Here is a 144,179-nt window from a genome sequence, read left to right as displayed (position 1 = left end):
AAATTCCTAGAAGCAGCATTCCATCTTTTGTTTGTTGGTTTCATTTGTTTCGTTTTGAGGTTGTGAGCAGATGGCCCAGCTGCATCAATAACAGAGTCAGAGCTTACTAGAAAAGAGCGGAGATTTAAGAGAGTGGGTGATGCTAATAGCTCACCCCATCTCCCTTTGCACTATTTCTCCAAGTAAAGACTGCCTCCTGCCTGCATCTGAGCTGCTTGTAAAAATGCAGCTTTCTGGCCTGCATCCCAACCTAAGGAATCAGAATCCGGAATCCTGAATCTGCATTTTTAATAAGTTCCCTAGTTGATTTCTTTATTCTTTTTTTTTTCTTCTTTGAGGCAGGGTCTCACTCTGTTGCCCAGGCTGGAGTACAGTGGCATGATCCCAGCTCAGCTAAACTCTGCCTCCTGGGCTCAAGTGATCCTCCCACCTCAGCCTCCCAGTAGCTGGAATTACAGGTGTGCACCACCATGCCCGGCTAATTTTTGTATTTTTAGTAGAGACGGGGTTTCACCTTGTTGCCCAGGCTGGTCTCAAACTCCTGGCCTCAAGTGAACCACCTGCCTTGGCCTCCCAAAGTGCTGGGATTACAGACATGAGCCACCACACGTGGTCCCCTAGTTGATTTCTTATGGCTATACATTACATTTGAGATTAGAGGTAAGCCTCCTGGGGCGAGGCAAGAGGGGAGATGTGACACCCAGGGATAATATTTCTGCACCAGGATTCAGGACCTTACCCCGAGACAAAGGTCACATAGCCCAGGAAGCTGCCCTGTGGAAAACAAAGCAGCCAGTAGCTGGGCCTGAGGATGGACAGGAGAGGCTGTGAAGCTACAGAAGCCGGACTCAGCCCCACTGGGAGCTACAGAAGCCGGACTCAGCCCCACTGGGAGCTACAGAAGCTGGACTCAGCCCCACTGGGAGCTACAGAAGCTGGACTCAGCCCCACTGGGAGCTACAGAAGCTGGACTCAGCACTGCTGGGAGCCATCTAGATGGAGAAATGGAAGCTCTGGAAGAGAATCTGAGGATTCCCTGCTCTCTGCCACTTAGAAACACCCAGAAACCCCAAGTGCAATGCCCAACAGTGTTGATTCTATCTGCAGAGCACCTCTGAAAAATTACTTTCCATAGTGCGGGAAAACTCCTTAGTCGCATTTCCTAGAGTTTCACCAAATACAGCTTGATTCGTGTGGGATTTTTGTTTTGTTTTTAGATCTTCTTTTTAAGTGCAAATCCCCTTGGGAAAATGGAGCTCTTGTTCAGACCTTGGAGAAGATTTGCTTATTACCTCTCATTACATAGTTATGATCTTTTACCCTAAGAAGCAAATGAAACATTTTTGTTGAATTCAGAAAAAGAGGTAATTTTAGAGCCCGGGGAAGCTTAAGGGGTAGAAGAATGGGGATAGAATATTAATTCCACGCCAGATGTGGTGGCTCATGCCTGTAATCCCAGCACTTTGGGAGGCCGAGACAGGAGGAACACTTCAGCCTGTTAACAGTGGCGTAATGGTGGGGGTCTGCAGCAACCTCAATTCTTGCCTCCCCAGAAGACAAAATTTGACCAAGGGGCATAAGGCAGAAGGAGAGACTGAGGCAAGTGTTAGAGCAGGAGTGAAAGTTTATTAAAAAGCTTTAGAGCAGGAATGAAAGGAAGGAAAGTACACTTGGAAGAGGGTCAAGCAGGGGACTTCAGGGATCAAATGCGTGGTTTGACCTTTTGACTTGGGGTTTTATATGTTGGCATACTTCTGGGGTCTTGCGTTACTTCTCCCCTGATTCTTCCTTTGGGGTGGGCTGTCCGCATGTGCAGCGGCCTGCCAGCACTTGGTAGGGGCTGCATGCACAGTGTGTTTACTGGAATTGTACACATGCTCACTTTGTGTCTCTATCTGTATCTCTCTTCATGTCTCTCTCTGTCTCTGCATCTATCTATCTATCTATCTATCTATCTATCTATCTATCTATCTATCTATCTATCTATCTATCTACACATACGTATCTCCAGCCTGGGGAATATAGTAAAATCCTATCTCAAAAAAAAAAAAAAAAATGAACATGATGAGAGAGAGACAGAGTTGCAGAGACAGAGAGAGACATGAAGAGAGATACAGAGAGAAACAGAGACGCAAAGGGAGAGGGACAGAGACAGAGGCAGAGACCTTATTGGCTCACGCCAATGTCAGGGCTGGCGAGTCTGAAATCTGCAGGGCAGGATGACAGGCTGGAAACCCAGGAAAGAGTTGATGTAGCCATAGTCCAAAGACAGTCTGGGGGCTGAATTTCTTCCGCAGGATACCTCAGTCTTTTTCTCTTAATGCTTTTAACTGACTGGATGAGGCTCACCCACATTATGGGGAGTAATCTGTTTTACTCAAAGTCTACAGATTTAAATGTTAAGGAAGGCATCCAAATGCCTTCACAGCATTGATTTGGGGAGGCAAAGGTAATAAATATGAAATAAAGCAAAAGAAATCGAACAAGGACAAAATACCTTCACAGCAACATCTAGACTGATGTTTGACCAAAAACTAGGTACCGTGGCCTTGCCAAGTTGACACATAAAATTAACTATCACAGGCTCTTAATCTTCAACCTGGACAGGACACATCTGACTTCTGCTCATGGGTCATTGACTAAAGTATATCACATGGCCACATCTAACTTCAAGGGGGCAGAGAAATGCAAATCCTACCATCTACCCAGAAGGAGAAGAGTCAGAACATTTGTGAACAGCCCTAATGGCCACCATAATCCTCATTTCACTAAGGCAGTGCAAGCACATTCTGAGTCAATTTGGCATCCCTTTCTTTCCCTGGGTTCCATCTACGGAGGTGGTAGGAGGACTCACATATGCCATGGCAGTAGATGATTCCTGGACCTGGTTCATTATCTATTCAGGTTGGCATGTCTTGAGACATCCATCTGTTTGCAGTTGTCTGCCTACCCCATTTCAGTTTACAGGGCTCCATGAGAGCCAGCCGCTGTTGTGGATATATCAGCACCTTTCTGGGACAAGCAGGAATTATACTGTTCTTCCTGGGCCATCCTAGGACACAATAAATTATTTGAGGATGGGGTGGTGGAGACTGCTAGTTGCCCCCAATGTCTGTTCTCTTCTTCTCTAGATATTATTATTACTTTTTTAGAGACAGGATCTTGCTATGTTGCCCAGGCTGGACTCGAACTCCTGGGCTCAAGGGATCCTCCTGCCTCAGTCTTCCAAGTAGCTTGGATTACAGGTATACACCACTGTGCCTGGCTCAGAACACTCAATTTTTAGCTGGGCACACATCCAGAATAATGAATACAATTCCCAGACTTCTTTGCAGCTTGGTGGAGTCACGAGTCTAGAGTCTGGTCACTGGGATATAGGCGGTGGAAAATATATATATATAAAAATCATCCATTATGGGGCCTTAAAGGCCAAGACTGGGCTTTTCTTCCTTATTTTCTTCTTCCTGCTGTCTGGAGCATGGATGAGATGACTGGACTATGGGCAGTCATTTTGGAGAATGAGGAGACTTTGGGAATGGAGGTCATACATAGTGAAGCAAAACTTGGAAGGAGTGCTATAGCAACCCTCAATCACCAATCTGTCATGTGAAAGGCAAATTTACTTCCTACTTGTTTAAGCCACGTGCTTGATTTTCTGTCACTTGCAGAATGTAATGTAATTATAGCAAAGCAAGAATTTCTGTACCTGGCTGGGCGCGGTGGCTCATGCCTGTAATCCTAGCACTTTGGGAGGCAGAGGCGCGTAGATTGCCTGAGGCCAGGAGTTCGAGATCATCCTGGCCAACATGTCGAAACCCTGTCTCTACTAAAAATACAACAAATTGGCCGGGCGCAGTGGCTCACGCCTGTAATCCCAGCACTTTGGGAGGCCGAGATGGGCGGATCACAAAGTAAGGAGTTCAGGACCAGCCTGGCCAATGTGGTGAAACCCCGTCTCTACTAAAAACACAAAAAAATTAGCTGGGCATTGTGGCGGACACCTGTAGTCCCAGCTACTCGGGAGGCTGAGGCAGGAAAATGTCTTGAACCCGGGAGGTGGAGGTTACAGTGAGCCGAGATCATGCCACTGCACTCCAGCCTGGGTGACAGAGCGAGACTCCATCTCAAAAAAAAAAAAAGAAAAAAAAAATTAGCCAGGCATGGTGGTGCGCACCTGTAATCCCAACTACTCAGGAGGCTGAGGCACGAGAATCTCGTGAACCCAGGAGTTGGATGTTGCAGTGAGCTGAGATCGTGCCACTGCTCTCCAGCCAGGGCGACAGAGTGAGACTGTCTCAAAAAAAAAAAAAAAAAAGAATTTCCACACGTGGTAGGAGATAGATCCCTGAGCACTGATGAGGCCTCTCCCTTACTGAGTGGTATAAAAGGCAGTGAATCCGTAGCTCCCGACCACCCTGCACGTTCCCACCTCTATGGCTACACCTCAGAGAGGAGCTAAGGATGCATCCCCTCACCTACTTGAATCCTCGTGTATATCTTTGGCACTCTGTTTGCCGGCTCAGATGCCAACTGAAGAGAAAGTAGTCCTGAGGTGTATACAGCTTGTCATTCATGTCACTCTTTGACCCTGCCCTGGACTTTGATGAAATGACTTGTCTTTATTTAGGTTCCCGCTGAAGTATCCTGAAATGAGGGTTTGAGTGCAAATATGAATCGCTGATTCAGGAGATAATTGCAGGAAACTCCAATAGGGAATGGAGAATAAGATGGGGAGGTAAGGGAAGCCAGTAAAGTGTGCAGGTCAGTGAGCAAGCACCTTTCTCCCATGGGCAGCTGGAGTTCACTCCTGGGGAAAGCACTGGGAATTGGGCAGGGTGTGCCTCAGAATGATCGCGAGCATCATCCTTCCTGAGGGTCGAGGACGTTGAGATCCATAACCACCAACTCTTTGTTGGCCAAAGGTTGCTTCTACGGGCGTTCACCCTCCAGCACTTCAGGATTGCCCCAGCTGCAGGCCTAGCAGCTTCCTGTGGCCAGAAAAGAGTCTTCAAGAGGATTTGTGGGTGTCAGATGTGAGCCGCCTTCAGAGTGTAGCCTCGAGTGTCAGGGGGATCTGGGCAGGGCACTCATCCATGCCGGTTCTCCTCTAATTTATTCTCCAGTGTGAAATCAATGTGATTAGGGCCGGCGTGGTGGCTCACGCCTGTAATCCCAGCACTTTGGGAGGCCAAGGTGGGTGGATCACGAGGTCAGGAGTTCAAGACTAGCCTGGCCAACATGGTGAAACCCCGTCTCCACTAAAAAATACAAAAATTAGCTGGGCATGGTGGTGCAGTTCTGTAACCCCAGCTACTTGGGAGGCTGAGGCCAGAGAATTGCTTGAACTGGGGACCAGGAGGCTGAGGTTGCAGTGAGTCAAGATGGCACCTCTGCAATCCAGCCTGGGCTACAGAGCGAGACTCCGTCTCAAAAAAAAAAAAAAAAAAAAATCAATGTGATTTGAGAAGGGGAAGAAAATCTCTCCTTCAAGAAAGAAATTCACTTTACATAAAGTGAAAACACGAAATAACTACCTAGAACTTCTGTTTTCCAGGTTCCGTACAGTAGCTTCTTTGCCGGGACTAGCTACATAATTTTCAGGGCTCAGTGCAAAATAAAAAGGTTTGGGCCCTTATTCGAAAATTATTAAGAATTTCAAGATATTGACTGTAAAATGTTAACTAAGTGCAGGGCCCTTCTCTGTACAGAAATGTGCAACTGTGCAGGTCACACACCCATGAAACCTACTGGACTCCTGCTCTGGAGAATTGATAATACCTTGTAAATTGTAGGGTTCTTTGGAGGATCTGTTAGTCCCAGCTCAAAGTTTCCATCTTGGATCTTATGTTTCTCCCGTTGGCTTTCTTTCATAGATTTTATTCTCCCTCTGATTTCTGACACTGAATATCCAAGATTAGAGCTCTCTCAAAAGTGCCTCAGAGCCCGTCTTCCTGTTTTTGACATGAAACAGGCACTTTCCTGGATTAACTTCATGCTAGATGAAGTCATGCAATATGGTTAGTGTGGAAGACAGGGTTTTGTTGTTGTTGTTTTAAATTTGTTAGTCGTAATGAACTCATATGCTGCTCCATAGGTCCCCGGCTGTCCTTTTTTTGTCTTCTGAGTTTTGTTCCGCCTCAGTCTAGGGGTTGAGGAAGCTGTTTAGGTCAGGCCCACAGAAATTCTGGCCATGGGCTACTGCATGGTCCAAGTGAGAAATAATGGCAACTGGGACGGGGAAGAAGCCTTGGAGATAGAAAAGGGCTGATTCAAGAGAGAGGGAAAATGTACAATCAATACGAGTAGGTTGAATTGAATAAGAGAAACAAGGGTATCAAGGATTTCCAGCTTGAATAGAACATTGTTCCTCTTGTTCATGTGCTGGATCAATGTTTAATGAATTTCCCCCATGTACCAGGCACTGTTAGACTGTTTCAGATATTTAACCCCTTCCCCCTTCATCATTATTGTTATTATTTTTGAGACAAGCTCTCACTCTGTCACCCATTCTGGAGTGCAGTGGCGCGATCTCAGCTCACTGCAACCTCTGCTTCTCGGGTTCAAGTGATTCTCCTGCCTCAGCCTCCCAAGTAGCTGGGATTACAGGCACGCACCACCATGCCCAGGCTAATTTTTTTACTTTTAGTAGAGACGGGGGTTTCACCACGTTGGCCACACTGGTCTCGAACTCCTGACCTCAAGTGACCTGCCCACCTCTGCCTCACAAAGTGCTGGGATTACAGGCATGAGCCACTGCACCCGGCCTGATCAGGTGATGGATCTTAAGACTCTCCCATGAGAGGGCTCCCACCCTATACCATGGGGGAAAGAATGTTGATGTCATGAAGCTTCTGTAAAAACCCAAGAGGACATGGATCAGTGAACTTCCGGGTAGCTGAGCTCCTGGAGGTTGGCGCTTAGGGAGGACATGGAAACTCTGCGCCGCTTCCCTAATACCTCACCCTGTGCATCTCTTCTCGTGTATCCTTTACTATATCCTTAATAATAAACCAGTAAATGTGTTTCCCTGAGTTCTATAAGCCGCTCCAGCAAATTTATTGAACCCATATAGGAGGGTCATGGGAACCCCAACTTGAAGCTGGTCAGTAAGAGGTTCTGGAGGGCCGACCTTGCAACTGGTGTGTGTTAGTGGGGGTTCAGGAGGCAGTCTTAGGGACCGAGTCCTCAGCTTGTGGGATCTGACACCATCTCTGGGCAGACACGGTTGGAACTGAATTAGAAGACCCTCCCTGGTGTCCGTTGCTTGATGTGTGGGGATAAACCCCCATATATTTGGTCACAGAAATCTTCTGTGTTGATGATTGTTGTGGTGTGAGAGTGGAGGAAAAACATGGTTTCAGGAGAGTTTTTCCCTACACAGTTTGATACACTGAACGTCCCTAATTTTGGTGAACACCCTTAAAATTAGTGCTTTTGGGGGAAGAAGGGACTAGATTGATGAGTTTTTCAAGGAATAAAGAGAAGAAAAGAAGCTTAAGAAGCTTTTTCTTGGCCGAGCATGGTGGTCCCATGCCTGTAATCCCATCATTCTGGGAGGCAGAAGGATTCCTTGAGGCTAGGAGTTTGAGACCAGCCTAGGCAACAAAGTGAGACTGCCGCCTGCCCCCAATCTCTACAGAAAAAAAAAAAATTAGTGGGGTATGGTGGCACATGCCTGTAGTCCTAGCTAATTGGGAGGTTGACGTGGGAAGAGTGCTTGAGCCCAGGAGTTTGAGGCTGCAGTGAGCTGTGATTGCATCACTGTATTCCCACCTGGGTGACATGATGAGACCCCCGTCTCAAAAACAAACAGGCTGGGCGTGGCGGCTCACACCTGTAATCTCAGCACTTTGGGAAGCCAAAGCAGGTGGGTCACTTGAGGTCAGGGGTTCAAACCAGCCTGGCCAACATGGTAAAACCCCATCCCTACTAAAAATACAAAAATTAGCTGGGTGTGGTGGCACGCACCTGTATTCCTAGCTACTGGGGAGGCTGAGGCATGAGAATGTCTTGAACCTGGGAGACAGAGGTTGCAGTGAGCCGAGATTGCACCATGCACTCCAGCCAGGGCAACAGAGTGATACTCCATCTCAAACAAACAACAACAACAAAACAAACAACAACAACAACAAGAATCTTTTATTCATGGAACCCAATAGAAAAGGTGGAGAGACATAAAAAAAAAAAAAATTAAATTCTACAGAGGTATCCACCTATCCCTGTGCCCAGTCTGTCATCCAGCAGTTTGGTTTCAGTGTTTAGTGATTACCTCTGTGTGTCTAAATACTGTGTTTACACTGCTTGCTATTTCCTGGTTTATCATCTTTAGACATTATCTCTTGACTTCCTCTTGTGAAAGATAAGGATTTAACTTGCTCACACTCCTGTCCCAGAAAAGCTATATCATTATTTTTAGTTCCTCTACTGGTTTCTAACATTAAGTAATGGACTGGAATCTCTCTTGTTCTAGTGATTTCAAGGAGTATCTTCTTCTCCCTTTATTGAAAGCAAAAAAAAAGCTTGCCTTTCCCTTCAACACAACTGTCCATCTTTTACTTCCCAATTTCTGACATCTGTCATTTCACTTTCACCTCGTCAGGCTGATAAACTTTACATTCTGTTCTGTATCCACAGTTGACTCCTCCATGCTTTGTCTGTAGAGCTGGATTCTAAAAGGCGAACATCTCCAGGGGAGGATGGGAGTGGGGATCGAGGTTTGGGGGTTTCTCTGAGAGAGGGCCTGACCTGAAGAGGCCACCTGGACAGGAATAAGGGGCTTTTCCTTAAAGGGTTTTGGTCAAGAACCCAGGAACTGGGTGGGAGCTGAGTCATTATCTGCAGATCAGTGGTCTTCACTGGTCCTTATCTGCCCCCAGGGGCTCAGCTGGCTCTGCTTCCCACTGACATCCCTTGAGAATGATCTCTTTAATAGTAGCCAGCATCTCCTTCAATGTCAGTGCAATCTGGTGACTCCCGTCCATCTCCAAACCTTTGCTCAACCCCTATATTACTTTTCCTATAAGGTTAACCCACACTTCATAACACCCTGTGACTTCAATAAACCTCAGAAAAGGAAGCTGTAACCTGGAACTCATGGGGTGGAATCCCCCTACATTGGTCTTGGAGCTTGAGAGGGTGGAAAGGTACCAACTTATGACTCCCCATCCACCCACGCAGGATTGGAGCAGTGGCTCTCTAGACATTGTCCTTCTGACACAGACCTTTCTTTCTTTTTCTTTCTTTCTTTTTTTTTTTTTTTTGAGAAAGAGTCTTGCTCTGTCACTCAGCTGGAGGGCAGTGGCACCATCTCGGCTCATTGCAACATTCTAGGTTCAAGCAATTCTTCTGCCTCAGCCTCCTGAGTAGCTGGGATTACAGGCACCTGCCACAATGCCCAGCTAATTTTTGTATTTTCTTAGCAGAGATGAGGTTTCACCTTGTTGGTCAGGCTGGTTTCCAACTCCTGAAACCTCAAGTGATCTACCTGCCTCGGCCTCCTTAAGTGTTGGGATTACAGGCGTGAGCCACTGTGCCCGGCCCACAGATCTTTCATTGAACTCTTTTTTTCCACCTCACTTCACCAACTGCCTCTCATACCTACAGAATGTTGGGAGGCCTTTCTCCTGGTATTTGACATGTTCTATGGCAGCTTTTGGCCAGATAATCTTTTAAAGATTGTTTGCTTAGCAGACATCTTTGGAAGCTAGAGATACGTCTCCCTTTGGGTCAGAGTTCAGTTTTGTTTCCTGACTACTGTTGTTGTAGGAAAAGGGGTCCTTGGGAAGTTTTCATTTTTTAAAGCATCTCTGGAAAAGTTTCTAGTAAAGCCCTGACTGTTAGAGCCAGGCCAGCAACCTTTGATATGCAAATGAAAGCCATTAGAAACTGGGTCCACCCAAACATGGAGATTCCCTTGGCCTTCTTGCCCTTTCTCGACATGTTTCTGGCAACACGGCCTCCCCAACATATCCCCACGTGTATAGAACACCTCGGTGCCCTATATTTGCATATTAAAAGGCTAGGGTGGGAGGGCCAGCTTTTTCTCGGGCTAGGTGAATGACATGCCTAGTCAAACCAATCCCCTGAGCCCTATGCAAATCAAACACCGCCTCCTCCAGCCACTGCACATATACCTGGCTGGTATCCGTGGCAGGTATCCGTGGCAGGTAGAGACCTCCTCTTTTGGCTTTGGAGCCCCCCTCCCCCTGTCTCTGTATGCGGGAGCTTCTTTCCTTCTGTCGTCTCCCTTCCTTCTTGCCTATTAAACTCTCCACTCCTTAAAACCACTCCACGTGTGTCCATGTAGTTTCATCTAAACCGACATGAGGACCAAGAACTCTGGTGTTCCTCCACTCTTTAGAGCCCTATCACTGTGATAAAGATAGTGTCGCCTGGGCGTGGTGGCTCACGCCTGTAATCCCAACACTTTGGGAGGCAGAGGCAGGTGGATCACCTGAGTTCAGCAGCTTGAGACCAACCTGGCCAACATGGTGAAACCCCATCTGTACTAAAAATACAAAAATTAGCCAGGCGGTGGTGAGAGCCTATAGTCCCAGCTACTGGGGAGGTTAAGGCAGGAGAATGGCGTGAACCCGGGAGGCGGAGCTTGCAGTGAGCCGAGATCTTCCTACTGCACTCCAGCCTGGGCGACAGAGCAAGACTCTGACTCAAAAAAAAAAAAAGATAGTGCCTTCCTCTGGGGCAAAGTTGGGGCAGGTGTGCTAGCGGTTCCCTTGGAAAACTGGGGGATTCATGAACTCAGTGTTCCTCAGGGGCAGTATTCACCTGGCCAGCAGTGGTATTGCCCCATGAGGCTTGGGGGCCAGCAGAACTGATGCGAACATTGGGGTCATGCTGCCTGCTGTGCTCTGAGTAGTAAATGACATCTATTTGGGAAAGTGGGGCAAATCAGCGGACCCAGCAGCTGCTATTTGGGGACGGCTTGGCCGCTTGACATAGGCTCTCTGAGGGGCTGCCCACTTTCTTCCCTGGGTCGGGCACATCCTGTATTTTAAAGGTGGGGACATCCTCCAATCTCGGGCCTCTGAAACCCTTAGCTGTTGACACCTCCTTTGCGTTCTCCTCCTTTACGGTCATTTTAATGAGGCATCAGGTGGTGGGAGTGGTAATTATTCATGTGTGTGCTCAGATTACCTAGCTGAAACGGAGCTCGTTTGCATTTCAATATACTAAAGAAACATATCCAGAGAGAACTTTTTGAGATTTTCAGCAGCTTTGTAAACAGAATACAACATTCAATAGTAAGTTGCAAAGCATAATGCATTGTAAAAAGGGACATTTTTGCTGATTCCAGAATTTCTCTCTCCTGCATAGCTTCTCAGATTTACGCCATAGGGATCAGCAGAATCTTTTAAAGATCAGAGGCTGAGTGGTGTTTTTCAGAGGCTGCGAAAAGCCGGGAGCAGGGAGACATGATGTGCTTGCTCCACTGCAAATCTGAGATTGTGACTGCAGATTGGTTTGCAGAACGTCATTCCATGAATTCCCATATGCAGGAGCTGGACAGCAGAAGCCTATGAGTACTAGACTCCTTTGCAGTTAGGCTTCCTCAGGAGACCGCTACTCCACCAGAACATCCACTGGGTGAGACTTCAAGGTAGAAGTGTGAGACCCTGGCTGAGGGCGTGACCCTGGCTAAGGGCTCGAAGATTGCATCTTCTGAAAAGCACCCCTAGGGGAGGTTTTTGTTTTTTTCTGAAACAGGTGTGGTGAAGTTTCTATTGTTTCATATCTGATTTCATGGGTATGGTTATGGTTAACCTGTACAGCATCTTTGTATTAATTAGAAAAAGACACCTAATTTTGCCTGAAGCACCTCAATTCCATCTGTAAAATACCTGCACTCCTTGTATTTTAAAGGCAGCGACTTCCTCCACTCTCAGGCCTCTGAAGTCCCTTACCTGTTGATACCTCCCTTCCGTTCTAATATATCAATCATTAGTATACCAGTATATTAGAATAAGACTCCATCTACTGCAAATTGTAAGATGTCTACAATGTGACTACCATGCGCTGGGATTATAAAGAGAATCCTGGTCAGAGATGCTAAGAGGCACGTGGTGGCAATAGTGAGGTTCTTGTTAGAAGAACCTACCAGGGTGGTTCCCTAGTTCAAAGCTGGTCCCCTAGTCCTCTCAAAAATGCATTAGCAGGCTGGGAGCGGTGGCTCACATCTGTAATGCCAGCACTTTGGGAGGCAGAGGCAGGCAGATCACTTGAGGTCAGGAGTTCGAGACCAGCCTGGCCAACATGGTGAAACCCGTTTCTACTAAAAATACAAAAATTAGCCGGGTGTGGTGGCACACACCTGTAATCCCAGCTACTGAGGAGGCTGATGCAGATGAATTGCTTGAACCCAGGAGGCAGAGGTTGCAGTGAGTCAAGATTGTGCCACTGTACTCCAGCCTGGGCAACAGAGCGACACTCCGTCTCAAAAAAAAAAAAAAAAAAAAAAAAAGCATTAGGTCACCTAATCCCCTTTAATTAATCTCTTTGTGTTTAAACTAGTTAGAGAGGGTTCTTCTCTGCCACTAATAATCCTGATCAATACAGACACAAAAGACAGAGAAAGTAGAAGCAGTGACAGGGGCCAAGGGAGAAGAAAACCAAATGAGTCTTTGGGGTCTGTAGGAAGAAAAGAAGGGTTCCATTGGAAGAAACCAAGAAATAGAGAAGTCAGCTTCCACTTAACTGATGAGAAGACAGAGTGAGTTCCTTGAAAAGGACTCGTAGTATTCACAGGTAGGGGAGTTTTACAGGTTCAATAGAGGAGAAGAAATACATTCACTTGAGAAATACATTTAATAGAGAATTTAGAAATCAGCAAAATATCCTTTTTGTGGTACATTGTGCTTTGCAATTTACTAGTCAAATGTTTTTAAATAAGTAAATATATAATCCCATAGGTTTCCCCCTGTGATGGGAGAGAAGTAGTTGTCTGATCCATGGCACACATGGATTTGCTGATGGAGTACAGACACTGAGTCTGAAAGGATGTCCGTGAGAGAGTCCACAAAGCAGCTGGAGATTTGTGGGTGGTCCTGAGACAGGAATAATACAGGATAGTCACAGGAGGATAAAAATTCCAGACAGCAGTTTCACACGACTAAAGGCTATGGGCTGAAAAGACTTTGCAAAACCATGGTGTGGGCCGGGCGTGGTGGCTCACGCCTGTAATCCCAGCGCTTTGGGAGGCCGAGGTGGATGGATCACGAGGTTAGGAGTTCAAGACCAGCCTGGCCAACATAGTGAAACCCCGTCTCTACTAAAATACAAAAATTAGCTGGGCATGGTGGTGCATGCCTGTATTCCCAGCTACTCCGGAGGCTGAGGCAGGAGAATTGCTTGAACCTGGGAGGTGGAGGTTGCAGTGAGCCAAGATCGTGCCACTGCACTCCAGCTTGGACAATAGAGTGAGACTTTGTCTCAAAAAAAAAAAGAAAAAGAAAAACCACGTTGTGGGCCATGCTGGCTAAGATAGGCTGGATCTGGCCGGGCACGGTGGCTCACGCCTGTGGTCCCAGTGCATTGAGAGGCTGAGGCCGGTGGATCACGAGGTCAAGAGCTCAAGACCAGCCGGGCCAACATGGTGAAAGCCCGTCTCTACTAAAAATACAAAAACTGGCAGGGCATGGTGGCGCATGCTTGTAGTTTCAGCTACTCGGGAGGCTGAGGCAGGAGAATCGCTTGAACCCGGCAGGCAGAGGTTGCAGTGAGCCGAGATCATGCCACTGCAATCCAGCCTGGGCGACAGAGTGAGACTCTGTCTCAAAAAAAAAAAAAAAATAGACTGGCTCCAACATGGTGCTGGATCTGACCTAGGTGCCTCCTAGGACCTCATTATGCACTCATTAGCATACTCAACACACTCCCACCAGTGCCATGACAGTTCCGGGAACACCTGTATTTGATGTAAAAATGGGTAGCATGACAATTCTGAGAAATGACCACCTTTTTCCAGGAATCTTCATGAATATTCCACTCTTTGGTTAAGAAATCCATAAAGACAGAAATGCTAAATCCCATCACAGCACTCTCTTGAGTATGCATGCACTCTTTTTTCTGGTGTGTGTACTTTCCCTTTGCAATAAATCTCTGTACTTTCACAATTTTCTGACTTGTCGTTGAATTCATTCTCACGATGGCATCAGGAGCCTGGACACCGGCTGGGGTTAAGGTCCCACTGACATTTAGAGACCTTCCCTAGCCCACCAGTATCAATCTCTGCCCTATTTTACCAGCTTCCCTCTTGGTTTTCCTCTCTGATGTGGAAAACCTCAGTTTAGAACTGTTTGAGCCAGATTGCTTCTTCTTCCTTTGCTATCCACCTTTTAGCTATTTTATTATTTTGCAAACTGCTGGTAAAAGCTATGGGGAGGAAGGGACTACATCCTTGATTTGGTCATCGATTTAAAGACTGTATCTCCTTATGCAGCTGGCATCATCTTCTACTTGCAGATGGAAAATACGCAGGCGCCGTGAAAGACAGCAAAGAAACATCTTGCCTTCCCCTTCTCTCCCCCTTGGATTCCTGATCTCTACCTCTTACGGGGCTCTGCCTTCTCTTAAACCCTTGCCCTTTTCCTCAATTTAAATTGTCTGTCCCTCAGCTTCATCCCATTCTCTCCTGGATAGATCCAGGGCTTTGAGCCAGGAGAGTGCTGGAAAAAGAGGGCCTGCTCTCAGGGAGCCGCAGAGGGAGGGATCCAAACATTGGACACTTCCCAGCTTCACACATTTTTAGGTTATTATGTTAAGAAGCCTGTCTGCCTCATTTTGTTATTCTAGTCTATTTCGCATTCAACCCCAGGAGGAAGAAGGGTAAAGGAGAAAAAAAAAAATCCTTCCTGCCACAAATAAAATGTAGCAGATGTTAGCTGATGATTACAAAAAGACAGTAAAGCAGGCCAAGAAACCATGGGAGGGAGGGGGTGGACCACAGCAGAGGGCGGGGGAGTGGGTGTTCGTGGAGCTGAATGTTCAGGGCAGATGCTCCGGAGGATTAAATTACACCGAGAGTGAGGCTGCTGGTGCCGTCCCTCAGCCCTGCTCTGTAGCGCTGGGAGCTATTTCAAGCCAGTGAGAAAGAGAGTCTGCACTATTTGTCTTTAGGAGGTGCTTTATTTCCTTCCCTGTTTTGGAAAATGATACCTAGCTCTGCATGTATGTGGGTGCCTTTTTTAATGAAGTGCTACTCAAGGACTCAAAAGAAGGAACAGTGGCAGATGGGGCATCTGTGGGTTTTGCCTCTTCTGCAGCCATTCCTCCCTCCTCTGGTAACAGCACTATGATTTGGTGGCGGGGAAGGGCTGGGGGGTGCATCTTTTTCACTGTAAGTCCCTGTGGTTCAGGTGAGACTGATTCCGTCCTACCCAATGCCCCTGCTCCAAGCTGGGCACTTATGCCAGCCGAAGCCATTGATTGCCCTGGAATGTTCATGTGACTTAAGTTAGGACGAGGAGAGTCAGCTCCAGGACTTTTGCTGACACTGTTGTGAAAGAGGGGCTTTCTGCCGCGAATGCCAAGCGGATGGTATGCCAGTCTGGAGCTGTTCCTGGCTTGTTCTGTGAAAACTTATGGGAGAATGAAGCCAATTAGAAGAGATGCATTTGAGCAATGAAGAAAGAAGTTTCCTGAGGACATTGAGCATCTGGATCCAGCTGCAGCTGAAACTGATCCTACCCTAGGACTTTGCAGGTATATGTGCCTGTAAGTCTTCCCCCACCTCTTTATTCTCACCACTTTGCATTTGGGTTTCTGTCCCTCACACCTAATACAAGTGCCTTCAGAAAGCCCAGGAGGCTTGTCCAGGTCACTGTGCTGAGCAGAACAAAATGAGGGCAGCTATCTGTCATTGCCTCGATGCTGTTCTTGCTGTGGATGAAGCCAGGAGGCTTATTTCCAGGTCATGTTTGACTCTGAGTACACAGCTGCGTCTGAGAAAGATTGCCAGGCAGGAGTCAGCAGCCAGAACTCAGCTCAACAATCGTGTTCAGTTCTGTGTTATTGTACAGCAGTGCTCTCCAAGGACACCCTTGAATAGAAATGAATGCACATAAAGGTCCAACATGCATTCAGGAAGCCAGAGTCTCCACTTGTGCCCATATGCAAAGGAATCATTGTTCTCAGACCCCCTGGTAGAGACAGCTCTCAGCTCACTGACATGAACTGATGTGAAAATGTTCTTTAAGTGGAAAGCAGCAGGAAGCAGCTGTTAAGGAGGTGGGCAATTAGAAAGGAGAGACCACTTTACCATTTATCCATTTGTCCAGCATACATTGATTGACCGCCTTCTATTGTGTTAGGGACAGAAATGCTAATAAAAGACAAAGTTCGTGCTCTCAGGAAGCATGCAGTTGAGTCAGGGAGTCAGCAAGAAAATCAACTGGTAAATAAATGTAATCGTGATTATTTGAATGGAAATAATAGGAGAGTGCCATCTACCCAACAGCATAACTCTCTTCTTAGTTTGTAGAATCTGGATTTTATTCTAAAAGGCAGGATTCTCAGGTCCCTCCCCCAGGCTCAGGATTAACTATGATACATCTAAGCCAGTGATTCCAAATTTTGGCTTGCATGAGTCACATGGAAGGCTTGTTAAAACCAGGAATCCTGGGCCCCACTCCCAGAGTTTCTGATTCAGTAGGTCTAAGTGAAGCCTAAGAATTTGCTTTTTTTTTTTTTTTTGAGACAGAATCTCACTCTGTGATCTTGGCTCACTGCAACCTCTGCCTCCTGGGTTCAAGCAGTTCTCTTGCCTCAGCCTCTCAAGTAGCTGGGACTACAGGCATGCAACACCATGCCCAGCTAATTTTTGCATTTTTAATAGAGATGGGGTTTCACCATGTTGGCCAGGGCTGGTCTTGAACTCCTGGACTCAAATGATCCACCTGCCTCGGCCTCCCACCCTGCTGGGATTACATGTGTAAGCCACCCTGCCTGCCCAAGAATTTGCATTTCTAACAAGTTCCCAAGTGATGCTGTTGCTGCTGGCCTGAAGATCACTAATCACAATCAAGCACAATCATCTGGTTTACCCGTTCTAGTATTTGGTTTAGGGTTAGGCACATGACCAAATTCTGGCTGATTAAATGAAAGGAAAAGTCAATGAAGTTTTAGGACAACTGTTTGCTTCTTGGTAAAATGTAAGATGGAAAGGAGGCCTATCTTTTCATCCCATCCTGTGTTCCAGAACTTTATCCTTAGTTCAGCTAAAACTGGGTTCTTGTCACACAACTAAGAAAGATTAGGCTTGTGGACACATAGAAGGGTGAGGAAAATGGAATTTATTGGGCAAAAAGGAAAAAGAAAGAAAAACTCTCAGCAAAGTGAGAGGGGGTCTTGCCAACAACCTCCACCCTCACAGACTGAATCCCGGGTTACCACACAGGCACTGAAGAGGCCAGACTCTTCCCCCCGGCAAACGGTGTGAACTTCCCAAGGCTCCACCCGATCCTCCCAGTGCACAAGCAGGCATTATTCAGAATCAGCTGGGAAAGAGCAGGCTTCATTTGTGACCAGCAGACCGGTTTTTCAGCCTTCAGGCTGTTTTAGGCTTGAAGGCAGGGTTTCACTTGGGACTCTTGGCTGTCTTCTGTCTCTATCACCTGAAATGAGGTTATGTGGGGAGCTGCTGTTTAGAGCTACTGATATCATGTGATGACGTGCACTTGGCCAAGAGGCTTGCAAAAATCCTGATCCAGACCCCTGACATTGTTGAGGAGCTGAGCAAATCCTGGAACCACCCACCTCCGACTCTTTGTTGTGGAGAAATTAAACTTGTTATTCCCGTTTTCCATCAGAGCTGGAAGTATCCCAACTGATTCAGAGGGCTATCAATCTGAGGCTGAGTAGGATGGAGTATCAGGAAAGGCTTCCAAGAGGAAGTAGACTCACTCTTCTCCAGCTCTTCAGTGAGAACTATTCCCGTTTGTGCTTTGGCAAAATGACAAATGATGACACTCCATAGACTCACTTTGTAGACTAACTTTTGAATTGCCTGAATGAGGAATTTTAAATTTATGAATGCCAAGGGTTTATTTCATGTGTAAATAACTGTGTTGGAATGGAGATTGAGAAAACCATTAATTTTTTTCTGTGGCGAAGTCCAGGAAAAATTTGTGAGGGAGGGCTGGGAGGGCCGGGCATGGTGGCTCATGCCTGTAATCCCAGCACTTTGGGAGGCCGAGATGGGCAGACCACTTGAGGTCAGAAACTTGAGACCAGCCTGGCCGACATGATGAAACCCCGTCTCTACTAAAATACAAAAATTAGCTGTGCATGGTGATGCACGCTTGTAATCCCAGCTACTTGGGAGGCTGAGGCAGGAGAATCGCTTGAACCGGGGAGGAGGAGGTTGCAGTGAGCTGAGATCACACCACTGCGCTCCAGCCTAAGCGACAGAGCAAGACTTTGTCTCAGAAAAAAAAAAAAAAAAAAAAACTTTGTGAGGGAGATGACATTGGGCCAGGCTACTGACAGCTGATGGCACGGGTTGGGGAGTAATGTAGTGCTGGAATCTAGCAAAGTGTGTGGTGTGTAATAAATACCCGTATGTTTCCAGGGCTTACCTAACCTTAAGAATATATCATCCAGAGGAAATGGCATGAACAGCAGCCCGAAGGCATGACAGTTTGGTGTCTCTGGCTATGAGTACACAGCTTGGTGTGGTGATCTGGAGGTAGTATGGGTTAGACGGAGCCATGATATGAAAAAAGTGGGGAAGAATTGGATTAGATTAAATTGGAAACCAAAATCACGGTTCTCAGGTTAACAACAACAGCAAATCCCAATCCTCAAAGACTTCTGAAACTCGGAAGGTGGTTGAGTTTCAAGAGGGTTGCCCAAGAAGAGCTCTTGCCCAACAAGGGTTGGGTTGCCTCTCCTCTGCCTAAGGAGGCAGTCCTTCCCTTGGAGTAGGAATTGCTTCATGACCTGCTTCTCATTTTGCTATGCCACTAACCTAAATCCAAATACAACATGGCCTGGGGTGGAGCAGGGTGGGATTGAGCAGGATCTGAAATGACCAAGGATATGATAATAGAAAATGATCATTTGTGCAGCATGCTGGGTTAAATATGAGATTGCTTAGAGTTGGGAGTGGGCAGCCCAGGGGTTCCATTCACCCAGAACACAACCACAACAATGAGGAGAACACTATTGCTACATATCTGTAACCTGTTGCTTATTTACATTTTCAAAAGCCCTGATGATGTTTCTAAGAATGAATTTCGAGGATATATAAACAAGGCTCGTGGAATATAATTTTAGCTTGGGCTAGATTTAGTGATGTGGGTATAGTTATATGTTAGAGAAGACAGGAAGATCATTTCTCTTTGTGAAAATTGCCTTCAAAATAATTTAAAACAATGTTCATTAAAACAATTTAGAAAGGTATAAGAAAGAAAATTAAATCACCTGAAATCTCATTACGTTGATAATAGCTTAATAATTGTTCTAAGTTTGCTGCAGTTGGCTGATGTAGCCATGGATCCACTGCTGGTCCACTCGCGATAATAAGGAAAGGCCAGAAATAGCTTGGCATGACAGAGAGCAGTGGATCTCAGGCTGAGCATAGTGGCTCATGCCTGTAATCCCAGCACTTTGGGAGGCCAGGGCAGGCAGATCACTTGAGGCCAGGAATTTGAGACCAGCCTGGGCAATATGGTGAAACCCCGTCTCTACAAAAATTAGCTGGTCATGGTGGCACGTGCTTGTAATCCCAGCTACTCGGGAGGCTGAGGCAGGAGAATTGCTTGAGCCCAGGAGGGGGAGATTGCAGTGAGCTGTGATTGCACCACTGCACTCCAGCCTGGTGACAGAGCAAGACCCTGTCTCAGAGAAAATGTTTAAAAAGGGAGCAGTGGATCTCAAACTGGCTGCATATCGAAGTCTCCCAGGTGAGTTTAAAAAGCACTGGTGTCTGAGCAATTTAGTCAGAATCTCTGAAAGTATAGGGCATATAGGCATCAATGTGGTGTTTTTTGGGTTTGTTTTGTTTTTGTAGTTTGTGTGTGTGTGTGTGTGTGTGTGTGTTTGTGTGAGACAGGGTCTCACTCTGTTGCCCAGACTGGAGTGCAGTGGTGTGATCCTGGCTCACTGCATCCTCTGGCCCCCCGTGCTCAAGTGATCCTCACATCTTAGCCTCCTGAGTGGCTGGGACCACAGGTGCACACCACAATGCCAGCTATTTTTTTTTGTCTTTTTAGTAGAGACAGGGTCTTGCCATGTTGCCATGTTGCCCAGGCTGGTCTCGAACTCCTGAACTCAAGCAATCCTCCAACTTTGGCCTCCCAAAGTATTGGGATTATAGGCGTGAGCCACTGTGCCAGGCTGGCATCAGTGTTTTTTAAGCTTCTAGGTGATTCTAATAGGCAGACTGAGTTGGGAACAACTGATGTAAACAGAAGAATTCTAAAACGTTAGGAGACAGTTCTGGATTGGCTCTTTCAAGCCTGTTGTGTCAATCAGGAGTCCAGTCCAAAAAACATAAACCATTCTAGATATTTCAAGCAGAAAGGGATTGAATGCAGGGGACTGGTTACAAAGGTTTTGTAAGGGCTGGAGTTGCAAAATGGAGACATGGGTTTATCTAGAGATCAGGGACCTGCCACCACTTGGGGCTGACACCTGTGGGTTCACACTCACTGCTAAGCTGCTCCAGATGACAAGTGGCCTGAGTAGGAGCTGTCACTGCTGCCACGATTGGAACTGGCATTCTGCTACAGCAACTGGCATTTCTTGTCTGCAATTGGCTGCTTCTGCCAGAGCCAGAGAAGGCTAGGGGTCATCTTCTTCCTACCTTCTATCTCCCTTCAATGGCAGAACCTATCTATCCAGTACCAAGCTGGTGAAGGAGTTTGGGAAATATAATATTCCAATGGCTCCAAAAAATACACAGAAGGATATGGGAAGGGGGATATGAGGGCCGAATATCAATCAATCAATATCTTAATGTCCATCAATATCTGACATGCATTTCTTGCCCACTTACCCGCTGACTGCATCTCCTTCACAGAGCTTGGAAGACTCTTCCCTCACTGGGCTTTGAAATTGAAGAGCCCATCTTTACCAAATACCGACATATGTGGGTGCCATGGCAGGAGATAAAGATGGGGCATTTGGGCCAGAGGTGGTTTGTTGAGGGCTGGCGTGTCTTAGGTGTTCTGTTTCATTACTCTTATGTCACTATATAAAATTATCTTCATTTTGCAGATGAGGAAACTGGGGCTCAGAGGGACAAAGGACAAGATCCCATAGCTCAGAAGGGGCAGGGTGTAATTGACACTGTTCGCCTGACTACAAATTCAGTTCTCACACTGTTGCACCACACTGCCTGCCAGGGTCCCAACCCCAGAGGGCGAGGCCACCAGCACCAGGCCTCCTCAGGGAGCAGCTTTATGGAATGGGTGTGGGAAAGGAGGCCTGGGGGCAGGGGATCCTGCCTGTCACAGCTCTCACAATCTCCTAAGCTCTTCTTGCCTGTGGGTGCCAGGACTGACACCAGAAATCCCCTGTGGCCTTCCTGTCTCCCCTGCAGAGGATCATAGGCATACGTCCTGTCTCATCACCCCCACTCTTTCTGGCCTGGCCCACATGCCCCTGCTTCTTAGAGAGTCATGGCAGTCTGGACGTCAATGTGGGCAGAGCTTGAGAACACTCTAGGTGCAGCTGGTTTGGGCCGGCAGGTGAGATGAGGGGCCTGGGAGGATGTCCCTGCTTCTCACAATTCCTGGGGAGAGAACAGAGCAGGAGGGCAGACTTTGGGTGAGCTCTCACCATCATGGACTTGGCTGAGCCAGCAGCCTGCTGCACTCTTCTCCGCCCACAGTGGCCTCATTGTTTCCAGCGGCCAGGCAGTTTGGAGGAGGTCCCTCGGCCACTCCTAGCCCCCTAAATAGGGGCCAGGTTATCAGAAACATATCAGAAGTCTGCAGGCTAGAATTGTTGGTAGGAAAATGCCAAAGTTGAAACTTGTTTTCTATTATCAGCAGGTATCTGGGAGTGAACTGTGGCAGAGTACAAGTGATGCCAATTATTTAACGACTGGAGGCAACATGGGCACGGTTACATTAGGCTCTAGGGCAGGCTTGGGAAAAATATTTGACAAAGGTCTGATCCTCCAAGATCTCTGCTATGGCATCTGTGGTCCAATTCATAGGCCCGAGATTGGTAACAGAACCAGATGCACAGAATGGAAAGGACACCAAATGCCTACAAGGAAGGACCCATGTAACACCTCAATTACATACTTGAAACTTCCTTCTTGCTCAAAGGAACTATTTACCTGGATAGCTGTATACGGGGGCAAGAGAGAGACATAAACCTTTCAGGGAGTAGCGAATATTGGCTCTGAACTTACATGAGATACATAAATCTATTGTAGTTCCTGATTGCAGTGGGTCTAAGGGTCATCAGGTGGTAAGTAGGATTTTAACCTGGGTCTATTTATAAAAAGCCCAGTAATTATTTCTCCAGATCCTGAATACAGCACAGAGTTGGACTGGTAGGTCCCCATAGTGGCTCTCTGACACACACAGTAAGAATGACTGTGGTTGGAAGAGCCAAGTGGGAACCACTGAAGTTTCTTCTCCCTACCAGAATAATAAATCAAAACCAATACCACACCTCCAGGGGAATCACAAAGATTAGCCCCATAGTTAAAGATTTTGAAACAGCAGCTAAGTTCCTCAGAATGGCCAGTATGAGGATAGATGGATTCTGGAAACAACAGTGGATTAAGGAAGCCTAATTAGTTGATAACTCCTCCCACAGTGACAGGCCAAGACATAGTCTCCCGTTTGGAGCATATTAACACAGGCCCTGGCACCAGCAACTGATCTAGCAAGTGTATTTTCTTACCCATTCTGATAAAGGGTATTCCAGAAATAGTTAGCTTTCACCTAGTAGAAATATATACTTTTACCATGCTGCCTCAGGGATATATTGAGTCTGTCCGGTAGGGATCTTGACCATCTCACCAACCCACAAGACACAAGGCTGGTCTACATTGAATATAGCACACATATAAGGCCTGGGAAATAAGAAGTAACCGGTATCACAGATGTTGATCTAGATATCTTAGACCCATATGTGCTAGCGGGTGAGAAATAAATCCTATGAAAATACAAGGACTTGCTACCTCAGTTAATCTTCTGGGGGAGGGTTGGACGCCATGGCTCATGCCTGTAATCCCAGTGTTTGGGGAGGCCAAGGTGGGAGAGTCACTTGAAACTAGGAATTTGAGACTAGCCTGGGCAACATAATGAGACCCTGTCTCCACAAAAAATTTAAATATTGGCTGGATGTGGTGGTGCACACCTGTACTTCTAGCTACTTACGAGGCTGAGGTGGGAGAGTCACTAGATCCAGAGAATTCAAGGTTACAGTGAGCAGTGATTGCACCATTGCACTCCAGGCTGGGTGACAGAACAAGACCCTGTCTCTAAAAACAGGAAGAAAAATAAATTTTAGGAGAGGACCTAGTGGAGTGGACTGAAATATCGATAGATAATCCTCTCCAATTGATAGGGCTCCTGCATATTAGAGGTAACAGAGAACACATTTGGTTGCCTTGCTTCAACCCATTTACCTGGTGAACTCAGATATGCCAGCCTTATTTGGGTACAGAACAAGAGAAGCCTCTCTAGCTCATCCAGACTGCAGAAGAAGAGGAGGTACCAATTGGTACCTGCTGTATGACCCAGCAGATACAATGATGGTCCAAGTGTCTGAGGGAGATAAGTCCTCAGTTAAGGAACTCACTTCACAAGGAAAGTAAAAGACAATGAGATATCATGCTAACAGTTAACTAGTTTTATCATGTACTTAGGAACTTGAAGCATCTGATACCTAGAAGGAAATACAGGTACAGGATTTGGCGGTGGTGCCTTTCAAAGTTTTACCTAATTACTAAATTATAAAATGTTTGCTTCCCATGTATGCAACTCTGGGCTTTGCTGTCTTGTTTATTTTGCTCTCTTATTTATTTATTTATTTACTTTACTTTTATTTTATTTTATTTTTTGAGACGGAGCCTCTTTCTGTCACCCAAGCTGGAGTGCAGTGGTGCAATCTCGGCTCACTGGAACCTCCGCCTCCCAGGTTCAAGTGATTCTCCTGCTTCAGCCTCCTGAGTAGCTGGGATTACAGGCATGCGCCACCACACCTAGCCTATTTATTTATTTTTAATTTTTAAAGACTCTTGTTAAAAAATAGAGATGTGGTCTCACTACATTGCCCAGGCTGCTCTCCAATTCCTAGGCTCAAGCGATCCTTCACCTTGGCCTCTCAAAATGCTGGGATTACAGGGGTGAGCCACCATGCTCAGCTAGTGGTCTTACTCTCTAAGGGAGGAATACTTCCCATAGGGGACACAGTAATGGTTTCTATCCTAGCCATAAGCAGGCAAAAAAGGGTAATGGTGTCGGCTGGGGTGAATGACACTGTGAAAAGGGAAATGAGGTTGCTGCCACACGATGGGAGTAGGGGCGTACACAAGAAACCAGCAATTCATCAGGAATTGCTCCTTGTTTTATTATTTATGTCCATGCCCAGCAGTTGTGGTCAGTGGAAGCTTATTTCAACCTTTCATTGGCAGGTGCACCAAAGCTGAGATCATTTAGAAATGCAAAGTTGGGCAGAAAAATTGCCATCTATTTGAGGTGCTGGCCAGCATTCAGGGGGACAAGAACTTGGATAATGGAGGAGAGAACACATAATTATTAGTGGTGGTCTAGTGACCAGATAGAGTGTTTCCTTCTAAGTGTCTACTCCTTCAATAAGTTGATGTATAAATATAAATATCACACATATACACACACATGTGTGTATGTATATTCTTGAATAATAAAGTGGTGTTTTTTTTTCTCCTTTGACCACCCTGTTCAGACCAGGGAACACGGGTATACCATGGGTCTCAGGAGAAAGCCAGAAATGGACAGAGTAGACTCAGCTTCCAATTGTAGAGCTGAGAGTTTAACCTAAGATGGAAAACTTGAAAGGATTTGCAAATGGCAGGAATCATTTTTTCCTGAGTCTTTCTCTCCCCAACTAGGAAAAATCCTTCAAGTCAAGAAGAATAAAGCAGTTGAAGAGTTAGGAAGAGTATAAGGGCCATACAGTACGCCCCCAACTCTCATTGTCAATGGGCCTGGGTGATAAGAACCCCTCTTTATGTCTGCAGATCTAAGAGCAACATGAGCTTCTGCTTTGCGTCTCATCTAGAATTTATTTATTTATTTATTTATTTATTTATTATTATTATACTTTAAGTTTTAGGGTACATGTGCACAATGTGCAGGTTAGTTACATATGTATACATGTGCCATGCTGGTGCGCTGCACCCACTAACTCGTCATCTAGCATTAGGTATATCTCCCAATGCTATCCCTCCCCGCTCCCCCCATCCCACAACAGTCCCCAGAGTGTGATGTTCCCCTTCCTGTGTCCATGTGTTCTCATTGTTCAATTCCCACCTATGAGTGAGAATATGCGGTGTTTGGTTTTTTGTTCTTGCGATAGTTTACTGAGAATGATGATTTCCAATTTCATCCATGTCCCTACAAAGGACATGAACTCATCATTTTTTATGGCTGCATAGTATTCCATGGTGTATATGTGCCACATTTTCTTAATCCAGTCTATCATTGTTGGACATTTGGGTTGGTTCCAAGTCTTTGCTATTGTGAATAATGCCACAATAAACATACGTGTGCATGTGTCTTTATAGTAGCATGATTTATAGTCCTTTGGGTATATACCCGGTAATGGGATGGCTGGGTCAAATGGTATTTCTAGTTCTAGATCCCTGAGGAATCGCCACACTGACTTCCACAATGGTTGAACTAGTTTAGAGTCCCACCAACAGTGTAAAAGTGTTCCTATTTCTCCACATCCTCTCCAGCACCTGTTGTTTCCTGACTTTTTAATGATTGCCATTCTAACTGGTGTGAGATGGTATCTCATTGTGGTTTTCATTTGCATTTCTCTGATGGCCAGTGATGGTGAGCATTTTTTCACGTGTTTTTTGGCTGCATAAATGTCTTCTTTTGAGGAGTGTCTGTTCATGTCCTTTGCCCACTTTTTGATGGGGTTGTTTGTTTTTTTCTTGTAAATTTGTTTGAGTTCATTGTAGATTCTGGATATTAGCCCTTTGTCAGATAAGTAGGTTGCAAAAATTTTCTCCCATTCTGTAGGTTGCCTGTTCACTCTGATGGTAGTTTCTTTTGCTGTGCAGAAGCTCTTTAGTTTAATGAGATCCCATTTGTCAATTTTGGCTTTTGTTGCCATTGCTTTTGGTGTTTTAGACATGAAGTCCTTGCCCATGCCTATGTCCTGAATGGTAATGCCTAGGTTTTCTTCTAGGGTTTTTATGGTTTTAGGTCTAATGTTTAAGTCTTTAATCCATCTTGAATTGATTTTTGTATAAGGTATAAGGAAGGGATCCAGTTTCAGCTTTCTCCATATGGCTAGCCAGTTTTCCCAGCACCATTTATTAAATAGGGAATCCTTTCCCCATTGCTTGTTTTTCTCAGGTTTGTGAAAGATCATCTAGAATTTTAAGAAGGTGGCAGACTGGCAGATGTGACCCACGACCACATGAGGAGAACAGAAGAGATGGTGGCATCATGAGACTAGTTGGAGACAGTCAGGAATTATCCCTTAAGTTTCCTGCGACTCCCAAGTGGTAAAGGAGAGCCGAAGGTTCACGTGGGCCATGAGAGAGGGAAGGAGTATGGCTGAGAGGAATTGGTTATGGTGCATGAATTTATGCTGGGAGAACTGGGCATGCTTAGGTTTTTTTTTTATTATTGTTTAGATAATCAATGTGAAAACATTCTTGCTATACAGAGTTTTGATGTTTTTTATTTTTTAGGACACTGTATTTTTGAAAGTAGGGTTTGAAGAGAATTTTATTATAGGTAACCCCACTGATAAAATGAAGTCAATCTATCAGTTAATAAATAAAAATTCCAATAATATTATTTTCATTATTTTAGTAATTCCTTTCTTTTTTCTTTTTCTTTTTTTGAGATGGTGTTTTGCTCTTATTGCCCAGGCTGGTGTGCAGTGGCACGATGTCAGCTTACTGCAACCTCTGCCTCCCGGGTTCGAGTGATTCTCCTGCCTCAGGCTCCTGAGTAGCTGGGATTACAGGTGTCTGCCACCACGCTTGGCTAATTTTTTGCATTTTTAGTAGAGATGGGGTTTCACCATGTTGGTCAGGATGGTCTTGAATTCCTGACCTCAGGTGATCCACCCACTTCGGCCTCCCAAAATGCTGGGATTACAGGTGTGAGCCACAGTGCCTGGCCCGTACCTCCTTTCATTCAAAAGTTTTCGGTTTGGATGATAAATTAGTCACCCTAACTATATGGGACCTGGAAAGGGAGCAGATAAAACAATTTTTGTTACTCTTGTCCCTTCATCCACCTCAAAGTCATTAAAGATTGAGTTGAAGATCAAAAAGTCTGGAAACGATGTCTGAGTATGGTGGCTCATGCCTATAATCCCAGTACTTTGGGAGGCCAAGGTGGGAGGATTGCCTCAGCCCAGGAGTTCAAGATGAGCCTGGACAGTGAGACCCTGTCTCTACAAAAATTAAAAAATTAGCTGAGCATGGTGGGGCGAGCCTGTGGTCCCAGCTACTCAGGAGGCTGAGGTGGGAAGATTGCTTGAGCCCAGGAGGTTGAGGCTGCTGAGTCAAGATCGTACCACTGCACTCCAGTCTGGGTGACAGAGAGCAAGACCCTGTCTAAAAAAAAAAAAAAAAAAAAAGATTGGAGAGAAAGAATTTCTTTGGAGAGAGTGGTTAACGTGCCATACTTACAAGAGAACTATCTAAAAAGCTTGACAAAGGTCCCCTGTCCTAGCCTACTACAGTTTGAAAAATCCCCAGGGCAAAACCACAGTTGGTGATGCCTTTCAGCTGGCTTTAAAAAGGAGGCTAGGATCCAGAATATATAAATAACTCTAACAATTCGACAACCAAAGCACAAAATACGCAGTTTAAAAATAGGCAAAAGGGGATAACCAAAGCAATCCTAGACAAAAAGAACAAAGCTAGAGGCATCACACTACCCAAATTCAAACTATAAGGCTACAGAAGTTAAAATAGCATGGCACTGGCACAAAAACAGGTGCATAGACCAATGGATAGAGAACCCAGAAATAAAGCCACACATCTACAACCATATGATCTCCGACAAAGTTGACAATAACAAGCAATGTGGAAGGAACTCCCTATTCAATAAATGGTGCTGGGATAACTGACTAGCCATTTGCAGAAGAATCAAACTGGATTGCTGCCTTTCACCATATACAAAAATTAACACACGATGGATTGAAGTCTTAAATGTAAGACCTAAAACTTTACAAATTCTAGAAGAAAACCTAGGAAATACTATTCTGGACATTGGCCTTGACAAAAAGTTTATAATGAAGTGCCCAAAAGCAATTGCAACAAAAAAATTGACAAGTGGAACCTAATTAAAATAAAGAATTTCTGTATAGCAAAACAAACAAACAAACAAACCAACAAACAAAAACTATCAACAGACTAAACAGCCAACCTACAGAATGGGAGAAAATATTTGCAAACTATGCATCCAACAAAGGTCTGATATCCAGAATCTATAAGGAACTTAATTCAACAAGCAAAAAACAAGCAACCTCATTAAAAAATGGTCAAAGGTCATGAACAGACCCTTCTCAAAATATGATATACATGCAGCCAACAAATACATGAAAAAATGCTCAACATCACTAATCATTAAAGAAATACAAATCAAAACCGCAATTAGATACCATCTCACATCACTCAGAATGGCTATTAAAAAGTCAAAAAATGACAGATGTTGCCAAGGTTGCATAGAAAAGGGAATGCTTATACACTGTTGCTGGGAATGTAAATTAGTTCAGTCCCCATGGAAAAGGGTTTGGAGATTTCTCAACTTAAAACAGGACTACCATTCAACTTGGCAATCCTATTACTGGGTGTATACCCAAAGGAAAGTAAGTCATTCTACCAAAAAGGCATGTGCACTTATAAGTTTATCACAGCACTTTCACCATAGCAAAGACAAGGAATCGACCTAGGTGCCAATGAATGGTGGACTAGATAAAGAAAATGTGGTACATATACACCACGGAATACTACACAGCCATAAAAAAGAATGAATCACATCCTTTGCAGTAACATGGATGCAGGTGGAGGCCATCATCCTGAGTGAATTAATGCAGGAACAGAAAACCAAACACCACATGTTCTAACTTATAAGTGGGCGCTAAATATTGGGCACACAAAGACATAAGAAGGGAACAATGACACTGGGGACAGAGTGAGATCTTGTCTCAAAATTAATTTATTTTTATTTTTTTTGAGACAAGATTTCACTCTGTCACCCAGGTTGGAGTACAGTGGCACAATCACAGCTCAGTGCAGCCTCAATTTCCAGGGCTCAAGTGATCCTCCCAACTCAGCCTCCTGAGTAGCTGGGATTACAGGCATGTGCCACCACACCTGGCTAAATAAAAAAAAAAATAATTTTTTTTTTTTGTAGAGTTGGAGTCTCACTAAGTTGCCCTGGCTGTTCTCAAATTCTTGGACAAAAGCAATCCTCCTTCCCTGGCCTCCCAAATTGCTGGGATCATAGGCATGAGCTGCCTTGACCACTGACACTGGGGGCTACTAGAAAAGGGAGGATGGAAGAAGGGTGAGGGTTGAAAAACTACCTATGCTCACTACCTGGGTGATGGGATCATTTGTACACCAAACCTCAGTGACACACAATTTACCCATGTAACAAACCTGGACATGTACCCCCTGATCAAAAATAGAAGTTGAAAAAAAATGGGCAAAGGATTTGAATAGACTTTCTCTAAAGAAGATACACAAGCGACTAATAAGTACATGAACAGCTGCTCAACATCATCCGGTAGTTTAGGAAAATGGAAATCAAAGTCTCAGTGAAATACTGTTTCATGCTCGCTAGATGGGTAAAATAACAAAGAGACAAAATAGGAAGCGCTGGCCAGGATATGGAGAAATCAGAAACCCTCATACATTGCTGATGGGATTGTAAAACGGTGCAGCCACTTTGGAAAACAGTTTGGCAGTTCCTCAAAAATTTAAACATAGAGTCACCTTATGACCAGGCAATTGTGCTCCTATGTATATGCCCGAGAGAAATGAAAACATATGTCCATACAAAAACTTGCACATGAATGCTTATAGAAGCATTATTCATAATAGCCAACAAATGGAAACAACCCAAATGTCCATCAATAAACAAACATAAATAAACAAAATGTGGTATCTCCAAACAATGGAATATTTTCAGTCATAAAAAGGAATGATATACTGATTCATGCTACAGTGTGGATGAACCTTGAAAACATAATGCTAAGTTAAAGAAGGCAGACACAAAAGACCACATCTTGTACAGTTCCACTTATGTGAAATGTCCAGAATAAGAAAATTCATAGCAACAGGAAGTAGATTGGGGGTTTCCAGAGGTTAGAAGAAGGAGGGAATGCAGAATGATTGCTAATGGGTCAGGGGTTTCTTTTTGGAGTGATGAAAATATTTGAAATTAGAGAGAGGGGATGGTTACGCAACCTTGTGAATATGTTAACACCCATGGAATGTGCTTCAGTGGCGAATTTTATGATACGTGCATTATATGTCAATAAAGTTGTCATTGAAAAAAAAAAGGTTGCGAGGCTGCCTTAGAAGCAGCTGCGCTCCCCAAGCAGTGGGTTTAAGGTGCTTATTTTCTGGGACCAGAGGTGAAACCTGATGTATGAATTCTAACCTGGCATCATTTAAAAAGAGATTTTGCCTGGCACTGTGGGGTGTGACTATAGTCCCAGCTACTTGGGAGGCTGAGGTGGGAGGATTACTTGAGCCCAGGAGTGGGAGGCTGCAGCGAGCTATGATCACGCCTATGAATAGCCACTGCACTCCAACTTAGGCAACATAGCAAGACCCTGTCTTTAAAAAAGAGAAAAAGAGATCTTGCCCAAGAGGACTGCCTGAGAGTATGATGGGACACAACAGAGAGACAGTCCGTGTGGAGACGGCCACACCATGCTAAGGTTGCCAAGGGTGATGAATGACAAACCAAAGCAGAGGCCATCCCCCAACTCCAAGTGAAGAGGAGCAGTCAGACAGCTTCCTGGTCAGCCCATTGGAGTAACCGGGAGAGAAGCATCAGCTCAAATCATTTAACATGTTCAGAGAAACTCCAAGCCTGGAGGGTCAGAAGTCCCAGAAAGTGCGGGCTGTGGAGGAGAGGCTCCCAGAGGAAAAAGAGAAGCAGACAATCACCCTCTCCTTGACTGCATGCTTCTGCCTTGAGCAGGCCACGCTGAGGCAAGTTGACATAAAGTCAAGAGTTCCGATGATTATACTGCATGAGACATATTAATTTATAACATTAGTTTTTCTTGTGGCTGAAAGCAATCAGAATATTTTCTTTCTTTTTTTTTTTTAACTTTTTTTAAAATTTTTTTTATTTTTTATTTTTTATTGATCATTCTTGGGTGTTTCTCGCAGAGGGGGATTTGGCAGGGTCACAGGACAATAGTGGAGGGAAGGTCAGCAGATAAACAAGTGAACAAAGTTCTCTGGTTTTCCTAGGCAGAGGACCCTGCGGCCTTCCGCAGTGTTTGTGTCCCTGGGTACTTGAGATTAGGGAGTGGTGATGACTCTTAACGAACATGCTGCCTTCAAGCATCTGTTTAACAAAGCACATCTTGCACCGCCCTTAATCCATTCAACCCTGAGTGGATACAGCACATGTTTCAGAGAGCACAGGGTTGGGGGTAAGGTCACAGATCAACAGGATCCCAAGGCAGAAGAATTTTTCTTAGTACAGAACAAAATGAAAAGTCTCCCATGTCTACCTCTTTCTACACAGACACGGCAACCATCTGATTTCTCAATCTTTTCCCCACCTTTCCCCCCTTTCTATTCCACAAAACCGCCATTGTCTTCATGGCCCGTTCTCAATGAGCTGTTGAGTACACCTCCCAGATGGGGTGGTGGCCGGGCAGAGGAGCTCCTCACTTCCCAGTAGGGGCGGCCGGGCAGAAGTGCCCCTCACCTCCCGGACGGGGTGGCTGGCCGGGCGGGGGGCTGACCCCCCCCACCTCCCTCCCGGACGGGGCGGCTGGCCGGGCGGGGGGCTGACCCCCCACCTCCCTCCCGGACAGGGCGGCTGGCCGGGCAGAGGGGCTCCTCACTTCCCAGTAGGGGCGGCCGGGCAGAGGCGCCCCTCACTTCCCCGACAGGGCGGCTGGCCCGGCGGGGGGCTGACCCCCCCACCTCCCTCCCGGACGGGGCGGCTGGCCGGGCGGGGGGCTGACCCCCCCACCTCCCTCCCGGACGGGGCGGCTGGCCGGGCGGGGGGCTGACCCCCCCACCTCCCTCCCGGACGGGGCGGCTGGCCGGGCGGGGGGCTGACCCCCCCACCTCCCTCCCGGACGGAGCAGCTGGCCGGGCAGAGGGGCTCCTCACTTCCCAGTAGGGGCGGCCGGGCAGAGGCGCCCCTCACCTCCCAGACGGGGCGGCTGGCCAGGCGGGGGGCTAACCCCCCCACCTCCCTCCCGGACGGGGCGGCTGGCCGGGCGGGGGGCTGACCCCCCCACCTCCCTCCCAGACAGAGCAGCTGGCCGGGCAGAGGGGCTCCTCACTTCCCAGTAGGGGCGGCTGGGCAGAGGCGCCCCCCACCTCCCGGACAGGGCGGCTGGCCGGGCGGGGGGCTGATCCCCCCACCTCCCTCCCGGACGGGGCGGCTGGCCAGGTGGGGGGTTGATCCCCCCACCTCCCTCCCGGACGGGGCGGCTGTCCGGGCGGGGGGCTGACCCCCCCACCTCCCTCCCGGATGGGGCGGCTGGCCGGGCGGGGGGCTGACCCCCCCACCTCCCTCCCGGAAGGGGCGGCTGGCCGGGCAGAGGGGCTCCTCACTTCCCGGTAGGGGCGGCCGGGCAGAGGCGCCCCTCACCTCCCGGACGGGGCGGCTGGCCGGGCGGGGGGCTGACCCCCCCACCTCCCTCCCGGACGAGGAGGGAGGACGCTCCTCACTTCTCAGACGGGGTGGCTGCCGGGCGGAGGGGCTCCTCACTTCTCAGATGGGGTGGTTGCCAGGCAGAGGGTCTCCTCACTTCTCAGACGGGGCGGCCGGGCAGAGACGCTCCTCACATCCCGGACGGGGCGGCAGGGCAGAGGTGCTCCCCACATCTCAGACGATGGGCGGCCGGGCAGAGACGCTCCTCACTTCCCAGATGTGATGGCGGCCGGGAAGAGGCGCTCCTCACTTCCTAGATGGGATGGCGGCCGGGCAGAGACGCTCCTCACTTTCCAGACTGGGCAGCCAGGCAGAGGGGCTCCTCACATCCCAGACGATGGGCGGTCAGGCGGAGACGCTCCTCACTTCCCAGACGGGGTGGCTGCCAGGCAGAGGCTGCAATCTCGGCACTTAGGGAGGCCAAGGCAGGTGGCTGGGAGGTGGTTGTAGCGAGCCGAGTTCACGCCACTGCACTCCAGCCTGGGCGCCATTGAGCACTGAGTTAACGAGACTCCGTCTGCAATCCCGGCACCTCGGGAGGCCGAGGCTGGCAGATCACTCGCGGTTAGGAGCTGGAGACCAGCCCAGCCGACACATCGAAACCCCGTCTCCACCAAAAAAATACGAAAACCAGTCAGGCGTGGCGGCGCGCGCCTGCAATCGCAGGCACTCGGCAGGCTGAGGCAGGAGAATCAGGCAGGGAGGTTGCAGTGAGCTGAGATGGCAGCAGTACCGTCCAGCTTCGGCTCGGCATCAGAGGGAGACCGTGGAAAGAGGGGAGAGGGAGAGGGAGAGGGAGAGGGAGAGGGAGGGGGAGAGGGAGAGGTGAATATTTTCTTTCTTATCTTTTTTTTTTTGAGATGGAGTTTTGCTCTTGTTGCCCAGGCTGGAGTGCAATGGCGTGATCTCGGCTCACTGCAACCTCCACCTCCCAGGCTCAGATGATTTTCCTGCCCCAGCCTCCCAACTAGCTGGGATTACAGGTACGAGCCACCATGCCTGGCTAATTTTTGTATTTTTAGTAGAGACGGGGTTTCACCGCCTTGGCCAGGCTGGTCCTGAACTCCTGGCCTTAAGTGATCTGCCTGCCCTGGCCTCCCAAAGTGCTGGGATTACAGGAGTGAGCCACCACGCCCAGCCGCGATCGGAATATTTTTTAACTCTTAGAATTAATGAAAAACTATGGGGTTTGCCCAGGTTTCATACATACATGGGTAAGAACTAGCACCACAGAACATCCATCCGGTGCCTATTCCTCAACACAGATGTAATCCGAATAAATCACTACAGAGAGCGGTAAGTCCTATGATGAAATAATAGTTCAGATGAGAGATGAAGATGTGAAATCAAGTATATGGGGAAAAGGGGAAAACGTAGGTTTAAAAATCGATGAATTTGGCCAGGCATAGTGGCTCATGGGAGCCTGAGGCGGGAGGATTGTTTAAGCTTAGGAGTTTGAGGCCAGCCTGGGCACGGGGCAAAACCCCGTCTCTACAAAAAACACAAAAAATAGCCAGTTGTGGGAGAGTTAGCGGCCTCCGGTGTGGGATGGCCACGGAGCCGGGCCGGAGACATGGCCCGGGGGCCCGGCCAGCTAGGCAGGCCTCGCCCCGATACGGTCGCCATGCCCAAGAGAGGAAAGCGACTCAAGTTCTGGGCCCACGACGCCTGCTCTGGACAAGTGATTGAGGTGGATGACGCCAACTCGGATCCAGCGGTCGTGAGGTCTGGATGAGTCAAGAGAGCCTTAGCCAACGCTGTTCAGCAGGAAGTAAAATCTCTTTGTGGCTTGGAAGCCTCTCAGGTTCCTGCAGAGGAAGCTCTTTCTGGGGCTGGTGAGCCCTGTGACATCATCGACAGCGGTGATGAGACGGATGCCCAGGAGGAAAGCATCCGTGAGAGAACTGTCTCCAGAAAAAAGAAAAGCGAGAGGCACAAAGAAGAACTGAACGGGGCTGGAGGAGAAGAGTATCCCATGGATATTTGGCTATTGCTGGCCTCCTATATCCGTCCTGAGGACATTGTGAATTTTCCCCTGATTTGTAAGAATGCTTGGACTGTCACTTGCACTGCTGCCTTTTGGACCAGGTTGTACCGAAGGCACTACACGCTGGATGCTTCCCTGCCTTTGCGTCTGCGACCAGAGTCAATGGAGAAGCTGCGCTGTCTCGGGGCTTGTGTGATCCGATCTCTGTACCATATATGTATGAGCCATTTGCTGCTTGAATCTCCAAGAATCCAAGCACCCCCAGCACATTAAAGAATTCCAAATGCTTACTTTTCTGGTGCAGAAAGATTGTTGGGAACAGACAGGAACCAATGTGGAAATTCAACTTCAAGTTAAAAAAACAAGTTAAAGAGCAAGTGTACAGGAGGATTGCAGCCCCCCGTTCAGTACGAAGATGTTCATACCAAACCACACCGGGACTGCTGCCTACTGCAGGCCACCACCCTCAATTTCATCTTTATTCCGATTGTCATGAGAATGATATTTACTCTCTTTAATATCAATGTGAGCATGGACATGCGGCATCATTGAGTGAGACTGGTGTTCCAAGATTCCCCTGTCCGTGGTGGTCGGAAACTGTGCAGTGAACAGGGTGTGCAAGTCATCCTGGACCCAGTGCACAGCTTTTGGCTCTTTGACCGATGGCACCCTCAGTACCCCTTCTCCCTGAGAGCATAGTTACTGCTTCCCATCCCCTGTGGGCAGCCCCGATTCTAGTCCATTAGTAATCAGATTCCAGTTTGGACAGGGCGGCTGGATTATATATCTGGTTAGTAATGTACATGCTCTTCAGGTTCTAGGGCTCCTGTTAGGGGAGGGAGAAATGTTGAATCAAGAGGAAAAACAACTACTACGATTTATAAACATATTTTAATGTAAAAATTTGCATTAAAAAAATAGCCAGTTGTGGTGGCGTGTGCCTGTAGTCCCAGCTACTTGGGAGGCTGAGGTGGGAGGATTGTTTGAGTCTGGGAGGACCAGGCTGCAGTGAGCTGAGATCGCCCCAGTGTACTCTGGCCTAGGCAGCAGAGTGAGATCCTGTCTCAAAGAAAGAAAGAAAAAAATGGACAAATTTGAGCAGCAGATTAGATGTGGGAAGTAACAAAGAAGGAGACATCAGAGATGACTTTAAGTGTTCTAATTTGGGAGATCAGGTGACTGATTGTCATTAACAGCTGAAGGAAGGAGGGAGGAGCAGATATTGGTGGAGGAAAGGAAGATACAAAGTTTTTTTTTTTTTTTTGAGACGGAGTCTCGCTCTGTTGCCCAGACTGGAGTGCAGTGGCGTGATCTAAGCTCACTGCAAGCTCCACCTCCCGGATTCACAACATTCTCCTGCCTCAGCCTCCTGAGTAGCTGGGACTACAGGCACCCGCCACCATGCCTGGCTAATTTTTTGTACTTTTAGTAGAGACGGGGTTTCACTGTGTTAGCCAGGATGGTCTCGATCTCCTGAACTTGTGATCCGCCTGCCTCGGCCTCCTAAAGTGCTGGGATTACAGGCATGAGCCACTGCGCCTGGCCCCTCAAAGTTTTGTTTTGGACATGCTGAGTTTGAGGTGCATGTGTCACAGAAGGGTCAGAAGCCAGGAAACAGTTGGAAGTGCAGCCTAGAGCTCAGGTGACAATTCGGGTGGAATAGATTTTTAAATTTTCAGGACATTGGCCAGGTGTGGTGGCTCACACCTGTAATCTCAGCACTTTGGGAGGCTGAGGCAAGCGGATCACCTGAGGTCAGGAGTTTGAAACCAGCCTGGCCAACATGACGAAACCCCGACTCTCCTAAATATACAAAAATTAGCTGGGTGCGGTGGCGGTCACCTGTAATCAGCTACTCGGGAGGCTGAGGCAGGCGAATTGCTTCAACCTGGGAGACGGAAGTTGCAGTGAGCCGAGATTGAGCCACTGCACTCCAGCCTGGGCAACAGAACAAGACTCCATCTCAAGAAAATAAATAAATAAACAAACAAATAAATAAATTTGCAGGACATGGATAGCAAGGGAAGCACAAAGCTAGATAAAATCACATAGGGAGAAAGAGCATAGGGTGAGAAAGGGGCTTGAGAATGAATCAACATTTAATGGTTAGTGGAAGGTGCCAAGGCAACTATAAAGGAGAAGGTAGAAAGATCTAGAGAAAAAGAGAACATGTAATCACACAATCAGTACAAGAAATGAGTGAGGATGTCTGAGCCACACAACCACTCCTTTCAGTAGTACAAACAAAATAAATATTGGTGATGGCGGATCCAATAGTAATAAGGTGCTGTTTTTCATAACATGTTAGCTAACACTCTTGACCAACTGATAAGGAATGTTGCCTGAGCAAATGGTGAACTTGCAGCTTACCTTTGCCTGGTGATTCCTTGAAATGTGTGACTTGAACTTGCAAGGTAATTGGATCAGGTTTGGCTTTGGACCATGGTTCGGAATGAAGTGAACTGTTGACTTCTGGATCATTTATAAGATCCCAAATACCTTAACATGGTGCAGAAGGCCCTTCCTGCTATGGCCCCTGACTCTTTTCTAATCTTATCTCTCACTGTTTCCCTTGCTCATCCTACCCTTCAAGCAATCCAATTAGTTGAATATGCCAAGTGCTCCCTCACGCCTGCATGGCTTTCACTATGCTGTTTCTTCAGCTTGGAATACCAGTCTCTGGTCTAAAACCCTTTGCCAACTTCCCCTAGTCTTGGAATCATTTCAAATCTAATTGTGCGCAACACTATCTTTACCTACTGATGAAGGGAAACAACCTCACAATAGAGCTTCACACTACTTAAACTCCCCGTGAGAGAAAGAGTTAAAATCTTAGCGAAACCCCAGCTTTTTACAATTTTGCTGGACACTGTGTCCTATTTGATATGCATGCTATCAGCCCATTTGACCGAAGCCAGATTTTTTTTTTTTTTGAGATGGAGTCTGGCTCTGTCACCCAGGCTGGAGTGCAATGGCGTGATCTCAGCTCACTGCAACCTCCACCTCCCGGGTTCAAGTGATTCTCCTGCCTCAGCCTCCTGAGTAGTTGGGATTACAGGTGCGCGCCACCACTCCCAGCTGATTTTTTTGTATTTTTAGTAGAGACGGGGTTTTGCCATGTTGCCCCAGCTGGTCTTGAACTCCTGACCTCAGGTGATCCACCCACCTTGGCCTCCCAAAGTGCTGGGATTACAAGCGTGAGTCACCATGCCCCACCCGAAGCCAGACTTTTGAACTTACTCACTTATAATCATGTTTCTCCCTCTTTGTGAAATAACATGAAATTCTTCTCCACGCCGGGCGCGGTGGCTCACGCCTGTAATCCCCACATTTTGGGAGGCCAAGGCGGGCGGATCACGAGGTCAGGAGATCGAGACCATCCTGTCTAACACGGTGAAACCCCGTCTCTACTAAAAATACAAAAAATTAGCCGGGCGTGGTGGCGGGCGCCTGTAGTCCCAGCTACTAGGAGGCTGAGGCAGGAGAATGGCGTGAACCTGGGAGGCGGAGCTTGCAGTGAGCTGAGATCGTGCCATTGCACTCCAGCCTGGGCAATAGAGGGAGACTCTGTCAAAAAAAAAAAAAAAAAAAAAGAAATCCTTCTTCCCTACCTCAGTTTCACGAAAACCTTCCCCTTCTTCACCTGTATATCACAAAATCCCTCCTCCCCTGAGTGTCACAAGACAGTTCTCAGCCAGGATGTTTTTTTTTTTTGGTCAGCCAGGAATGAAAAAAAAAAAAAAAAAAGAAGTAAAAGAATGCTTGTCACATGACCTCTGTTGTTTCTTCCTTAAAATTCATAACCTCAGTCGAATCATGAGAAAACATCAGAAAAATCCAAATTGAGAAATAGTCTACAAAATACCTGGCACTCTTCAAGAGTGCCACTGTCGAGAAAAACAAGGAAAGACTGTGAAACTGTCACAGATTAGAGGGGACTAAAGAGATATGACAAATGATGCAATGTGGTATCCTGGAACAGAGAAAATAATATAGTGGAAAAACTGGAGAAATTGGAAGAATCTGAGTTTAGTGGAATAGTTAATAGTATTGTACCAGGATCAAGCTTTTATTTTTGAGAAACGTACTGTACCATGGTATGTAAGATGTTAACATTAAGAAAGCTAAAAGAAAGCCGATAATCTGACGTATTAAAGTAACTAAGGTGTGGCTGGGCATGGTGGTTCACGCCTATAATCCTAGCACTTTGGGAGGCCAAGGTGGGCAGATTGCTTGAGCCTAGGAGTTCAAGACCAGCTTAGGTAAAATGGTGAAATCCCCACTCTACAAAAAATACAAAAAATTAGCCAGGCTGGGTGGTGTGTGTCTGTAGTCCCAGCTACCCAGGAGGCTGAGGTGGGAGGACCACCTGAGTCCAGGAGGTCAAGGATGCAGTGAGCCATGTTTGAGCCACTGTACTCCAGCCTGGGTGACAGAGTGAGACCCTGTCTCAAAAATAAAATAATATAATATAATAAAATAATTAAGACATGAAGGCCACCCTGCTTTTAGGTGGTGATCAGCCCCCTTCTTTCTTCCTTAGTTCTTGGTAATGACAAGTCCTGACATTAAAAGTCTAATTTCCACACTACCTCTTTGACTATATCTCAGGCCATCTTGCCTTTGATGGATCCCACCCTCATCATCTGGCCTTCTAGTTCCCAGGACAATCTGAAGCTGGCTCCACTGCAGGGTCCTTGTGCTTGCTGTTTCCCTCTTCTTGGAACCTTTCCCCGCTCCCTCTTTGTAGAGCTGGCTTCTGTCTTTCAAGTCTCAGCTTCATGTCACCTTCTCAGAGAGGCCTGCTGTGACTACCTACCCCAATAATCTCTGTCACAGCACTTTATGTATTTTTCTTCATTTCGCTAAGCATAGTCTACAATTTATTGATGTATTTGCAATCTTTCTCCCTTCAGAATGTTTGCTGTATGAGGGCAGAGACCAGGTCTATCTTGTTCTCTGTAATATCTACTGTCTCTGTGTTTTCCCAATTTTTTTTTTTTTTGAGACAGGGTGACAAACTGAGACCCTTTGCAGTAGTGTGAACATGGCTCACTGCAGCCTCGACTTCTGGGGCTCAAGTGATCCTCCCTGCCTCAGCCCTCCAAGTAGCTGGAACTACAGATGGGTGCCAATATCAAGTAGCTGGGACTACAGATGGGCGCCACCATGCTAGGCTATTTTTTGTGTATATGTGTGTGTATATATATAGAATATATATTCTATATATTGTGTGTATGTATAGAATATATATTCTATATATTCTGTATATAGATATAAATATATATTATATATAAATCTATATTTTATATAGATATGTATATATATATATATATATATATTTTTTTTTTTGTAGAGATGAAGTTTTGCCATTGTTGCCCAGGCTTCCCTCAACATTTATATGTTGAACTCCTAACCCCTAGTGTGATGATATTAGGAGATGTGGGTCTTTGGGAATTGATTAGATCTTGAGGGTAGTACATTCATAAATAGAATTAGTGCCCTTATAAAAGAAGCTCCAGAGAGCTCCAGAGAACTCCCTTGCCCCTTTTGCCTTGTGAGGCCATCTGTGAACCAGTAAGTAGGCTCTCACCAGATACCAAATATGCCAGTGTTGTAATCTTGAACTTCCCAACCACCAGAACTGTTAGAAATAAATTTCTATTGTTTATAAACTACCCAGTCTATGGTATTCTTGTTCTAGCAGCCTAAACAGACTAAGATGCCTATAATAGTTGTTCAATAGGCCGGGCACGGTGGCTCACGCCTGTAATCCCAGCACTTTGGGAGGCTGAGGCAGGTGGATCATTTGAGGTCGGGAGTTCGTGACCAGCCTGGCCAACATGGTGAAACCCCATCTCTACTAAAAATACAAAAATTAGCTGGGCGTGGTGGTGGGTACCTGTAATCCCAGCTACTCAGGAGGCTGAGGCAGGAGAATTGCTTGAACCGGGACCTGGGAGGTGGAGGTTGCAGTGAGCTGAGATCGCACCACTGCACTCCAGCCTGGGCGACAGGACTAGAGTCTATCTCAAAAAAAAAAAAAAAAAAGTTGTTCAATAAATATTTGTTAAATGAATGCCAAAGGATAATTTTCTTTTTTTTCTTTCCTTTTTTTTTTTTTAGGCTAAGTCTCCCTCTAAGAGTAAAAAACATGCTGCCATCAAATATACAGTGAGCATGTGTCAAATATCAATCTAACTCATTTAATGAAGGGACCAGAAAGATAATAAATCTGGCTGAAGGAGAATTCAAGGAACAGAGGTTTATATAGCAGAAAAGACATGCTGAAATAAGTTAGCTAGGTTAAAGGGAAATCTAGTTTATGTCCTACAGGTTAATAAACTATAATCTTTAGGATTGTCTTTTCTGTAGAATAGGAATCATTTGGGTCTCTACCAGACAAAAACCTACAAGTTAACACGTAACTTCATAGAATCTGGACCCTAATGATAATAATTAACAAGTCAAACAAAGGTACATTCTCCAGATGAATAACACTTGGGTGGACCTGTTCGGACAATGCTCCAGCATGACAGTGAAAGGACATACAATTATCTTTTTGCCTTAATTCTAAGATTAGGACATTAAAAAAAATAGAAGACTAAAAAATATAGAATGAATGTACAAGTGCTCCAACTGAAGTTTGGAAAGGGGAGGTCAGTCTGTTGGGGGGCAAGGCACGGGGGCATCTGCTTCATCAGGTCTTCCCCCAAAGCCATCATCACTGGATCCAGCATTCATTCTTTGAGAGCCAGCCAATGTTTCATCTTCTCTGTGAAGTCTGTCTAGATTTTCCTCTCACTCCCTATCAGGCAAACTGAGGTGGACAAACCTTGTTATCAAGATGGTGATTGTGGCCTGGCACAGTTGCTCAAGCCTGTAATCCCAGCACTTTGGGAAGCTGAGGCGGGAGGATCACTTGAGCCCAGGACTTCAAGACCACCCTGGGCAACATAGTGAGATCCTGTCTCTGCAAAAAATACAAAAAGTCTGGGCCGGGCACAATGGCTTATGCCTGTAATCCCAGCACTTTGGGAGGCTGAGGTCAGGAGTTCAAGACCAGCCTGGCCAACATGGCGAACCCCCCACCCCCACCCCTCCGTCTCTACTAAAAAAACAAAAATTAGCCAGGCTTGGTGGTGCACACCTGTAGTCTCAGCTACTAGGGAGGCTGAAGCACAAGAATCATTTGAACCCAGGAGGTAGAGGTTGCAATGAGCCAAGATTGCGCCACTGCACTCCAGCCTGGGCAATACAGCAAGACTCTGTCTCAAAACAACAACAAAAACAACAACAACAAAAATTCACCATGCATGGTGGCATGCGCCTGTGGTCCCAGCTACTTGGGAGGCTGAGGTGGGAGGATGGCTTGAGTCCAGGAGGTTGAGGCTGCAGTGAGCTGAGATCACACCACTGGACTGCAGCCTAGGTGGCAGAGCGAGACCCTATCTCAAAAATAAAAAAGATGATGATTGCTGTCAAGTCCCTAGATTTTTTTTCCTGTGACTTGCTTATCCCTAGTTTGAGCCATGACACTCTATTACCCTTGTTACCTTTATTTCCCAGACCATATTTTTGTTTGTGGATTATACATAAGAGCCCATGTGAGGATTCCCACAAATAATTGAGATGGGGTGTGAAGGAGAATTTGAAAGTGAGAGCCCAGTTTTTTTCTTTTTTTTCTTTTTTTTGAGATGGAGTCTCGCTCTGTTGCCCAGGCTGGAGCGCAGTGGAGCGATCTCGGCTCACTGCAACCTCTGCCTCCTGGGTTCAAGTGATTCTTCTGCCTCAGCCTCCTGAGTATCTGGGACTACAGGCACACACCACCACGCCTGGCTAATTTTTGTATTTTTAGTAGAGACGGGGTTTCACCATATTGGCCAGGCTGGTCTCGAACTCCTGACCTCGTGATCTGCCCACCTCAGGCTCCCAAAGTCCTGGGATTACAGGCATGAGCCACCACGCCCAGCAAGAGCCCAGTTTTTACAAACAACAGATGAGTGCTAGGGGGCAGGACAATGCAAGTATGAAATGAGACCAGCTAATGAGACCAGCTGCATGCTGGTTATACAAGTATCAGAGCTGCTTTGTCCCTTGGTCCCGTGAGATACTACTCTATAAAACATGCCCAAAAGCCAGCCTCACATGTCTTTTTCTAGTTTATTTATTTATTTTTGAGACAAGGTGTCGCTCTGTTGTCCAGCCATTGCATTCCGACTCACGGCAGCCTCGACCTCCTGGGCTCAAGTGATGTAGTTGGGACTAAAGGCACACGCTACCACACCTGGCTAATTTTTGTATTTTTAGTAGAGACGAGTCTCACTATGTTGCCAAGGCTGGTCTTGAACTGCTGAACCCAAGTGACCCTCCCACCTCTGCATCCCAAAGTGTCTAGTTTCAGAACTTACTTTATTCAGAGGTGTAGCTATCTTTGGGACCAAAACTGTGAGCACTGAACCAGCGACTGGCTTGAGAAGAAAGCATTTCCAAGGCAAATAATAATCCAAGCTGAAAACAGTCCTCTTAGTGCACCAGAAGGGACCTTTTGGCAAGTGGCATCTTGCCAGAAAATTAACTCAGAACAAATCCCTAACAGCTCAGAGATGGTGGAGGGGAATTTCAGAAACAGTCAGCAGGGCAGGGCCATGCAACTGCTTACAGGAATTGCCTCACTCACACTTTGATGTTGATTCTCTGCAGAGCTTCCGCTGCTTCAAAATGGCGTGCAGGAATCAGAGACATTACATCAGGAAGATACTGCAGAGATATTCTACTCCATCTCATTCATTGTACAGGTGAGGAATCCAAGGGTCAGAGATTTTAAGGAATTTGTCCAAAATCACAGAGTGGAGAACTGTGAGTAGAACTCAGATTGCTTGTTGCCTAATTCAGGTGTTTTCAACCCCTTATAAATAAGCCAGGGAGGTGTGGCACCCACATGATTTGCTTTCTGGCTGATGTATCTCTATTCCTAACGCAGAGCTCAGGCATCAATCGGTAAACATGAGGAAGAGATAGATGCGGCTCTATCTATCTAGTGTATGGGAGCAGCATGTGACATTGTGATGAGATGTGTCAGCACAGGCACAATTTAAAGCAGTGCCATGGCAACCGGCATTCACTCTGGCTCCAGATAGCACCGTGAACTACAGGGTGTAGTTGAAAATGGCTTCTCACCTAGGGAGTGGAATGTTCCAGCCTCTGTTTCCTGCAGTGAGTGACTCTAAAATCTACCAAGCAATGTAGCAACGAGACTGGTTCAGATTATTTACCAAGGGTTGGGGGTTTTCAGCGTAACTCACAGGAGAAATAAACTTGGCAGCCTTGGGAATCCCCAAGAATTACTGTGACTATCTGCAAAGCAGTAGGGTTTTGCTTTCTCTTAGAGCAATGCATTCTTTCAGTGTCTTCCCGGAGAACTAATACTTCAAAGAGGTGCCCTGGGCACGAGGGGAAGGTAATGGAGAAGGGCACCACCATTTGTTTCTTTCTTATATATTGCAGAATCTGCTGCTACCCTCCCCACAAATTCTTTTTTTTTTTTTTTTTTTGAGACAGGGTCTCATTCTGTCACCCAGGCTGGAGTACAGTGGCACAATCATGACTCACTGCAGCCTCGACATCCTGGGTTCAAGTGATGCTCCCATCTCAGCCTCTCGAGTAGCTGGGACTACAGGTGTGTGCCATCACACCGAGCTAGTTTTTGTATTTTTAGCAGGGATATTGCCCAGGCTGTTGGCCAGGCTGGTCTTGAACTCCTGGGCTCAAGCAATCCACTCGCCTCAGCCTCCCAAAGTGCTGGGATTACAGGCTTGAACCACCACACTCGGCCCCCACAAATTCTTAAACCATGGCCGTAGACCAGAGGAGATCTGGAATGAGTTAAGTTTCATCAGTAGGGTTGAGTATTAGGGTCATTTGTCCTGAGATGCTAAAGCCTCCTTGATTTTAACTTAAATGCTCATATCATCGTTCCTGAAACAGAACTGAAACAGAGACCACTTATGGTCTCCAGTATGTACATGCTTTTTTATTTTTATTTTTGTGTTTCTAATTGTGCACGTTTGACTAAAGATTTCCAGCTTCCCTGACAAGTAGGTGTAGCCAGATGACCAAGTTCTGACCACTGCACTATGAATGGAAGTGCTGCAGCTTTCTGGGGTGTGCCCTGTCTTTGGGCCTCCCCCTCTTTTCTTGGTTGGCTTGCAGTTGTATTGGTGGCAAGTCATCTTGGACCATGAGGATGAGGACAACCCACCAGGAATGGCAGAGCAATAAGATATACTCATATAAAAATATTGCTACTTATTTTATCACTACTAAAAAAAAGAAAGTGAGAGGTATCCAATATGCTAAATAAAGAAGACTACTTCTGAGCAAAATTCTCAAAGCAGACCTGCACTACCAGTCCTCCTTTAAAAAAAAAGGTTGGGGGGCTGGGCGTGGTGGCTCACACCTGTAATCCCAGCACTTTGGGAGGCCGAGGCAGGAAGATCACCTGAGGTCAGGAGTTCAAGACCAGCCTGGCCAACATGGTGAAACCCCGTCTCTACAAAAATTAGCCAGGCATGATGGTGGGTGCCTGTAATTCCAGCTGCTTGGGAGGCTGAGGCAGGAGAATCGCTTGAACCGGAGGGGCAGACGTTGTAGTGAGCCGAGATCGCACCTTTGCACTCTAGCCTGGGTGACAAGAATGAGACTCCGTCTCAAAAAAAAAAAAAAAAAAAAAATTCTTCCTATGTTAGCAGCTGAACCAATATCCTAACTAATAATAGCTCCACTAAAACTGCCGCCAGTCATGTTAAAAGTATGATTTAGGATGCATGGGACTACAACTAACAAACAACAAGCCTTGCTAAAAGTAGCTTATAAAATTCGGAGTTTAAAAAATGATGCCATTTTACAAGAAATCAAGAGGAAACGTGTTCCCTGGGTTGGTTCAGTTTTAGGTTGTTGTATTAATTTCCTACTGCTACTATGATAAATTACCACAAACTTGGCTTAAAACAACACAACTTTATTCTTTTGTAGTTCTGGAGGCTGGAGTCTAAAATCAGTTTCACTGGACTAAAGTCAGTTGGCAGGGCTGTTTTTTTTTCTGGGAGCTCTAGGGAAGTTCTGTTTTCTTGCATTTTTTAGTTTCTGGAGGCTGTCTGCATTCCTTGGCTCGTGACTCCTTCCTCAAATCACTCCAACCTCTGGCTTCCATCATCTCCTCCCCTACTTCTGTTGTCAAATCTCCCTTTGCTTCCCTCTCATGAGGACACTTGTGATTACATTTAGGGTCCACCCAGATAATTCAGGATAATCTCACCTCAAGATCCTTAACTTTATCAAATCTATAAGGTAAAATTGATAGGTTCCAGGGCTTAGCATATGGATATCAGTCTACCAAAGTTGAGAAAAAGTTTTCATTTTCCTGCTCTGCCGTTCTAATATTTTGGTGCCATCTCCCTTCATGGTTTTAAAATCACTTTGGACCAAGGTGGGCAGATCACCTGATGTCAGAGGTTCGAGACCAGCCTGGCCAACATGGTGAAAGCCTGCCTCTACTAAAAATGCAAAAATTAGCTGGGCACTGTGGTGGCTGCCTGTAATCCCAGCTACTCGGGAGGCTGAGGCAGGAGAATTGCTTGAACCTGGGAGGTGGAGCTTGCAGTGAGCCGAGATCACGCCACTGCACTCCAGCCTGGGCGACAGAGCGAGACTCCGTCTCTGAAAAAAAAAAAAAAAAAAATCACTTTGGAGCTCCCAAGCATTACATCCTCACCAGGCCATGTCCAGGCCAGGAAGGGAGGGGTGTTCCTATCCTGCATCTTTTAGGTATTAACGGAGATGTGCTTTGCCAAAAGTTCCCAGCGGAAGCCACGTCCGGTCCCGTCAGTCAAGAGTGAGGCAGCTGCCTGTGCTCTGCCTGCTCACTGAACTGAGAGTTTGCGTGTCCGGCAGTTTCAACGTCGGCATCACAGTGTCAGTGCTCCCATCAAGAGGCTGAATGACTGCTAGGGAGGCAACAACTCACTTTTATTTATTTATTTATTTTGTAGAGACGGGAGTCTCACCATGTTGTCCAGGCTGGTCTCGAACTCCTGAGCTCAAGCAATCTGCCCACCTTGGCCTCCCAAAGTGCTGGGATTACAGGCATGAGCCACTGCGCCAAGCCTAACAACTCACTTTTGAAAGTCCCGCAGGAGATTCCACAGGCACAAGTGACTCCAAAGAGCCCTTGTTTTCTAGCAGCCACAGAAAGCATGTGGGAGGCCGGGCATGGTGGCTCACGCCTGTAATCCCAGCACTTTGGAAGGCTGAGGTGGGCGGCTCACCTGAGATCAGGAGTTTGAGACCAGCCTGAGCAACATGGAGAAACCCCGTCTCTACTGAAAATACAATATTAGCTGGGCGTGGTGGTGTGCATGTGTAATCCCAGCTACTTGGGAGCTGAGGCAGGAGAGTCACTTGAACCCGGGAGGCAGAGGTTGCAGTGAGCTGAGATTGTGCCATTGCACTTCAGCCTGGGCAAAAAGAGTGAAACTCTGTCTCAAAAAAAAAAAAAAAAAAAAAAAAGAAAAGAAAAAAGATAAAAAGCGTGTGTGATGAGAAGATCTGGGGGCTAGGGTGGTGGTGTGGTAATGAGGTGATTTAAAAAAACCTTTTGACTGGAGATCTAGAATTCGAACTAAGCCAGGAACACATCCTCATCTATAGTGCTTCCAGGGCATCCATGTGACAGTTTGAATTGTATTCCCTCAAAATGAATATGTTGAAGTCCTAATCCCCAGTACCTCAGAATGTGATCTTTGCAGAGGTAATCAGATCACTAGGGTGGGCCTTTGTCCCATATGCCTGGTGTCCTTATAAAAAGGGGAATTTGGAGACAGACAGGTACACAGGGAGACTGTCATCTGAACATGAAGATGGCCATCTATAAGCCAAGGAGAGAGACCTGGACAGATCCTTCCCTCATAGCCCTTAGATGGAACCAACACTCCTGATATTTTGATTTTGGACTTCTAACCTCCAGAACTATGAAACAAGAAGTTCTGGGCTGGGTGCAGCCTGGCCAACATAGTGAAACCTCCCTCTACTAAAAATACAAAAAATTAGCCAGGCGTGGTGGTGGGTGCCTGTAATCCCAGCTACTCGGGAGGCTGAGGCAGGAGAATCTCTTGAACCTAGGCAGCAGAGGTTGCAGTGAGCCGAGACCATGTCATTGCACTCCAGCTTGGGCAATAAGAGTGAAACTCCATCTCAAAAAAAAAAACAGTTCCTTTTGTTTAGGCCAGGGGCCCTCAACCCCAGAGCCATAGAACAGTACCATAGGCCAGTTAGGAACTGGGCTGCACTGCAGGAGGTGAGCAGTGGGCAAGCGAACACTACTGCCTGAGCTCCACCTCCTGTCGGATCAGAGCTGGCATTAGATTCTCATAAAAGCACAAACCCTATTGTGAGCTGCGCATGTGAGGGATCTAGGTTGTGGGCTCCTTATGAGACTCTAATGCCTGATGATCTGTCACTGTCTCCCATCATCCCCAGATGGGACTGTCTAGTTGCAGGAAAACAAGCTCAGGGCTCCCACGGATTCTACATTATGGTGAGTTGTATAATTATTTCATTAAATATTACAATGTTATAATAATAGAAATAAAGTGCACAATAAATGTAATGTGCTTGAATCATCCTGAAACTGCCCCCCTTCCCTGCTGCCCCCGATCCGGGTCCATGGAAAAATTGTCTCCCATGAAACTGGTCCCCCTGGTGCCAAAAATGTTGGGGACCACTGGTTTAGGCCACCCGGTTTGCAGTACTTTGTTAGAGTGGCCCTGGCAAACTTAAAAACCCTGACTTTCTCACTTCTCTTGCACCCTCCAAGGTACCAGCCCCATGCTCCTACCCAGTATGCACCTGGCTCTCCCTTGTGTTTCCTGATCTCCAGGTGGTCTCTTTGCAGTGTTTTGAAAGCTCTTTTGATAGTATCTCTTTCTTGTCATGAAGCCTCCTGGATTCCACAGAGAAAATGTGCTCTCCACTATTGTGTCTGGGCAGAAAACCCCTATAATTATTAAATCCATTCCCTACAACATTATATGGGGTTTTATAAGTCATTCATGAACATACAATATTTTTATTCTGCTGCCATATGTTTTGTATAAATAGTCATGTTTATTTACAAAAGAGTATTCTATTTAGCTGTCAACCCATGGATGGCAGAAAAAATGTTTCATATTTGTGTGTGTGTGTGTGTGTGTGTGTGTGCGTGTTTAAAGCACCAAACATAATATCCAATGATTTTTGTTATGACACACATGTTCTTTCAGGATAGTGTGTGATAATCAAGTTGTGCTTTTATTTATTCAACTGACATTTGAATCACTTTCCCTGTGCCTAACTATCCCACCATGGGCTGTCGTTACTAATCTGAATTTAAAGAGGTCCCTGGTGTCAAGGAGAGCCTGGCTGATTGTGAGAGAGGCAGACAATACAAGTGAAGAAATAGTGTAGCTATGATGGAGACATGAGATAGTGGGATGACTCACAGTGATGCTTTATGAAACCCAAGGGCCACAAAGCTTCAGGAAGTAGGGAAGCAGGAAATGAACTACCAGGATCCAGACTTGCTCTTCATCCCTCATTTTCCCATTTCACACTTTCTTTTTTTTTCTTTTTTTGAGACAGAATCTCACTCCACCCAGGCTGGAGTGTAGTGGTGTGATCTTGGCTCACTGCAACCTCTGCCTCCTGGGTTAAAGCGATTCTCCTGCCTCAGCCTCTTGAGTAGCTGCGACTATAGGCAAGTGTGGCCGCACCCAGCTAATTTTTGTATTTTTAGTAGAGATGAGGTTTCACCATGTTGGCCAGGCTTGTCTCGAACTCCTGACCTCAAGCGATCCTCCTGCCTCCGCCTGCCAAAGTGCTGGGATTATAGGTGTGAGCCACCGCACCTGGCCCCATTTCACACCTTCTTCCCTCTGTGGCTTCTATTTCTAGGGAGAAACATGACAGAAGTCAGCTGCTCTAGAATCAACAGACTCCTCTCCAGTTGGCATCCCACCATACAGCGGTGGCGTCATACGTTCATACATATGCTGCAGCCAAAGGGAGAGGATCATCAACCCAGGAGGCACCCACAGGTGCCTCTCAGAGGTGATGAAAGAGGAAGTGGGGGCAGGCAGAGGTAATGGTTGTAATTTGAGTCACTTCTGTTAACTGTACCCACTTTTAGACAGCTTAATCCACTTTGACTCTGGAAAAGTGTGAACAGAAACCTTGCTGGGTTTGGAGGAGAGACAGCCTCCCACTGCTCTTCCCAGGGAAGTCCTGGAACAGGCTGCCGCGGAGGCTCAGGGCAGGTCTGGAGATGTGGCGCTGGTTCAAGGCCAGACCCTGCTGTGTCAAATTTGGATGGACTAGGAAAAGTTCCTGTACAGAAATAACAGACTGGAGATTATGTGTGGGAATTATTCTACTCTTATCCTGAGTATGTCTGTACTTCAATCCTGGTGCTCACTTCAAGAAAGAGGAGGATGGGGTTGCCGTTGCTCTCAAGAAAGAGGAGGATGGGGTTGCCATTGCTCTAGCAGACTATTGTTACTCCCAGAAGCTCACTTAAAGGTTCCATTTCCATAACCAATTACAGAGCAAATGCTTTTTCATAGGAATTGGTCTTTGCGGGGTTGACATTTCAGGTCGCAAAGACCCCAAAGCTTTAGGAAAGCTGAACTTTGCCGTTGAGAAATTTAGGAGGGTAGAAATTGCAACACTATCTTAGCTGCAATTAGCTGGCATTTCTGCCAAGCGCTAATACATATTTCACCCTAACTTCCAGTGAAGAACGACATTGATAAGAATATTTGGGGAGCAGCTGTGAAAGTTCATCTGGTTTTAATAGGGAAACATTGTCCTTTTCTCTGCTGATTGGAGAGCAGGTCAGGCATGAAACTGGCCTCACCCAGGAAGGACTCGCATGGTTCATTCTCTCTCCAGGAATGGTAGGGAAAGCACGTGTTTTGAAACACTGGGTTTTCCCTGGCCCGGGAGAAAGTGGATCAAAAGAATTGCTGTTTTCTCCGCTGTTGTTTGGGTTCTCTAGTTTGAAAGGGTCATGGTGGTGTCTCCTGATGGGCCATTAAAGGCAATGTTGAGGAGAATAGAGAAAATACACGAAGAAAGAATAAGGAAAATCGGACATTTGGTAGAAAAGCCCAGGATTCTCTGGAGATAGTGCTGAGAGAGAGTCTGCTGCACCAGAGGTGCCCCACCAGGGGACTCTTTAAAAGAATGTTCTTGAGCTAAAATCCTGCCAACCTTCCCATGTAGCTGGTGCAATTTTCCCTCCATATTCTGCTTTCTTTATTTTCTACCGCAACTGAATTCTGAGTTCCTAATCCACTGGGACTCACACTTAATAGCCTGTCTATCTACTGGCATTTGTTTGCATTGTACAAGTACAACCAAAGGCTATAGGCTTTTGGGAGCCACAGTCAGGAAGAAGTCTATCTGTCTGTCTCTCTGTTCTTTAGACTTCAGTCTTCTTACACCCTTTCCAAATGGCAACGGGCACAAAATGGCCTATCTGCTGGAAGTGGGCAATGAGAAAAAGAGACACATACATGGAAACAATGAGTTAAGAATTTAAAATATTATTCTGCACACACGTAAGTGGGAACTTCATGTCCTCTGTTCAGAAGTAAAGCAGTTGGAACCTCTGGAATCAGAATCATCTGTGCATTTGCTAAAAATATAGATTCTTGTGCCCCACCCAAATTCTGCACCCGAAAATTCTGATTCTGCCTGAATCAGAATCTTTCCAGGCAATTCTTATGTGCAACAAAGCTTGAGAGTTGCCTAGACGCAGCCTCAGCTGAACCATCTACTGTGTTTTAATACTGAGTTGTGCTTGTTCTCAAGCTGGTTCAGAGCACTTTAATGTGCATTCAAATCATGCTGAGGTCTTGTTAAGTTAGGTGGTGGGACGTGAGATTCTGCATGTCTAACAAATGCTTGGGTGATGCTGCCACCGCTGGTTGGAGGACCATCCCTTGGGTGGCAAAGTGCTAGAGAGACTATTTTTATTTCCTTTGCACTCCTGTGAGGCCATCTTGAGGCTTCTCAAGTCCCTGGGGCCAGTGATTTGCTTGCACTGGGATTGGAGATTGCTGCACCCTCATGGGTACTGTGCTTTGTTGACTGGGCTCTATCTCATGCTCATCCAGATTTACCCTGCCTTCCTGCTTCCCCTTCCATCTCCTCAGCCAACACCCCTATTCCCACCCTCACTCTTCTACCCCCACTCTGCCTAAGGGGCAGCCCTGCTGCCATAGCCTGGTCTTCCTCACACTGTGGGTCTACTCTGACTATAGATACATAATTGAATATCTTTAGATAATCTTCAGATTTGCTAGTATGATAAAGTCCTTCTTCCTCCTAGGAGAAAAGGGGAAGTGGGACTCGAAGCAAGCATGTAAAATTGAGTCAGGAGTGCTTTTTTCTCTTTAGGGCCACCATCAGTGGGTGGCCCCAGTGTAATGGAATGGAGTGGAAGATGTTACCATTTCCTACACTGTCCTTGACCTTGAAAGAAGAACTGAATCTATGGGACCTACTGCCACTTTCTATAGGTGGAGGGGAAAGGGGAACCCCGTTGCATGGCATAAGCTTATCCCTCAAGTCCTTGGTGAGCGGGGGTTGGGGGTAAGGGGGAAGAATTACAGCATATTAGAAGTGGTGAGATTCTTTTCTCCAGTCATGGAGAACTTCTGATATTCAATCCAGAATGGCTTTAATTGCTACTAGTTAACAATAAGAAAGAAGGTCTAAAGTTGAGGTCTAGGGAAAGACTGGCTTGTAGTGCTCTTCAGGCTTGCAGTCACATTGAAAGGTCTAATGCTGGCCAGGCGCAGTTGCTCGTGCCTGTAATCCCAGCACTTTGGAAGGCCGAGGTGGGCAGATCACCTGAGGTCAGGAGTTCGAGACCAGTCTGGCCAGCATGGTGAAACCCTGTCGCTACTAAAAATACAAAAATTTGCTGGGCATGGTGGTGGGTGCCTGTAATCCCAGCTACTTGGGAGGCTGAGGCAGGAGAATTGCTTGAACCCAGGAGGCGGAGGTTGCAGTGAGCGGAGATTGTGCCACTGCAGTCACATGAGATTGTGCCACTGCGGCAGAGTGAGACTCTGTCTCAAAAGAAAAGAAAAGAAAAGAAAAGTCTAATGGTTAGAGTGAAGCCAGCCATAGCCAGTGGACTGTCATGACAATAGATCTGGATAAAAATTCCTGACTGTACAGTTGTTGACTGTGGCTCTGGGCCAGAGTAAGATCTCTTAGGCCTGGGAAAGTAACCATAGATGTCACTGGCCCTGAGGCCAAGCAGAGCCAGTACCTCTCAGAGCAGTGGCTTGCAAACTAGGGTCTGCAGAAAGCTCTTTCAGCATCACCGGGGGAGATTCATAACAGCAATGCCAACACCCACCCTGAAGAGTCTGATTCAGCATGGCCTCATGAGCTATATTTAAAAAATATATTAAATGGGCAATTTAACAGTAAGTTAAATTGCAAGTTTTGACTTTGTCGGGTTTACGAAGCAATGCCTTAGCACAATGGTTTCCCAAATTTTTAGCAGAGAAAAATTTATTAACTAGAAAAATATTTATTGAACAATTACTGTATGCCATGTATTGTTGTAAGCCCTGGACAAAAAGTGGTAAATACGACTGACGAGGTGGCTGGGCACCTGCAATCCCAGCACTTTGGGAGGCCGAGGTGGGCAGGTCACTTGAGGTTAGGTATTTGAGACCAGCCTGGCCAACATGGTGAAACCCCCATCTCTACTAAAAATACAAAAATTAGCTGGGCATGGTGGCGTGCGCCTGTAGTCCCAGCTACTCGGGAGGCTGAGGCACGAGAATCGCTTGAACCCTGGAGGCGGAGGTTGCAGTGAGCCAAGATTGCACCACTGCTCTCCAGCCTGGGTGATAGAGCAAAACTCTGTCTCCAAAAAAAAAGAAAAGAAAAAGACAGACAAGGTTTCCATTGAACTCTAAGACAGATAAAAATGAGGAGTGGATTTTTCAGGAATGTTAAACACTCATTGTTTAGAAGAAAATGCTGTTTGTTGTTGAACCCCTGAAGTACCATCAGGTTCTGTGATGCACAGTTTGAGAACCACTTTCTTGGGAAGGAGCTTAGAGCAATAAAACTATAAGATGGCAGAAGGAATATCCAACACAGTGGGGTTCAAATGACAAACCTGGAAGCCTTTTCCACTTCCTCGTTGATAAAGTGGAGACAATGACATCTACCTCAAGTCTTACTGTGAGTAAGAAAAGAACTGAACACATACATTGTGGAGCTCAATTTTGGGTGTGCAGTTGGACCCTGCTGCATTTTTGTTCTCTTTCGTCTCTCTTTGCTTGGGAACAGGTCACTTCACTTTGATTGGGAGTAAGTTTGAGGAGAAAACAAGACATTCCTGGAAGCGTGTTGCCACTTGAGGCTCAGGTGGGATAACGAGGAGCACAAAAGGCAGAAGCCAAAAAAGGCCCCATCACGCCACAGCCAAAAGCAACCACAGATGTAAAATGGCACAGTGGATCTGGCAGTTCTCCTTAAAACGTTAAACACAGAGTCACCGTATGACTCATCAGTTCCGCTGCTATGTATATACCCAAGAGAACTGAAAACGTATGTCTGCACAAAAACCTGTACATGAAAGTTCACAGAAGCGTTATTCATAATAGCCAGAAAGTGGAAACAACCCAAATCTCCCTTAACCAACGAATGGATAAACAAAATACGGTATACCCATACAGTGGAATATTATTCAGCCAAAAAAAGAAATGAAGTGCTGACACACGCAACAGCATGGGTGAACCATGAGAACATTATGCCAAGAAAGAGGCCAGACATGAAAGACCACATATTATAGAATTCCTTTATATGAAATGTCCAGAATAGGAAAATCTATAGAAACAGAAATTAGGCCAGGTGCAGTGGCTCATGCCTGCAATCCCAACATTTTGGGAGGCTGAGGCGGGTGGATCACCTGAGGTCAGGAGTTCAAGACCAGCCTGGCCAACATGGCAAAAGCTTGTCTCTACCAAAAATACAAATATTAGTCGGGCGTGGAGATGTGCGCCTGTAGTCCCACCTACTCAGGAGGCTGAGGCAGGAGAATGGCTTGAACCCAGAGGCGGAGGTTGCAGTGAGCCGAGCTCGTGCCACTGCATTCCAGCTTGGCCACAGAGCGAGAGTCTGTCTCAAAAAAAAAAAAAAAAAGAAACAGAAATTAGATTAGTGGTGTCAAGGCACCAGGAGAAGTAGGAAATGGGATGACTGCTAATGCACATGGAATTTCTTTTTGAGGTGATAGTGGTGATAGCGCTACAATCTTGTGAATATGCTGAAAGTCACTGAATTGGACACTTTAAAAGGGTGAATTTTATGGTACATAGATTCTCTCTCTCTCTGTCTCTGTTTTTTGTTTTTTTTTTTCTTTTTTTTTGAGACAGTCTCACTCTGCCGCCCAGGCTAGAGTGTGGTGGCGTGATCTCTGCTCACTGCAACCTCCACCTCCTGGGTTCAAGGGATTCTCATACCTCAACCTCCTGAGTAGCTGGGATTACAGGCGCTTGCTACCACACCTGGCTAATTTTTCTAATTTTAGTAGAGACAGGGTTTCACCATATTGGCAAGGCTGGTCTTGAACTCCTGACCTCAAGTGATCCACCCACCTTGGCCTCCCAAAGTGCTGGGATTTACAGGTGTGAGCCACCGCGCCCAGCCCATATCTCAATTTTTAAAAAGAAAAGAAAGAAGCAACCACATAGAATGAAGCCAACCAGTGATCCGTGGATAAGCACTAAGAAAATGCTCAAAGCCTGTCATGATTCTGATAGAACCCACAGGAGAGGGCAGAAAGAATATCCAATATAGTGGGCTTCAGATGACAAACCTGGTCAGGTTTGAGACTCTGCCTTTCCTTGCTGGGGCTTGAAGAATTTACCAGTTTCTCAGAAAAGATAGGCAATGAACAAAACTACGCCTGATATGCTTCTAATCTTCATTATTTTCAGTGCCACGTGAATTGTTTACATATGCTTATATTTCTGCTATAATGATGGTTTGGTAAGTTCTTTTTCTTTTCTTTTTTCTTTTTTTTTTTTTTGAGACAGGGTCTCACTTTGTCACCCAGGCTGGGGTACAGTGGCACCATTATAGCTCACTTCAGCCTCAACTTCCTGGGCTCAAGCGATCCGCCCATCTCAGCCTCCTGAGTAGCTGGGGCTATAGGTGTGCGCATGCCACCATACCCCGCTAATTTAAAAAAAAATTTTGTAGAGATGAGGTCTCACTGTGTTGCCCAGGCTGGTCTTGAACTCCTGGGCTCAAGTGATCCTCCTGCCTTGGCTTCCCTAAGTGTTGGGATTACAGGCATGAGCCACCGTGCCTGGTCAGGTAAGTTTCAAATATTTCAATTTTTTCCCCCCAAGACTCAGTTCTAGAAGGTTCATTTAGGCTATTCAAAATACAGCTCTAGGTCCTTGTGCAATGTGGGCTGATGATCTTGGGGGACTAGAAATGCCCTGCACATTAGCCCCCAGACAACCAGCACAGTCGCCTTGACTGGGCAGAGCTTCTTTTTTTTTTTTTTTTTTTGAGACGGAGTTTGCTTTGTTGCCCATGCTGGAGTGCAACGGCACGATCTCGGCTCACAGCAACCTCCGCCTCCTGAGTTCAAGCAATTCTCCTGCCTCAGCCTCCCGAGTAGCTGGGATTACAGGCATGTGCCACCATGCCTGGCTAATTTTGTATTTTTAGTAGAGACAGAATTTCTCCATGTTGGTCAGGCTGGTCTCGAACTCCCGACCTCAGGTGATCCACCCGCCTTGGCCTCCCAAAGTGCTGGGATTACAGGCATGAGCCACCACTCCCAGCCTTGGGCAGAGCTTCTTGAATAAGTCTTACAGGCTCCTCTAGGGTGGGTGAGAAAGGTATTTTTGGGAGAAGCCACTTGAAATTTACATGCTGTGCAAAAATGTGTTATGGGGACAGAAGGTGTTTTTAAGCTGAAAAGTTTGAATCATTGGTGGGAATAAAGGCCTGCCAGTGAATTGTGGTTCCACTTTCAGCCTCATCACTGCCTTCGGATTTTCTCCTGTGAATGGTTCTGACAATGTGCCATTTTACAGAACGTGTCTCTGTTGCTTCCGAGCTGCCATATATGCTGTGCTGCACATTTGGGACTACCACATCAGGTTTTAAAAACTGATTAAAAAAAAACAAAACTTTTGAAGTTTGCCTTTAGCATTTTGCAGCGAGGTTGCTCACCAGCTGTTTGTTTATACTCTCTGGTGATTGTTTTTGCACATTATCCATGCATAGCATGCAATTACATCATTATAATGGCAAGTAGTAAACTGAATTCCCTGTAGGGCGTTTCTAGGGGAAGAGATGTACTGCCTGTCGCCCGAATGCCCTAAAGAGACTGTATAGTTAGATAATCCTGTGGCTCCAGATAAGCGTGGGTCCTATGGTAAGTTGCAAAAGCCTAGGGCTTTTTGCAGCCCTTGGCAGGTGTTTAGTAGCAAATCTCAAAGTTTCGTGGTCACTCAGGACAACCTCCTTTCTGCTGAGATCGACACTGAATTAAAACAACCCCAATGATCTGTTTATAATTTAGAACCTCATTTGTTCTTTTTCTTTTCTTTTTTTTTTTTTTTTTTTGAGGCAGAGTCACTCTGTCTCCCAGGCTGGAGTGCAGTGGCACTATCTTGGTTAACTGCAACCTCCGCCTCCTGGGTTCAAGCGATTCTTGTGCTTCAGCTTCGCAAGTAGCTGGGATTATACATGTGAGCCACCACACATGGCTAGTTTTTGTATGCTTTAGTAGAGAACGGGTTTCACCATGTTGAGCAGGCTGGTCTCGAACTTCTGACAGGTGATCCGCCTGCCTCAGCCTCCCAAAGTGCTGGGATTACAGGTGTGAGCCACCGCGCCTGGCCTTTGTTCATTTTTTATGATAGCTTTATTGAGATATAATTCATACCTAATAAAAGTTATGATAAAAGTTACCCCCCCCCTTTTTTTTTGAGACAGAGTATCACTCCTGTCACCCAGGCTGGAGTGCAGTGGTGCAATCATAGCTCACTGCAGCCTTGACTTCCCAGGCTCAGGTGATCCTCCCGCCTCAGTCTCCTGAGTAGCTGGGACTACAGGAGAGCGCCACTACATGCAGGTAATTTTTTGTATTTTTGTAGAGACATGGTTTTGCCATATTGCCCAGGCTGGTCTTGAACTCCTGGGCTCAAGCGAACTGCCTGCCTTGGCCTCCCAAAAGTGCTGGGATTACAGGCGTGAGCCACTGTGCCCAGCCAAAAGTTAACCTTTTAAATTATAGGCGTAACTTTTTTTAGGGTGCTTTGCAGATACTGTGTTTTTTACAAATTGAAGGTTTGTGGCAACAAACTTTGGAGAAAGTCTATCAATGCCACTTTTCTAAACAATGTGCTTTTTGTTTTTTTGTTTTTTTTTTTTTTTTTGAGACCGAGTCTTACTCTGTCACCCAGGCTGGAGTGTAGTGGTGTGATCTCGGCTAACTGCAACCTCTGCCTTCCAGTTTCAAGTGAACCTTCCACCTCAGCCTTCTGAGTAGCTGGGACCACAGACAATTATCCATGCCACCATGTTCAGATAATTTTTTGTAGGGATGGGATTTTGCCATGTTGCTCAGGCTGGCCTTGAATTCCTGAGCTTAAGAGATCCACCCGTTTGGGCCTCTCAGAGTGCTAAGACTACAGGTGTGAGCCACTGTGCTCAGCCCTGGCTAATTTTAATTTTTTTTTGTAGAGATATTATCTAGATGCTATGTTGTCTAGGCTGGTCTTGAACTCCTGGCCTCAAGTGATCCTTTTGCCTCATCCTCCCAAAGTGCTGGCATTACAGGTGTGAGCCATTGCACTCGGCCAATAAATTTTCAATGTAGATGAAACAGCCACCTAGGACTTTCATAGCTAGAGAGAAGTCAATGTCTGGCCTCAAAGCTTCCAAGGACAGGGTGGCCCTCTTATTAGGGGCTAATGTGGCTGCTGATTTCAAGATGAAGCCAATGCTCATTTATCATTCCAAAAATCCCAAGGTCTTTAAGATTTATGCTACATCTACTCTGCCCATGCTCAGACAAAGTCTGAGTGACAGAATATTTGTTTACAGCATAGTTTACTGAATATTTTAAGCACACTATTGAGACCTACTGTTCAGACAAAAAGATTCCTTTCAAAATATTATTGCTTATTGACAATGTGCCTAGTCACTCAAAAGCTCTGATGGAGAAGTACAAGGAGATTAATGTTTTCGTGCCTGCTAACAAAATATCCATTCTGTAGGCCATGGATCAAGGAATAATTTCAACTTTTGAGTCTCATTATTTAAGAAACACATTTTCTAAGGCTATAGCTGCCATAGGTGGTGATTCCTCTGATGGATCTGGGCAAAGTAAATTGAAAACTTTCTGAAAAGGATTCACCATTCTAGATGCTATTAAGAATGTAACAATTCTTTTAGCTACCACATAGAGATTAAGATTAGAAAAAGAGGCTTCTGGCTGGGTACAGTGGTTCACATCTGTAATATTAGCAGTTTGGGTGGCTGAGGTGGGAGGATTGCTTGAGCTCAGCCTGAGCCACATAGTGAGAACCTGTCTCTACTAGAAATTGAAACAATCAACTGGACATGGTGGTGCATGCCTGTAGTCCCAGCTACTCAGGAGGCTGAGGTGGGAGAATTGCTTGAGCCTGGGAGGTCAAGGCTGCAGTGAGCTGTGATTGTGCCATTGCACTCCAGCCTGAGCAACAGAGTGAGACCCCATCTCAAAAAAATTCATGATTCATGAGAGGAGGTCAAAATAGCTACAATAACTATGGAAGAAGGTGATTCCAATCCTTACGGATGACGTTGAGCGGTTCAGGGCTTTAGTGGAGAAAGTCACTACAGATGTGGTAGAAATAGCAAGAGCCTGAAGATGTGACTGAATTGCTGCAATCTCATGATAAAACTTGAACAGACGAGGAGTTTTTCCTTCTCCTTCTCCTTCTCCTTCTTCTCCTTCTCCTGAGCCACTGCACATGGCCTGGAGTTGCTTCTTATGAATGTGCAAAGACAGTGGTTTCTTGCAGTGGCATCTACTCTTGGTAAAGATGCTGTGAACATTGTTGAAATCACAACAAAGAATTTAGAACACTACAGAAATTTAGTTGATAAAGCAGCAGCCAGGCTTGAGTGACTCCAATTTTGAAAGAAGTTCTACTGTGGGTAAAATCAAACAGCATCACATGCTACAGAAAAATCTTCCATGAAAGGACTAATCAATATGACAAACTTCATATTGTCTTACTTAAAAAAAATTGCCACAGCCACCACAACCATCAGGGGCCACCACCCTGATCAATCAGAAGCCATCAGCATCAAGGCAGGACCCTCCACCTGCAAAAAGATTATGACTTGCTGAAGGCTCAGAAGATTGTTAGCATTTTTAGCAATAAACTATTATTATTATTTTGAGATGGAGTCTCACTCTGTCACAGAGGCTAGAGTGCAGTGGTACGATCTTGGCTCACTGCAACCTCTGCCTCCTGGGTTCCAGCAATCCTCCTGTCTTAGCCTCACGAGTTGCTGCGATTACATGCATGTGCCACTATGCCCGGCTAATTTTTGTATTTTCAGTAGAAACAGGGTTTCATCATGTTGGCCAGGCTGGTCTCAAACCCCTGACCTCATGTGATCTGCCCGCCTCGGCCCCCCAAAGTGCTTCGATTACAGGCATGAGCCACTGTGCCCAGCCAACAAAAAATTATTTTTAAATTAATGTATGTACATTGTTTTTAAAGACAAAATGCTATTCCATACTTAATAGACTACAGTATAGTATAGACGTAACTTTCATGTGTAGTGGGAAATAATTTTGGTTTTTTTTTGAGACAGGGTCTCACTCTGTCGCCCAGGGTGTAATGCAGTGGCACGATCTTGGCTTACTGCAACCTCCACCTCCTGGGTTCAAGTGATTCTCTCACCTCAGCCTCCCAAAGAGCTGGGATTGCGGGTGCGTGCCACCATGCCCAGCTAATTTTTGTATTTTTGGTACAGACGGGGTTTCACCATGTTGGCCAGGCTGGTCTCGAACTCCTGACCTCAGGTGATCCGCCCACCTCGGCCTCCCAAAGTGCTGGGATTACAGGTGTGAGTTATGTGACATGTTTTATTGCAGTATTTGCTTTACCGTAGTGGTCTATAACTGAACACAAAGTATCTCTGAGGTATGCTTTTATACAATTCAGTGATATTTATATATTCATAGAGTTGGCATCATTACTATCTAATTTTAGAATATTTTCATCACCCCAAAAAGATACCTTGTACCCATTAGCACTCATCCCTCATTCCTCCTTCCTCTCAACTCCTGGCAACTACTAAACTACTTTCTGTTTCTATGGGTTTGCCTATTTCTGGATATTTCACGTAAATAGAAGAATACAATAGTGGTCTTTTTCATCTGGCTTCTTTCACTTAATCTAATGTTTTCAAGGTTTATTTATGGTATAGCATATGTCAACACATTCATTCATTCCTCTTTATTAAAAAATTTTAATTGTGATAAATACATGTAACACAAAATTTGCCATCTTACCCATTTTTAAGTGTACACTTCAGTAGGGTTAAGTACATTCATGTTGTTGTTCAACCAATCTCTAGAACTCTTTTCATCTTGCAAAACTGACACTCTGTACCTATTAAATAACTCCTCAAACCAGCCCCTGTCAACCATGGTACTACTGTCTCTATGATCTATTCTAGGTCCTCGTATAAGTGAAATCATGCATATCTGTCTTTTTGTGACTGGCTTATTTCACTTAGCATTATCTCCTCTAGGTTCCTCCACGTTGTAGCATGTGTTAGAATTTCCTTCCCTTTTAAGGGTAATACTCCATTATATGTATATACCGCAGGTTATCTATTCATCCATCAGTGAACATTCAGATTGCTTCCACCTTTTGGCTACTGGGAATAATGCTGCTATGAACAAGGGTGTACAAATATCTGTTCAAGCCCCTCCTTTCAATTCTTGTTTCATTTTATTTTTTGAGACAGGGTCTCACTCTGTTGCCCAGGCTGTAGTGCAGTGGCACGATCTTGGCTCACTGCAACCTCCACCTCCTGGGTTCAAGTTATCCTCCCACCTCAGCCCCCAGAGTAGCTGGGACTACAGGCATGCACCGCCACACTTGGCTAATTGTTTTTTGTATTTTTAGTACAGAGGGGTTTTGCCATGTTGACCAGGCTGGTGACCTGACCTCAAGTGATCTGCCTGCCTCGGCCTCCCAAAGTGCTGGGATTACAGGTGTGAGCCACCACATCCGGCTCCTCCTTGCAATTCTTTTTTTGGTATATACCCAGAAGTGGAATTGCTGGATCGTATGGTAGTTCTATTTTTAACTTTGTGGGGAACTTCCGTACTGTTTTCTATAGCAGCTGCACCATTTTGCATTCGCATCAACACAAAGGTTCCAATTTCTTCCAGACGTCTGAACACTTGTTCTTCTCTTCTTTTCTCTTCCCTTCCCTTCTCTTCTTTTCTCTTCCTTTTCTTTTGGATTATAGCCGTCCTAATGTGTGTAGATGGCATTCATTCATTCTTTTTTTTTGCGACATGGTCTCACTCTGTCACCCAGGCTGGAGTGCAGTGGTGCGATTGCAGATCACTGCAGACTTGGCCTCCTGGGCTTAAGCAATCCTCCCACCTCAGCCTCTCGAGTAGCTGGGACTACAGGTGCCTGCCACCATGCCCGGCTAATTTTTGTATTTTTTGTAGAGATGGAGTTTCACTGTGTTGCCCAGGCTGACCTTGAACTCCTAAGCACAAGTGATCCACCTACCTCAGCCTCCCAAAGTGCTGGGATTACTGGCATGAGCCACCGCGCGTGGCCTGGCATTCCTTCATTCTTAATTGACATCTGACCCACTGTGCTCGGTGGGCAAGAGGGTGGGCTATCAGTAAAAGAAACGTGTGAACAAGATATTAGACAGTCCTTGCCTCAATCTTACAATCCATTTAAATCATAATTTGAACTTCAACATTTATTAAGCAATCATCTTGTACCAGGCACTGTGCTGAGTGCTTACTTAACTTGTTCTCTCATTCAGTCCTTTCAACAGCCCTTTGAGTTAGATAGATTGTCGCACCATCTTCCAGGGGAGGAAAGTGCAACACCTCAGTGATTTGCCAAATGTCTTCAGGCCAGAGTTGAAAGCCTGGCTGCGTATCTTTCACTCTGAAGCCTGTGTTCTTACTTTCAACAGAGGATGAGATTAGCCCGATCTTGTTAGCCTGACTTGCAGGGTTGGAGTAGCTGGCCTTGGTCTTCACAGATCAGGACAGGGCTTGCCAGGGCCCACATTTGAAATGGTAGTCATCTGCTGTAATACACTTTTACCCCACTAATAGAGCTAGAATAAAATTCGTAAGTAGAAAGGATGAAGAATTCTCACCTGATGCTCTCCATCCTCTCCATTGCTATTTTTACAAGGCCCCCAGGCCTCCAGCTTGTGTCTTAACCAATGTCGTACAGATAGATATGAGGAGAGGTGGGAGACCAGGAGCAGAACGCTGGCCTATGGACAAGTCTGGTTGTTGATTATCCTGATTGCATTGTTGTTTAACGCTTATACCGATTATATATTGTAAAATAGAAATCAAAATGGGGGCTGGGGCTGACCTTTGCCTCTGAGCCAGTGGCCTACAGCCAGCTCAGCAAAACTCATTAAGCCCCATTTCCTGAAATGCTCACTTAAATTATAATGAACTCTTGAAATTTATTTCCTCCTTCAGCATGAATCAACACATTGTAGCCAATCAGCTACAGCCTAAGTAAGCTGCTTGCCCTAAAAGGAAAAGATACTTTAAAATAACCAATGAAAATTAAGCTCTATGAACTTCCTCTTTTACTCTTTATAAGCCTTACTCTATCTAACCTTTACAAGAGGGCCATTCTTATCTCTTGGTTGTGAAGTGCCTATGTGTGAACAGTTTGTTTCTTCCTCAATAAAAAGTTTATATCAGCCGCGTGCAGTGGCTCATACCTGTATTCCTAGCATTTTGGGAAGCTGAGGCAGGATTGTTTTGTGTCCAGAATTGGTGGGTTCTTGGTCTCGCTGACTTCAAGAATGAAGCCGTGGACCCTCACGGTGAGTGTTACAGTTCTTAAAGATGGTGTGTCTGGAGTTTCTTCCTTCAGATGTTCAGATGTGTCCGGAGTTTCTTCCTTCTGGTGGGTTTGTGATCTCACTGGTTTCAGGAGTGAAGCTGCAGACCTTCTCGGTGAATGTTACAGCTCATAAAGGCGGTGCAGACCCAAAGAGTGAGCAGCAGCAAGATTTATTGTGAAGAGCCAAAGAACAAAGCTTCCACACCGTGGAAGGGGACCCGAACACGTTGCCGCTGCTGGCTCCGGCAGCCTGCTTTTATTCCCTTATCTGACTCCACCCACCTCCTGCTGATTGGTCCATTTTACAGAGCTGATTGGTCCATTTTGACAGGGTGCTGATTGGTGCATTTACAAACCTTTAGCTAGACACAGAGTGCTGATTGGTGCATTTACAATCCTTTAGCTAGACAGAAAAGTTCTCCAAGTCCCCACCCGATTAGCTAGACACAGAGTGCTGATTGGTGAGTTTACAATCTTTTAGCTAGACAGAAAAGTTCTCCAAGTCCCCACCTGTCCCAGAAGCTCAGCTGGCTTCACCTGTCACTGGCACTTGCTGCGGGACTCTGCAGCACCCAGCCTGGGCACTCCGGCAGCCCAGAGGGAGCTTTTCCCCTAATTAAGCCCAGCAGGCAGTGGCTGGCCATGCTGAATGTGGGGCCTGCTGAGCCCATGCCCACCCAGAATGTGTGCTGGCCCACAAGCAGCGAATGCAGCCCCGGCTCCTGCCCACGCCTCTCCCTCCATACCTACCTGCGAGCAGAGGGAGCTGGCTCTGGCCTTGGCCAGCCCCAGAGAGGGGCCTCACAGTGCAGCTGCAGGCTGAAGGACTCCTCAAGTGTGGCCAGAGTGGACACTGAGGCCGAGGAAGCACCGAGAGTGAGCGAGGGCTGCTGGCATGTTGGCACCTCTCACTTTTCCCTCTAAACAGGACACCCCAACTGCTGTTGGGAATTTGGCTGATGACCACTCTAGCTACTTCCTGCTGGATAGGTGTGAAGAAGGGGCCCTGCAGTTGTAGTGTCCTCCAGAGGGGAGCTCTCTTGGCCAGTGAAAGGGCCAGTGGGTCAGTCCAGGAGTCCTCGGTAGAAGTTGTTAGTTGAACTCATTTGGAGTTCCGTTTGTAAGACCATCTGTAGCTTGATGGCGTCAATTCTAGAGGAAACAAATTTGACAAGGAGGTTAAAAATACAAGGCCCAAAGGCGAGTAACAGCAAGATGGCTGCCACGGGACCTAGAAAGGGGAGAAGCCATGTTGCCCAACTCCAGAGGTTGGTATAAGAATTTGAAAGGCATTGTCTGATTTCAGAAGCCTTTTCCTGTAAATGCTGGGTGGCATCTTGTACTATCCCTGACAGATTAATGTAAAAACAACACTCTTCCCCTAAGAAGGTGCAGAGTCCTCCTTTCTCAGCAGTGAGGAGGTCTAGGCCTCAGCAGTTCTGGAGAGTCGCTGCTGCTAAAGAGTCTTTTTGGGATTGTAGAGTAAGGATAGATTTCATTATTTCTTGCAAACTGTCTGAAAAATCCTTTGAGAGTGTGTGGTAGTAGGATAATGAAGTAGATAGGCTGGCTATTCCAGTTCCTGTAGCAGTAGCCATTCCTAACCCTATAAGTAGGGGGTATTAGTTGTATGGCTCTGCACTGACGGACTTGAGCTTTGAGGGGTACTGACAAGGTCTGATTTCCTGTGGCAATGTTAATGTTGGGACTTAGAAAGACTAAGATACAGGTGCTGGTCCAGTTAGTGGGAAGGCAGATACAGGTTGACGTTCCACATAAGAAGAATATGCCTTGGCTGGGTAGACAGAAATTTACCCTGGCTTTTAAAGGAATAGGGTACACTTTTTTTTCTTTACTATTTCTATCTCTCTTTTTCTTTGACTTCTTCTTTGTCTCTTCCTCTTTCCTTTTCTCTTTGATCTTCTGTCTCTTCCTCTCTGTCTCCATCTCTTTGACTTCCTATTTTTCTCTTTCTCTCTCTCTCTCTGACTTCCTGTCTCTTTCTCTCTTTCCTTTCTGCTGCCTCTGTCAGCTGCTCATGCTGCTGTTCTCCCTTCTCCTTCCCCTTTTTGATGGCTTTGGCAGTGTAAAACTGCCACCTTCTTCAGTTTTTGCACTGTGTGCAGTAACTCCATGATTTCCTTGTGGTATTTAATGGGGGTTCCCAGAGGTTAGGAACTCCCTCTCTTTCCATATTGCAGCATGGGCATGTAGGATTAGATAAGCATACTTGCTATCTGTGTATGCTTCTTTTTCCCTTTCCTGGTTCTAAGACTAAGTGCCACTAGTTCTGCTAACTGGGTACTGGTCCCTGGGGGAAGAGGCTTACTTTCAAGTATGGTTACATCACTAACTATGGCATAACCTGCCCTTCATATCCCATTATCCACAAATCAACTTCCATCGGTATATAGGTTAAGGTCAGGATTAGCTAAGGGGACTTCTAAGAGATCATCTTGGGTGGCATAAGTCTGGACTATAATTCGTTGGCAGTCATGCTCAATTGGTTTCCCATCCTCTGGGACAAAAGTGGCAGGGTTGAGGGCCATGCACATATGTATTTGAAGCACTGGTTCCTCAAGGAGTAGTGCCTGGTATCTAAGTAGGTGGTTGTCTGATAGCCATAACTTCCTTTGGCACCTAGTATGCCATTGACATCATGAGTGGTCCAGACAGTGAGATCCTTTCTTTGTATTATCTTGATAGCCTCTGACACTAAGATGGCCACCACTGCAACTACCCATAAACAGTGAGGCCAGCCTTTTGCTACTACATCAGTTTCCTTACTTAGGTATGCCACTGATTGTGGGGTTGTCCCACGAGTCTGACTAAGGACTCCAAGAGCTATCCCTGCTCCCTCTGAGATGTATAAAGAGAAGTTTTGTCCTGTGGGAAGGCTTAAAGCTGGAGCTTGTACTAGGGCCTGCTTTATGGTTTTGAAGGCTATTTCTGCCTCTGGTTCCCATTCTACTAGATGAGTATTTGCTCTCTGGGTTTCCTTGATTAGAGTATAGAGGGGCCTGGCTATCTCGCTGTATCTGGGGATCCATAGTCAGCAAAAGCCGGTGATTCCAAGGAACCCCCGCAACTGTTTTAATGTTTTAGGGTGAGGATAAGCCAGTATAGGCTGTATTCGCTCCCTGCTGAGGGCACTGATTCCTCTGGGTAAGATTAGGCCTAGATATTTGACCTGCTGTAGGCAAACCTGGGCCTTCGACCTAGACACCTTGTACCCTTGATTAGCTAGAAAGTTCAAGAGATCTAGAGTAGCCTGCTGGCATGAGGCTTCTGAACTGGTAGCCAAAAGTAAATCATCCACATACTGAAGGACCAGAGTGCCTGGACTTGAGAAGTGGCCTAGATCTTGGGCCAGTGCCTGACCAAACAGGTGAGGGCTATGCCTAAACATCTGGGGCAAGACCTTCCACCTAAGTTGGGATGTGTGGTCTGTGGGATCCTCAAAGGCAAAGAGAAACTGGAAGTCAGAGTGCAGGGGAATATAGAAGAAGGCATCCTTGAGGTCCAGAACAGAGAACCATTTTGCTTCCTCTGGTATTTGAGAGAGCAGGGTATAGGGGTTGGGTACAACTGGATATAGAGGAATTTGTGCCTCATTGATGAGTCTAAGATCTTGCACTAGTCTCCACTAACCGTTTGGTTTTTGTACTCCTAGAATTGGGGTGTTGCAGGGACTGCTGTGTTTCCTTACTAAGCCTTGAGCTTTTAAATGTTTAACAATATCCTGTAAACCTTTATGAGCTTCAGGCCTTAAGGGATATTGCCTTTGATAAGGAAAAGTGGTGGGGTCTTTTAGCCTGATTTGGACTGGGCGGGCATTTTTTGCCCTTCCAAATTGTCCTTCCAATGCCCAGACTTCAGGGTTGATTCCCTCCTCAAGTAGGGGACAACAAATAGGTAACTTGTTCCCCATATTCATGTAGATAATAGCTCCAGCCTTGGCTAATATATCTCTCCCTAATAAGGGTGTGGGACTTTCAGGCATAACAAGAAAGGCATGTGAAAAGAGCAAAGTGTCCCAATTACAACTGAGGAGGTGGAAGAAATACCTGGTTACAGGCTGTCCCAGGATTCCTCGGATGGTAATGGACCTTAAGGACAGTCGTCCAGGACAGGAGATTAACACTGAGAAGGCCACGCCAGCGTCCAGGAGGAAGTCAATTTCCTGGCCCTCAATGGTTAAATGTTCCCAGGGCTCAGTGAGAGTGATGACATGAGCTGGCACTTGCTCCGGGCACCCTCAGTCCTGTTGTTGGATCATCTGGTTGGGGGCTTCTGACCCAGAGAACCTTTGGCCTCTGGGGCAGTGCACCTTCCAGTGATTGCCTCAGCATAGCGGACATGGACAAGGGGGTGGCTTGTTTCTCACTGGACAATCTTTTTTAAAGTGTCCTAGTAAACCACACTGATAACAAGCCCTACCGGGTGATTGGCCTGCTCCATTTTCTGTCCTCTCTGAACCACCAAAGTTTGTTTGTCTGAGGGCCATGACTAAGGCTGCGGCCTTTCTCTGATCTCGCTTTTCCTTTTGGGCCTGTTCCTCTTGGTCCCTATTATAGAACACCAAGGTTGCCAGGTTTAATAATGTCTCCAAATTTTGTTCAGGGCCCAGGGCTTGCTTTTGGAGCTTTCTCCTGATATCTGTGGCTGATTGGGTAATAAATTTATCTTTTAGAATCAATTGACCCTCGAGTGATTTGGGTGACAGGGGAGTATATTTTCTTAAGGCCTCCTGTAGCCACTCAAGGAAGGCAGAAGGATTTTCTTCCTTTCCCTGAGTTGTGGTGGACATCATTGAATAATTCATGGGCTTTTTCCTAATTCTCCTTAGTCCTTCTAGAACACAAGTCAACAGATGTTTACGACTCCAATCCCTATGATCTCAGTCAAGGTCCCAGTGGGGACCCATACTGGGGATGGCTTGGTAACTGGTAGGGAATTTATCCCTTTCTTTGGCTGTCATTCTATCATTTACTTGACTAAGATACCAGGCATCTCCAAACTCTCAGGCTGCAGCTAAAGCTGCATTCTTTTCATTAAAGGCCAGGGTTTGATCTAACAGTAGCACGACATCTCTCCAAGCGAGGTCGAAGGTTTGCCTTAGACCCTGTAGGACATCTATGTACCTATCAGGATCATCTGAAAACTTCCCCAGGTCTGCCTTGATCTGCTTTAAATCAGAGAGGGAGAAGGGGACATGTATCCAGGTTGGGCCAAATTCCCCTCCCCCTACAGCTTGCAGGGGACATAACTGATAGCCTGGGGGTTTTTGTGGTCCTTTGGAGATTTCTTTGCTTGTTTCCTTCTGGGCAGGGGAGATTAGAGGACGCTTATCGTTAATAAGAAGGGGAGCTACAGGGAGGCTAGGATATGGGGGTAAGCTGAGAGGTCCTCCTGTGGGAAGTAAATTGCAAGCTTTGCATAGTTGTGTATTCTCCTTCAGTGAAAAGAAAGCTTGGACATAAGGTATTTCACTCCATTTGCCTTCCCTCTTACAGAAAAGGTCAGGCTGCAGGATAGTATTGCAATTTGTACTTCCCTCAGGTGGCCATTTTTCCCCTTCAGAGAGAGAATATTGGGGCAAGGCCATAATGCAGGAAAAAATAAGCTGCCTCTTTTTCAGGGTTTGTGGGTCAAATTGGTCCCAGTGGCTTAGGATGCATTTCAAGGGTGAGCCTGTTGATGCCTGAGTGTTTCCCATCTGAAAGACAAAACCGCCCACGGTTTTGGTTTGTTTTATTTCTCCCCCTGCCCAAGAACCTGCAAGGGTCCCTGGACCCTGCTTATTGGAATAGTTGTGCTCACCCACGCAGCAGCAGAAACAACCCCTGCCCAAGAACCCGCAACGGTCCCTGGACCCTGCTGATCGGAATAGTTGTACTCACTGTCGCAGCAGCAGAAACACTAGTTTTCCTCCCAGACCACAAGGAGGACCGAGGAAGGTCGGATTTAGTGGCCCTTACCAACGCATTCTCGAAAACCTGCACTCTTGCCTGTCCTCCCAGAACACGAAGAGGACTGAGAAAAATAGGATTTAGTGGCCCTTACTGATGCATTCTCGAAAACCTGTTAGAGTCCTAAGCATTCTCCTCTTAGTATTGGGATCTTACCTGCATCCTATAAAGACGTTATGCCCCAAAAATGAAGTGGAGGGCCATACCCTGAGTGAGGAAAGGGATCTCCAGAGTTGGAAGAGTGACACCTTTTGTCCTGACGTATATGAATAGGAAGGCTCCCCATATGAGGCTCCCCATATCCTAGCTTCAGGAATAGCTTTTGTTAGGCCTGCTAGTCTGAGGAGGGATCCTAAAATTCCAGATAGTCCCCCCTATGACGGGGCTTTGGGCAAAAATTATGTCTTTCTGATTGGTGAGCCCGGGTACCTAAGAAGGTAACAGAGTCCTGGAGTTTATACTAGAAGTCATTCTTATAGGAGAAACTAGCACTTTGAGAGGCCGAGGCGGGTGGATCGCTTGAGGCCAGGAGTTCAAGAGGAGCCTAGTCAACATGGTAAAACCCCGTCTCTACAAAAAATACAAAAATTAGCTGGGTGTGGTGGCACATGCCTGTAGTCCCAGCTACTTGGGAGGCTGAGGCGGGAGAATTGCTTGAACTCGGGAGGCAGAGGTTGCAGGGAGCCAAGATCGTGCTGCTGCACTCTAACCTGGGCAACAGAGCGAGATCCTGTCTCAAAAAAAAAAAAAAACAAAAAAACAAAACACACACACACACACACAAAGCACAAAGAACAAAAACAAAAACACCCAACAAAAAATGTTTGTCAAGTTGAATGAAACCAGAATATGCCATTTCACAATATATCTTTTTGACATAAAAATTATTTTTGATGTAAAGACAATAAGGAGACAGCAAAAGAAGGAAAACTCTATCCTTCCTGTTCTCTGCCTAAAGACAAGATATAAATTCTCCTTTACTGGAGACAGCTCTAAACTCTTAACAGCCCAGTGATAGCACAGAGGAGTCTGCAGACAAAACTCACTCGATTAATTTCCTCCCATTTACTTACCTTTCCACAGTTTTCTGCTGTTGCAAGCCTAGAACTGCTTTCTTTTGTCCTATCATTTCCCCACAATTTTATTGTTCTTTGTTAAAGATGCTTTATAGGCCAGAGTTCTAAGCCAGTGCTTTGAGATACATTTCCTTGAGGCTTCTTCTGTTTGATGTGTGCCATGGGCATTCATAAACTTGTTTATTTTTCTCATGTTAATCTGCCTTTTGTTATAAGTGTCCCAGCTAAGAATTATGTGGGGTTGAGGGAAAAATTGTTTTTTTCTTCCTGGAAAAGTAAAGCTCCCTGAATCTTCCTGTGACTATGTATATATAATAGAAAAGAAATACAGTTTACACACACACACATACACACACACACAATTCTCACTGTGAATATATAAATCGCTGAATTTTCTTTCAACTATATATATAGAAAAGAAATATATGTGTATATACATATATATATACTCCCTGTGAATATATGACCTTTCATTTTAATATATATGTGTGTGTGTGTGTGTGTATGTGTGTGTGTGTGTGTGTGTGTGTGTGTGTATATATATATATATATATATATATTTCTTTTTCTCTCTCTGAGACATTTTCTTCCTTTTTTGGTCAGCAACCACAGAGGCACCCAGAGATAAATCATGCTGGGAATCCCATTTCCCTTCATCAGGATTGGCCTAGGGTAAGTAGTGTGACCCAACTCCAGATGATAAGATAAAAAGGGAAGTCTGTTGTGCACCTGGAAAATATTTTTTTTTCCTGAAGAAAAAAAGTAGAGCCTATCAGGCAAAAGCTTTTTTCCTTATGCTTCTACCTTCCTTCTAGGCATTAGTGTGAAGACAGAGAGCTTGGCATGGTAGCAGCCATGATGTGTAGGCCTAAGGACTTGCTGCAGAGGGGCTGTCAGAGAGGGTCTGTGTCCTTGATGATATCACTGAGCCCCAATCCAGTCCTGGAGCTGCCAGCTTCCAGACTTAAGAAAAAAACAAAAAACATGTTGTTTTTTAGAGCAGTTTTAAATTCACAGCAAAATTGAGAGGACGATACAGAGGTTTCCCATATACCTCCTGCTTCCAAATGTGTTGGGAAGTCAGAGCCCAACTCCAATCCTCCTTAAGCTCTAATGTGGGCTCTTCTGCTGGATCTAGAAACCAAATTGACACAAGGCAGATTAACTAGAGAAAAACATACACATTTTATTAGTTTTACTTGTCCATGGGGATCTTCACAAGAGAGTAAAGTCCAAAGAAGTAGCCAAAGAAAGATGCTTTTATACTTTTATCATAGGTGGCACAAGATCAGATATAACCAGGTCTATGGGCATTTGTGTCTTTCTACAAGGTCAGATTTTCATCGACACTGTCTCAATCATAGGAGCCATGAGCTACATGGAGTTTCCAAGGAGGCAATTCTCCTAGTACTTTTGTTCACTCAGTAGTTAGAGCTGCATGCACACGGGCTCAAGCCACTCCACCCATCAGTCAATATTGCAAACCATACATAATGGTACCCTTAATCAATATATAAATGTTACAGATTAAACATTCCACAACAAAGTAACATTTTACATCAAGAGAAAAGGGATAGGAAAAGGATTAACCAACCAGCCCAGGGAGAGTGATATAGACAAAAAGAATATCCTGGTCTGGACTGGGAGGTCCATAGGTCTTGCAAGGGAGAAACTTTGAAGTGGGCAGAGCCTTTGGCTGGCAGATCCTGGGTGCTTATCACAAGTGACAGCAAGATGGTGTCTTTCTTTTCTTTTATTTTTTTTTGAGACAGAGTTTCGCCCTTGTTGCCCAGGCTGGAGTGCAATGGCGCGATCTTGGCTCACCGCAATCTCCGCCTCCCGGGTTCAAGCAATTCTCCTGCCGCAACCTCCCGAATAGCTGGGATTACAGGCATGCGCCACCATGCCCGGTTAATTTTGTATTTTTAGTAGAGACAGGGTTTCTCCACGTTGGTCAGGCTGGTCTTGAACTCCCGATGTCAGGTGATCCGCCTGCCTCAGCCTCCCAAAGTGCTGGGATTACAGGCGTGAGCCACAGCACCTGGCCGGTGCCTTTTTTTTTTTTTTTTGAGAGAGTCTCACTCTGTTGCCCAGGCTGGAGTGCAGTGGCACGATCTTGGCTCACTATAACCTCTGTCTGCTTCCTGGGTTCAAGCAATTCTCCTGCCTCAGCCCCCTGAATATCTCATATAGCTGGGATTACAGGTGCCCGCCACCACACTCAGCTAATTTTTGTATCTTTAGTAGAGATGGGGTTTCACCATGTTGGCCAGGCTGGTCTTGAACTCCTGACCTCAAGTGATCCACCCGTTTCAGCCTCCCAAAGTGCTAGGATTACAGGCATAAGCCACTGTGCCTGGCCAAGACAATGTCTGTTAAGATGGCCATTTCAGGCGGGCGCCTGTAGTCCCAGCTACTCCGGAGGCTGAGGCAGGAGAATGGCGTGAACCCGGGAGGTGGAGCTTGCAGTGAGCTGAGATCGCGCCACTGCTCTCCAGCCTGGGCGACAGAGCCAGACTCCATCTCAAAAAAAAAAAAAAAAAAAAAAAAAGATGGCCATTTCAAGCTGCTGAAGTCCTGCTCTTTTCCTGGACACAGAGTCCTCCAGTAAGGACTGATAGAAGAGTGTGCTTGGTTATGTCCATATTTGGATGGATACAATCTTTATCAATCAGACAAAACATCTAGTCCCTGTCGGCAAAGTGCATTATGAAATGTAAGATGGAGTCTTTTTCTAAGATGGAGTTACTTATGTCAAGGGTGCCCTACACAACTTTTTAGACACAAAACAATAAGTTTGAGAAGAAATAACAGGACAAAGAAAATCAGAAAAATCTGGCTAGGGGCAGTAAATTTTCTAGGGACGTCACTAGGAGATATATTGGGAGGGTGCAAAACTAGTGAAAGATAAGAGTTACTTCATTTAGTACACACATACACACACACACACACATTTAGGGTCTCACTCTCTCACCCAGGCTGGAGTACTGTGGTGCCATCGTAGCTCACTGCATCCTCAGTCCTGGGCTCAAGGGAGCCTCCTGCCTAGGACTCCCAAAACGCTGGGATTATAGGCATGGGTCACTGTTCTCAGTCCCTGTCAAGTATATTTATTCAGGTCCATTGCAGTCCCCAGTGCCCACTGTCTGGTAATAAGGCCTATCTTCTTGCCCTGGTGTGGCGAGGGTACCCCTCCCAGAGGAGCCTTTATGGCTTGCTGTATGCAGGAAGAGAAACACCAGCTAGGCTTTTCTGAAACTACAATTCCTCCAATGTTTTCAACATGACATAATCAATATACCAATCCAGCATAATTTGGGATGGCATGTCCTTCACTCCTTCATATGTGTAGCCCCCAGTTATCAACATCCCCTGCCAGAGTGGAACATTTGTTATAATTGATGAATCTACCTTGACACACCATAATCACCCAAAGTCCTCAGTTGACATTAGGGTTCACTCTTGGTGTTGTGCAGTTTATGGGTTTGGACAAACCTATAGTGTTATACAGAGTAGCTTCACTGGCTTGAAAATCCTCTGTGCTCTGCTTAGTCATCCCTCTCTTCCCTGTAACCCTTGGCAACCACTAATCTTCACTGTCTCCATAGTTTCTCCTTTTCCAGAATGTCCAGACTTCTTTTTATTGCAGATAAATAAAGGTCTACAATGCTTAAGCCACTGTTGGTCAGGAATTCTGTTATTTGCAGCCAAACACATCCTAACTGAATTATGTCCCAACTGGATTTTAAGTTCCTTGAGGCAGAGATACTGTATTTAATTTATTTGTATTTCTCATAATACTATGGAAGATTTTCTTACATAGGGTAGGCACAAGTTTAATAAATGAATGGATAAAAGGATAAATAATAGCAATCCAGTCTGAGCATGGTGGCTCATACCTGTAATCCCAGCACTTTGGGAGGCTGGATGGGAGGATCACCTGAAGCCAGGAGTTGAGAGGCTGCAGTGAGCTCTGATTATACTACTGCACTCTAGCCTGGGCAACAGAGCGAGACCCCATCCCTTAAAAAAAAAGGCAATCCAAAATACTCTGGCTCCTAAAATATGGGCCAGCTTGGCCATGGATTTGGTGGCCATCCGGTAGTCAGACCTCACATTACAATAGCCTAATGAAACCAACAAATCTTAGAGCTCGAAAGGACTATACAGCTCTGGGTCACTGAGCCCAAACCTCTCATTTTACAAATCAGGAAATAGATACACAGTGCTTAATTGATATTTGTTAGTGACAAATATAGTGCTAGGTCACCCTGTTCCCAGGCTAGTAATCTTTCCATTACATTGTGCTTACTTATCTTGGCTCTAGGTTCCAACCCAGGCTCCTCCATCCCAGAATAGCTCCAGGCTCCCCACATTAGTGCTCCAATATTTGTGGCCTAGGCCTACTTGAGGATCTAGGCAACCATTCTGACTTTGAACTACCAGCAAAGGCCAGCAAGTACAAGGGGCTTGTGTAAGCATTGCAGTCATTTGGGAAGGAAATATGGGGATCTAGCAGGAGTTACAGTTTTAGGGCAGACTTGAACAAGATGGCAGCAGAGAGGTAGGTGCAAGGCAGACCTGCCTTCCCGTTTATCAAGTTCAGATCATCTCAGAGAGGCTCCCTAGGGGCAGTTGCCTATATTTCAGCCCTGATTCAGATCCTATTGTACTTGGTAGGTTTTAGGATTACTCTGATGGTCAATTGTATGTGTCAACTGGGTGAAACACCAGTCTAGATGTTGCTGTGAAGGTATTTTGGATGTGATTAACATTTAAATCAGTAGACTTTGAGTAAAGCAGATTACCCTCCATAGTGTGAGTGGGCCTCATCCAATCAGTTGACAGCCTTAAGAAAAAAGACTGAGATCCCTCAAGGAACAGATAATTTTGCCTGCAAGCAGCCTTGGACTTGAGCTGTAGCATCGACTCTTCCCTGGGTCTCCAGTCTGCTGGTCTGACCTGCAAATGTTGGACTTGCCAGCACCCACAATCTCTCTCTCTCTCTCTCTCTCTACACACACACACACACACACACACACACACACACACACACACACACACACACTATATCCTGTTGCTTCTCTTTATTTTTTGGAGAATCCTAACTAACAAAACTACCCTGAAGTCTAAAGATGTATGGCCATTGTACTCCTTATCAGTTGTTAGGGTAGATATTTACAACTGGTGGGGATGACTTAGCCCTCAGACTCTGTCTTACAGGGGACAAACAGGAAGCATGGAAAGAAATACAGTGCACCTTGACAGCACTGTTTAAACAGCACCTGGAATCTTCAACATCCTGCCCTTAAGGAACCTGCTTTAAAGCGGAGTTTTCTTTCCCCATTGTAGCTTTATGTCTATTCTATTCATCCTTCTGCTGTGGTTTACTTTTCTCACTCTTATGGGGAACCTGCAAAACAGCTGCCTCTCTGACACCCCAGACTTCTTCACAGGGAGACAGTCAAGGAAATGTTGACATGCCTTGGGAATTAATGGTCCATCTCTGTTCAGGAGGTATCAGGAGAGGTGCTTTAAGGATGCTGAGAGACCTGGCTTGAAGCAATGAAAAATTGATGTTACTGAGAGGAGAGAACTGCAGAGCAGCAACTGCAGGCAGAACTAGCATGGGTGGGGATGGGGGCTGGAGGAAGAGGAGAAGGTGGGGATGGCAGGCCTGGGCCTCCTTATAAATAGCAACTTGATTACCTTGACAGCCATAAGATAGGACATAGGGGCTGCAGAGAGGGGTGGTCCTGACAGGCAGTTTCTCTCCATGCAATGTACAATGTGCACCACATTGCACTTCCTCTTTGGTGTCAGAGGTAGTTAAAGGCCTATTATCTATGTGACTACCATGGACACCAGATGCATAAGAAATGATGCTAATCACTTCCCTACCTTGTTGTGAGCATCCATGGAGAGGATGTTGTGTTGAAACACTTGAAGCTGCACCAACATCCATTTTACTATTATCTTTGGTTCCTAGAAAAAACTAACTCCTTTTTTTCTCTATAAATTACCCAGCCTTAGGTATTCTGTTATAGCAACACTAAACAGACTAAATATCAAAGTCTAAACAGGAATTTTTTTCTTATTATGATTAAAAAACATATAACTTCTCTTGATAAGGCTGTCCCAGAGAAAAAAGAAAACAGTCTGAAAACACAGGAGAAAAAATGAATCCAGGGTTATTTTATAATTACATTTTAAGCTCATGCTCTCTACAAGGGTTGGGAAGAGGGGCCAGTTTGTATTACTACATGCAATAAATGTGTATGTATATTGTATATATTATTATATACAATAAAATTATATATAGTATATATATAACTTCATATATAAAAAATATATAATTTCATTTATAGAGCACACATATATATGAACTTTTTAGGTATGTTACACATACCTAAAGTTCAACACTTTAAAACAATTGTCACCTATCTAATGATCTCCATTGAGATTCCCTGAATTGCAGAGTTAAAAAGATGTAGCTGTTGGTATCATTTTCAGATAAGAAGGGTAGGACGAGGGAGCATCTGCAGGTGAGTTTTTGTGGACGGAGAGGTATAAGGTGTTTTGGAAGTCTCTGTGAGGGGCAGAGCGAGCTCCCCGTGTCTCCCCTCCTCCACTAATTTAGGGCTTCCATATAATACATAAAAATCCATTTGTAATCTATTTTTGGTTATTATTCTAGGGTAACTGGAATGATGAGTTACTGTTCTGTGACATGTCATTTTGAAGAATACTATTGCCTTTCTTCTCATTCAGAGTTAACAGGAATTCTAGGATGGGAAATTTACTTTGATGAACTCAGCTGAAGCACTGATAACTCCCCAGAGCTGTGGTTCTCAGTCAGGGACTATTTCTGTTTCCAGGGAACATTTGGCAATATATTGGGACATTTTTTTGGTTGTCACAGTTAGGGCAGAGATATCACTGACATACAGTGGGTTGAGGCCAAGAGTGCTGCCAAACATCCTACAATGCAAAGCATAGTCCCCCCTGCCAAAGACTTATCTGACCCCAAATGTAATGTTGTCAGGGTCGATGAACCCTGCACAAGAGCAAATCATCAGTCTTTCAAACCAGCCCCTCTTCCCAACCCTTGTAGGGAACATGAGCTTAAAGGGTAACTTTCAAACATTCCTGGATTCATTTTTTCTCCTGCATTTTCAGATTGTTTTCTTTTTTTCTCTGGGACAGTCTCATCAGGAGAAGTTACATGTTTTCTAGTCATAATAAGAAAAAGCATTCCTGTTTAGACTTTGATGGTTAGTCCATTTAGTGTTGCCATAACAGAACGCTTAAGGCTGGGTAATTTGTAGAGAAAAAAAGGTTTACTTGGTTCATGATTCTGATGGCTGGAAAGTCCAAGATTGGACATCTGCATCTGGTAAGGGCCTCAGGCTGCCTCCACTCATGGTGGAAGGTGAAAGGGAGCAAGTGTTTGCAAAGATCACATGGCGAGAGAGGAAGCAATGGAGAGAAGGTGATATGGTTTGGATGTGTATTCCTGCCCAAATCTCATATTGATACATAATCCCCAGTGTTGGAGGTGGGGCCTGGTGGGAGGTGATTGGATTATGACATGGCTTTCTCATGAATGATTTAGTGCCATCCCCCTAGATACTGTCCTTGTGATAGTGAGTGAAGTCTCATGAGATCTGGGCATTTAAAAGTGTGTAGCACCTTCCCTACTCTCTCTCTCCTGCTCTGCCTTTCACCTTCTGCCATGATTGTAAGTTTCCTGAAGTCTCCACAGAAGCCAAGCAGATCCCAGCACCATGCTTCCTGTACAGCCTGAAGAACCATGAGCCAATTAAACCTCTTTTCTTTATAAATTACCCAGTCTCAGGTATTTTTTTATAGCAATGTGAGAATGGACTAATACAGGGTGGGAGGTGCCAGGTTCTTTTTAACAACTGGCTGTCTGCCAAGAAGTAATAGAGCTAGAGTGTAACTCACTCACCCTTGAGGGAGGGCATTAATCTGTTCATGATGGATTCACCCCCATGACACAAATTCCTCCCACTAGGCCTGACATCACCATATCGGGGATCAAATTCAATGTAAGTTTTGGGGGGCAGAAATAAGCCATATCTAAACCATAGCAGATACTTTTAATCCTTATTTCTTTTTCACCTTTTGCTTTGTTTTACCATCAAACTAGCAAAAGAGCCATGCACAGGCAGTCCATAGAATCCAGGTCACACAGGGGTATGAACAGCAAGGCCTCCTGGGTGCCTCCTTTGTCCTCACAGAAATCTTCTTGAGGTCCCTGCAGGCCTGTTGCAGGGAGGAATCCCCTGGGGTGTGGCCTCCTTTTTAAGACACTTGAACTTTGATGACTTGAAAGTTAACCTAAAGAAGCCGGGCACAGTGGCTCACCCCTGTAATCCCAGTGCTTTGAGATGCCGAGGTGGGCGGATCACCTGAGTTCAGGAGTTTGAGACCAACCTGGCCAACATGCCAAAACCTTGTCTCTATTAAAACTACAAACAATTAATGGGGCGTGGTGGTGGGCACCTACAATCCCAGCTACTGGGGAGGCTGAGGCAAAAGAATCACTTGAACCTGGGAGGCGGAAGTTGCAGTGAGCCAAGATTGTGCCACTGTACTCCAGCCTGGGTGACAGAGCAAAAACTCCATCTCAAAAAAGAAAGAAAGAAAGAAAGAAAGAAAAAAAAAAGGCTGGATGCGGTGGCTCACACCTGTAATCCCAGCACTTTGGGAGGCTGAGGTGGGTGGATCAGAAGTTCAGCAGCTCATGACCATCCTGGCCAACATGGTGAAACCCCGTCTCTACTAAAAATACAAAAATTAGCTGGGCATGGTGGCGCGTGCTACTCGGGAGGGTGAGGCACGAGAATCGCTTGAACCCAGGAGGTGGAGATTGCAGTGAGCCAAGATCACACCACTGCACTCCAGCCTGGTGACAGAAGGAGACTCCATCTCAAAAAAAAAAAAAAAGAAGAAATAAAGTTAACCAAAAGCAAAAGCAAATAGTAGGAGACATTCAGCTTTTGTTTGAGTGCTCCCCTGGGTGAAGGGATGCCTTGCTTCATCAAAATATCTAGACTCAGAAATTAAAATGTCTTCAAGGGCTCATAATAGGAGGAAGATTGATAAATTATACCGCTTAAAATGTCTTCCTTCACATTGTTCAGGGTTTGGTAAACTCCTCAAGACCTCAAGGCCTTGCTTATCTATAAGCTCTCCAGAGCTGGGGACTGGGGTGAGAGAAAGTGAGGTGTCTATTGTGTAAAATTTAAGAAGTAAGGAGGCACTTAGGGTGATGCAAGTCCAGGGTCAGTGTGGGCACCAGGCACCTCTCTTGCTTCATCTGAGTACTGATTTTGAGGCTCTCCAAACTTTAAGAGGAGCCAGAGCTGCCTTCTATCACTGGAAAGGACACAGGAGGGTACAAAAGGCTTGGAAGACATTCCCAGGGCCATGAGTAATCTTTTTCTTCTTTTTTTTTGAGACCGAATCTCACTCTGTTGCTCAGGCTGGAATGCAGTGGCGTGATCTTGGCTCACTGCAACCTCTGCCTCCCAGGTTCAAGCGATTTTCGAGCCTCAGCCTCCTGAGTAGCTGGGATTACAGGCATGTGCCACCACACCAGGCTAATTTTTCTTTTTCTTTTTTTTTTTTTTTGTACTTTTAGTTGTGATGGGGTTTTACCATGTTGGCCAGGCTGGTTTTGAACTCCTGACCTCAGGTGATCTGCCTGCCTCAGCCTCCCAAAGTGCTGGGATTACAGGCATGAGCCACCGCGCTTGGCCACCATGAGTAATCTTGAACCACATTTTGTCTAGCTTTGGAGATAAACCCTTACTGGGTCTCTTGGTCTCAAAGTTTCCCCTCAGCTCTGACACAGGCTGTTTGTAATTTAGGGTTATTGTACTTATTTCCCATGATGTCTGTGTTATCTTTCCATTTCCAGATTGTTTATACTCTTCTTTCAGGCTCTCCAAGTAGTATTTCTCTTTTGGCCTTCTGAATCTTATGTTTCTCAGTTTGCTTGCCCCTTTTTCAAGGCAATTGCCAATGTGGTCATCCTTTTTTTTTTTTTCCTTGCACTTAATAATTTCTAACTTACTATTTGTGGTAGGTTGAATAATATGTCAATCAAAGGTATCCATGTCCTAATCCCTGGAACCTCTTGATTTTACCGTATAAAGCAAAATAATTTTTTTGCAGATAGGATTAGGTTAAGAATCTTGAGATGGAGAGATTATTTTAAATTATCTGGATGAGCCCTAAGTGTAATCACAAGTGTCCTTATAAAAAGGAGGAAGAGGGAGATTTCATTATGAAAGTAGGAGATGGGACACAGAAGCAAGAGCTTGGAATAATTCAAGAAAGGGGCCATGAACCAAGGAATGCAGGCAGCCTCCAGAAGTTAAAAAAAAGCAAGGAAACGGATTCTTTTCTAGAGCCTCTAGAAGAAACCAGCCCTGCCAACACCTTGACTTTAGCCCAGTGAAACTGATTTTGGATTTCTGAACTCTGGAAATGTAAAACCCTAAATTATTGTTATTTAAAGCTACTGAGTTTGTGGTAATATGCTACGCCAACAATAGGAAACTAATATAATATCTTTATGTCACAGTAAGTAGTGCAAACACATTTCTAGACTATATACTCCATGAAGGAGGCAGCATCACCTGGAGTTAACAGTACTGGCTCTGGAGCAGTCAAACCTGGGTGTAAATCCTGGCTGATCCCTGTAGTAGACATTTGTCCGTCTCTGTCCACCCAGGCTTTTGAACTTTCTTCCTGTATGAGGCAGAATGTGTTAGTTGCCTTCCTACTGTTCACTCCTCATTTTCCATTACTAACGGCATCCTAATTTGTACAGAGTGATATATTTCACCATCTTAGTAATAATCAAATTTTAGTCTGGGCACCGTGGCTCATGCCACGTAGCTTAAACTCCAGCACTTTGGGAGGTCAAGGCGGGAGGATCGCTTAAGCCCAGGAGTTCAAGACCAGCCTCGGCAATGTAGTGAGACCCCATCTCAAAAAAAAAAAATCCTGTTTTTAAAAACAAAAAAATAAAAAAATATATTTTACAGTCTTCCTTGAAATCACAAGCAGCCACTGAAATAGTTCTTGCTAAGTGTTCATTTCTGGGAGAGACTTCAGAGGGGGCCTAAAAAGGGGTTAATTTGACTGGCATGCACCTTTGTCCTTTGACTTATCCTTCCTTCACAGAATGCCACACGCTAAGGATGGTGGTGTGGAAAGGAAGATATATCTTGGGTCGCTAAAGGAATTGTGAGGATGATCTTCTAGCTCTGGACTGTATCCTCAGACTTCTTGCTTTGCGAAAAGAATAAGGGCCTAGTTTGGTTAAGCCACTGGTTTTCGTGTTCTCTGTTATGTTAACCTTATAATCCATTATTTGTTTCACTGTAGTGGAACTTACCAATTTCTATTTTTGATTCTAGTATTCTAGTACATTGTACATGTATCTGTCAACAGATTCTAAACTCCCTGAAGGAGACAAATTACCAGTGGACAAGAACACAGCCTCTGGAGTCCAATAGGCCTGGTGTATTCATTAGGGTAAGTGGTGCTAGGTGCTGTAACAGATAAACCTCAAATTATTTGTGACTTCACACAATATAACCTTATTTCTTCACTCATATGAAGTCGTTTTTAGTACACATTGCCATTTATGGACATAGGCTCTTACCTTCTCATGATTCTTTGCTGCTTAATCTGGCTAGAGTGGTTTCCTGATGTACACAGTTACAAACTCAGAGAGACAGAGCTACTTACTAGATTGAGCTATAAGAAACTGATGACATATGAACATAAATACTGTCTACAAAATGGCAGTTTCACATGATTAAACCTAACTTCACATGTGATTTTGAGCAAGGGACTCTCTAAATCCATTTCTTTAGCTATAAAATGGGGTACCAATACTCATTCCCTCCAAGGAGATTATAAAGATCAAATAAGAGGATGTATGCAAAGAACTTCGCACACAGGCTGACACAGAGTCAGTGACTCAAACAGGTTAGGTATGATTTACCCAATGCCTAGCACAGACTCTCTGGCACATACTAGCTATTCTTTAATTATATATATGCATGTATGTATGTATAAATTGAGATAGAATTCACATACCATAGGCTGGGTGCAGTGGTGCTGTAATCCCAGCACTTCGGGAGGCCAAGGCAGGCGGATCATGAGGTCAAGAGATTGAGACCATCCTGGCCAACATGGTGAAACCCCATCGCTACTAAAAATACAAAAATTAGCTGGGCATGGTGGTGTGCGCCTGTAGTCCTAGCTACTCGGGTGGCTGAGGCAGGAGAATCGCTTGAACCCGGGAGGCGGAGGCTGCAGTAAGCCGAGATCGCACCACTGCACTCCAGCCTAGCAACACAATAAGACTCCATCTCAAAAACAAAAACAAAAACAAAAACAAGTCACACACCATAAAATTCACCCTTTTAAAGTTACAATTCAGTGATTTTTAGTGTATTCACAAAGTTATATAGTCATCATCACTGATTCCAGAACGTTTTTATCACCACAATCAGAAACCTCATACCTGGCTGGGCGCAGTGGCTCACACCTTTGGGAGGCCAAGGCAGGCGGATCGCCTGAGGTCAGGAGTTGAGGTCAGGAGTTCGAGACCAGCCTGGCCTACATGGTGAAACCCTGTCTCTACTAAAAATACAAAAAATTAGCCGGGCATGGTGGCGCATGCCTGTAGTCCAAGCTACTCGGGAGGTTGAGGCAGGACAATCATTTGAACCCAGGAGGCAGAGGTTGCAGTGAGCCAAGATCAAGCCATTGCACTCCAGCCTGGGTGACAGAACAAGACTCTGTCTCACAATAAAAAAAAAAAAGAAACCTCATACCTGATAGCAAGACCCTGTCTCTATTTAAAAAAGAAAAAAGAAAAAAAAGAAAAAAGAAACCTCATACCCATTAGCGGTCACTTTACCTTTCGAATGAATCATCTTTGTTTCAAAATGGCTGGCATAGTACCTTGCTCTTCGAATTCGCTCTGTATTTATTGATTCTATTGGCATCTCCTGTAGAGTTGACAAAACATTTCTTGTTTATTCAACAACAATGGATAGTATGTCATTTAATTTGTCATTTAATATGTATGTGTGTGTATGTGTGCACACACACACAGCCCCCCCACATTTATGCTCAGGGAATCAGATTCTCCCACACCAAAATAATAAAATGACAAAAATAATAATAACAATAATATTGTTGATAACAATCCTGGTTGTGCATTTAAAAATGACAGAAGGAGGCTATTGTGATATGATGCCATGGGCTTTCCACCTCTGAGAGAATTCACAAGGGAGGCTGGAAAGAAGGGCTCCAGTTTCCACGTTCTCACATGCAATCACCTTCTTTCTCTCCCTGTTGGCAGTCACTGCAGCTCAGCTTGCTGAAAGAGAAGAAGCTGAGCCAGTGTCTAAGAGGGTGCCTCAAAAGTTCCTCGACTGTATTAATCTTTTGATTTTAGAACTTTTATAAATAGCACTCCTTTGAACACACACAAAGAAGGGCAAGTCAAAGTGAAAACAGCCCAGTTCTTCTTCTTAGCTAAGAATGCCTCCTTTCTATACCTATGAGATTAGACAGGATGCATCACTGGGGGACTTTGCTTGATTCTGTTCAGAGTCGCAGCTGTAAAAGCAGGTGCATTTTTTTTTGCCATTTGACATTCTTAAAGAAAAGTCATCCTGGAAAACAACCCAATTTAGTATTTGCATTACTCTGCATGGTTGATGGTTTCAAAAGATTAATGTTTATTTTGGGAACGGTTCATCGTTTTTATCTTTGAAACAGTCAACTTCTCTTTTACACCTGCTGTGGCTACGAGAGCACTGTGCTGGCTTGGGTCCTTCATTAAAAGTGTGAGCTGCTGTCAAGAAGGAGAAAGAAATACTGTGCACTTCACTGAAATATATTACCTTTTTTTTTTCTTTCTTTTTTCTTTTTTTTTTTTGAGACAGGGTCTCACTCTGTTGCCCAGGCTGGCCAGTGGAGCAATTACAGCTCACTGCAGCCTTGACCTCCTTGGCTCAAGTCATCCTCCCACCTCAGCCTCCCAAGTAGTTGGGACTACAAGCACATGCCACCATGGCCGGCTAATTTTTCTATTTTTTGTAGAGATGGGGGTTTCACTTTGTTGCTCAGGCTGGTCTCAAACTCCTGGGCTCAAGTGATCCACTCTCCTCTGCCTCCCAAAGTGCTGGGATTATAGGCATGAGCCACCATTCCCAGCCCTATTTCCATTATTTTAACTTCTAATGCCTGAAAATGAATAGATACAAGAAGAAACATTTAAATGGAGATGTAACTAATCCTATGGCAAAACATTAAAAAAAAAAGATTAAAATAAAACTTACTGACCAAACAAAGAAAGAAAAGTAGAAATTAAAATGTTTCACTATTGGGTTCAATGTACATTATTCGGGTGACAGGTACACTAAAAGCCCAGACTTCACCACTATACAATTCATCTGTGTAGCCAAAAACCACTGAACCCTTACAGCTATTGCATTTTTTTTTTTTTTTGAGACGGAGACTTGCTCTGTCGCCTAGGCTGGAGTGTAGTAGTGCGATGTCAGCTCACTGCAACCTCTGCCTCCCGGATTCAAGCAATTCTCCTGCCTCAGCCTCCCAAGTAGCTGGGATTACAGGCACACACCACCATGCCCGGCTAATTTTTATATTTTTTTAGTGGAGATGGGGTTTCACCATGTTGGCCAGGCTGGTCTCAAACTCCTGACCTTGTGATCCACCCACCTCAGCCTCCCAAAGTGCTGGGATTACAGCCATGAGATTACAGGCATGAGCCACTGCACCCGGCCAAAAAGTTTTTTAAAAACGTCTGGGGTGGGCCAGCCAACTGGTTACACAGTTGTCTGGGATCCCATGGAATATTTAACCTGACCTCTGATGGGAACAGGAAACTGAGACCCAGGGAGGTAAAATGACTTGCCCTCGCCCGTTATGGTCAATATCACTGTAGGTCTCTGGACCCAGCTCTTTAGCAACCTTTCCATGCCTCTATGCAGCTCCCCATGTATCAGTTCTCTGAGAGAATGCAGCTTGGGCATCTGTAACTCTTAGGTTGAATTCAGGCAGTTTACCACTTCTCCTTGGCTCATAATGTCTAGGACAGCCTTGAATAGGTTCAGAAATCATGTGGCAACAAAATCCCCCCTTGATATCGTGGTATATGGGTTATGTTTAGTATTTGCAAAGCAAACAACTGGGATCAAATTCCAGCACTGCTACTTAGCTGCTGTGTGACACTGGTATCTTTGTGTCCTAAGACTGTAATAAATTGTCACAAGCTTTGTAGTTTAAATCAACAGAAATTTGGCCAGGCGTGGTGGCTCATGCCTGTAATTCCAGCACTTTGGGAGGCTGAGGTAGGTGGATCACTCGAGGTCAGGAGTTTGAGACCAGCCTGGCCAACATGGTAAAACCCTGTCTCTACTAAAAATGCAAAAATTAGCCAAGTGTGGTGGCAGACGCCTGTAATCCCAGCTACTTGTGAGGCTGACAGGAGAACTGCTTGAACCTAGGAGGCAGAGATTGCAGTGAGGCGAGATCATGCCACTGCACTCCAGCCTGGGCGACAAGAACAAGACTCTGTCTCAAAAAATCAATCAATCAATCAACAGAAATTTATTATCTTAAAGTTCTGGAGGGTAGAAGTCGAAAATCAAGGCAACGGGAGGGCCATGCTCCTCCTGAAAGCTTTAGGGAAGAGTCCTCCCTTGCCTCTGCCTAGTTTCTGGTGCCTGCCCGCAATCCTTGGTGTTCCTCGGCTTGTAAGATGCATCCAAATGTCTTTCTGCTTTCTCTGGTAAAGACACAGGTCACTGTATTTGAAGCCCATCCTAATTTAGTATGACTTTGTCATAATGTGATTACATCTGCAAAGACCCTATTTTCAAATGTAGTCACAATCACAGGTACTAGGGTTAGGACTTGGGTAGATTTTTGGGGGAGGGATTACAATTCAACCTACTAACTCAGGTAACTCCCTTCACCAATCTGAGTACAGTTTCTTCCTTTCTATAATGGAATAAAACACCTCTCTCCCAGGCTTAATGTGAATACAATAAGATGACATGCATAAGTGCCCGGTATATAGGAGGTGCTCTGAAGATGCTGCCAACTCCCCCTTGGATTTCTTTGGTCCTAAAGTCAAGCTCAGTGATCGCACATAGTAGATAAGTTTGGCAGTTGATTGATTTTCTAAATCAGAAGTGTTAATGCCCAGTGGACTTTGCACCAAAGGACCCAGAGATCTGGTTATGCGTTCTCTAAGTGTCTTTTCACAAGGCAAGACTCTCCCAGTCCCTCTTGGAGAATCACTTTTGAGATACATTTACTAGTTCTACCTGCTTTCTCCTTAAATCACCATGGATAGCAGCATCCTTTCTGCACATCTAGGGTTCTGCTTGGATTTAGCATCAACACCTTGATAACATGTTATGAGGACAAAATCTCTGCTTTCTATGTGGAATTGACACAAAGATATTTACACTATTGAATTAAGGCTTCTAATTTGGCTTTATAGGTGAGCTCCTAGTCAGAATACTGAAGAATTAATAAAAATTACATAAATGACCTAAAGAAATCTGAATTCATATAGATTGTTTAAAATGGGCAAGTTTTATTAGAAAACTATCCTATTTAACAGCATCCCTGGTAAATAAGAAAACAAGCAAAAATTGCTGGGCACAGTGGCTCACGCCTGTAATCCCAGCACTTTGGGAGGCCAAGGCGGGCGGATCACCTGAGGTCAGGAGTTCGAGACCAGCCTGGCCAACATGGTGAAACCCCATCTCTACTAAAAATACAAAAAAAAAAAAAAAAAAAAAAAAAAAAATTAGCCAGGCGTGGTGGCAGGTGCCTGTAATCCCAGGTACTTGGGAGGCTGAGGCAGGAGAATCACTTGAACTGGGGAGGCAGAGGTTGCAGTGAGCCAAGATCACACTGCTGCATGCACTCCAGCATGGGCGACAGAGACAGACTCAGACTAAAAAAGAAAAACAAAACAAAACAAAAAACCACCAACCAACCAACCAAACCAAAGCAAACAAAACAAAAAATAGAAGACAGAAAAAAGAAAACTATCCTCCAGAATAACAGTTCGAATTCATAGAGGAAATATCTCATTTGAAAAAAAAGCTCCAGGTCTTTAGAGAAAATAAATTACTAATCTGATAATATATTTCAGCAGAATCTAATGTGGTAGATGTCTCTAGAAGTTTCTTTAAAGGAAAATTTAGAGCAAGGGCTAAAACAAGAAACAGCAGAAAACTAAACCAGCAGGGCATAAGAAAGCAGAATTGTTGAGGAATTTGCTTAACAATTATAACAGTTGAAGTTCTTTTAGCGAATAAATTAAAAACTCGTTGGAGAGAAATTATTTACCGATTTCTTTACCTTGCTACTTTCTTCTGTGTGTAGATCCCAGTTTTTCTTGTTGGATGCTATGTCCCGGACGGACTTAGTCAGATATACTTCTGCAAGAGTTTCCATTTTCAGTATTGTCCTATTCAGGGATATAAAGTCAACTGTGTCCTAGGTTCTGCCATGATAGAATACACTATTTAACTATTGAAGTCTAGGGCTTGATAATCTAGCAGAAGTCACCGAGGAACAAGAATGTCCATATAAGTGGTTACTAAAAAGTAGACCTTTTAAAACACTGAGATACCAGAATCAATACACCTGTCTTGGTTTGTTAATCATAGTTAAAATTTTGAAACCAAAAGCAATAAGCTGATCTTTCAAACAAGAAATACATTAACTGAAGACACAATGATGTGAAAAGACCACTGTGAAGTACCAGTGGTATGAAAAACTCAGGATGTGATTGAGCAGCATTGTAATCTTGACCCCGGGCTGCTAGTTTCTCTGAGAGTTCAGAGGTGAAGAGTCTGCATAACTATGCTAAACTGTAGTACTCTGAAGGTATTGCCAAATTAAATAATTTGGGTTTCTCAATGCAGGTATCACTCTCTCCTGTGATCTCTGGCTAAGCAGGGCTGTTGGCAGATCAAGTTCTTGTTTCAGTCGAGACCGTGATGGTATTTGATTGTCTATTCAGTCACTATACGTAACCCATTGGCTAATACATCTCATGCTATGCTTCCTGCGAGGGGTGTGATGGTCAACCAGCCAGCCTAGTGCTGGGCCCCAGCTAAGAGGTAGATACTTGGATTGGATTTTTCAAATTCTTTTTATTGACTATCACAAGCATAGCAACATAGTATGCATGTTAAGTATTGAGCACTCCAGAAAATTTAACACTTAAATAGACTGTCTTTGTAACACGTAACACATAACATGTGAAACCAGAACACATAAATGAACTATCCTCCATAGTAGTCTTCTTGGGACATTACATATTTGTTCAAACAGTGATCCCACATTTGCACTGAACATTTTTCTTTTTTGTATTTGTTACCAGGGCCAATTAGTAATCCATAAAAGGATATCATTTTTATAAATTTTTTAATTACTCATATTACTGATCATGGAACTTAGAAACCTTTTTGCTCTTTACAAATAGAAATTAACTGCAAAAGCTAAAGATTTCTTGTTGCTGGGAGCCTGTAAAAGACTATGCCTCAAGCTCTGACAGCCATTCTCAAAGAGGAATTCTAAAAGTTAACTTTGACCAATGTCAGAGTCATTACAATGTTTTTGCAGCCTCCAAGAAGATGACTTTTGAAGGAGAAAACACTCATTTGAATGTAAGTTACAGCATATTTACTAGAAAGTAATTACACTATTTTATAGCACATTAAATAAGTCAGGTATAGCTAGCAGGAGGAGTTGTGCTATTCACCTACTAAAGACGGTGTACATATATTTGCTATTACAAAATGCGTTCTTCTATAAAAGGTGACACTGCATTTCTAATGAAAGTTGGATCTAAGAATAGCTCTAGTACCAAGTTCAGAAAAGTCACCCTAGGGGAGAAATGCTTAGCAGTTTGTATTTAAATAACTTCCTTAAATATATTGCTGTTACTCATTGCATATGACTTTACATGTAATTCATGTAATTCATATTTATTTATAATTACTTGAGTGAGAAGGAGTATTAAACTTTTGGAATTACGTATTCTTAGCTTTTTTAATGTTGTACTATGAAAGTTAATTTTTGACAGTAGATAAAATACAAGGGTCTGTAGCAACTTGTTTGGTGGAAGAAAATTTTAGCGCATGGGTCATAGCGCTGCTATGGGGAGCAAGTTCAGTCCTTCCTTTTCTCCTCTCATCCATATTAAATTGCCCACTTTGGTCTCCAGATGACCAGCATTACCACTATAACTGCTGACAGAGGAATTTCACTTTGTTTGTTTTTGACTGCCGTTGTTGGCTTTCTGATCTGGGATTATGTCTCATTGAAGCCAAGCCTACATAACACCAGGTGAACACTGTTGCTGGTTTCTTCCTCTCTGTCTCTAGGCCTAACACTCCAGAGTTTAGCAGGGCAGGAAAGGGAGAAGGAAAATTATTTTTCCCAGCTTCTTCAAAGCCTGTGAAGCAAGGATTTTTTTTTTTTTTTAAGACAGAGTCTTGCTCTGTCACCCAGGCTGGAGTGCAGTGGTGTGATCTCAGCTCACAGCAACTTCACCCTCTGAGGTTCAGGGGATTCTCCTGCCTCAGCCTCCCAGATAGCTGGGATTACAGGCATGTGCCACCACACCCAGCTAATTTTTGTATTTTTTAGTAGAGATGGGTTTTTGCCGTGTTGACCAGGCTGGTCTTGAACTCCTGGCCTCAAGTGATCCACCTGCCTCAGCCTCCCAAAGTGCTGGGATTACAGGTGTGAGCCACCGAGCCCCACCCACAGGGCTTTTTATGCCTTAACTTTTTCTCACATCACTGCATCTGATGGATATAACTCACACCCTACAAAGAGTAGGTGCTCCCTGTGTCTCCTCTTGGGGAGAGTGTATATTGCCCGTCTTAGTCTGCTGTAACAGAAATAACATAGACTGGGTGGCTTAAACAACACTTATTTTATTCAATTGTGGAGGCTGAGAAGTCCAAGATCAAGGTGCCTGCATATCTAGTGAGGGCCCACTTTCTGGTTTGCAGATGACTGCCTTCTTGTTGTATCTTTACATGGCAGAGAACAGAGACAGAATAATTAAGCTCTCTCTTGTCTCTTCTCATAAGAGCATGAATCTATTTATGAGGGTTCCACCCTTATGACTAAGTATGCCCCAAAGTCCCCACCTATAATACCACCCCACTGGGATTAAGGGTTCAACATATGAATCTGGGGGAAAACACAAGCATTCAATCCATAACAACCCTCTTACCTTGTACTGTCTCCCTTCCCAGTTCTTCAGACTCACTAAACTGGAGGATGCCCAGGTTTCTGCTTTATTTGTTTTCTCTTTTGCATGTATGATCCACATGGCCCCATCCTAGGTGTTCCTAAAACCTCTAGACATCCAGAGCCACCATATCTTTTAATATCCAAATTGAATGGTTGGTGCTACCATTCCATGTGCCGTGGGACCTCCAGAATTCTTAAGTTTTCCCAAAATAACCTGGAAGGAGTTATGTTCTCCTAGTCATTCACGCTGTGATCTGCTTTCCTGCTTTAGCCTGGAGGTTAAACCAGAGGCGGCTGACCTCCCTAGGTGCCTCCCTAGGTGCCCACCACATCCCTGGCACATAAGCCTATTCCTCTCCCTTTCTTTCTTGTTTCCTCTTCTTTGTATATTACTGGTATGTCTCTTGTGCTACAAACTCAGGCTCTCAGGAAATGTGACTTTCTTCATTTTCTTATGATTGTGTTTAATGATCACCATTTCACCTAGTGGTAAAAGCTTAATCGTGGCCAATTTCAGGTCAAACTCATAATTTCTCCCTTTCCCCCTTTCTCTCCTAAATTCTGGACAGAGGTGGGGTAGGATTACATGGTGTCAGAGCACTAAGGGTAGTGGTAGAGTCTGGCCCATTTTCCCCATCTGTCCATGACAGCCGCATTAGTCTGTTCTCGCATTGCTATAAAGATTTACCTGAGACTGGGCAATTTATAAAGAAAAGAGGTTTAATTAGTTCATGGTTCCACAGGCCGTGCAGGAAGCATGGCTGGAGAGGCCTCAGGAAACTTACAATCATGGTTGAAGGAGAAGGGGAAGCAGGCACATCCTACATTGCTGGAGCAGCAGGAAGAGAGACAAGGGGGAGGAGCTACACACTGTTTTTTTTTTGTTTGTTTGTTTTGTTTTTTAGATGGAGTCTCGCTCTGTCGCCAGGCTGGAGTGCAGTGGCATGATCTCGGCTCACTGCAACCTCCGACTCCCTGGTTCAAGTGATTCTCCTGCCTCAGCCTCCCAAGTAGCTGGGATTACAGGCATGTGCCACCATTCCCAGCTAATTTTTGTAGTTTTAGTAGAGACAGGGTTTCACCATGTTGGCGAGAATGGTCTCGATCTCCTGACCTCGTGATCCACCCTCCTTAGCCTCCCAAAGTGTTGGGATTACAGGCATGAGCCACTGTGCCCGGCCGGTGCTACACACTTCTAAACAACCAGATCTCGTGAGAATTCACTCACTATCACGAGAACAGCAAGAGGGAGATCTGCCCCCAGGATCCAATCACTTCCCACCAGCCCCCTCCTCCAACATTGGGGATTACAACTCGACATGAGATTTGGGCAGGGACACAGATGGAGACCGTATCATTGGCCTTTGCTTAACAGTTCATCTTGTCTGATTCTTGATCCTTCTCACTTCTTCACACTGGTATTTGTTGAGATGTCCTTTGTTACAGCACTCTATGCAATTTGAGGGTGGTGAGATTTCCTCTTCCTCACTGCAAGTCCTCCCCAGGTCTGCTGGCTGTCACTGACACATCTGTGCCACTCTTGGCCAAAGAGAAAGACATTCCCCTGAATGCTGCAGTACCCTGGGGCATCTCTGAACTCGGTGAGGAAGCCTGAGGTCGGCCATCCTGACACACCACACAGATATCTCTACCCCAACTCTGTGGTGGAGGGAGGGGCGCTTGGGTTGCAGAGGAGCTCGGAGAGCTCGGCTGCCTGGAAAGCAAGGCACCAGTTTGCTTTGCTCTCTCAGATCCCTAAGCCCTCTGGGGATTTGATGCTTCCTTCCTTCCCCAGGGCTGGTGTGGGGACAGACAGCAGAACTACTTCTCTACTCCTTAGACACTGAAGAGGGGCCTCATCTCCTTTCTCTTCTGACTCCTCCCTTTCACAGTTGCAATAATCTCTACAGGCGAGTGGGGTGGGCTAAAAGGAACTATTTTTGTTTGTTTGTTTTTGAGACAGGGTCTCAAAAACACCCAGGCTGTCACCCAGGCTGGAATGAATGCAGTGGCGCACTCATGGCTCACTGCAGCCTTGACCTCCCAGGCTCAAGCGATCCTCCTGCCTCAGCCTCCTGAGTGGCTGAGACTACAGGAACTTACCACTACACCCAGCTAATTTTTTTCTTTTTCTTTTTCTTTTTTTTTTTTGAGATGGAGTCTGTCTCTGTCACCAGGCTGGAGTGTGGTGGCATGATCTTGACTCACTGCAACCTCTGCCTCCTGGGTTCAAGCGATTCTCCTGCCTCAGCCTCCTGAGTAGCTGGGACTACAGGCACGCACCATCACGCCCAGCTAATTTTTGTATTTTTAGTAGAGACGGGGTTTCACCATGTTGGCCAGGATGGTCTCGATCTCCTGACCTCGTGATCCACTCACCTCGACCTCCCAAAGTGCTGGGATTACAGGTGTGAGCCACTGTGCCTGGCCCATTTTTTTGTATTTTTTGTAGAGACAGGGTCTCACTATGTTGTCCAGGCTGGTCTGCAACTCCTGGGCTCCAGTGATCCACCCACCTCGGCCTCCCAAATTGCTGGGATTACAGGCAGGATCCACAGCACCCAGCCAGAAAAAAACTTTAATAGCATATTACCTTAAATCGGTAATTTATGCCTGGAATCCTAATAGTTTAAAAAAGTCAAAAGCCAAGAATCTGGTCTGTGTGTTCTGGTCTAACATCCTTCTTCTAGTCAAATGCTGTAGCTGAGAAAACGGGGGATGGGGAAAGAGTGAAGGTCAGAAAGCAGGAAGTGCTAGTAACAAAAGCCACATTGGGTAAGATTTCAAAATAATATCCTGATACTTGAATAAGCCTTTTTCGGAAGCTTTGAAAGAAGCGAGTAACGGAGGGTGTCGACAGCATAAGGCCTTGGAGGGAACCGCATTAACAGTCCCGTGCCATACTCCAGGCCTCCAGGAACTTCTTCCTGGCAGTCTCCTCCTCAAGCTCTGTCCCTTTCATAGTTTGTGAACTATTTCCCTTCTCAGCCCTACTTCCCAGTCTACCTCCCTTTCTGGGACACCTACAGATTCTCCAAATTCAGCACATTCCTTTTTGTGCCACCCTCTTCTTCCAGACCAAGGCTTGGAGTGGAAAGTGGGAGTTCTTTCACTTTTAAAGATGCCCTCTAGGAATTTGCCTATAAAAGGAGCTATTCCCCACCCTACAATGTACAAATGCATGTGAATTACACCTCCTTCCCATTCTATTATTTGAAAGCAACTGCTGTCTTATTTTTTTTTTTTTTGAGACGGAGTTTCGCTCTTGTTGCCTAGGCTGGAGTGCAATGGGTGTGATCTAGGCTCAGTGCAGCCTCAGCTCACTGCAACCTCTGCCTCCTGGGTTCAAGCGATTCTCCTTGCCTCAGTCTCCCGAGTAGCTGACATTACAGGTGCCTGCTACCACGCCCGGCTAATTTTTTGTATTTTTAGTAGAGACAGGGTTTCATCAGGTTTGCAGGCTGGTCTCAAACCCCTAACCTCAGGTGATCCACCCGCCTCAGCCTCCCAAAATGCTGGGATTACAGGCATAAGCCACCACGCCTGGCCCCTATTTTGTTTAAAATAAGAAAATTTCCTTCCTCTTTCATCTATATAAAAAATTATTTTTGTTTATTTTCTTGGGTTATGTTTACCTTTTAAAAATGGGCAACGCTTAGGATCAAGGATTTTCGATTAGTTTTACAAAGTACCACACCCAGGAAAATTGAGCCAACAAATTTGCATGCAAAGTTTCAGGTCTCCCTACTTCTAAAAATGCATACCTCCTTAACAGCTCTCCACCTCCGACGCTTAGAGAACCGAAACCCAAACCTACAGCAGGCACACTGCCCAGTTCCCTCAGTGACACAGAAACTGAATGAAAACTTGTTAAAGCAGGAAGGGTTGCAGATGGAGGGGATACCATGTTAATTTAAGTGTACGTGGTTTACCTTGAATATTAAGCATTTCTTTAGCTAGGTGTGGAGCTGCGCAGTGTCCCATGACAGTGCATAATGTCAGTGTTTCTTTTCTTTTTTTTTTTTTTGAGACGGAGTTTCACTCTGTCATCCAGGCTGGAGTGCAGTAGTACAATTTCAGCTCACTGCAACCTCCACTTCCCAGGTTCATATGATTCTCCTGTCTTACCCTGCTGAGTAGCTGGGCACACGCCACTACGCCCGCCTAATTTTTGTATTTTTAGTAGATACGGGGTTTCACCATATTTGTCAGGCTGGTCTCGAACTCCTGACCTCAGGTGATCCACCCACCTCGGCCTCCCAAAGTGCTCGGATTACAGGGGTGAGCCACCGCGCCTGATGTCAGTGTTTATTTTCATGGCTTCTTTTATTTCATTATGATCGAGAGTTTCACAACAAACTAAGGAATTAATTTGTATTTTTGTCAGCATTTAATCCTTTAAAAGTCAGGTAATTCTAGAAAGGGACGTGTGGGGGATGCTTTCACGTTTAGTGTTCAGACTTTGATTCCATCCGCTGTGTTCTTTGCGTCTCAACCCCATTACACATTCCGCTCCCAGCTTTAATGTTTGCAGGGAATATATAACTCTCTTCTCCTATAAGGGTGGGATGGGTGGGAACCACAGGTCTAACTGCTCCATATGTAGATCCAAACACTCCTCCCTTTCTGCAACCCACTGCCCTTCCTTAGCCTCTGTGGCATCTCCGATGTGCAATTCTGAGCTTCGACAGGATTCCATCCTCTACTTGTAAAATCCCATACCATTCCTCTACCTGAGGCAGGAAAATAGGGTCTGGAGGGAGAGAACATAAGGACAATTCACGCTTCAGCTATAACAGGAAATATCCTCTCCATAGGGCGTTAACTTTGGTTTCCTCGTCTATAAAATGGAGAGAACAGTCATTTCTGCTTTGGAACATGCTTGTTAGGATGAGTAATGTAAATTGCCTCCTGCAGCGTCTGACACGTAGTGGGTGCTTGATAAATCTTTGTTAATAGATATGCCTTTATATTGATTCTTAGCTGTAGGAAGTATTCATTCAAATACATATTCAAATAATCTTTTAGCTATATTCCTGCTTGTATATGGATTCCTCTTGCCTTCTGTGAACTCCCTTACATCTCCAGGACTTCAATACAGGAATAAGGAGTACTCCAAGGATTTCTTGCACTTTCTGGAATTAAACGCTGTGACTTTAGCTTCCTTCCTTTGGATTTTAGGAGGCAGAGGCATGTATTGAGGTGGGTGAAGTGGGGTAGGAAGACCATTTCTGGGAAAATGGGCCAGAGTATTGATCTTTTTCATTATGACCCCTTCGCTTCATTAGAGTAAACATTTATTGAACAAACGCAAAGCTTGGCGCTTGTCACTCATGTTTTATTGGCGTTTTCCTTTTTTTAAAATTTTTTTAAGCCATCTCCTACAGGAAGGATATTAGCTCTTTCATTCTCTCAAGGGTCAGATGTAATCTTCCAACATCTGACTTTCGCGTCACCCATTTAGGAAGAGACGCGGTCCCTTTAAGGCCCTGGAAAGGGTCTAAGTGTTGGTTTCTGTGGGGAGGCCACACCCCATCACGTGACCGCAGCCCCAGCGCGGCGGGGCCGGCGTCTCCTGGCTGCCGTCACTTCCGGTTCTCTGTCAGTCGCGAGCGAACGACCAAGAGGGTGTTCGACTGCTACAGCCGAGCGAAGCGTGAGTGCGCGGGACCCCCTACCCCTACTCCTCGGGGCCCCTACCCTCCCAGCCGGGCCGTGAGCTGCCTTCGGCCCTCCACTCCTCTCGCCGGCAATGGCCGCGGGAAATGGCGGCTCTGCCTTACCTCCCCCTTCCCCTCGGCGTCCCCGGCCCCCTTCTCCGTTTCTGACTCCACGCCTGACGCGCTGTGGGCCCTTACGCGGTAGACTCCTGTCCCCGGGGAGCCGAGTCGAGGCGGCGGGCGCTGCGGCCCGGGGCGGTATATTGAGGGCGGCCGGGGAGTGAGGAGTCGCGGGGAGAGGGTCGCGGCGTCCCCGGGACAATGCGGCGGCGGCGGCCTGCCTAGGTGGGGCGCGTGCGGTTACCTACTCTTCCCCCGCCCCTCGCCCTGAGCGGGGCGCTCTGGAGACTGGGAGAGCGGATGCGGGCGGGAGGGGGCCGGGGGAAGAACGGCTGATGTGCAGGGGGAGGGAACGCTTCGAGAGAAGAAAATGGCGCTTGGTGCAAATCCCGCCCCTTCCCACGCCGTCTTCTCCGCACTTCGCCGCCTCCCACGCCCCCTCCGACCAACCTGTCTCCCCTCGCCCGAGCGGCTGCTAGCCACGGGGTTCTAGCGGCTTGCTGGGGCCCCGCGACCCCTTCCCTGATCTTGTGCTTGTCACCTTCCTGTTATACCGAAGTCGTGTGCCCTTCAGTCCTGGTTCATTTTCACCTCGTTTTTTTCTGATCTTTCCCTCAATCAGCAAAGGCTGAAGATTTCGTTTCTCTTTTTAAAGTTGCGTTTTGTATAAATTCTACAATAGTGGTTTCAGTATCAGTTACTTGAATTACAAGCTGCTTCTCCCCCCACCCCCACATTGGAACAGGCTCATTAAGGTAAATATATATTTGTTAAAAGTTTAGAGGCTGGCTTTAGTTACCGTTACCTTTCTTCTCCAGTGGACTTCTTTGGGTTGAATACCATGTGGTTCTTTGAAAAATTCTTAGGCCCCCAGGCAGTTTTTGATAACAGACGGTAGTTATGATCGACAGTTTCAAAGTGAAAAATTATGTTCAATTTAATTACCTTTTTTAAAAATATCTTTTTGTTGTATTAATTAGCATAAAAAACTGAACTAAATTGATTTTAGAGATGAGGTTGCAAAATGGAGCAGAAACAGGAAAAACGGATAAAACGTGGTCATGAACATTGCTTTTCTCTTCTGAATTTACCCTTGAAGACATTACCAGTTAAAATCAGATTGAGCTTTTTGAATTTAATGGCTAGGTTTGGGGTGGCCCACTTCTTTTTCCTTGACCTCCTATTTTGGAACATATGCAATGTCAGTGCTAATGCAGGTTTCGTCTAGAGAGCTAGATTATTTATGATTTTTTTTTTTGAGGAGGAATTTTAAGTCTTTTTTTCTTGTATTAAACAAATACAGTGTGTGATGTGTTTATTAGGCCCTTTAACGCATACAGAAATTAATTTATGCCTAGTGTTCCATTATTGGAACGCTAAGCATGTGGGAGTTATTTATGTGCTACTGCTCAAGATCATCGCCAAGGTCTGCTTGCATAAATTCAAAAAATTGCAACCTCCGGCATAAATGGGTTAATAGGACCTAATCTCTTCTGAGATGGGGAGAGCAAAAGATATTTTGATAATCAGCGTTTTATGACCTGGTGTTATAAGTGCCTTGAATAGAGGTATCCACGTATCTTGGAATTCCTTGAAATTTGGGGCTTAGGCTTACTGATAGTTTGCTTTCTGCAAACTTGCACTCAGGCACTCAGTAAACACCCACTTGTAAGCAAGGCCCTAAGTTATCTATGTCTCTGGGGGGACCTGGGAAGTTACCAGCATGGTAGGAATTTGCTGGAAGGTTTTGCACCTCACATAAATGGGTTTTGCACCTCCCATAAATAGGTTCTTCAAATTTTAATTATGTTCCAGAGTAGAAAAATCTGTGTAAAATGTAATGAATTGCTGTGAATTGTGTAAGATTTTTTTTTTGAGATGGAGTCTTGCTTTGTTGCCCAGGCCAGAGTGCAATGATGTGACCTCGTGTCACTGCAACCTCTGCCTCCGGTGTTCAAGCGATTCTCCTGCCTCAGTCTCCCGAATTGCTGGGACTACAGGTGTGCCACCGTGCCCTGCTAATTTTTGTATTTTTAGTGGAGATAGGGTTTCACCATGTTGGCCAGGCTGGTCTCGAACTCCTGACCTCAGGTGATCCGCCTGCTTTGGCCTCCTAAAGTTTTGGGATGACAGGCGTGAACCATCATTCCCGGCCCGAATTGCGTATAATTTTGTGTACTCTTGAATTAGTACCTGTCGTTATTTTGGTGATATGGCCAAAAAGTCAAAATATGAATAAAATATTATGTAAAAATTAATTAGATGTCACATTTGCATAGTACAGCTAGTTCCCTGTTGTGTAAATGTTGGGGTCAGTTCCCCATAGTGAATAATTTTACGTTAGTTCCGATCTCATTGATGAGAAGTCTAAAGCAGTAATAGAATTACATTTCTTCTGGTTTTAATAGTAATTGTTGTCTGCTGCCTTCTTGCAGTTTACCCTACCCATAGTGTGTAATGCCATTGAAACGAAGTATAGAAAGATCCATTGGCCTGGAGAAAGGTTAGAGGTGTAGGAGTGTATGACATTTAGTTCATTGTTCTTACTGGGTTCAGCACATTGCACCCTGCATGTTATTTGCAACTTAAAAGGGTATAGATTAAAACTTGTGCTCAGTGTAACAACTCAGTACCACAAAAATGGTAGAATGAACCGTGGAACTTGTCCTTGATTTTTTTCTTTGATTGGGGGAGAGCTAAGTTGAAAGTAGTAGAGTACCTTATTAATTATTTTTGTAATGTATTTTTCTTTCAGGATGCCTAAATCAAAGGAACTTGTTTCTTCAAGCTCTTCTGGCAGTGATTCTGACAGTGAGGTTGACAAAAAGGTGACTACTACTGCACCAAGTCATTTTTGTGATACTCAACAATATTGTCCATATCCCATTCTGAAGGATAGTAAAAGGTGTATTAACATCTTAAAATGAGGATCTAGCTGGGCGCGGTGGCTCATGCCTGTTATCCTACTTCTTTGGGAGGCCGAGGTGGCAGGATTGCTTGAGGCCAAGAGTTCAAGACCAACCAGGCTAACATAGCAAGAACCTGTCTCTTTAAAATAAATAAATAAATAAATAAATAAGAATGTGAATGGGTATTTCTGGAGGTATGGTTGGTCTCTGGACCACTTGACTAGAAGTGCCTAGGATGCTTTTTGCACATTCATACTCATAGGCCCTAAATCAGACTTAACAAGTCTTCTGTTGAGCACCATTAGGAACCCTAAAGTTGCAGAACCACTGCCTTGGATCCTAGGGTCATAGAATTCTAAGTAGGCCAAAGTCACTATTTGCCGTTATTTAGAAATTTACCAGATTTTTTTTTGTAAAATGTTAATTTTTTTTTTTAAAGACAGGATCTTACTCTCTTGCCGAGGCGGGAGTGTGGTGGCACCATCATGGCTCACTGCAGCCTCGACCTCCTGGTCTCAAGCAGTCCTCCCACCTCTGCCTCCAGAGTAGCTGGGACTACGGGCATCATGCCTGGTTAATTAAAAAAAAAATGTTTTTGTAGGGACCAGGTATTGCTGTGTTGCTAAGGCTGGTCTCAAACTCCTGGCCTCAGGCAATTCTTCTGCCTCAGACTCCCAAAATGCTGGGATTACAGGTGTGAGCCATCATGAGTGGCCATAAAATGTTAATTTTGACAGTTCTCTCAGTTACTGGTGTTTATTCTGCACATAAGGTTTTCTGAATTTTAGACTTGGTACATTTTTAAGTTTGTACTAAGTTTATGCTCTGGTCCCTTCCATTTAACTAAATCAGCACCCAGTAAAGCTAACTTGAAACCCATTGACAAGATAGGCTTTTTCTGCATTAGATGACAGCTGCACCGTAATTGGTGAATTTCGCTAAATTGAGCATCTCAGTGGAGCATAACTGAGCGTCTCACTCTGCGGTCAAGTCTTCCGTGCAGAATTGTCTTTTATCTCATAGAACTTTACATATCTGAAGAGATATTTATATCCTAGAAATAGAATAAGTTGGTCGTGTTTTTCCTAATTAGTGTATATCCTTTGTAAAATAGTAAGTAATGACTAGCACTGGTAGACCTGTGGTTTCCAAAAATTTATTCAAAAGAAGCAGGCTCCCCATCTTTTTTTTTTCCTCCTGAAGCTTAGTTAGCAATTTTAGCTAAAAGAAAAGGGGAGAGCGTATGGGAGATTGGAGAAGTTGCAACCTTAAAGTATAAATATAGAATATAACAACACATGGAAGGGTAAAATAAGGCTTCAAAGACTATACTTGAGTAAATTTCTTAATTTTAAAATTTGCACCCTATATAGTATTTGAGTATGTTGATGTAACACATGTGTATTGAGCTTTTATTTGCCAGACATGCACTATTCCACAGGGAATACTTAGAGCCTGATTTATAGAATAATTGCTTTCTGCATATTGAGCTAACTTTTTGTTTGTCCCAAATAGTAATATTAATCTTGTAAACACTTAACCTTGTATACCACGTTTTTCATTTCATGTTTTACATGTATATAATATTTTTCCTAGCTTCATCTAATTTGGTAACATTCAATTTAGTAACATTAAAATATTTATACTATTCCATCAAGAAGGAACATGACTGCCCTCTTCTGTTTGGGTTGGGTATTGTAGTGGTTTTTATGGGTTGTTAGCTCTTTTTGAGAATGCGACTTTCTAATAAGCTTTTAAAATAATGCTGTTTTTAAAACAACGTTGTGATTTTTGAAAGCTAGTCTAACACATAGCTGTCTATCTTCAATGATTTTTTTTTTTTTTGTAATGAGGAAGTTCTTGAGTTGCTGGCTCTCAGTGCCCAGTGCAAAATAGCTCTCTAAAGATTTGCCTAATTGTAAATTCCTTTTTTTTTTATTTTTTATTTTGAGATGAAGTTTTGCTTTTGTTGCCCAGGCTGGAGTGTAATGACGCGATCTCGGCTCACTGCAACCTTCGCGTCCCGGGTTCAAGCGATTCTCCTGCCTCAGCCTTCCGAGTAGCTGGGATTACAGGCGTGTGCCACCACGCCTGGCTAATTTTTTTTTTTTTTTTTTTGAGATGGAGTATCGCTCTGTTGCCCAGGCTGGATGGAGTGCAATGGCACGATCTCGGCTCACTGCAACCTCAGCCTCCTGGGTTCAAGCAGTTCTCTGCCTCAGCCTCCCTAGTAGCTGGGATTATAGGTGCCCACCACCACGCCTGGCTAACTTTTTTTGTATTTTTAGTGGAGATGGGGTTTCACCATGTGGCCAGGCTGGTCTCGAACTCCTGACCTCAAGTGATCCTCCCGCCTCGGACTCCCAAAGTGCTGGGATTACAGGTGTGAGCTACCGCGCCCGGCCCATAAATTCCTTAAGCCAGCATAAATTCCTTTTGGAATAGGCAGGACATAAATAAACATATCCTGGAAATGGAATAAGTTGGTTATATTCTTTTTAATTAGTATATCTGCTTCGTAAAATAAGTAACTGACTAGCCTTAGTAGACCTGTGGTTTCCAGGTTTATTCAGAAGTAGCAAGATCCCTCCATTTTTTTTTCTACCAAAGAAATCGTATGTGGGATCCCAAACCACAAAATAACCGTTCCTGTGGTTAATACTACTATAATGCCTGAAGTGTCTTTTGGGATCCTGAGAACAGAGTTTGAAAACATTACTAGACAGAAGGATTGGTTAGATTCATAGTTTTGTTGTTGAGTGAAACTTGCTTATGTATATATTTATGATATTTTGGATGTAGTCTTTTGATTGTTTAAATCTTAAAAAGTAATGGGATCTTTTGACACTGGGGTATGTTTTATTTTTATGTGTGTAAATTTTAACCATATTCTTTTCTAGTTAAAGAGGAAAAAGCAAGTTGCTCCAGAAAAACCTGTAAAGAAACAAAAGACAGGTGAAACTTCGAGAGCCCTGTCATCTTCTAAACAGAGCAGCAGCAGCAGAGATGATAACATGTTTCAGGTAAAGTTGGCTATTTTTTTTTTTTTTTTTGACATGGAGTCATGCTCTGTCACCCAGGCTGGAGTGCAGTGGCGCCATCTCGGCTCACTGCAACCTCAGCCTCCTGAGTTCAAGCAGTTCTCTGCCTCAGCCTCCCGAGTAGCTAGGATTACAGGCATCCGCCACCAGGCCTGGCTAATTTTTGTATTTTTAGTAGAGATGGGGTTTCACCATCTTGGCCAGGCTGGTCTTGAACTCCTGACCTTGTGATCCACCTGCCTCAGCCTCCAAAAGTGCTGGGTTTACAGGTGTGAGCCACCATGCCTTGCCAAAGTTGGCTGTTTCTTTAGATTCAGAGGAATTATTATCTGGCTTGATCTGAAGAATGTTAAAAGTACTATGATCTGATAATTGCCTAATATGTATGTTACAATCTTCTTAACTAGGGACATTTATTAAAATAGAACAAACTAGTAAAAGTATTTTGTACGATGCTGGATTATTGTTAAAGTCTCTAAAGTCTAGTTTTGCTGTATTTAAACCAATGCAAATTTAATTGAGAACTGCACATTTTGAAAGCAACTTGGAGGAGGCAGGTCAAGTGTTGGGACAGTAAAGTATGAATAGATTATTATGGGACAGGAAGCAGCAATGTGACATGCCTAATTTTGGCCTGATGAGCAACAGAAAAGGGGAATGGGTTGAATAGATAAAGTGAAGGAAGTTCATTAGAGGGACTTGATGAAATCACCTGGAGAGGACTCGTATAGCTTCTTCTCTTGGGTTTCCTGTCTTGTTTTAGGGAGACTTGACACTGGCATCTTTGTACAAGAAGGATTTGTGAGGAAGGGATGTTGGGGAATAAGTGAATGCAGGTGAGATTGCTTAGGTAATTGTAGGCTTTAATCTGTATGTGAGGTGATAAGGGCTTAGATGGTTTTTCCTAAAGAAGAAATTATGCCGATTACAAGATACAGGTTAGGAAGAATGGACCAGAGGAATTAGGCAGTCAGTGAAGATGTGGACTTGATTGTGGATGTGATTGAAAAAAAAAATGGTGTTGCTTCTGTAGCACCTGAAGGGCTTAGTTGGGAAATGTTCATGTGGGATTATCAGCATGGTTGACTAAAGCTGCCTACTGAAGTATTAAACAGAGGAAGAACAGGAAGCAGATGAGGGGATGTCTTGGGTTATATTCAGATAGAGAATGGAAGGAAAAAGAGGATGTAGGTTAAGAGAGGGTGAAGGAAAATTAGAAGAGTGCAGTAATGGGAGCAAGAAAAGGATGAGTGTTTCCAGGAGCTATAAGTATTAGTTGAAACCAAAAAGTTGGGTGGAACGAGACTACAATTTTTTTTTTGAGACAGGGTCTCTGCTCTGTCACCCAGGCTGGAGTGCAGTGGTGTGATCTCTGCTCACTGCAACTTCCACTTCCTGGGCTCAAATGATCCTCCTGCCTCAGCCTCCTGAGTAGCTGGGACTACAGGCAATGCTCCATGACGCCTGGCAAATTTTCTTTTTTGTTGGTAGAAACAGTGTTTAGCTGTATTGCCCAGGCTGGTCTTGAACTCCTGAGCTCAAGTGATGCGCCCACCTTGGCTTCTCAAAGTGCTGGGATTACAGGCGTGAGCCACCGTGACTGGCCAAGACTGTAGACATTTATATGACTAGAAAGTAAGGCTAACACATGTATATTTTGACCTGTTGATAACTTTGAAAGGTGGAGTGCCAAGATTAAGGTGAGAATGGGAAAATTTAAGTTTTTTTTTCCTATTGCTTATTTTTGCCTTGTTATACTTCTAGGTAAAAAAGATAGACAAAGTGCAGATGAACTATTTAGTTCAGAACACACATTTTAGAGATTCTGTTCTGTTAAGAGGAGTTTTGTGAAAACTAGATCTAATTTTAGGAATTTTCTCACCGGAAAAACGGAGCTTCATTTCTTAAACCCTCATCTGGAAAGATTCCTAAGATTCCTAAGCCTCCTAAGGCTGACATTGCGCCTTTTGAAAGCCTGCCTCTAGGAGGAACATAGGTCATTTTTTTTTTTTGAGACGGAGTCTCGCTCTGTCACCAGGCTGGAGTGCAGTAGCACGAATCTCGGCTCACTGCAACCTCCGCCTCCCGGGTTCAAGAGATTCTCCTGCCTCAGTCTCCTGAGTAGCTGGGACTACAGGCATGTGCCACCACCCCCAGCCAGTTTTTGTATTTTTAGTAGAGACGGGATTTCACCTGGTTGGCCAGGATGGTCTCGATCTCTTGACCTCGCCATCTGCCTGCCTTGGCCTCCCAAAGTGCTGGGATTACAGGTGTGAGCCACGGCGCCCAGCCTAGGCCTTATTTTCAGAGTGGCTTTCACGGATCTAGTAGTGTAGGCATTATGAAATAATATGATACTTAATTTCATTGCCATTACAGCTTGATGTACATCAAACATCAATACATAAGCAGTTCTCTAAATGTATTAAAGAGTTGTACCAAAGAAAAATCAATAGACGTATCTTTTAAAGTCTGAAGTGATTGGGGCAGAATCGTGACTAGAGAGAAGATACTAAAGATGCTTACTTCCTGGTTCCTTCAGCTCTGATTTTGAAGAACTTTCTTCCATAGGGATGTAATCTACATGAGGTGACATCTGTGATAGTAAAGAGACTGGAGAATTATCTCATAATTACTTAGTACCTGTGTCTTGAAAGGTCAGAATAGTTGAGGCAGGAAACTTTAATCCATATTTTTCTTCAGAGTTAGGCACAAAGGGTCAGTAATACTGCTTTAGTTTATTTGATGATTTAAGGATACTTGATACTTTTATTTAATTTAAAATGATTATAACTGGTCATTTTAATCTGGGGCAGGAGTCCATAGAATTGTTTTTTAATTTGAGTTTTCTTTTTTGTGTTTGAAGGAATTATTCATAACTTTTATCACAGGGGTCCCTCTTGCACAGGAGGTGAGCGGTGTGTGAGTGAACATTGCAGCCTGAGCTCTGCCTCCTGTCAGATCAGCAGCGGCATTAGATTCTCATAGGAGCGCGAACCCTATTGTGAACTGCGCATGCAAGGGATCTAGGTTGTGCGTTCCTTATTCCTTATGAGAATCTAATGCCTGATGGTGGGATAATTTTTATCCTGAAACGATCACCTTTCCCCTTCCCTACCTGCTGTGGAAAAATTGTCTTCCGTGAGACTGGTCCCTGGTGCCAAAAAGGTTAGGAACCACTGCTTTATCAGATCTTCAGAGGGGACAGGGAATCAAATTCGTATAAGAATCACAGTTCTTTATGATGTATATGCTATTTTTTGCTGCTAATCTCCAGATTTTGTGGATATAAAATATATTCTGTTATCTGATTTTATTTTTTTCCAATAAAATGTGATTTCAGTGATCTTTATTTTTTCTATCTTTAAGTAATATATCCCTATACTACTATCTCATCACTTGTTTAATTTTTGCTAATAAGAATTTGTCAGTTTTACTCTTTTTTTTTTCCCCCAAGGGAGAGGCAGCTGTTGGGCAGATTCCTTTTTAAAAAAAAAAAAAATGTTTTTGAGGTATAGTTTATGTCCAGTAAAACGCACACATTTAAAAGCATATCTTGATAGGCTGTGGTAAATGTACACGCCTTTGTGGCCAGACCATTTTCATCACCCCCAGGAAGTTCCTCTTGGCTTTACAGTCATTGCTCATGTCCTAGGTAATCACTGATCTTATTTCTACCACTATAGATTTATGTTGTCTCTTCTAGAACTTTGTATAAATGGATACATGCAGTCTATTTTTTGCGTCTGGCTTTTGCTCAATATAATGTGTTGAGATTAGTTCTTGTTGCATATATCAGTAATTTTATTGCTGAGTAGTATTTTGTGTGATAATACTACAACTTGTTAATCCATTCACCTTGGGTGGACATTGGGATTGTATCAAGTCTTGGGCTATTAGGAATACAACTGCTGTGAATATTCTTGTACAAGTCATTTTGTGGACATTTTTTCCCTTTTGGGTAAATACCAGATACATTTGCTGAGTCGTAGGGTAAATGTGTAACTGTATAAGACACTGTCAAACCATTTTCCATAGTAGCTGTAGCATTTTACACAGCCATCGGTACTACTTATGAGATTCCAGTTGCTCCACATCCTCGCTAGATATTGTCAGTCTTTTAAGTTTTTTTCTTTTTAGTTACATTGAATGTATAATGGTAGCTCATGGTGGTTTTACTTTCCATTTCCCTCATGTACATGTCTTAATTCATTGTACATCTTTAGTGTGTTTATTGGTTATTTTTATATCTTTTGTGAAGAGTATCTTTTGGCCACTTAAAAAAAATGCCAGGTCATTTGAGTTGTAACACTTTATATATTTTGGATATAAGTCCTTTGTCAGATGTAAGTATAATTAATTTTTTTTTAGACTTCAGGGAAACTTTAGTTTTCAAAGCAATCTAGTTCAAAAATGAGTGGAGGTTAACAGAGAAGAAAGAATATGAAACCAGAGAGAATCAAACAGACAGAATAAGGGGGGACTGGCAGTTGATCAGGGGCGTCTGTGACAGATCTTCTCTCTCTTGGAAATGAGGTCCTCACGGATTCTGGTCAGTTCATCATTTTCTTCACGTCCACAGTTCTGCTTCTTCCTCAGGCTCTCCTCGAAGGCCAAGACCCCTGTGGCTCCAACTTGAGTGAATATTTTCTTTAGGTTTCTGGTTTACCTTTTTATTTTCTGAAGCATCTTTTTAAAAAAGGCTTTAGTGTGATTGTCTATTCTATCGATTTTTCTCCTTTTTTGCTTAATGCTTATTTTCTGTCCAAGACGTATTTTGCCTACCATGGCCACAAAAATTTTTGCCAGTGTTTTTTCCTAGAAGTTTTATAGTTTTAGTTTTCACATTTAGGTCTATAATTCATGTAGAATTAATTTCTCTGTGTATGATGTAAGATAGAGATTTAGAGTCTTCCCCACCCCAAATGCAGATAGCCTGTTGTTTCAACACCATTTGTTGAAAAGAGTATTCTTATTCCTTTGAATTACCTTGGATTATACCCCCTCCCCCCAAAAAAATCAGTGAATATATCCAGTGCGTGTGTATTTTTTGACTCCATTGTGTTCCATTGACCTCTTATGTCTGTCTTTACTCCAGTACTGCATTGTCTTCCCTTACTATATTATAGTGAGTCTTGGAAAGTGCTAAGAGACACTTTGTTGAGGAAAGCCTGTTCTTTTCTCTGGAATTTGTAATTTGTGGTAAGCAGATATATAAGATTTTTGAAAAATAGTTTTCTGTGAATATTTTTAAGTTCTCAATCTGACTGTGAGTGAGGTGCATTAAAGATGTTATTTGAAGTGAACATGAAAAGGAAAAACTTGGTTGTTATTGACTGGAACTCTGGATTCGTATATTCAGAATCGTTGGTGAAGCAGTGTAGCTAGTTGCATCTGTGGATTCCTATTGGTTGTAGTTTGTACTGCAAAATATTGCTTCCTAATGATTTTTTTTTTTTGGTGGTAAAAACCATAAAAGTATATTCACATTGTTGTGAAACAGATTGCCGAAACTGTTTCATCTTGCAAAACTGAACCTCTGTGGCCATTAAACAACAGTTCCCCTTCTCCCAGCCCTGGTAACCACCATTCTACTTTTTGTTCCTGTGAACTTGACATCATGTAAGTGGAATCATAAAGTATTACCTTTTTCCTTGTTATGACTGGCTTATTTCATTGACGTGGTATGTAACAGGATTTCCTTTTTTAAAAGCTAATTGATATTCCATTGTGTGTCTGTTCCACCCCCCCACCCCCATTTTGTTTATCAGTTCATCTCTGGGTGGATATTTGTGTTGTTTCCACTTCTTGGCTCTTGTGAATAATGCTGCTATGAACATGGGTGTGCAGATGTCTCTTGGAGTCTGTGCTTTCAATTTTTTGGGATATATATCCAGAAGTAGGATTGCTGGATCATATGATAGTTTAAACAGTAATTTCCTTTGGTTGCAGTTTTGATACTGAGAGTAGTACAGTTGACCCTTGAACAATGCAGGGTCAAAATGCAAGGCACCAACCCCTGTGCAGTTGAAAATCTGGTTATAACTTTTGACTTTGTCAAAACTGCTAAGTATAGCCTACTGTTGACTGGTAGCCTTAACAGTAACATAAACAGTTAACATATATTTGTATGTTATATGTATTATATTCTGTATTCTTACAATAAAGTAAGCTAGAGAAAAGAAAATATTACTAAGAAAATCATAAGGGAGAAAAATTACATTTTACTGTACTGTATGGTGTTTATCAATAACATTAGTTTACGTTGTCTGTTTATAAGATATGTCATCTGTTAATAAAATATGTCATCTGTTAGAAATTGTAGGCAACCACAGCTGCAGATTTCAGTCCGTGGTACATATCAAGCAATTCAACTTTTTTATTTTTATTTTTATTTTTATTTTTTTGCATTTTAAAATTAAAGACAGGATCTTGCTGTGTTGCCCAGATTGGATTCAAGCTCCTGGGCTCAAGTGATCCTCCGGCCTCAGCCTCCTGAGTAGCCGGGATCATAGGCATGCACCACTGCTTCTGGCAGTTTTTTTCATGTGATGTCATGCCTTCTCTCTGCTTCTTGGGAGCACTTTCAGCATCACTAGGGGCACTTTGTGTAGGACTCATGGTGTTATTTAAAGTTTATGGTATTGCAGTAATCATGATGAAAAATAATGTGAAAACTGTGAGAGATCATTTTTTACTGCAATACGCAATTTGCTGGAGACATGAACTGCTCAGCAGAGATGATTAGCATCACATGGTGTTTTACACAAGGTGTTTTAAGCAGATATTTGTAACATTTGAGCACACTGAGATAGCAACAGGAAGTGGCTATGAAGTTAACACTAGTACACTACTGTAGTTAATTTTATGCAGTTATGAATTAATACTCCATCTTTGTTTACATTTCTCTCTACTGCTTCCCGTGTGCATAAGTTTTGATACATTTTAACTTCATATAATAGATTTGTATGTTTTGTGATAGTAAATGATAAAATAACCTCATATCTAGGTATGTTTTATGCATTCATGACATACCTAACTTTTTCTTAATGTTTTCGTTATTTCTAGGCTATGCAGTTGTTCTGTGAGTTTTTTCAAATTGTCAAGTCTGCAAAAATTTTTCCAGTATATTTATTGAAAAAAATATGCATATAAGTGGGACCTGCACAGTTCAGAGCCGTGTTGTTCAAGGGTCAGCAGTAGTCATTTTCATGATTAGATGTAGAGTGAGCATGCAGCAAGTTGTGAATATGAATACAATTGAAACAGATACCACTCTTGAAAGGAGCACCTCTTTTTATGTTTGTTTCTTTTGCAGATTGGGAAAATGAGGTACGTTAGTGTTCGCGATTTTAAAGGCAAAGTGCTAATTGATATTAGAGAATATTGGATGGATCCTGAAGGTGAGATGAAACCAGGAAGAAAAGGTGAGGTCTAATTACTTGAATTTTATTACAGTGTTAGGACTAAACTACAACTTTTCTGAGTAGCTTACTTGAAATGTTGGCAGGACACGGGGCAAGGAAGAGTCTTACTCAATTGATTCTCTATCTTCTGTAGTTATTTTGGACATGATACTTAACATTTTTTAAATGAGATGTCTTAATACAGCTTTTGGGAATAAAACCCAGAAAAGTAACACCCCTAATATCACTTCAGTTGGCTGCTAATTTACTTGAACAATTTTTAAAAAGGTTTATGCCATTCCGAAGCAGATTAGGCACTATCTGGGAACTTGTAAAATCAGGAATGGAAAATCTTGGTTTACAATGCTTCCTTTTGATTCAGCTCCTAAAAGCTATTCTTTAGGGCATTATTCTTCAAGCGGATCTCCGCTTTCCTTCCATTTGTGCTTCATCCAGTCCCAAGCCTCTTAGCACTGTAGAAACATATTTTGTATTATTCACCAAACAGCTAGAGAAGGTGAGCCAGCCTAAATTTGTATATTTGGATTGCTGCTCTAGGTTGACCCTCAGCTAAAGAAAAATGCTTCCTTATTTAGTTTTATTCTGCTTGCCTGTTAGTTTGAAAGGTACCACTTGTTTGCTTCATGCAGTTTTTTTTTTTTTTTTGGTTAAACTCAGCCTCTATATGTGTTTATATGCTTTCATATTTTCTTCAAGTCACTTCTGGATTGGTCATTTACGTACCAGAGTGGCCGATGCCATATTTCTTGTTTATTCTTTTTTTTCAATTTCATGGCCTTCCAGCAGTTTTCTGGGAATACTTTCTGCCAGTTCTTGTTTACTTCTCTGTTTATATGCGTCAGTATTGGAATGCTAGAATGTTAAAGTACAAAATATAGAAAATATAAAATTTCTGTTCATACTTTTACATCTTAAACTGGAAAGACATATCTCACATTTTTTAACCATTTATGTGTTAGGTGATATGCTAAATTCATTATTCATGTTACTTAAATCATTTACAACAACTCTTTGGCGTATAGATGCCATTTTACTGGTGAGGAAACTAAGGCTTACAAGGTGATGTAGTTCTTTTTTAAGGGTCATACACTTAGTGAAAGTGAGGCTGGAATTTTAACCCTGACAGTGTGACCCTAGAGTGCAGTTACCCGGGTATACTCTCTGAGGAGTCCTGTATGAATCACGTCCTGGGAATTTTTCCAAAGTGAAATGAATGCTTCTGGAAGAACTCAGCACAATTGGCTTGAATTCCTGTGGAAATTTTGGGCAAATATTGGAACCAGCTGGAAATATAGTAATGGGGTATCACATGCCAAATCTGGACCTGACCATTTTAGCCTGATAGTTGACGGGTATTAGTAAGATGTGTCTTCAAACCCTTATTTATTCTCACTGGTTACAATAGGTACTATGCAGGATGCACTGTGGAAAGTAAGACTGGATATGAGATTGATAATGCTCAGTAAATTGTGATGATATGTAATTAACAAATGTAAGAGATATGATTTTCAGTATTGTAGCATTGTGTCCAAGTGGCAATTTTTTTTTTTTTTTTTTTTTAGATGGAGTCTTGCTCTCTTGCCCAGGCTGGAGTGCAGTGGCATGATCTTGGCTCACTGTAACTTCCGCCTCCCAGGTTCAAGCAATTCTCCTGTCTCAGCCTCTTGAGTAGCTGGGATTACAGGTGCCCACCACCATGCCCGGCTAATTTTTGTATTTTTAGTAGAGATGGGGTTGCACCATGTTGGCCAGGCTGGTCTTGAACTTCTGACCTCAAGTGATCCACCCGCCTTGGCCTCCCAAAGTGCTGGGATTACAGGTGTAAGCCACCGCGCCCAGCCTAAAGTGGCAATTTTGATAAAACAGTATTCTAGTTGGAAGTATGAAAATCCTCAACGCTTAAATAGATTTTCACCTTTGAATTTTTAAACTTTGTTTTAGGTATTTCTTTAAATCCAGAACAATGGAGCCAGCTGAAGGAACAGATTTCTGACATTGATGATGCAGTAAGAAAACTGTAAAATTCGAGCCATATAAATAAAACCTGTACTGTTCTAGTTGTTTTAATCTGTCTTTTTACATTGGCTTTTGTTTTCTAAATGTTCTCCAAGCTGTTGTATGTTTGGATTGCAGAAGAATTTGTAAGATGAATACTTTTTTTAATGTGCATTATTAAAAATATTGAGTGAAGCTAATTGTCAACTTTATTAAGGATTACTTTGTCTGCCCACCACCTAGTGTAAAATAAAATCAAGTAATACAATCTTAACTGTTGTGGCCTTTTTTGATCATAAGAGTTGGTACTGTTTAAGGCCAAAAGTAACAGTTTTTATAGATCTTTTAGTTTCAACTCAGCTTTTACAATAAAAAGGATTTGTATTGCATTGAGTTTATAAACTTTTGGTTTGTGAACTTCATATTTGATCTTTTCTCTTCCAATCAAATGTCTAGGCTTGTTTGACTTCCACCCCCAATGGTTTTTCACTCTTTTTATTTTATTTACTTCATTTTCCTTTAATAACTTAATCTCTTCATGTTCAGTTTTTACTTCACTCTTTATTCTTTTCTTTGATTATTGTATGCTTATTTGGAAAGTCAGTGAAACTGTCAAAATGTTATCTCAATAAGATACTTATATGAGAACTACAATCACCGAATCTACTGTATTCAATATTAGCAGATCTAATTTGATAAACAACATGGCTTGTGTGAAAACTGAGCAGGTGTTTGTTTACCCATAGTGTTCTGTGTAGTTATTGCTTAGTCTGCAGAAAATAATGACTTAGATGAGATGTCTGACTTGCTTTCACTTATTAAACATGTTCACCATGGGATGATGTCTGTAACATCAGATATTGTTCAACTAGACTAGGATTTAATAAAAATTGTGAAAGCTTACTGGCCTAACATTTTATTTTATAATATTGGGTATGAATTATATGTAGCCAGAGATGTCATTAAGCTTTACTGTTATAGTAGGTAATATGGTTAGTTTGTAGGGAAAAGAGCATATGAGCACATGCTTGTGTATTTTGGCCTTTGCCCCAGTAGAACAGACCAATGGCATTCTAGACTTGATGATACTAAGTTTTAGCAGACACTAGTAAGTGGTTTGTATTTAACCATACTGATGAAGCAGACAGATTGAGGCACAGATTTTAGTGGCTTTGTGGCAATAAATAGGGCATGGTGTGCCTTAGGAAAAGAATGTTTATAAAGGGAATTATAACTGAAATTAAAGGAGGCGGCAGTGAAGAGGAAATAATTCTCTTCTATCTAAATGATATACACATGATATTTTGAGATTTTTATAACAGCAGTGGAACACAATTCTAGGTAGAGTAGAAAAAGGAAAGTTTTAAAGACATATAAAAGATTCTTGTTGACAAATTATTTTTGGTAGCAAATCTCAAATGGTTACCTGCTATTAAGGTCTGCCATATTAGAGTTTTGCACTATTTTGCTACCAAGTTTGATTCGTACATCTAAAACATTTTGTAGTTGCTTGTCAAGGACTTAATTTGAAAATCATTTGCCAGGCCACATAGTTATCAATTTTTTTATTCTATCAGCTATTCTGTTGTATTTCTAAAACATTTTTTAGATGACTTTTTAAAGTATATTTAGCAGTAACCTTAAGAGGTTCAAATTGGTCAATCTCTTGTAATTTAGCCTTCATCAAATAATAGGTACCAGTGTATTAAAAATATGTATTTTTTTTTGCAGCCCCTTGAACCAGAGTAGGTTCAGAGAAACTCCCAAAATTTGTACTTCAGACACATCATGCTTGATTGGTAACTTCCCTCCTTTTTTGGGGAACGTGTTTGTGTCCTATTAACTTAATTGGATAGATATTTAAATATTTCTTATTTTTGGCACATGGAAAGGGTAGTTCGAGTACAGAACTTTGATTTTTGGTGTAGATGCAGGGGGAATGATGGGCAAATTTCCTAGGTTTATGTGAATTTAGGGGGTGTATGCATTTTGAAACAATCTACTAACAGATGGTGCTGAAATCTATTACCTACATGTTTTCTAGTTGTTTAGCATTATGTTAATGAAGCCTCCATATAAGGAGTGTTTCTCTGGCACAGTTGGTAAGTTAACTGCTAACTTCATTTAAATGTGTTACTGGATATGCAGTATACTGAAATTATTAATCAGTTTGTGTATAGGAAAAGAGAACTGGGTTAAAAGAAGCAAATTAACTTGTTCTGAAAAGAAAGTATAGATTAATTTTGTTTTCTGTTTAAATTTTATCTCCTTGGTAAAGATTTTTTTTTCCTGGGCAAAACTTGGCATTTTTAGGCATAGATACCTTACCTTACAATGCCAAAATGAATTTAATTCCAGTACTCAGGTTTTTCCCTTTAACAGACTCTATGTGTATCAGGGCTTTCTAATGGGTTTTTCCTCTTCGTTTTTAAAATGTGAGCAGCATTTGACCAATTTCCAGTGCTCTTAGCATTTTACTTAAAGAACAACCACTACAAAAGAAAATCTTTGTAATTTGATTGTCTTTTGCTTTGCTTCATTAATGCCTAAGAACTTAAGAATACTCCTACCTCATTAGCTACTCAAGATGCTGTGACGATCAAATCTATTCTACATAATGCGTTTAGAAACAAAGACTTGGGTGAAAAATGAAATAAGTATATTCTGACTTGGCTATTGAGGGGAAAATTCAGTATTAAGTGTTCCTCACAGGAGATATGTTAGCAGAATACTATAAAAGTTTGAAATTTTTAAAAAGTAAAAGTACTTAAATTTAGGTATCTCTCCTGAAATTCTTTGCAGTTCATTTTTTATGGCAGTTAATCCAGTGAAACACTCAAAAGTTTTTTTTTTTTTTTAAAGTGGTGTTTTTCCAGTTAAACTGTAGGGTGAATATTCACATAATCACAAATATGTAATTCTGTAATTGTGGAATGCTTGTATGCTTTGTTTTCGTACATCTTCCATGGAGATGTCTGAATATAATACTCCATCTGTGAATATTTTAAATGTTGAAATAAAAGTAAGAAATGTGCCCTTTGTGTTATCCCGGTTTCACAAACCTGAAGGTAAATGGGTAATTTGTCTGTTGAATGAGTTTTATTAATAGAATGCCTTTCTGTGTGAATGCTTTGGAGTGTGGATTAGTCTTGGGTCTGTCCTTTCCATCTACCTGATCCAAATGGAAAAATGCAAACACTTAGGTGTACACAGCCTCTTTTTTTTTCTTTCTCCCTTTAAGTGCTTTGTAGTCTAATGATTCCTTCATATACTTGACTGGTGTCATGGACTCCTTTGAAGATTTCAAATTTACATTTTCATTTATGAATTCCCTATTTTGCCCCTGGTTAGTGTTTTTGTTTATATGTTGAGGCCCCATTTCAATTTCTGTTTAGGAATAGAAAGATCCATGGTATATTCACTTAACTGTAAATTTGCTTTTAGTAAAACATAATTCAGCCAGAAGAAGGAAAAAAAGAGTACTTGGAGTTCACACAATTAATCACTGACTTCATAGTTTTGTAGTATGGCTCAAAGGGAGTTAACTGGGATAGGAAGGGTATTTGCAAAGTACTAATAAACATTTAAAAAAATTATATGGAATTAGTTACTATATAACAGTTCACCTAATAGTTGTGTCCATTTTAGTAAAAGATCTTGCTACAGCCCGGTGCGGTGGCTCACACCTTTAATCCCAGCACTTTGGGAGGCCAAGGCGGATGGATCACTTGAGGTCAGGAGTTCGAGACCAGCCTGGCCGACATGGTGAAACCCCATCTCTATTAAAATACAAAAATTAGCTGGGTATGCTGGTGAGCACCTGCAATTCCAGCTACAGTGGAGGCTGAGGCAGGAGAATTACTTGCACCCAGGAGGCAGAGGTTGCAGTGAGCCGAGATTGTGCCACTGTACTCCAGCCTGGGCAACAGAGTGAGACTGTCTCAAAAAAAACAAAACAAAAAAACAACAAAAAAAGCTTGCTACATGAACAGGACTTTTCTTTCCCCACTTGCTTCATTCACATAAGCCCCTTACAGAGTTCACACCTTCCCAGACCTGCTTTTATAGACATTTTAGTCCTGGATTAATAGTGACCCACTGTCTAAGTGAAATGCTCCTCTTATTTCACTTTTTAGGTTCTTGATAGTTTAAATGGTTTATCCTTCTGCTGGATAACTTACTGCATAGTTAGGAGATAAGATTTATGCCACTTCTTTAACTGCTCCTGAATTCATTTCAATAGTTGGATAATGTAACCTCCATGGGTAACAGGAAGACTGTATATGTAGTTCAGAAATCAGCTGAAGTTGTCTATGTAGTAACTCACGTATCTTGAAAAGTGATGTGAAAGTTCCAGTTTTGCCTTCCTAAGTAAGCTAAGCCCAAGTCTTTTAAAATGTTATGTATTTATTTTTTGAAGAGACAGGGTCTTTCTGTGTTGCCCAGGCTGGAGTGCAGTGGCTGTTTACAGCTGTGATCCTAGCGCACCATGGCCTTGCACTTGTGGGCCCAGGTGATCCTCCTGCCTTAGCTTTCCTAGCATCTGTACACTACAGGTGTATACCGCTGTGTCTGTCAAGCCCAAGTCTTTTAATAGCTCCTATTCTGAAGGCTTTATTTTTCAAGTATGTAGTTGTTGCAGGAATGGTACAGAAAACTCCCATGTACCCCTCCACTCAGAAGACCCCATTCAGATTTTGTGAGTTTCAGTGTCTTTTAGCAAAAGCATCTAACCCAGGATCACGTGTCTCATTTGATTCTCTCTTTACTTCAGTCTCCTTCAGCCTGACAGTTCCTTAGTTTTTCCTTGACTTTTACAACTTTGATGTTTCTGAAGATTTGGTAACATGAAGGCTATTGGTGGTGGTGACAAGGGTGGGGAGGGCAGAGGCTGGTTCAGTGAGGAGTGGAGACTGTGTGTAAGTTAATTTGAGCAGCTTGGTTGTGAAGGATAAAGAAAAATGGGATGGTGGCTGTAGAAGGGTGTGGGATCCAGGGCAGAGTGTGATTGAAATTACAGTGTGCAGCATCTGAAGGAAGGTGGTAAGGTTCATAACTTCTTCGGTATGAATTTAAGTTGACCTTTGGTGTCAGCAATGGTTTCTTTTTTTTTTTTTTTTTTTTTTTTTTTTCTGAGACGGAGTCTTGCTTTGTTGCCCAGGCTGGAGTGCAGTGGCGCGATCTCGGCTCACTGCAAGCTCTGCCTCCCAGGTTCACGCCATTCTCCTGCCTCAGCCTCCCGAGTAGCTGGGACTACAGGCGCCCGCCACCACGCCCAGCTAATTTTTTGTATTTTTAGTAGAGACGGGGTTTCACCATGTTAGCCAGGATGGTCTTGATCTCCTGACCTCGTGATCCGCCCGCCTTGGCCTCCCAAAGTGCTGGGATTACAGGCGTGAGCCACCGCGCTCGGCGTCAGCAACAGTTTCAACCACTTCCCACTTTTTTTTTTTTTTTTGGTGACTAAGTGCCACCTGAACCATGAGTACTTCTAGTAATTTTAAAGAAAAATATGAATTACTACTTTTTTTTTGTTTTTTTTTGAGACGGAGTCTCGCTCTGTCACCAGGCTGGAGTGCAGTGGCACGATCTCGGCTCACTGCATCCTCCACCTCCCAGGTTCAAGCAATTCTCTGCCTCAGCCTCCTGAGTAGGTGGGATTACAGGCGCCCACACCAGGCCCGGCTAATTTTTTGTACTTTTAGTAGAGATAGGGTTTCACCATCTTGGCCAGTCTGGTCTTGAACTCCTGACCTCGTAATCCACCCGCCTCGGCCTCCCAAAGTGCTGGGATTACAGGTGTGAGCCACAAATTACTTCATTTTAACAGGAATTCGATCACTTGGTTCTCACGCCCCTCTTCTCCACAGCCGAGCTCTCCAAATTCAGACCAGGGCCTAGTCAAACCTTGGGTTTTGGGATCTGGTACCAGTCATGTCTAGCCATGAGCCATTCTCATTTATTGTTTTAAGGTGCATGAGATCTCAGTTCCTTGTTGGAGTCACAGGGCCTGCGCTGGATGGGGAGCCTATAAATGAAGGGAGGAAGTTTAAGACCTCTTTAATCTATTGGAGGAGCCTCGGGAATGGCTCCCAGGCCACAGGGTCGCAGATGGAAATGGCCCCTCTAACTTGAAGAATGTTTGCTTCCTATTTCAGTGACCTTGCACTTGATTTTTTTCCCCCACGTATTTTATCTTTATTTTTTTTTGAGAGAGTCTTGCTCTGTCACCCAGGCTGGAGTACAGTGGCGTGATCTTGGCTCACTGCAACCTCCACCTCCCAGGTTCAAGCGATTCTCATTCCTTAGCCTCACTAGTAGCTGGGATTACAGGTGCGTGCCACCACACCCGATTAATTTTTGTATTTTTAGTAGAGACGGGATTTCACTGTGTTTGCCAGGCTGGTCTTGAACTTCTGGCTTCAAGCAATCTGCCCGCTTTGGCCTCCCAAAGTGCTGGGATTACAGGCATGAGCCACTGTGCCTGGCCCCCAACGTATTTTATTCTGAAAAATTTCAAACCCAGAGAAAAGTTGAATCAATAGTATAAGGAACACTCATATCCTTCACCTATTATTTTGCAACATTCTGTCTCTTTTTGCTGAACTGTTTGGAAGTAAATTGTAGAAAGTTAACATACGCATATGCTGAGCTGTTTTTACTTCTGAGCCAAGTGTGTGTGTGTTTTCCATCACCACTTCTCTTACTCCATTTGGGTGTCCTACAATTTAATTCTGATACCATCTACGTGGAGTTAGTGTGTCAGATCCCACAAGTTAAGGGCTCAGTCCCACAAGAAGCCCCCACTTCAGATGCCAGCCGTAAGTCCATGGTTGTCACTGGTACTTGTGACCAGTAAATTCAGAGGGTTTCCACAATCCCCTTCTCACATTTGATAATTGACTGGAACCATTCACACAACTCAGGAAAGCACTTTATTCACAATTACAGGTTTATTATAAAGGATAAAACTCAGGAACAGCCAAATGGGAGAGATGCCCAGGGCAAGGTATGGGGAAGGGAGGTGGAGCTCTGTGCCTTCTCTGGGAGCACCACTCTCCCAGCACCTTACTATGTCACCAACTTAAGTCTCTGAGCCCCATCATTTAGGGTGTTTTTATAGAGATTCCATTACACGTGATTGATTAAATTTTTAGCCATTGGTGATTAACAGTCCTCACTTCCTCACCCATCCCCAGAGGTTGGGAGGTGGAGCTGAAAATTCTAAGCTTCTAATCAAAGTTTCATCTTTCTAGCAACCAGTCCCCATCCTGAAGCTGTCTAGGGGCCCTGCCAAGAGTCCCTCATTTGAACAAAAGATCCTCCTATCACTTTTAACTCAAGAAATTAGGTTTTAGGAGCTCTGTGCCAGGAACCAGGGACAAAGACCAAGTATCTCTGATGCCGCTTAGGCATACATGTTTACACACATACATACATGTGTATACATCTATACAATTTTTTGGATGAATATTTGAAAGTAAACTGCAGGCATATTTCATTTTAAGTACTTCAATATGTATTTCCTAGGAATGGAAAGATACTTTAACATTTTTTTAATGGAAAATAATCACATTTTGCAAAACAAAATTATGAGTGACATTATTTTACATTTTACCAATCTCTTTAATAGAACATGGCTGGATTCTCCTGTTTGCTTCTGCAGATAATCTTTTGTTTGGGTTGAGGTATGTGAAGAAAATGTGGCCTCACAGAGATGTGTAGTTGGAAAAGGGAGGAATACTTTATTATTATTTTTTTCTGAGATAGTTTCGCTTTTGTTGCCCAGGCTGGAGTACAGTGGCACCATCTGGGCTCACTGCAACCTCCACCTCCCGGGTTCAAGTGATTCTCATGCCTCAGCCTGCAAAGTAGGTGAGATTACAGGCGTATGGCACCATGCCCGGCTAATTTTTGTATTTTTAGTAGAGACAGGGTTTCACCATGTTGGCTACACTGATCTCGAATTCCTGAGCTTAAGTGATCTGCCTGCCTCAGCCACTCAAAGTGCTGGGATTACAGGCATGAGCCACTGTGCCTGGCACAGGAATACTTTAATAGCCTTTCCAGGTAATTGTGGGTATCCTTTGATAACAACCACAAAATTTGACAAGTGGTAGTTTCTTAAAAGTTGTAGTATGTAATTTCCCCTTGAAAACTTGAATTTCATCATTGACAACACATGCTGTCAGTTGTTTTTTTTTTGAAGTGATAGGCTCAGTTTGTTTCTGAGAAATTGTCTGCCAAATCCACAGGTCTGAACAACGACAATTTGTCAATCTTGGAAGTTAAAATGGTGCTCCGTGCGAAGTGCCGCTAGTTCAGTTCACACTCCAAACAGTTCTGCCGGTGCTTTTCCTTGAGACTGCCTTGGAACCTCAATGTGCATTTCCCAAGAGTAAAGACATTCTTCTACCTAGCCTCAATATTATCACAACTTAAAACATCAATAATTTTATCAACTATTCAGTCTGTAGTAAGTTTCCCCAGTTCCCAAAAATGTTCATTTCTTCTCCCAATGCAGTGTCTTGATGAAAATTCATGCTGTTCATTTGGTTATCAGTCTCTTTTAATCTAGAATAATTCCCTACTATTTTGTTTTCCACGACATTGACCTTTTTTAAGAGTCCAGGCCACTTGTAGTATGTCCCATATTCTAGATTTGTCTGTTTCCTCATGGCTCAGTTCAGGTTAAATGTCTTTTGCAAGAATGCTACATAGGAGATGCTGTACCTACCACACCACACCAGAAGGTACATCAGGCCAGGTTGTTTCACAACTGGTCATGTGAATTTTGATCACTAAGTTATTTAAAATGGTGATTGCCCGTTCTTTTTTTTTTTTTTTTTTGAGACAGAGTCTTGCTCTGTCTCCCAGGCTGGAGTGCGGTGGTGCGATCTCGGCTCACTGCAAGCTCCGCCTCCTGGGTTCACGCCATTCTCCTGCCTCAGCCTCCTGAGTAGCTGGGACTACAGGCGCCCGCCACCACGCCCGGCTACTTTTTTTGTATTTTTAGTAGAGACGGGATTTCACCATGTTAGCCAGGATGGTCTTGATCTCCTGACCTCGTGATCCGCCCACCTCGGCCTCCCAAAGTGCTGGGATTACAGGTGTGAGCCACCGTGCCCGGCCTTGCCCGTTCTATTTTATTTTATTTATTATTATCATTATTTTGTGAGACAGAGTTTCACTCTGTCACCCAGGCTGAAGTGCAGTATTGTGATCTCGGCTAACTGTACCGTCTGCCTCCTGGGTTCAAGTGATTCATGTGCCTCAGCCTCCTGAGTAGCTGGGATGACAGGCGTGCACTACCATGCTTGGCTAAATTTTGGCATTTTTAGTAGAGATGGGGTTTTGCCATGTTGACCAGGCTGGTCTTGAACTCCTGGCCTCAAGTGATCCACCTGCCTCGGCCTGCCGAAGTGCTGGGATTGCAGGCGTGAGCTACTGTGCCCCCGGCCACAAATAAAAATTTTTTACTCTCAAGGAGCATTCAGTCTATTTCATTCTTTGAAAAGCATGTAAGTTTTGGGAGCCTAGCATGGAAGGGAGTGATGGTTCCAGTGCATTGGTAGTGGAGACTGCCTTTTGGTCATCTTGGGCTTCTCATGCCATTGAATTAGTAGGGAAATAAGGAGGTGATTGTGGTGTTTGAGTTCATTGATCTTGATTGTCTGAGGGAAATTGGACTGTTTGTTCCTACACAGTGGTGGCAAGGAGAGTGATGTTTGGAAACCAGGGGGTTTACTGGTGACTGTGCTCCCTTAACCAGTTGTCTTGAAGGAAAAACTTCAACCCGTAAATAGAAGACCTCCAAAGACTCACTGTAAGAATGAAGGTTTTGTACTTTTATCTGGTAAAGAACCCTGGCCCAGCAAAGGTGCTGGAGGAGGCTAACTGGAACTCGGAATGGGCAGAGGGCAAAGGCAGCTAAGATGACCAGTACAGACCTCACAGAAGTCAGGATTGTCACAACAGTGTTTTATGTCATTTAAGTGTTTCTCCCTCTCTTTTCTCTGAAATAAGTTAAATGAATAACACCAATGCTGGCTAAAGTTTTAGGCTGTGGAGTATGAGAACAACTTGTATTGAAGTAGTAGTTGGTGGAACATTGTTCCTGCCCCATATTGGGAACTCAATCTTTCCACCAGGTGAAGGACAAGAGATGATGCTGAAGGCAAAAGGCTCGGATGGTGCCATATATGTATATATTTTATCTGTCCCCCTAGATATTCCATCTGTTCCCCTAGATCCAGTCTTACCCTGCGCTCTGTCCTGGGAGGCTGGGATGTTTGGTTGGGTTTGGTTCATGGTGAAAGGAGAGTTTGGTGGGGTAGGGTCACCTCAGGTTGGCTGTGTTTCTTAAAAACTCCTCTCAAGGTGACTTACTCTCTGTGAGTTTCTTATGGGTTCGAGCAGCTACTTGGTCCCTACAACTTTCAACTGTGGGATGTTTAGTTCCTCTGTTACTACTGGTTACCCTTTTGTTTTCCTAAGCCTTCACTCACACCTTTGTAAATAATATATTTTAATAAATTTTACTCCTTGAATTGGCATAATTCGAGTGTGTCTTTTCAGGTTGGGAGCTTGACTAATAATGGGCAAATAAGATTAGCAGAGACAACTATTATGGATTAGGATTAAAAACCTCTGTTACCTAGTTCTGTAGATTAAAGTCAAAGATGAATGTCTTCAAACTTTGTGCCAAAGAACTTCACTTGGTTATTTTTAATGTGTTTGGTCTTTCTTGCCCTATGAGGCCTCTAAAAACAGTCATGGCAGTGACCAGAAACAACTGTTAAAATCATCAACTAGTAAAAAAATCCAAGAAAGAAGGGATCTTCACAGTTTGACCCCCCGATTTAATAGGCAAACTTGTATCTATTCCAAGGCTACATGATCTCTTTGTGTTGTCTCACTACCAAAGATGATCAAGATTATCAGTAGGAACATAAGGTTATTGGCAATAACTAGGGCTACTGCCTATCTCCACGCAGGGATGATTTCCAGTGGCTGCTGTTCCACTGCATTCTCCTTGACAGAGTGGGTATTCATTCCTAGCACGTTCAACCCCAAGCAAAACAAGGTCAGAGTTGGATGGGGAGATTTACAAGTTTTTGAGGACTTGGGCTGACAAACTTGAAGAATGGCCAGAGCAAACTCTCGAGGCAGGTACACAAGTTGGAAATCAGACTTCTAGTCACAAGTGGCAGGCCTGGAAACCTTGACAAGTCATCTCAAGGGATGATGTCGACCTTGGCCGTAGACAGGTCTGCATTCTTGATGTCAACCTTGGCCATAGGTCTGCATTCTTGTGGTCTGCCCTTGGCCATAGACGGGTCTGCATTCTTCTTGCTGTCTGCCCCAGTGGTGCAAAAGTCTTAGAGGGGGAAGAACGTATTGAAAGCTAAAGGCTTTGACAATTTATGTGTTGGTGATAAGCTGGTCTTTGTTAGCACTGTCCTAGTGAGGCTGAAGGAATAAGTTTCTCTGCTGAACTTTCACATAGGTTGTAGCTGTGGCAGGGCTCATCAGGGTTGGATTCTCAGATCTCTTAATGGAAAGCTTTGATATATTTCATGTGTGTTTTTAAATAGCATTCAATGTATGTTTAAATATAGGAGTGTCCTGTGAGTGGCTCCCGGGGAGCAGCCGGAAGTGTTGTACTGGGCTGTCTATTGTGTGTGGGAGAGTCTTTCTGTTGACTGTGGATCTCATATTTATGAGGACTGCATGCAAGGATTGCCTCTCGAGGTCTCGTTTATAGATTGATATCAGCCAGGTATTTTTCAGAATTCTGTTCTGCCATTCCACTGCCCTCCTGATTCTGGGAGATGTGGGCATTGGAAAGACTTTGTAGATTTCCTTTATAATTTGGCCCGGATGTGGTTGGCTCCTGTCACTATTATTGAACAAAGGCTCTCAAATAGTCTTCTTGATATAACAATAGTTGTAACAGCTTTGGTGTTTAGAGATTACTTCTATTCAGCTGGGAAGCCTCCCAACAATAGGCAAAACATGAAAATGTCTTCATTTGTGTAAGTCAACTTCAATTATTTATAGATGTCCCCTACAAAGGAGAGTGAGTTGCCTTCTCTGTGGACTTGATAGATAGGAAAGGTCTGACAATTCTGCCCGTCTACACTGGAAAAGCGCCTTATCACTTATACACTGCCAAGCGCCTTATGACGAGCGTGCCATTGCAAAGATCACGCAACCAGCCAGGAAGAAGATCCTTGGGCGCCACCTAGTGTCCATCTCGGGAATATCAAAGGCGACTGCATTGCTTCTCAAATTGTGGTTATTTCCAATGGGTTGTGGATCACTACTTTTGTTAAATACAAATAAATGATTAGAAAAGCATATAAAAATACAAAATACAAGTCTGAATGTTTTATTATTAGATTTAGCAAATAATAATATTTTAATAAATCAAAAAACGTGAAGAAAAAGTAAAAACTGCACAATGTTCATTATCAGTATAAACAAAACTAAACAAAGAGTGAAATGGTGGAAATAGCCATTGAAATACCCACATTAAATACCTAGACTAGTTTTGAACAACATGATATATACCAATATTTAGTTTTTAATGTGATAAATGAACTTGTTTCTTGTTAAAACTTGATTGAGTTGATGACAGTCACAGGGGATAATGTCTATCTAAACTGTTTCTATGTTTTGTTTTAATAATATATATATAGTAAATAAACAAGCTCACAGGGAAATATTATCAAGGGTGGGGGAAGATACTTTGTTTTATTTTATTTTTTGAAACAAGGTCTCACTGTGTCACCCAGGCTGGAGTACAGTGGCTTGGTCATAGCTCACTATAGTCTTGAACTCCTAGGCTCAAGTGATTCCCCCACCTCAGCCTCCCAAGTAGCTGGAACTACAGATGCATGCCATCATGGCTTTTTTTTTTTTTTTTTTGACTTTTTGTAGAGATGGGGGTCTTGCTATGTTACCTGGACAGGTTTTGAGCTCCTGGGCTCAAGCAATTCCCTAGCCTTGGCCTCCCAAAGCGTTAGGATTACAGGTGTGAGCCACCATGCTCAGCCAGGATATTAATTTTTAACTTTTATATAAAATAAAGTGAGGCTATATTTTCTAGTATTTTTCTTCAATCCTTCATAAATAGCCAACTCTAACAATTGGTTGAGCATGGCCAATTGGAATGCCATCAGTGAAGTATCTCCAAAAGCACTATTCTAAACACAATCCAAACTTGATTTCTTCAACAGTGGGATTGTGAGTTTACCAGGGACATGAAGAAAGGTTATCTGGCAGTGTTAGTGCACATTTGGTAGCGTTTGTTAGTGTTAGTGTTAGTGCAGGCTAATACTCACTATGTGCATGGAGGCTTCATAGGTCCAGTCGGCGGGTGTGGACTTCAAATAATCTCCACCTCCCGGGTTCAAGCGATTCTCCTGCCTCATCCTCCAGAGTAGCTGGGATTACAGGTGTGTGCCACCTTGCCTGGCTAATTTTTGTATCGGCCAGGCTGGTCTCAAACTCCTGGGCTCAAGGGATCCACCTGCCTCAGCCTCCCAAAGTGCTGGGATTACAGGCGTGAGTCACCGCGCCTGGCCAAGTTCTTTTTGTTTTGAAATAACTTCAGACTTTAAAGAAAAGTGTAGAAACAGTACAAAGGATTTCTGTAAGTACTTCACTCAAATTCCTACTTCACTCAAATTGTTAATATCTTATGTAACCACAGTACAATTATCAAATGAAGGAAACTAACATTGATACAATTATCTAATGGTACCAGTTTTACAACTGTCCCACCAGTATCCTCATTTTTGGTCTCAGATCCAATCCAGAATCTCCCATTGTGTTTTTTTTTTTTTTTTTTGAGATGGAGTCTCACTCTGTCGCCCAGGCTGGAGTGAAATGGCAGGATCTCGGCTCACTGCAACCTCCACCTCCAGTTTTCAAGAAATTCTCCTGCCTCAGCCTCCTGAGTAGCTGGGATTACAGGCACTCGCCACTGTGCTCAGCTAATTTTTTGTATTTTTAGTAGAGACGGGGTTTCACCATGTTGGCCAGGCTGGTCTTGAACTCCTGACCTTGTGATCTGCCTACCTCAGCCTCCCAAAGTGCTGGGATTACAGACGTGAGCCACTGCGCCCAGCCCTCCATTGTGTGTGTGTGTGTGTGTGTGTGTGTGTTTTGTCATGTCTCTGTTTCCTCTAAATTGAAGTACTTACTCTTTCTCGACCTTGATATTTTGGAATCATACATGTCATTTATTTTGTAGGATGTCTCTGAGTTTAGGTTGTCTGATGTATGCTGATTAAATTCAGGTTATGCATTTTTCATAGAGATACCATAGAAACGATGTAGGCTTCTCAGTACATCTTATCAGGAGGTACATGATGTTTATTTGTCCTATTACTGGTGACAACTTTGATAGTTTTGCCAAGGTGGTGTCTGCAAGATTTCTCTGGTGTAGTTTTTCAAGGGGAAAGGAGGAACACTGCAATGAGGAACAAACTTTGGTAGAAGGAGAATTTCTGCCCTGCCTCTGGTATTCAAGGTACATGGCAAGTGAAGAAAAAACACCAGCCTCAATGAAGGCTGCAGGATCCACGTCCTCAGGGGAGTAAGTTTCAGTTAAAGCAAGAAAGTAAAGGGAACATTCAGAGAAGAAGTTGAGAATACTGGATAATTTGCCTGTGCAGAATCTGATGAAAGAGGGTACGGTGGAAAAAGTGGGAGATTGGGTTAGTTAGCAGGTATCCAGGGTAGTGTGAGGGGTGAGAGACCAAATGACAGATGCCCCAGGGGCTTGGAACACTGGTGGGATTGAGGTGAAAGGGATTATAGGGCTTGATTTCATTAGGCTGATGTCTCTTAGTATTGTTCCTTAAAGAGTGAGAGCAGCGGCATCTATCTTACCTGGAAGCTCATTAGAAATGTAGAATTCAGGCCCTACCTCAGATTTCCTGAAGCAGAATCTATGATTTTAACAAGAACCCCAGGTAATTTGTGGGCATCTTAAAGTTTGAAAAGCACTGTCTTCAGAAAACTGTGAGCAAACAGTTTAAGAAGCAACTGTGCAGCTGGCAGGTTGCTGATGTCAATAGCCTATGCGCCGGTGCTGGGGGTATAGCACCAGTGAGTCAAGCAGTCTGTGGCGCTTGCTTTCTTTCTTTTTTTCTGTTCTTGAGACAGGGTCTCACTCTGGTGCCCAGGGTGGAGTGCAGTGGCGCGTTCTTGGCTCACTGCAACCTCCGCTTCCTGGGTTCAAACGATTCTCCTGCGTCAGTCTCCCTAGTAGCTGGGACTATAGGCATGCGCCACCATGCCTGGCTAATTTTGGTATTTTTAGTAGAGATGGGGTTTCACCATGTTGACCAGGCTAGTCTCAAACTCCTGACCTCGGGTGATCTGCCCACCTCGGCCTCCCAAAGCGCTGGGATTACAGGCATGAGCCACCGCGCCCGGCCTGTGACAGCTTTCTGATTCTGTGTTCTTGGCTAACAGGAGCAGTAGCTTTCTGATTCTGCATTGCCTGTTGATGAGAGGTAGCAGCCTCCTTGGTGGTTCAGTTGAACAGTGTGGTTTGGCAGTCATTCTTGGAAGCTCAGTCTTTCTTTTAGCCCTTGTAATGATTCATGTGAACTCTATGTACCCACTAACAAATCTCTTTCTACTTTAACCAACTGGATTGGATTCTCTTGTCTGTAACTAAGAACTTGGACAAGAGCGGGTAAGTCACAGCAATATCTCGTGGTCAGATGAAGGTGGAAGCAACCTTGGTGTGTGCCCTGGTTCACTGTGGGGTCACTAACGGGACCTCGGACAAAGGAATTTTGAGAGATAGGATGTAGCAAATTCAGGGGTGGAGACCACTGGACTCCACTGAGGAACTGCTGTCACTACCCCCAAAAATGTTTTTCTGAGGAATGATCGCTGCACAATGAGGCCTTTTTTACAGTGAGTGACTTGTAGATAGCATGATACCATATTGTATGATTTTCAACATGTAAAGAGTTTGTTACAGAATGCACCAAGAATTAAAAAAAATATGGAATGTCAATAAGAAGGCAATTGAAAACTTGGGTAAAATTGTCAGGAGTTGGGAGAGATGTAATGTGCTGTCCACTAGACACAGACATGCCCTGCTCACATCTACCCCCTACAAGAGGAGTCAGGATTCTGACTTCTCACAGCATAATATCTAAATAGAATTTTTAGGATGCATCCTTTTGCACTGGACTTCTTTCATTCAGCATTTTGTGTGTGAGGTCCATCCGTGCTGTTGTGTGTGAGGTCTGTCCATGCTGTTGTGTGTGAGGTACGTCCATGCTGTTGTGTGTGAGGTCCGTCCGTGCTGTTGTGTGTGAGGTCTGTCCATGCTGTTGTGTGTGAGGTCTGTCCATGCTGTTGTGTGTGGTTATAGCTTGCTCACATTTATTGCTTTAGTATTCCATTGTGGCATTTCTCTGTATATTATGTTTAATGTGGACAATTCTGTCCAAGCCTAGTTCCTCTTATATAGGGTGGGTAAATTCTCCTGGACATTTTCCCCATCTCATTTAGGACCCATTAGTCTTAACTCTCTGAATGATGGTCAGACAGGTGGTTATTGCTTTACCTTCATTTTCCATACACCCGCAGTCCATGTTCTTTGTGGAGAGGAGGGTGTAGTAGGCAGGATCGGCTCTTTGGGGATCAAGTGCAGCCGTTGGTGGGGGTCCTGAGCTTATATTATTTTCTTTGGAGCCATTGACATGTCCTGCTGGGACTTACTCCACCCAAACATTGCTGGGTGCCAGCCACCCTGATGGGCTTCACCTGTTCCCTCAACTCAACCCAGTTCTCTGGAGGAGACCGGGCAACACTTCTGCCTTCTGCCTCTGGCAAGGCTATGATGGGGGGATCACTTAGGGTTTTCCTTAGAATTTTTCCTTCTGGCCCGGCACAGGACTCATGCCTGTAATCCCAGCACTTTGGGAGGCCAAGGTGGGAGGGATCGCTTGAGCCTAGGAGTTTGAGACCAGCCTGGGCAACATGGTGAAACCCCATCTCTACAAACAAAAATTTTCCTTCTGAATTTTCTGCTTTTTTTTTCCCCCCTGGCTGCCATTTTGTTTTAGTTGCCACTGTTGAATATCAGGTATTAAAACATTTAAAATTTTGCATTTCTTCAGGTATTAGAGAACAGAGATTCTGTGATCTTGTTTTCCTCTGCTATCGTAGCCTTTTAATAGCTTTTGCTTTTAGCTGCAGTAGGATGCAAGTGAAAGCAGTTTATAACATGAAATAAACAAAATTGTGGAAACTCATTCTAGTCAAAGATCCTAAGATGGTCATTATTTTGCCAGAGGATGGTAGCAAAGTTACAATCAGACCTTGAGTAAAAATTTTCAGTCTCAACACCCAATATAAACAGACCAAACCAAATGAAAACAGAAAACAAGAACAAACTAGGAAAACAATGAAATGACACCTGTTTATTGAATGATTTTTATCTTTTAATTTCTATTTTTAGAACTCAGTATTATTTACAGAAAAAAGCTATAAAATAAGAATGACCTCTGAAGTTTGATAAAAATGAATGACTATTAAAACATTCTCTAGGAGTCAAAGGCTCTTTATCAACCTAAATTTCTACCATGTCAATAGTACTCCCTGTTGGAATTGGAAATGAAATTAATGGCAAACTAACAAATTCACAACATTCTATACATTTTCACAGTGGTATGTCATTTGTCAAATTATGTTACTCAACACATTCTCCAATAGGAGAATACTAGGAAAGATACTAAGATCCAATAATTAAAATACTCTCTTGAGACTATCATGATTAAATTATAAGATACTGGAGTAAAGCGATGACGAGAAGAACCTAAACAAATACTTTATTTTCTTGCTTCCATTTTCACCCCTGTTCGTATTGTTCCAGCATTCCTTCACCTCCTTTTCCAGTGTTGTTGTTGTCCACCCAGTGCTGTTCATTCATTAAACTTCAGTTCATTCACTCATTACTTACCCTTTATTGAGCCTACTATGTGTCGGTCACTGTTCTGGATGCCGGAGAAATAGCAGTGACCAAGACAAATAAGGAGCCTGCTTTAATGGAGCTTGCATTCCAGTGCAGTGCTATCCAACAGGACGTTCTGACAGTGATGATTGTACTGTGCTGTCCAATCTGTAGCCACTGCCACATGTGGCCGCTGAACACTCGGAGGGTGGCTGGTGGCCTTTCTACTGGACAGATAAGTTTTGGTGGATGACAAAGACAACAAGCTACTAAACAAATACATGGAAGAATTTTGGAAAATGATAAGTGGTTCAGAGACTTTAGGAGTGGAATTGTTGGGTCATTGTTGGTCATGCTAACTCCATGCTTAATATTTTGTGGAACTGCCAAACTGTTTTCTAAGTTGCTGTACCATTTTACATCCATGTCAGCAGTGTATGTGAATTCCAATTTTTCTACATCCTCACTTTGAGATTTTCAGAGGATACATCTATTGCCTAAGACCTTATATAACATAGCTTTTAGACATTTTTATGAAACTGAGTCTAAGTTTTGCTATCAATTGACAAGTTCCTGGTGTTTGAATTCCTCTGTGCTCTGGACATGAATGCAAAGGCCAGTCCCATATGAAGTCATTCATTTTATTCTTTAAGGTTTTCCTTCAGGGATGACCAATTCATCATAGAGTTTGGTGAGCAGGGTAGGGAGGGGACATGTCTTTGAGCAAGCTCAAGAGAAGTAAGTCTAGCTGTTTAGAAAGAAAGCAGATCAAAGTTTTAGAACAACATGTCTGGAAGGATTACCTTCTAAGATGTACTTCTCTAGCTCCAGTATTCTCTAATTTATGTAAGAAACTCACAGGTCAACCAATCAAACCTCACAACTGACCAAGGAATTCCTTATTCTTACCTGCTTTTCAGACTGACTTTTTGTTTTAAGACTTATTTTTTTTTAGAGTTTTAAGTTCACAGCAAAATTGAGAGGAAGATAAAGATTTCTTATATGTCTCCTGCCCCAACACATACACAGCCTCCCCCATTATCACATCCCCTACCAGAGTGGAGCGTTTGTTATAATCGACGAACCTACCCATTGACACACCAACATCACCCAGAGTCCATAGTTTCCATGAGGGTTTCCTCGTGGTGCCATACATACTGCGGGCTTGGGCAAATGTATAATGACACGTGTCCACCATCATGGTATCACACAGAGTATGTCCACTGCTCCCAAATCCTCTGCACTCCACCTGTTCCTCCCTCGCTTCCCCCCAGAATGACTTTCTATTTGAACATTTGAGACAATGGGAGGTCACTATAGCTTCAGGAGACAATTCTATCTTTGGAAGTCTGTAATTTTCCGAATGACTCTCTATATATTGAGCTGTAGTTTGTTGCTCCATAGAGTCACCTTAGTTTATGCTTTAGGAGCTAAAAAGGAAAGGTCGACTCTTCTTTTCACATGAGGACCTGTCAGGAAACCCACTAGTGCCCTGGAAAAAATCCACCCAAGGTTCTCCAGGAGGCCATGAGGAGGAAGTCTCCCTGCAGCCTGCTCCATTGCCAGCGCATTTCTCCCTACGTCCTCCTATTAATGACAGTTGTCATGGTCTCCTTTGCCTTATGGGGAGTCATATTCCCCTGCCCCCCACCCCAGCTTCAATGCTCCTTCTTATGTCCCTTAATTCCCCACAGCACAGCCAAGACCAGAATAATTCCCTGCCACTGTTTGTAAGGTTTTGGTAATCACAGTGATTTGCAGCCAAGTCTTGTTTTTGCTTTTTGGAGGTCTCAGGCGCATTCGAGCCACACAGGCGTCCAAGGAAAGAAGAGGGCATGCGCAATGATTTTATTCCAAACCCACTTCTCTTTCAACATCTGCCTTGCTCCCATCCCTCTCGCAGCTTCTGGTTGAAGCCAGCACAGTGTGATCACTTGATCCAAAGGGAGAGGCAGGTGCTGCAGACTCAGGCCACTGTTTCCTCTTGGGGTCAGGGCGGGTAACAGACCTGGGGGTACTGAGGAGGTGGGAGCCTCCTCCCTGTAGCAGACAGCGCAGACTGAGGGAGCGAGTCCTCACCAGCCTACCTGCTCCCCCTCTTCTCAGTCCCATCGTAGTTACTTTTTCATATACGTTTTTTCTTGATTTGGCATGGACAAGGTGAAATCCAGTTAGAAAATCTGAGCGTAGTTGCTGTTTCCAAAAGGAAAATAAATAATAAACTGAAAAGATGAAGAAGAGAATTGGGTAAAGGAAATATTTATGAATTTTCTTTTTACACGTGTCTGTTTGCGGGTGAAAGCTACATGCTGGGAAGGAGAAGCATGTTACAGCCATGGCATCTCTCAGCAAGGGTTCACACTCAGCCTGGCCTTTGGCAGGAGCGGACTTGAAAGATTTCTTCTAGGCTTAAAATCCCATAATTCTGTTTCCACAGAACACAATTCCACAAACTCCTCTGGCAACAGAACTTCAATTTCCAATGTTTCGCAAGTCCTAGAGTCAGGAAATTTCATGGAAATCCTAGCAAAATCAGCTGTAATCCATGGTACACTTCCAAGCATGTCCACAGGGCAAGCTCCCCTTAGGGTGCGGGGATGTGCACCGTGAGGAGAGCCAAGTATTAAAGAACATTTCTCTGCATCGATGAACTTAATCAATCTGAATTCTGGAATGTTTTAAGGGAAAGATGAAAACCTCTAAAAATGAAATTCGGGAAGCTGCATGTGCTTTGCTTCACAGTTGCAGGGACTCCCTGAAGTCAGGAAAGGGGAGACAGCTCTCAGGGAATTAGGGTGCCGTAGCAGCGTCTACTGGCTAGTACAGGTGCCAAGTCTCCACACCAGGGCATTGCGGAGACCCCACCTGCCTTTCCAGACACTAGCGTGTTTCAGAATGCCTCAGAATTCATCCAGACGCCTTCGTGGTGTACTCCTGGTGTTTGCTTTCAGAAATGACTCCATTTTTCACAAGAAGATAGATAGCTTCGTTTACTTGTATAGTGTTGTCTTCTTATAACATCCTGACCGTGACATAAGCATAGGATTTGAGTTTGGGTTTGAGTCTTGGCTCTGCCACTTGTTGGCAGTGGGGCCACTGTCAAGTTGCTTAGCTTCTCTGAGCTTCAATTTTCTCATTTGTGGAAAAGGGATATTAGTAACAGTATTATTAAGGGAATAAGTGAAGTGAACGATTTATCATGTCTGAGCATATATAGAAGATGCTATGTAAGGGATTATTCTTGCTTTTCTCCTTCTCAGTGGGCCTATGACAATATAGTAAGACAAGTGGGTAATCAAACAAATTCAATATGTGGGATAACCAGCCATATTTCCATATTCACCAGTGCTCAGGAACTCATCCTCCAAGTCTTCACCGGTTGTAATTTGTTTTATAAATCACCCAGAAGGAGTTGAGAGGAGAGGTTTTGGTTGTATTTTGGGAGCAGAAGGGCACAGTAGGGAAAGAGCTTCTGTTCCAAGCATTTTAATGCAAGCACAAGCACCACGCAGCTGCCGGAGACCACAGCCCCTTCTCACACGGCGTTGGGAAGCCTTTGGGTCTGCCTTTGATCTCTGCTCCTCCCTAAGCACTCCACTATGCCTTTGGGGCTGTTCCCTTTACTGCTATTGCTCCCTGAGGGTCCCTGCCTTCCACTGGCATCCTAATTGGGCCCTGATTCTCTCAGGAAAAGCCTCAAGATCAACTCATACCTTCTTCATAGAAATTCCTTTTGTCTCTTTCTCTCAGGGATTTGCTCTGTTTGCTAGGCCAGTCCATAGAGTACGTATCCGCAGTTGAGCCCAACAAGTGAGAAAGGGCCCATGTATTAGACGTCTCCCAGGAACCCTCTGTGCTTTCCACAAGTGTCCTCCATGATCTCAAGTGATTGGAAAGCAAGATGGCAAGCAAGTAGAGAAGGAAGGCTCTGAAGATCAGTTACTTTGGGTCTTCTTAAATTTCAACATATAAATTACTTCTAGTGATTTTCTGTGCCCTGGGCATTGGGAGTAGAAGAGAGAGGAAAGGAGTTTGGGGAGTTTTGAGTTGTTTGGCTCGATCAGCTTCTCTGCTCAGTAAGATACAGAGTACTGATGGTATGCAAGGACTCCCTAAAGAGCATCTACAATGAAGGTGCCTATTCTGATCCCAAGGAAAATAATAACAGACTAGCATTTGCATGTGGTTAACAAAATCTTTCAATCTTATAATCTCTCATGGTCCAGACCAGAACCGTCCGATAGAACTTTATGTGATCATTTTACATTTAAATTAAAAATTCTGTTTTGTGGTCACAATAGCCACATTTCACACACTCAGTGACCATGTATGGTTAGTGGCTACCCTACTGGACGCTGCAGGTCCAGACAGCAACTGTGTAAATGTGGGGTGGTCATTTCTGTGCTCACTTGATCTACTAATCAAGCTGTTGGTGAGGCAGGAGAATGGGGTCTGGAGGCAGGGAACATAAGGCGATGCAAGCTGACTTCCTAGAACTAAATCAAATGGAAACACTTCAGCTATGACAGGAAATATCCTTTCCATTTACATAGGGCATACACTGAGTAAATGACTTGTAACTTTACTTCATCCTCTTCATTTACATAGGGTGTACACCAAGTAACCAGTGGAAACCTCTAGAGGGTATTTAAACCCCAGAAAATTCTGTAATGGGGCTCTTGAGCCCCTATGCTCGGGCAACTCCCACTCTATGGAGTGTACTTTCATTCAATAAATCTCTGCTTTTGTTGCTTCATTCTTTCCTTGCTTTGTTTGTGCATCTTGCCCAATTCTTTGTTCAAGACGCCAAGAACCCAGACACCCTCCACCGGCAACATTGGTGCAGATAAGAGGTCTTGGGCTCATCAGCCTCCAGGAAGCAGACAGGGAAAGAAAAGGAATGAGGTGGCCAGGGAGCTGCAGGAGTGGCAGGGACTGGCTCAAATTGAAGAGGCCATGCCTGGTTTAAGGGAGCAGCTACTGCTCGGCCGTTTGGAAATGCATGCCTAGAGATGCCAGATCTTTCCTTTTTTTGTTTTCTTTTTTTTTTTGACATTGATAATGAATTTTTAAAATGTTAACATTATATAGGCTAATAAAAAAGAACAAAAAACTAAAAACCTAACCACATTGGAGCCCTATAGCCACTGAAGTTCAAATTCTGCAGATGGACCAAATCATTGCACCTAAAACAGCATCTGTGGAATCAGCTTCCATGAAGACAAGGGGATTGTAGGAATATTGGTTGTAGGAGGATAGAACCTGGGTTTGAGTTTCTTCCAGAAATGGGCAGAACAAGTAGATTGTGGTAGAGGTCAAACAAACAAACATACCAAAAATCCTTTTTGTTGTTTATTTTAGGAGTCAAAGTCAAGAGATTTTCAATCTGCACACAGGCTGATAGAGAGCAGTGGTACGGATAGGCCCCCAAATATGAAGGAACCCAAATTAGGTACAGGCATTTCCCCAGTGGTCTTACGTTTCAGCGTGTCATCATTTCACGGTTGTGCTATGATTCTTCCACAGGTAAGGAAGAGGAAAATTGTTTCTGTGCTCCAGTGCACAGACAGTTGTTAGTTGCTCCCGAAATTTTCATTGTAAGACCCCAAAATCATAGCATAGGAATACATCTTGAAATAAAAACACAAACATTTCAATAAAAGGAATGGATGAGGGGAAAATGATTTAGTTAGTTACAGAGATGTTGATTATCTTAATGAATAACCATCCTTTTGGTAGGTGATAAAAGTTATTACATATCCAATCCATTGTTCTGACCTATAAAGGCTAGAAACAGTTTTCAACTTATCAGAAGTAAAGATCATTGTACAGAAAGTATCTATTTTATTAATTCAACACTGTAAACATTTGCCATGTCTTAAAGTTCAAGTCTCTGTAACCTCCTGAGGTCAGGAGTTTGACATCAGCCTGACCAACATGGTGAAACCCTGTCTCTACTAATAATACAAAAATTAGCCAGGCATGGTGGCACTGTAGTCCCAGCTGCTCAGGAGGCTGAGGCAGGAAAATCGCTTGAACCTGGGGGGCGGAGGTTGCAGTTAGTAGAGATAGCATCGTTGCACTCCAGGCTGGGTGACAGAGCAAGACTCTATCTCAAAACAAAAACAAAAACAAAACAAAAAAATCAAAAATAAAAGTCATAGGATTAAAAATGGAATATGTAGCTTATTGAGTAATACTGTAAGATACCACTGAGGTGTTTACAAATACAAGAATTAAATTCTCTTTCAGAATGCTGATGTTTTCTGGAAAAGGAAATGCTGTTAAACCACAAGCATGCTACCATCTTTCCATCGTGTGGTCCCTTCTCTCTTGGAACCTTGGAGCATGTGCTGTATTTTGTTCAAACTATCACTGTTTGTTGAGATGCCTTTTTTCCCCAGGGTGGTCAGTCTTTGGGAGAACTTGCATTAGTTCGTGGATATTTTAAGTTTTAATGAGCACTCAGCATAGGGCAATATTACTCCAGGGGCTGGGGAATTGCTCTCTTTTATTTACATATTACTTATTAGATTTCATTTAGGAAACAGTAGTGTCTGTAAGTAATTATCTCCCACCCCCAATGTTATAAAAAATAATAACCAAGTCCTTCGAAGTTAATGTTAGTAAGACAGTGTCCTGCGGGGAGGAGCAGCTGGATCTCATAGCCTGGTGTTGGTCCCCCAAGGCTCGCGGTTCTGTGGAGGATCTCAGGTGCAGTCCTGCCACTGCCTCCACCCTGGGTGGAGTAGGGATGGGAGTGGGGACTATCATTTCCTTTTGAATAAAGCTGGTTTAAACAGAGAAGCATCGGTCTTTCACTCATGCCTTAGAGCCCAGCCCAGCCAAGGCTCTGTTATTCAGGAGAGGCTTTCCTCAAAGCTATGGAATGACCAAAGGCAGAGACTTACTGATGGCACCAGGGAGCACAGTAGCCTTTGGACAAATCTTCCCTGTTTATGGTTCACTGGTGAGAGCTTCCTCACTCCTCAGTTCCTGTGATGTTGAAGATACCTGAACCTGCCAAGTTCTAACCTGAGAGAATGCCTGAGCTCCCTCTCCCTAGTTCCCGTTCTCCCAGTAGCTGGTTACACCAGCTGTTACCACTCACCCCTCTCAGAGGAGGCCATAGTTGGCCATGGAGGCAGAACTCCAGCATGACAAACATGCCAGAATGTCCCTGGACATTTAGTAACATGACAGCCCCTTCCCAGGAGTCATCACTACCTTGTACCATCGATGTGGCTAAGGGGTGAGTCACGTGTGTCTTTCCAGCGTTTGAGATTAAGTATGCTAGGCCGTTTGTGGAATACGTAGTTCACGTGTCACCTTTTTATCTGGGCCCTAGGTGATCTTTCCTTTCAACATCAGCCTATTCCCTCTTGCATCCTTCTTCCCACATGACAGACATCCAGTGCCTCCAATAATGACATCAAAAGGGATGAGACTGAAAAACAGATCAGAACTTGCTTGGATAACCTATTTTTCCTAAGCACTAAACAACATTAGACAACATGAAAATCTACCCTAAAATGCCTATAGGCTCACCCATAGTTGCAAGCAATAATGAAAGGTCTAAAAATATTTACACTTAGATATTATGAATATTCAATCTTTGTAACTTTTTTTTAAAAAAATTCTGTTTTCATACTTGCATTTTTATCTAACAAATAAAAATCGATAGAAAATGTTTTAGTTCATGAAAGAGAAACTTGGCCAAAAAAAAACAAGTTCTCATTAATTTTTGTAAACCAACTGAAGCTGTAATTCTCAGCCTCCTGCTGTCACTCTTTACAGCAGGTCCTCAGTCTGAGGTCTGGGGAGACAATGCTGGTTTCCAATCCAGTTCCTGACTCTCAGTGCTCAGGATCTGCTTTGCACATTCCCTTTGAAGAACTTAGACCCACTCTCTGAAAGAGAAAACTACAGAAACACGATAGACGAGACCCCGGGCAAGGCCGAGGTGATGGGAAGGTTCGGGAAAGGCAGTGAGTGGGGAGGGGATAGGATACGAAAGGATAGGCCAGGAAGACAGAGGAAGAAAAGCCTGATCAAACAGATAACATTGTTTTATAGGGAGAGGACATTAATCTTGGAGATATACGATAAATCCTTTCATATGTAGTATAAGAACAATGATGACAGAAAAAGCCAGGAAGGCAGACTCAGTTTTTCTTTGAGTGTTTAATTTCCATGGTTCCAGTTTGGTGTATTTGAGCATGATGATAGCTGTGAGCAAAATCTTCTCAATTCACTGATGTCTTGGAATTAAAAGAAGCCTCTGCATCATTCTTTCACCCAGTAAGCATTTGTCAAGGTCCACTTGTGAGCATAGTGCACCAGAGAGGTCCTGAGGGATTGAAGAGAGGCAAGTGATGCTCTCCCGGCTCCAAAAGGTTTATGGTCAGGACCTCTGCTGGGATGAACAGTTCCTTGAAGGAGCCCACAGCAGGTGGTTTAGCTTAGTGGTCTTGGTAGGGAGAAGGGCAGCTGTGCAGTTAGGAATGAATTGGGGTTGTGTGTCTTGCAGGACCTGAGCTGCTGGGTGGTTTACAGCTATATGAAATTGTATGTGAAGGGGAAAATATGGCGGTGTGGATTCCTGGCTTCTGCAGGAAATAGCCAGAAAGCAAGTTATTTAGATGACTCAATGAAAAGAAGAAATGGAAACTCATGCTTCTTGATTAAATGTGGCTTATTCACAGGGGGATGAGGCAAGGAGAGGAGAGAAAGGGGAGAAAAGCATGCATGTGCACATCAGTGCAAGCACATGAGTCTAAAAGGCAGATGGGATTGCCTGGAAAGGGAAAACCTCAAGGTGAATGCATCAGAATGGCCTGATGATTACAGAAAAGTTCTAACACGATGCCTAATGAATCTACAGTACCTCTCTGGGAAAGACTCAGAGGACTTTGTGATGTTATGAAATTAATTTGTATTAAGTGTGTATAACACTCTAAAACACATTCCAACCTCAATGATCTCTCTTCTGCTATTAATTTATTCCAGCTCTTACTAAACTATCCATGGGAATCCTCCCATCCCCCGTTTAACAATTCTTTGAATCCTCAGGCTTAGCTAATTCTTATTTGATCTGCAAGGTGGCGGTGTGTAACAGTCAGTAGATGCCACTGTCTAATAGTGAAGGTGTCCACTCAACAAGCTTGTAGGTCAGAAGCTTCAGGTTCCCTTTGATGGATTAGCTCCCTGCTTGGTTGGCTGTGTAAGGTCTCAAGTCTGTGCATAGTATTTACTTAAGTCAGTGATGTAGCCATCTCTCCATTTCAGAGATGACGTTAGTGATGTGATTTGCCCCGGTTCTGTGATCATTGCTTTCACCAGCCTCTGGCTGCAGCACATTGCCTCATGCACTAAGAAGCCACAGTTGCCCTTCAAGGCTGATTCAATGGCATTTCATGGTATCTAACCCTGGCCCACTGCCCTCTGGACTTAGATCTTCAGGTTGTGGCCAAAATCTTAGCTCGGAAGATGGAGACAGGATCAGGTACCACATGGTCTTGAGTGTAGGAGCCAGTCTGAATGTGTCCTGTCACTTGATAGCAGACAGACACTCTTCATCAGCTACTCAGGACTCCAGGCGCCAGGAAGTAAGTTGAGGTCAGGGAGTTTGTTTTATCTACTGATTTAGAAAAATATTTAGCCTCCCTGGAACAGAGATGTACATTCCGTGTGCCTGAAGCCATGAAATTTGGCAAGTCCCATATCAGATACCTAAAACTGTTATGCAACTGAGTCTAATTTACATTGTAAGGCTGCCAGAGGGAACTAGATTTCTCCCTTGGTCTAAACGTCCCCTCTGACAATTCTAAGGGCCCAACAATTGATATCAATCAATCAACAATAATAATAATAATAATAGTAATAATGATATACCTTGCCCATATTTGACCTACAGTTCAAGACCCATAGCTTTGGATAATCAGAAGTTAGAATTTGGCTCAGAGGGACATGTGAGTGACTTATGCAATACTTTGGCCATCTTACAAATGAAGACAAAGGTGTCTGACAGTGTGAATTAGAATGAAAACATTTCCCAAGCTAGCGTTTCTTCCACAATGGGCTCTTGCTGCAGAAAAGAAAAGCTATCTTTCTTGTCATTTTTCACCAAAGAGGCCATTGCATGTCTGATAATTTTTCTTCAAAATTGTTTCTTTTTATATTTAAATGCTTATTTTTTCCTGGCCGCTAGACCACCAGGGAAAAATTGTTTTCAAAAACCTTAATTCTGCTATTAATTTTGCATGGTATATGTGAATCTGCAAAGGCAAGCACTTCAAACTGTGCTGTCTGGGGAAATAACACTTGCAATGGAAAGGCAAACTCAAAATCAGTGTGTCTAGCACTTACCTTTCAAATGATTAATGGTAATTGTGGTGTGTGTATGTATATGGGTGCAGAACTGTCAAAGAGCATCCATTTTAGATTAAACAGCTCTGGGTTCAACTTGAGGCTCAGCAAATTCTTCAGTTTTCTTATCTGGATTTTCTGTTCAACACACCAAAGTGTATTCTGTGAAATGTTAGTTTTGCAGAATAGGAAAAAAAAGATCATAAGAAAAAAGGAAATCACAGTTAAATAAATGAAGTTCAACTGGCTTTTTAACCATAGGGTCACTCAGAGGCTTTAAGATATTAAAATACAATGTGACTCTCAAAGAAGGAACAACATATAAATTAAAATGCAATGAATATCCAAGAGTTTCTCAAACTTACCTGATTATGGACTTTTTTTTTTTATAGAGCCACTCATGAAATTGATGAATTTAGGGAAATCCTACATTCCTCCGGACTTGGGTTGCAAGTAATGAGACCAAACACTAGCTTAGGCAAAAAGAGAAAACCATTTGCTCCGGTCACCAAATCAAAGGCAGGACAAGGGTAGAGATAGCCTCCTGGACAACCGGAGCAGCTGATAATAATTAATATTTATTGTGAGACAACCATGTGCCAGGCACTGTTCAGCATGCTTCTCATGCATTAATTCATTCAATCCTCACAACAGCTCCATGAGCTAAGTACTGTCATTATCTTTTACAGAAGAGGAAACTCAGGTTCAAAGAGGTTCAGTTTCCCAAGGTTACCTAGGCAGTCTGACTCTGAGCCCACACTTGGAACCACTGACCTTATGCTTCTCCAGGGACTTAAATGCTGTCAAAGTTTATTTTTCCTGCATGACTCTTGCGTCCTTGGGTCTATTTAATTCTCTTCAACCAGCTTTCCCCATGAGACAGAGACCTGGCTCCCGCCTCTCAGCCTGCCCCCTACCTCCTTCCCGGGAAAGGGCTCCTCTTCCAATTCCTATTAAAAACATTCTGGGCTGGGTGCGGTGGCTGACTCCTATAATCCCAGCACTTTGGGAGGCCAAAGCAGGTGGATCTTTTGAGGTCAGGAGTTAGAGACCAGCTTCTACTAAAAATACAAAAAAAACAAAAACAAAAACAAAAACAAAAAATTAGCTGGGCATGGTGGTGCGCGCCTGTAGTCTTAGCTACTCAGGAGGCTGAGGTGGGAGAATTGCTTGATCCTGGAGGCAGAGGTTGCAGTGAGCTGAGATCGCACCACTGTGCTCCTCCAGCCTGGGTGACGGACCGAGACTCCATCTCAAAAAACAACAGAACATTCTGGAGAAGATCTATGATTAGCTCCTGACTTCAGGTCATGTGCCCAATCTTGGGCCAGTCACTAGGGTGGAGGGGCGGGTGGGGTGTTCTCGTCAGCTCAGCTTACATACCATTATTGTGGCCAGGAGAGCAGTGAACTATGATGGCCACTTCCACTATATCAGCATGGTCATAATAGGGTGATAGGGGGCACTTCTTTGAAAGAAAGAAGGTATGTTTTCCAGAAGAGGTGGCCAAGGACACTGGTATTCTGAACTGTCACACACCTGGGGATTTTAGAAACCAATGGGATATGTGTGTGGAGCTGCCAGCATGGTTCCTGGCGTTGCAATAGGCTGTCGATTCATCATGGCTCCTCTTCTATTCAGGTTGCAAAAGAGAAAGATTTTAATGTGCAAATGCTTAACTAAGCAGGCAGAATAAATAGCTAGGAAGGCTGCTTTGTAAAACAAGTCCCGCAGTTAAAAAAAGACAGCCAGGTCAAGGTCTAGGTCTGACAGGTCAGGCCAAGCTGGTAGACAAACAAAACAAGATCAGGGAATGGGGTAGCAAGATCCAAATTTATCATAAAGCATAGACTTGTTCAAGGAACAGGCCAGGGTCAACATCAGAGGTCCAATTTGAGTGAGACGGTGTGGGCAGGGGTCCAACCAGGCAGACCGGCCAGCCCACAGCAAGGTCTGGAGGGACCCACTCGGGCTGGAGTGCAGGATCCCAGCAGGGTAGAGGTTAGGGAGCCATCCTCAGAGGCAGAACAGGGAGACAGAGAACAGTGCCTCAGATTCCAAGCTAAGGAAGCAAGTGTGACCAAATTAAGTTAGGAGTTGTCTGTGGAGCCACATGATGCCAGAGAGAATTTCTTCCAAGCCCTAGAAGAGGAATTTAATATGAACAACACATCGATTTACTTCCACCAGCTATACCCACATATCCTAAAGTCAGCAGTGACCACTTGCAGGAATGGGTTGCTGAATCCCAGAGAGGGGCACACGTGGGTACTTGCCATGTTGACAGCTTCAGTTCGGAAGGGCAGTCCTCCTCAGGCCTGTCTTTGTTCCCTCGGCCTTTAGCTTCGTGTTAGCCAGCTCTGTGCGCAGGATCGGTGAGGAATGCTGCCTCCTCTTCTGTGATGATCCACGAGGTGGATCCTCACCCACCTTCGCTGTTGTAGTGTCTACTACTACTGCTGTGAAAAAATCGCCACACACCAGTGGCTCAAAACAGTGCACATTTTTTATCTCACCGTTCTAGAGATCAGAAGTCAAAAATGGGTATCACTGGGCTCACATCAAGAAGCTGGAAAGACACTGTTCCTCCTGGACACCCTTTGCCTGTTTTTTTGTTTGTTTGTTTGTTTTTTTGAGACAGGGTCTCGCTGTGTTGTCCAGGCTTGTCGTGAACTCCTGGGCTCAAGCGATCATCCTGCTTCGGCTTCCCAAAGTGCTGGGATTACAGGTGAGAGCCACTGTACCCAGACCCTTTCTCTGCCCTTTCCAGCTTCTAGAGGCATCTGCATTCCTTGGCTTGTGGTGCCTTGCTCCATCTGTGGAGGCAGCAGCACAGCATCTTCCAGTCTGTCCCTGACCTGACTCCCTGCTTTCCTCTTGTAAAGAACCTGATG

The 144,179-nt window shown here is 44.0% G+C and overlaps 1 protein-coding gene and 1 pseudogene across 3 annotated transcripts; both read left to right on the top strand.

Moving 5' to 3' along the window:
- The first annotated feature begins 34,661 nt into the window (after nucleotides 1-34,661).
- Nucleotides 34,662-35,984, top strand: LOC741656 (transmembrane protein 183A-like; annotated as a pseudogene).
- A 7,637-nt stretch (nucleotides 35,985-43,621) lies between these two features.
- On the top strand, nucleotides 43,622-115,956 carry SUB1 (SUB1 regulator of transcription). 3 transcript variants are annotated; one of them, XM_063811348.1, is made up of 5 exons: nucleotides 43,622-43,877; nucleotides 100,306-100,378; nucleotides 103,360-103,482; nucleotides 110,819-110,927; nucleotides 112,869-115,956. In XM_063811348.1, exons 1-5 carry the CDS (start codon nucleotides 43,801-43,803, stop codon nucleotides 112,946-112,948), a joined length of 462 nt encoding a protein of 153 aa, XP_063667418.1. In that variant the 5' UTR covers nucleotides 43,622-43,800; the 3' UTR covers nucleotides 112,949-115,956. The 3 variants fall into 3 exon arrangements, with proteins under 3 accessions (XP_063667418.1, XP_003310805.1, XP_009447612.1); XM_003310757.6 differs by lacking the exon at nucleotides 43,622-43,877 and adding an exon at nucleotides 97,280-97,426; XM_009449337.5 differs by lacking the exon at nucleotides 43,622-43,877 and adding an exon at nucleotides 97,368-98,305.
- Nucleotides 115,957-144,179: the final 28,223 nt, after the last annotated feature.

The sequence above is a fragment of the Pan troglodytes genome, chromosome 4 (genome assembly GCF_028858775.2).
Source record: "Pan troglodytes isolate AG18354 chromosome 4, NHGRI_mPanTro3-v2.0_pri, whole genome shotgun sequence".
Classification (NCBI taxonomy): domain Eukaryota; kingdom Metazoa; phylum Chordata; class Mammalia; order Primates; family Hominidae; genus Pan; species Pan troglodytes.
Note: the sequence above shows the minus strand (reverse complement) of the source record. Positions and strands in the feature narration are given on the sequence as shown.

Bases quoted from the DNA above. Each gene is read 5' to 3' on its own strand.
- SUB1 (XM_063811348.1), top strand. From the start codon at position 43,801: ATGGCGTGCAGGAATCAGAGACATTACATCAGGAAGATACTGCAGAGA. The intron at 100,379-103,359 runs GTGACTACTACT...ATTCTTTTCTAG, and splicing joins ACAGTGAGGTTGACAAAAAG to TTAAAGAGGAAAAAGCAAGT. The intron at 103,483-110,818 runs GTAAAGTTGGCT...TTTCTTTTGCAG, and splicing joins GAGATGATAACATGTTTCAG to ATTGGGAAAATGAGGTACGT.